The sequence below is a fragment of the Kogia breviceps genome, chromosome 3 (assembly GCF_026419965.1).
Source record: "Kogia breviceps isolate mKogBre1 chromosome 3, mKogBre1 haplotype 1, whole genome shotgun sequence".
Taxonomy (NCBI): Eukaryota; Metazoa; Chordata; class Mammalia; order Artiodactyla; family Physeteridae; genus Kogia; species Kogia breviceps.
The window spans coordinates 155,954,896-156,099,074 of NC_081312.1; the positions used below are offsets into that span (position 1 = coordinate 155,954,896).

A 144,179-nucleotide genomic window follows, 5' to 3' on the forward strand; every position below is an offset into this window, starting at 1 on the left:
GACTTCCCTGGTGGTCCAGTGGTGAAGAATCTGCCTTCCAATGCGGGGGACATGTGTTCGATCCCTGGTCAGGGAACTAAGATCCCACATGCTGCAGGGCAACTAAGCCCATGCACCACAACTACTGAGCTCTTGCACCTCAGTGAGAGAGCCTGCATACCACAAACTACAGAGCCCATGCTCCCTGGAGCCCACGTGCCACAACTAGAGAGAGAAAACCCACATGCCACAGCTAGAGAGAAGCCTGCATGCCACAACTAGAGGGAAGTCCACACACCACAATGAAGAGCCCACATGCCTCAATGGAAGATCCCGCATGCCTCAATGAAGATCCCGCGTGCTGCAACTAAGACCCAAAGCAGACAAATAAATAAATAAATAAATATTAAGAAAAAAACATTGTATTAGCTCTTATAGGTCCTTTGTATTTCCAAGTGAATTTTATTTCATTTTATTTTATTTTTTATATTTTGTTATGTGGCAAAGAATAATTAAATTTGCCAATGGAATTACAGTTACTAATCAATTGACTTTTTAATTTTTTTGTCTGTGTCGAGTTGCATGCAGGATCTTAGTTCCCCGACCAGGGATCAAACCCATGCCCTCTGCACTGGAAGCGTGGAGTCTTAACCACTGGACCACCAGGGCAGTCCCTCCAAATGAATTTTAGAATCAGTTTGTTAATTTCTATAAAAATGCCTGCAGGGACTTCCCTGGTGGTGCAGTGAAGAATCCGCCTGCCAATGCAGGGGACACGGGTTTGAGCCCTGGTCCAGGAAGATCCCACATGCCACAGAGCAACTAAGCCCATGCACCACAACTACTAAACCTGTGCTCTAGAGCCTGTGAGCCACAACTGCTGAGTCCGCATGCCACAAGTACTGAAGCCTGTGTGCCTAGAGCCCGTGCTTCACAATAAGAGAAGCCACCGCAATGAGAAACCCACACACCACAACGAAGAGTAGCCCCCGCTCACCGCAACTGCAGAAAGCCCATGTGCAACAACGAAGACCCAACACAGCCAAATAATAATAATAAGAATTAATTAATTTTTTAAAAACCTGCAGAAATTAGCCTAACCATATATGGGCAGCTGATTTACTACAAAGGCACAAAGGCAGTAATTCAATGGAGAAATGACAGCTTTTTCAATAAATGGTGCTGGAAAAACTGGATATTCATATGCAAAAAAAAAAAAACTGTGTTTTTAAAGAACGTGCATCCATATCCATGTATATATCCATATACCAAAATAACTCAAATGAATCATACACCTAAATGTAAGACATAAAGGTATAAAACTTTCTAAAAAGGAAAAAACATAGGGCAAAATCTTTATGACCTTAGATTAGGCAGAGATTTCTTAAATAAGATCCTACAATCTGTAATAAAAGAATAAATTGATACATTTGACTTCACAAAATTTTTTTTTAATTTTAAAAGACTCTTAAGAGAGTGAAAAGTAAGCCACTGGGAGAAAATCTTTACAAAGTATATACTGATAAAGGATGTATCCAGAATAAATTAAGAACTCTCAAAATTCAACAATAAGAAAGCAACCTAATTTTTTTAATGGGCAAAAGATTTGAACAGATACTTCACCAGGAAGATACATGGATGTCAAGAAGCACATGAAGAGATGCTCAGCATTATTAAGTCCTTAGGAAAGTCCAGATTAAAACCACAATGGGATACCACTAAATAACACTACACACCTATTAGAATAACTAAAATTAAAATGACTAAGAGTTGGTGAAAAGATGGAAAAACTGTAACTCTCATACACTGTTTATAGGAATGTAAAATAGTACAATCACTTTGGAAAACAGTTTGGTAGTTTCTTTAAAATTTAAACATATACCTACCATATGATTCAGACACCCCACTCCTAGGTATTTACAAACGAAAAAAAGGAAGTATATGACTGTACAGAAGCTTGTACATGAATGTTTGTAGCAGCTTTCTTTGTAGTAACCCAAAACTAGAAACAACTCAAATGTACTTCCACAGATGAGTGGATAACCAATTATGGTATGTCCACACAATGGAATACTACTCAGCAATAAAAAGGGATGAAGTATGGATACATGACACAACCTGGATAATTCTCTAAATGGTTATGCTGAGGGAAAGGGGTGGACACAAAAGAGTACATACTCTGTAACTTCATTTATATAAAACTCTAGAAAATGCAAATTAATGTGTAGTCATAAGAAGCAAATCAGTGGTTGCCAGGGACTGAGGGGAGAGATTACAAAGGATGTGGGCAAACTTGGTGGTGGTAAAAATGTTTATTATCTTGATGTGGTGATGATTCACAGGTGTTACACGTATGTCAAAATTATCCAAGTGTATATATACAATGTATCATGCCAATTATATCTCAATAAACTGTTTTTAAAATAATAAACAAAAATAATACTACAAATAATCCTATGCCAAAAAATTTACAAATTTAGGGGAAAAACTGATAATTTCTTAGAAAAACATAACCTTCCAAATCTGACTCAAGAAGTATAAAATCTGAATAGCTTCAACTAGACAGCAACTGTTTGGTTGCCCAGATTCCCTTTCCCTGACCAGTGCACTCATCCCCTGCTGCTGTGTTAACTGCTAAATTTTTACAGCTTCCCTCCGCCTCCCAGAATCACTCCCAGATCAAGGTCAGAAAACATAGCCCTTTCTCCTCTGCCTGTAGCCTATAACTGACTGAAGCAAGGATACAAAAGGCCAGCCCCTTGCATCAAGGAGGGACAATTCTATGGAGAATTTTATTCTCTCTATACCCCTCCTCTGGGAATCAAGGCAAGGCTGGACTTCACCTGAGATCACCTCCTTGCCAGGTTCTTCTCCTTCCCAATCCTGCTCCCCAACCATCCTTTCAGGTTTTTCCTCAAATAAATTGCAAATTTATTTGAGGAAAAATAAAATGCAAAAAAATAAAATGCAAACCCTGTCTCAGGTTTTGCTTTTAGTGACCCCAACTTAAGAAACCCATAACCATTAAATAAATGGAATTAGTCATTCAAATTCGGAAGTGCTTGTTAAACCAGAGGGCTGAGTTCCAGTCCCAGATTACCACTTCCCAGCTGTGTGACCTTGAGCAGCTTACCTAATCTCTCCGTGCCTCAGGTTCATCATTTGTAAATGGAGATAATAATTCTGTTATAATATAAATAATAATTTGTAAATGGAGATAATAATTACATATATGTGTGTGTGCACATATTGATACATAATCCCACCTGGACCAGATAGTTTCACCAACAAAATCAACTTATGAGAAAAAATCTGTGAGGAACATTTAATCCAAACTAAAACTTTTCCAGAGAATATAAATTGAGGGAACATGTCATGATTAATTTTATAAAACTAGTATAAACTTGATATCAAAGTAAGAAAAACTATGAAAGAGGAAAACTGGAAGCCAATCGAATTTATGGATACAAATGCAAAACATCATAATCAAAATATGTCTTGTTCTTTTCCTTTAAGTTTTTAGATATATGCTATGAAAAAAAGGATCCGATTTCATTTTTGTTTCGAATGGAAAACACATTGTCCAAGCGCCATTTATTAATCTGCAGTAAATTAATTTCTGTCATACCTAAATTTTCCATCTATATGAGAGTCTAAGTCCTCTATTCTGGTTTTGTGGGTCAGCTTATCTATTACTGCATGTTGTCACACTGTTTAAATAATTATAACTTTTAAAATCTTGTCATCTGGTACCATAATACTCCCAGTCTTCTTATTCTTCTTCTAAATTGTCTTAGCTATTTTCAGCTCTTTGCTCTTTTGTATGAATTATAGAATGGTTTTGTCATTTTTAATGAAAAAGTCCTGTGGGTATTTTCACTGTAATCACATTAAAGAAAATCTAGTTTTGCTACATACCAGCAATATCCAGTGATGTGGGAAAGAATATCACATTGACAAGAGCAACAAAAATATATATGATGTCTAGAAATAGGATGAAAAAGAAAGTATAAGAGCCCTATGTAGAAAGCTAAACACTTTTTTAAATTGAAGTATAGCTTATATACAATGCTGTGCCAATTTCTGCCTCACAGCAAAGTGACTCATTTATACACATATAGACATTCTTTTTTTCACATTCTTTTCCATTATGGTTTATCCCAGGAGAATGGATATAGTTCCCTGTGCTATACAGTAGGACCTTGTTGTTTATCCATCCTATATATAATAGTTTGCCTCTACCAACCCCAAACTCCCAGTCCATCCCTCTCCCTCCCGCCTCCCTCTTGGCAACCACAAGTCTGATCTCAGGGGAGCTTGGTGGGCAGTCACTGCAAGCGGGGCTCAGGCTACAGAGGTGATGAGCTCAGGCATCCTGACTCCCATGTGGTGGTTGCGATGTTTTTCTCCAGGGCCTGGCCATGGGTGGGGGAAGACAGGCTCTCAGAGCACAAGAATTATTTAAAACATACAATGAAGATAACAAAGGCTATCTAAGCAGAGAGGACTTTAAAGTTGCTGTTGTAATGCTGTTTGGGTACAAGCCCTCCAAGCTGTGTGGCTGACAGGGTCTTAGTGCTCTAGCCAGGTATCAGGCCTGAGCCTCTGAGGTGGGAGAGCCGAGTTCCGGACATTGGACCACCAGAGACCTGCTGGCCCCACATAATATCAGTTGGTGAGAGCTCTCCCAGAGATCTCCATCTCAATGCTAAGACCCAGCTCCACTCAACAACCAGCAAGCTCCAGTGCTAGACACCCCATGCCAAACAGCTAGCAAGACACGAACACAACCATACCCATTAGCAGACAGGCTTCCTAAAATCATAGTAAGTTCACAGACACCCCAAAACACATCACCAGTTGCAGTCCTGCCCACCAGAAAGACAAGATCCAGCCTCATCCACCAGAACACAGGCACCAGTCCCCTCCACCAGGAAGCCTACATAACCCACTGAACCAACCTTACCCACTGGGGGCAGACAGCAAAAACAATGGGAACTACGAACCTGCAGCCTGCGAAAGGGAGACCCCAAACACAGTGAGTTAAGCAAAATGAGAAGACAGAGAAATATGCAGCAGATGAAGGAGCAAGGTAAAAACCCATCAGACCAAACAAATGAAGAGGAAATAGGCAATCTACCTGAAAAAGAATTCAGAGTAATGGTAGTAAAGATGTTCCAGAATCTTGGAAATAGAATGGGGAAGATACAAGAAACGTTTAACAACGACCTAGAAGAACTAAAGAGCAAACAAACAATGATGAACAACACAATAAATGAAATTAAAAATTCTCTAGACGGAATCAACAGCAGAATAACTGAGGCAGAAGAATGGATAAGTGACCTGGAAGATAAAATACTGGAAATAACTACCACAGAGCAGAATAAAGAAAAAAGAATGAAAAGAATTGAGGACAGTCTCAGAGACCTCTGGGACAACATTAAATGCACCAACATTCAAATTATAGGGGTCCCAGAAGAAGAAGAGAAAAAGGGACTGAGAAAATGTTTGAAGATATTATAGTTGAAAAGTTCTCTAATATGGGAAAGGAAATAGTCAGTCAAGGCCAGGAAGCACACAGATTTCCATACAGGATAAATCCAAGGAGAAACACGCCAAGACACATATTAATCAAACTATCAAAAATTAAATACAAAGAAAAAATATTAAAAGCAGCAAGGGAAAAGCAACAAATAACATACAAGGGAATCCCCATAAGGTTAACAGCTGATCTTTCAGCAGAAAGTGTGCAAGGCAGAAGGGAGTGGCAGGACATATTAAAAGTGATGAAAGAGAAAAATCTACAACCAAGATTACTTTACCCATCAAGGATCTCATTCAGCCTTGACAGAGAAATTAAAACCTTTACAGACAAGCAAAAGCTAAGAGAATTCAGCAACACCAAAGCAGCTTTACAGCAAATGCTAAAGGAACTTCTCTAAGCAAGAAACATAAGAGAAGGAAAAGACCTACAAGAACAACCCGAAACAATTAAGTAAATGGTAATGGGAATGCACATATCAATAATTACCTTAAATGTAAATGGATTAAATGCTCCCACCAAAAGACACAGACTGGCTGAATGGATACAAAAACAGGACCCATATATATGCTGTCTACAAGAGACCCACTTCAGACCTAGGGACACATACAGACTGAAAGTGAGGGGATGGAAAAAGATATTCCATGCAAATGGAAATCAGAAGAAAGCTGGAGTAGCAATTCTCATATCAGACAAAATAGACTTTAAAATAAAAACTATTACAAGAGACAAAGAAGGACACTACATAATGATCAAGGGATCAATCCATGAAGAAGATATAACAATTGTAAACATTTATGCACCCAACATAGGAGCACCTCAATACATAAGGCAAATACTAACAGCCATAAAAGGGGAAATCGACAGTAACACAATCATAGTAGGGGACTTTAACACCCCACTGTCACCAATGGACAGATCATCCAAAATGAAAATAAATAAGGAATCACAAGCTTTAAATGATACATTATACAAGATGGATTTACTTGATATTTATAGGACATTCCATCCAAAAACAACAGAATACACATTTTTCTCAAGTGCCTATGGAACATTCTCCAGGATAGATCATATCTTGGGTCACAAATCTAGCCTTGGCAAATTTAAGAAAATTGAAATCGTATCGAGTATCTTTTCTGACCACAACGCTATGAGACTGGATATCAATTACAGGAAAAGATCTGTAAAAAATACAAACACATGGAGGCTAAACAATACACTACTTAATAACGAAGTGATCACTGAAGAAATCAAAGAGGAAATCAAAAAGTACTTAGAAACAAATGACAATGGAGACACGACGACCCAAAACCTATGGGATACAGCAAAAGCAGTTCTAAGAGGGAAGTTTATAGCAATACAATCATACCTTAAGAAACAGGAAGCATCTCGAATAAACAACCTAACTTTGCACCTAAAGCAATTAGAGAAGGAAGAACAAAAAACCCCCAAATTTAGCAGAAGGAAAGAAATCATAAAGATCAGATCAGAAATAAATGAAAAAGAAATGAAGGAAACAATAGCAAAGATCAATAAAAGTAAAAGCTGGTTCTTTGAGAAGATAAATAAAATTGATAAACCATTAGCCAGACTCATCAAGAAAAAAAGGGAGAAGACTCAAATCAATAGAATTAAAAATGAAAAAGGAGATGTAACAACTGACTCTGCAGAAATACAAAAGATTATTAGAGATTACTACAAGCAACTCTATGCCAATAAAATGGACAACCTGGAAGAAATGGACAAATTATTAGAAATGCACAACCTGCCAAGACTGAACCAGGAAGAAATAGAAAATATGAACAGACCAATCACAAGCACTGAAATTGAAACTGTGATTCAAACTCTTCCAACAAACAAAAGCCCAGGACCAGATGGCTTCACAGGTGAATTCTATCAAATATTTAGAGAAGAGCTAACACCTATCCTTCTCAAACTCTTCCAAAAGATAGCAGAGGGAGAAACACTCCCAAACTCATTCTATGAGGCCACCATCACCCTGATACCAAAACCAGACAAAGACGTCACAAAGAAAGAAAACTACAGGCCAATATCACTGATGAACATAGATGCAAAAATCCTCAACAAAATACTAGCAAACAGAATCCAACAGCACATTAAAAGGATCATACACCATGATCAAGTGGGGTTTATTCCAGGAATGCAAGGATTCTTCAATATACGCAAATCAATCAACGTGATACACCATATCAACAAACTGAAGGAGAAAACCCATATGATCATCTCAATAGATGCAGAGAAAGCTTTTGACAAAATTCAGCACCCATTTATGATAAAAACCCTGCAGAAAGTAGGCATAGAGGGAACTTTCCTCAATATAATAAAGGCCATATATGACAACCCCACAGCCGCATTGTTCTCAATGGTGAAAAACTGAAACCATTTCCACTAAGATCAGGAACAAGACAAGGTTGCCCACTCTCACCACTCTTATTCAACCTAGTTTTGGAAGTTCTAGTCACAGCAATCAGAGAAAATAAAGAAATAAAAGGAATCCAAATAGGAAAAGAAGAAGTAAAGCTGTCACTGTTTGCAGATGACATGATACTATACATAGAGAATACTAAGGATGCTACCAGAAAACTACTAGCACTAATCAATGAATTTGGTAAAGTAGCAGGATACAAAATTAATGCACAGAAATCTCTTGCATTCTTATACACTAACGATGAAAAATCCGAGAGGGAAATTAAGAAAACATTCCCATTTACCATTGCAACAAAAAGAATAAAATATCTAGGAATAAACCTACCTAAGGAGACAAAAGACTTGTATGCAGAAAACTATAAGACACTGATGAAAGAAATTAAAGATGATACAAATAGGTGGAAACATATACCATGTTCTTGGATTGGAAGAATCAACATTGTGAAAATGACTCTATTACCCAAAGCAATCTACAGATTCAATGCAATCCCTATCAAATTACCACTGGCATTTTTTACAGAACTAGAACAAAAAATTTCACAATTTGTATGGAAACACAAAAGACCCCGAATAGCCAAAGCAATCTTGAGAACGAAAAATGGAGCTGGAGGAATCAGGCTCCCTGACTTCAGACCATACTACAAGGCCACAGTAATCAAGACAGTATGGTACTGGCACAAAAACAGAAATATAGATCAATGGAACAGGATAGAAAGCCCAGAGATAAACCCACACACATATGGTCACCTTATCTTTGATAAAAGAGGGAAGGATATACAGTGGAGAAAAGACAGCCTCTTCAATAAGTGGTGCTGGGAAAACTGGACAGCTACCTGTAGAAGTATGAAATTAGAACACTCCCTAACACCACACACAAAAATAAACTCAAAATGGGTTAAAGACCTAAATGTAAGGACAGACACTATCAAACTCTTAGAGGAAAACATAGGCAGAACACTCTATGACATAAACCACAGCAAGATCCTTTTTGACCCATCTCCTAGAGAAATGGAAATAAAAACAAAAATAAACAAATGGGATCTAATGAAACTTAAAAGCTTTTGCACAGCAAAGGATACCATAAACAAGACTAAAAGACAACCCTCAGAATGGGAGAAAATATTTGCAAATGAAGCAACTGACAAAGGATTAATCTCCAAAATTTATAAGCAACTCATGCAGCTCAATAACAAAAAAACAAACAACCCAATCCAAAAATGGGCAGAAGAACTAAATAGACATTTCTCCAAAGAAGATATACAGATCACCAACAAACACATGAAAGAATGCTCAACATCATTAATCATTAGAGAAATGCAAATCAAAACTACAATGAGATATCACCTAACACCGGTCAGATTGGCCATCATCAAAAACTCTAGAAACAATAAATGCTGGAGAGGGTGTGGAGAAAAGGGAGCTCTCTTGCACTGCTGGTGGGAATGTAAATTGATACAGCCACTATGGAGAACAGTATGGAGGTTCCTTAAAAAACTACAAATAGGACTACCATATGACCCCGCAATCCCACTACTAGGCATATACCCTGAGAAAACCATAATTCAAAAAGAGTCATGTACCACAATGTTCATTGCAGCTGTATTTACAATAGCCAGGACATGGAAGCCACCTAAGTGTCCATCAACAGATGAATGGATAAAGAAGATGTGGCACATATATACAATGGAATATTACTCAGCCATAAAAAGAAATGAAATTGAGTTATTTGTAATGAGGTGGATAGACCTGGAGTCTGTCATACAGAGTGAAGTAAGTCAGAAGGAGAAAAACAAATACTGTATGCTAACACATATATATGGAATCTAAGGAAAAAAAATGTCATGAATAGATTAGTGGTAGGACTGGAATAAAACACAGACCTACTAGAGCATGGACTTGAGGATATGGGGAGGGGGAAGGGTAAGCTGTGACAATGTAAGAGAGTGGCAGGGACATATACACACTACCAAAAGTAAACTAGATAGCTAGTGGGAAGCCTCCGCATAGCACAGGGAGTTCACCTCTGTGCTTTGTGACCACCTAGAGGGGTGGGATAGGGAGGGTGGGAGGGAGGGTGACGCAAGAGGGAAGAGATATGGGAACATATGTATATGTATAACTGATTCACTTTGTTGTAAAGGAGAAACTAACACACTATTGTAAAACAGTTATACTCAAATAAAGATGTTTAAATGTCACACACACAAAAAAACAGTGCAAACTGCCAAGTGTATTAAAAATATATATATATGTGCTTGATTGTATGTATACCCCCTTCACCAAAATCACATATATACTGACCTTCCCCCCTGCCTCTTTGGAGCAGCTTCTCAGAGCTATGTGAAATGCTGTCTCCCAGGCTGCAGTCCTCATTTTGCCCCAAATAAAACTTAACTCGCAACTCTCACGTTGTACATTTTTTTAAGTCAACACACATCTAGCCACTCCCCTCTAAGGTTTTGCTCTGGAAAGGAGCAAGTTCCACACAAGGGACCCCAACTTCTGAGCCTCCTATGATCTTGGGAATGTACTCCCTCACTTGGGGGGGGCCTTGTCCCTCATCACACCTCCACCTCCTCCAGCACTTTCTTCTCCTCCCAGGGGGGTCCCTCCAAATCTGTCCTCAGAGGAGCTGGAAACAATATTGACCTCCCTTTCCTGAAGATAGAAGTGAGGAAAAGACGTGCTGAAACTAGTCCTTTCCCCTCCCCTGCTTTTAAAAAAAAATTTAATGGAGTATAGTTGCTTTACAATGTTGTGTTAGTTTCTGCTGTACAGCAAAGTGAATCAGCTATACCTATATACATATCCCCTATTTTTTAGATTTCCTTCCCATTTAGGTCACCACAGAGCATTGAGTAGAGTTCCCTGTGCTATACAGCGGGTCCTCATTAGTTACCTATTTTATACATAGTATCAATAGTGTATATGTGTCAATCCCAATCTCCCAGTTCATCCCCCCTTCCCCCCTTGGTATGCATAAGTTTGTTCTCTACATCTGTGTCTCTATTTCACTTTTGCAAATAAGTTCATCTGTACCATTTTTCTAGATTCCAAATATAAGTGATATTATATATTTGTTTTTCTCTTTCTGACTTGCTTCACTCTGTATGACAGTCTCTAGGTCCATCCAGGTCTCTGCAAATGGCACTATTTCATTTCTTTTTATGGCTGAGTGATATTCCATTGTATATATGTAAATACCACATCTTCTTTATCCATTCGTCTGTTGATGGACACTTAAATTGCTTCCCTTTTCTCCCCCTTGTTAACTGTAGTGTAAGCCCGACATCTGGCTTTTCTTTTTGTCATGCAAGTGCATGACTTAATTTTGATGGCTGAGGCATCCACTTCAAAGGTGGCCTCCACCTCAAAGATGGCTATCTCGATAAATACACATTGCCAGCCACAAAGGACTAAGTAAAAAGCCAGGTCATGCCCCCACCCACTCCCCCCCCCCAACTTTGTTTTAGAGATCTTGGTTGATTTCAGTGACTCACCATTTGGCCCCCTTGTTTTTTCTCTTCTCACACTTTAAATTCCTGCTCTTATGTTTTTTGGGGGATTTTTTTTTGTGAGTTTTTTTTTTGCAGTACCTGGGCCTCTCACTGTTGTGGCCTCTCCCGTTGCAGAGCACAGGCTCCGGACGCGCAGGCTCAGCAGCCATGGCTCACGGGCCCAGCCGCTCTGCGGCATGTGGGATCTTCCCGGACCGGGGCACGAACCCGTGTCCCCTGCATTGGCAGGCGGACCCCCAAACACTGTGCCACCAGGGAAGCCGTCCTGCTCTTATGTTTTAAATTCACTAATAAAGAGTGAGGCCATGAAACCCTAAGTCCTCAGCTTGGACCCCAATAAAAGCAGAACCCCAGGCCTGGGCCCTCTGTCTACCCACAGCCTCACTGTGTGACCCCAGGTGTGCCACGTAATTTCCAGGACCTGTAAGTGACAAACCTTTTTTTTTTCAAAGTTTCCTGATGATTATTGCTGAGGGCTTCTTGCAACCACAATAAGAACCACAAGGGCTGGTCCAGCCATAACATTGGTTATCAATAGGCTGAGATGGGCATAAAACAATATAATTTATTTCAACCATCTAGGAAGGAACCTAGGGGTCAGGTTTGGAACTTTCCAGGGAATCAGGAAGTCTGGATGAAGTCTGAATCACAGAATTCTAGAGTTTAAGAGAGAAGAGAGACCATCCACCTGGTTTATTTGCTACTTACCAGCCTGCCCTGGAGTAAGAGCTAAGAGAAATCAGCTTATATTAACATTCATCGACATTAGAAATAGGCCCCAAGTAGGGATATCCAGGGACCCTACCTGTAGCAGATGGCAGGTGCAACCCTGGAGGGAACCGAGCAGCAGGGGCAGAGGAAAAGAATTCACCCCCATTGCGGCAAGGCACCTTCTCATTCTTAGCCTTTTCTTTTTAACCAAAAATGAAACTATAATACCTGTGTAGTATTTTAATTTAAAAATTAAATTTAAATTAAATTTAAATTTAAATTTAAAAATTTAAATTTAATTTAAAAATTCATTTTTTAAATCACGTGTACATAAAATAGTAGGTGTTTGCTCAGGTCGATGTTACCAGGCAGTCATGTCAAACCCATCTTAAGGAAAAGGTAATATTTATAATTGAGATTTCACTAAGAAAAATGGGAATACTTACTCTTGGAGGATTGTAATATATCTTTTATTGACATATTAGAAATATCTAAATAGTTCCTTTACATGGATTTTGATACATCCTTGAGCACATCGTCAGCTCGAGACTAGGATAGAACAGTGTGGAGAACCAGTTCAAGCAACACACACAAAGGAGGAAGATCAGACAAAACCTGCATTTACTTGATGAAATTCTAAGAGACTCAATGATGGACTTAAGCAAACAAAGGCTTTAGAATGTCTAGAATTGAACCCAAATTCCAGATCTGAAACTTTAGACTCACATTCTATAATATATTTTGATAAACATTCCAGAGAGTGTTAAGTAGATGGGTTATTGAAACTAGTTTGTGGCTATCTTCTGTAGTGACCCTAGGTGCCCCCAAATCTCTGATCTAGGAAGCGTGATTCAATCTAAATATGCTTTTAAAAAGCATTTCTCTGAGGTTTGTTAACACGAAGAAAATTGCGTATGTATGCATTAACGGTAATTAAGTATTGCAGTGGTTGTACTAGTTTGGAAGAGTCTAATTCAACTAATGCATCTTCAGATAGTGATGAAACAAGGTACTCTCCTGATGACCGTCTACAGAAAGGCCAATGGAAAGGTCACAACTGATGGATGCAGGCAGTAAGTGGCATGAGCGTACCTGCTGTTACGCATCTGTGTGATGGATGGACAGGCTATTCCAAATGGGCAACTCATCATGTTTAGCGTTTCACCTACGCTAATTGCTATGAATGTACCACATTCACTACTTAGGATAAATTAGGCTTTCAAATCTTCGCTAAAGGTTTAGAAAACTTCTCTTATGCAGTGTCTTGCTATCCCCACAGTTAGATACTATCAATACTAGCAGAGGTCAGTTTTAACTGACACTAATGACCATAGGAAAAGTACTTAAAATGTGTAGTGTGTGTGTGTTCCTTTAATGAGCTGCTGAGAACGGTGGTTGCCTGTCTGGTCCTCTCTTTAATACATCAGAATGGTTGCTTTGCCTGTAATCGTGTCCAGTTGGTAAGAACTATTACCATCTAAATGGTCCTGAAAAGCATATGGGTTGTGACGCTCAACCAAGGTCATGAGCCCTAGATTTTCACTAGCTTATGTGCTGTTCTTCTCATTTTCTTCCCTTCCTGCCAAGTACAAGAGGCCATTAGCACTCAGGTCAAGAATCCTGAAGTCCCACGTTTTATATGAGTCATCTTACTAAATTACAGTTTGAATTGCCTTTAAGTTAGAGGGACAGCCTAGCCAGCCAGCCAGACCTACACCTTCATGCAGTTTGGTTGCTCTTGACGTATTTCTACCATGTACACAATCATTCTCCTAGAGCAGTGGTGATCAGCTAAGGTGATATCACCTCCAGGAGACGTCTGCCATGTCTGAAAGCGTTTTTGGTTGTCACAATTTAGGATGAGGTTGCTACTGATATCTAATGGGTAGAGACCAGGAATGCTGCTAAACAGCTTACAATGTACAGAACAGTCTCCCACAGGAAAGAATTATCCAGCCCAAAAGATCCACAGTGCTGAGGCTGAGCACATGCCTGCCCTAAAGGAATTACTAAAAAACAAACATTTGGTGTATATATAAGCATCATTAGCACTTTTGATTGGGATATACAGATACATTTCTAGCAAATGTCATTATAGAAATGGTCTGATATGCAGAGCTTCTGTGGCAGAATTTCTTTTACTCTACAAATGAGTTTAAGGCTCAGTATTTACAGAACCCCTGAGAATCTCAAGGGACCCTTTGAATATTTCAGCTAGACTTTGCTTCACTTTGTGTAGGGTATTAGGTATTATTTGAGATTTTGAGGCTTCGGAGGTCTAAAGGAGTATTAAAATCAGCTGCCTCTTTTCCAGTTACTTCTACCTGTGCCAGGCACAGTTACAGGCACTTTCATACATTATCTCATTTAATTCTCACCACACACTTGTAAGGTGAAGCATTACTAACCCCATTTTACAGATGAGGGAGTGGAGGCTTGGAGAAGTTAAGCCACTTCCTCAAGGTCACGCAGCTGGTAAATGATGAAATAGAGATACAAACCCCAATCTCAGAGTCTTTCCTCTTTCCTCTGTGTGATGCTATCCCCAAGGACTACTGAATTTTTTTAACCATAGAGCAAACATATCTAAGCAGCATGAAAGAAAACAATAAATGGGAAAATAACCAGAAATATCTTCATCTAGAATGTGGCTACATTACACCAAATGTGCTAAATGTCTGCTTCCATTCTTGGGTTCGTGCAAAGTGGCTTGAAAAGGTTGTACAGGTTATTTCTACAAATCTCCCATCACATAGATAATTCAGGCAAATAAGAAACCAGATGTTCTTGAATTTCCCAGAAAAGTGAAGGGGAAGTGACAGTTTGCATCCCTTAAAATGTTCAGGCTACAAGTGGTCCCCACTGCCTCTGGCCTGGGAACCATCTACTCTACCTTGTAATATGTGCATTTCCCACCACCATGTATCATTCTAGTTTGGAGAGATCTTACCAAGTTTTTTTTTTAAAGCAGAATCAGGAAACGCTTCTTATGGGTCTATTCTATGAGTTGTATAATACAAAACTCCAAATTGGCTAATAGCCCCTGACTGTTTTTCACAAGATTTCAACACAGAACCTATGTCAGGGCAGGAGGCCAAGGCCAGTTTCATTTCTGGGCAAGATTCATCTCTGAGGCACCAGCTACTGTGACACAACAGAAATTGGGGGACACGTAGATCTAATATTTGGGGACTCAAAGCACACCCTAATTAGTACATGGTTAAAGCCTGTTACCGGAGTTCTGAAAGATCTCAACTATGCTACGCTAGCCAGTGCCCCATGACATGGCAAGAGGCAGGACCCGAATACCAGAACCTCTCTGATGGGAGAATTCTACTTCTCTTCCTCCAGATGTAACACAGATACCCATATTTAGCAGCCCAAAGATTGGTTTTGAACTTTTGCACATTCTAAAAAGCCTCGTTTTCTTTGTAGGCACTTTATAGATTTATTACACATGACATCCTCCAAATACCATCTTGTGATTTAAATTGTTTGATAGAAAATAATGGGTGTCAGCAGCTTAGATCGTTGTACCTGCTGTGTGACTTTCAAACTCCAAAGGTTTTCTTCCTTTGGAGATTTTTTTTTTTGGCAATTTCATCTCCAAAACCCAATTATACTGGGCTCTTTTCAAGTAGGCCTATAAAAACCCAGATGTTCTTTCAGAAGGGAAGCGGCACCCTTTCCGTCTCTTCTGAAGCAGCCACACACCAACATTAAGGAGTGATCAAGATGCAGAGATTCTGCATGACCGTGTTGGTCTAGATTATGGTACTTTTCATAAACTACATAGATTAAAAAAAAAAAAAAAAACACCTCACTGTAAAAGCTTCTAGGTCATGATTTCTTCAAAGTCAGACAGCTGCTTCATCTGTTCAACTTGCATAGAATGCCTTCTGAGGAGTTTCTTTTTACTTCTCAAGTCAACTCTCTTTGGTGAACTTGGAGCAACAGGTACCATGGATTTTAAGCCACTAGCAAGTGGAGAGGAAGGTTTGCTGCTCGATCTAATATCCGGGATAGGTGGGTTCAGATTTACATTTAAAGGCGGAAGGAAGCCAGGCCTGGTCTGGGAAATTCGGTCTAGTAGCAAAGTTCCAGAACCCCGTCTTTCTAGAAGGTGGGGTGGCCTGTGGTGCGCTGAGCTGGGAGATGTGCAGGGCACAGCATCCAGGGCCTCCCCGGAGCCCTGGAAAAGAGACAAGTGGGAGTTGTTGAGCTTCTTCCGATCTAAGGATCCTTTGCCTGATTCAAGGGAAACGCAGTTGGGCGGATCGGCCCCTGGCTGTAAATCTAAATCATAGAGGTCATTTTCCAGCCGTTTGAGGGACACTGCATCTTTGAGAGCAGAGGGGCCTGATGGGCCAATACCACCCTTCTCTTGGTCAATAGGGAGAGCTCCTCTTCTGGCCAGACGTGAGTGGGGAGGCTGACTCCTCTCGTAGGCTGCCTTCCATGAGGCCGGTGCCGAAGAGGCTGGAATCTTCAGAACCTGCTCCGTGGCCATGTGGAAGAGGCTGGGGTCTTTGCCATCAATACTGTTGGTTCTGGAGAGGGGGCCCCTTTTGGGGAAGGACACGTCACTGATGCTCTTGATGACCTCGCTGTCTGCACCTGTGCCATGGGGCTCATCCTGGCGCATAGAGGCGGCCAACACAGAGGGCGCGGTCAGGCCCCAGGGCTCAGATTGGAGCCTCTTCAGTTGAGGCAAACGGGCCCTTTTGAGGTTCCCGACTTTCCTAGCGAGTGACCCCGATTCATTAGGAGGCTTGGAGGTGTTGCAACCACCTGGATGCCCTGATTGGAGGCTAAAGAAATCATCTTCCTTCTCACTGGGTGGAGAGCCCAGGCCTGGAGCCTTCAGTTCAATATCTGAGGGAGCTGCACACAGTGGAGGTGACTTTCTGTCTTCCTCTTTGGGTGAAGGAGGGATATTAAGATACTGCTTGGTGGTTTTGGTGCCTGAAGATGATTTATCCGTTGTTATAATAATCACCTCCTTGCCTTTGGCTTTGCAGGCATCCAGGAGATGTTTCAATGCATCCTGGTCATCTGCATTTATTGCATAAACCAGAGCTGAAGCCCCTGTGCGATCCTCGAGGCTGGGGTCTGCTCCGTTCTCCAGTAGCAAGGAGACCACTTCTCCCCCAGCTCTTCTGATGCAAGCATGGATGAGGGCGGTCTTGCCAGACTTATCCTGAATATTGGGGTCTGCCCTGTTGTCCAGCAGATACTTCACCATCTTGGACTTGCTGATGCTTTGCTGGTCCACATGTTTGGTGATACATGCCACCATGAGAGCCGTTTCGCCTTTGTCGTTGCTTTCGTTGATATAAGCACCCCCTTCCAGGAGGAGTCTGGTCAGCCTGAGCCTCCCCAGCCACACGGCCTTTAAAAGTGAGTTTCCATCAGTCCTCAATTCGGTGTCGTCATCCATCATACTGGCTACAGCTTAGAGTCTCTGAGCCACAGTGGCGATCAGACCTAGCAAGGGAAGAAGAGAGAAAAGGGTCATGTATTCTATAGAGCTGATCTGAGCAGCAAGGCTGTTACAGAGTCTGGATACAGTCATGTCCCAGTTTGACCCCAAGTTATGCCACCTTGCTTGGTTATTTAACTTCTCTGGGTTTATTTCTTCATCTGTAACATGGCAGGGGTGACTATGGTGACAGTGGCAAGCTACCTGACTTTGTGAAGTTTAAATGAGACAGTGTATATAAAACACGTAACCACACGTAAAGCGGTTAGCATGACGCCTAGGAGAGAGCAAGCAGTAAAACATGCAAGCTGTTACTGCGTTGACTGCGTGAGACTTACCACAAATGCAGTTTAAGAAACTTCGTTTTCTGTCTGTCGGCATCATTAAAGTCTAAGTTTCCATAAGGAAAGGTCTGAGTCTATCTTGTTCACTGTTGTAGCCTCAGCGTTTAGCAATGAGTCACACTTCATAGGTTACCTCATAAATAATGGTTTAGTGCAGTGTAGTTCTAGGTGTGTATCAAAAAGACCAGTCGGAAACACACCAAAATGGTGATAGGATTATGAAGAGTTTTCCTTTTCTTCTTTTTGCTGTACTTCCTAAACTAAACATGTATCACCATTGTCGTAGGGGGGAAATATTGTAAAACAAAAGCAATCCAGCTGTCCATTTCCAGGTTGTAGTCCCCGCTGTTCAAGCAGATGTCAGAGCTCTCCTCCTCCTCATTCAGACTCTCAGAATAGCTCAGATAATGCAATGCTACATCCTCCTCTCTGGTTGAACAGATCTGAGGCAGAGGATGGACGCAAGGGGATTGCCTTTTTGCTCACGAATGTTAGGAAATAAAGCTCGTTCCAGAGCTCCCCCCGCTGAGGTCTGTCAAACCTGGGTTTTCTGCTTTGGTTCTCCTCATGTCAATTACCTAATTCCTGGACTCAGAGCCTCCAAAATGGGTGTTGGTCACGAGGTCTCCCACAAATAAGGAGAAATGGTCTCCCAGAATTGATGCCCTGCCAGCCCCGGGTCCCTCACTGGCCGTGCTCGGCCAGCACGGCCCCTCCATGTGGACTTTTTGTCCCTCAGGCTCCGCTGAGCAGGTGTCACAATGCCTGAGTTTTCCTTCTCTGATGCATATGTCATCCTTCCTCTTACCCCACTACCCTGATCAGTTATTGAGCAATTTCTATTCCTCTACTAAATAGGAAGTCAACAGCTTTTCTTGGCTAAAGTTGAGAGATGGGTATATTGCCTTTTAAAATTTTTAATCCATGAATAGATACTTTGTTTTTTTTTTTTTTTAAAAAAAGCCCAAATCACACTTAAGTATATAAAGCAGAAGAGTACCCTTTACACGCCCTAGCCCACCTTGAAGCCACTCATGTCTTCAGAATCAACTGTGGTTAACAGTCTAGGTTGTATCTTTCTGCTTCAGATCATTTTCTGCTGCTTCCAAATGCATTATTCTAATAATGCCATGTCAGTCTGATCTTGCTGCAATTGTGTTTGTGTGTTCCTATGACATTTTCTGTAAAATCCCTACCATCCAAAGACACTGTATATTATTAAATGTATTCACAAGAAGTTTGTTTCTGTCTCTTCAACTCTGCGCTTCTTTCTTCAATCTCCTACTGAGTCCTTTTTCCTCTCTCCCTCTCTCTCTCTACCCGCCTGCGCCCCCCAATTGTGGCCATTCTTTCTCTTCTCTTTCTGTCATTTTAACTCTTCTGTGGTCATATGATCATTTTATCACAGTTCTATGTGTCTGTAAGCTTGTTAGTCCCCAAACTCTGGACATCTAAGGCAGACTTTTCAAGGGCTAAATAAAAGAAAGGCAACGTGCAGTGAGAGCATGCTGTTTTCCATTCCATCCAAGGGGCCCTTCACATCCTGGCCACACCTCTTCAGCCTCTGCCCTGCTACGCCTGTTCTCTTTATACTCCATCTATCTTGAAATCTGGTCATTTCTCAAATGCCCCACTTTTTATTTTAATTCCTTCTAACCCAGTTCATGTTTCTAACTCTAAGACCTCCCCGCTCTTCTTTAATTATTCACCACCCCTCAATTCTCAGCTCAAATGTTACTTCCTTTTTAATCAAGAGAAAAATCACTCAGGATGGAAAGGGAGAAAGAGGAATAAAATGACAACTGACTCATATCCAGACTATATAAAGAACTCCTACAAATCACTTCCTCCAAAAGAGGATACGCAAATGGCCAATAAGCACAGAAAAAGGTGCCCAGCCTTGTTCGTAATCAAGGAAAATCAAATCACAGCACAATGAGTTACCACTACACCCTCCAGCACAGCTAAAATTAGACCGACAGTACCAAGGATGGAGAACGATGGGAAGATTCAGGAACACATTGGGGGGAGCATAAATTGGCTCTGCTAAATTAATGCCTACACTCTGACCCAGTAATTCCATGCCTGGGTTTAGGTGTGTGATAGACTGAAAAGCATGGCCACAAAGTCCTGCCATCCCAGTGTGCACAGCGCTTGCAATGAGTTCTTGCCTCTCCTCCCACGGAGAGGAGGCATCAGCCTGTCATTTGCTTTGACCAAGAAAATGCAGCAGACCTAACTTTGTGTGACATTCAAGGCGTAGCCCTAGTGAACCTTGCAGCTTCAAGATTTGCTCTCTTGGAATCCAACTGCCATGTGCAGAAGTCTGGGGGTATCCCTAACCAGAAAGGACACAGGGCGCTTCAGCTGACAGCCCCAGCCAACATCAGTGTGCCCAAGGCCATCTCAGGCCAGCCAAGGCCCCAGATGATTGCAACTGCGTGAGGGAACCCAGGTGAGGCCAGCAGAAGTTCCCAGAGGCTGGCCCAAATCGCAGAAATATGAGCAAATAAATGATTATTGTTTTAAGCCACTCGTTTGGGGATGCTTTGTTCACAGGAATAGATTACTGATGAATACGCATAGCAAAACGTGTGCAAGAATGATCCTGGCAGTGAAAACTAGAAACAACCCCATCAAGAAGAAAATAAAGAAATTGTAGTATATTCGTATTCATACACTGGAGTATTATACATCATTTTTACATTCTCACTCTCTCTCTTGCGTGTGCTCTCTCTCTCTCTCTCTCTCTCTCTCTCACACACACACACACACACACAAACACACATGCACGCACACTCACTCACACACACAACATAGAAAAAGAAAAAAGTGGATACTGCATCCCCTGGGTTCACCTTTCTCAATTGAAGTATTGATCTGGTTAATCATCTGGGTCCACCCCCTCCCCATATCTCTGAGCCCCTCAAGGCAGGAAACCTGTCTTCTGTCCCCCATCAGCTGTGTGATAATTCGAAAGTAAGATAAAGGAAAAGATGGAGGAAGGGAGGAAGAGAAAAAAGAAAGGCAGATGGGAAGGAGACATGGGTGGATGATTGGGTTATCTCTCCATGTTGTGTGTGGTGCAAATCACATAGCTCTGGACTACCTTGAAGTCTGGGGAGGGGGTGCAGGGAGTAGGGGAGGCAGGTAGGGAACAAAAGAGAAAAGGAAAGCAGGGAAGAAGATGGAGTAACTGGGAGATGCTCCTCTCCCTTCACTTGGAATCAGTGGCCACCTCCTCCCCTGAGCCCAGGCTTGTCCCCAGTCAACACTGCCCTGGCCCGTAAGGAGAGAGCAGAATGGAGGCGCAGCATCTGCGTCGTTCTCTGAGGTCTGGAATTTCTAGCCCATCTATAGAGATAACATTCTCTGTCCACAGTGAGCTATTTTGGGGGTTGTCTCTAACCATTTTTTCACTGTGGGCCTCCCCACTGAAATTCCTTAAATGAGGAAAATGCAGGAGCTCCGTGTGAGGACAGAATCAGACCCTTCCCTCATTCTTGCAGCCCAGATAAAATGTTCTGCCTTAACATTAACTGTTGGCGTGCTGCATTTGCCTTATACTTTTCATGTCAAGAAAACTGGGTTGAAAAGATTGCAGTTCACACAGATGTAGAGAATGCACATATGGATACTGGGTACAGGGGGAAGGAGGCGTGGGATGAGTTGGGAGATTGAGATTGACATATATATACTACTGTATATAAAACAGATAACTAATGAGAACCTACTGGATAGCACAGGGGACTCTACTCAGTGCTCTGTGGTGACCTAAATGGTAAGGAAATCCAAAAAAGAGGGGATATATGTATACTTATAACTGATTCACTTGGCTGTACAGCAGAAACTGACACAACATTGTAAAGCAACTATACCCCAATAAAAATTAATTTAAAAAAATAAAAATAAAAGATTGCAGTTCACATAGCTAGTTGACAAGAGCCTCGCAAATTACGCCAGACTCGCTTTATGTATCATCACAGGTTCACATCTCCCTGTCTGCTTACCCTCTCTGGCGGTTGGCCGCTCACCTTGCTCTCTTGCCTGAGTGGCCTTAGCAAGTTCTATACCTTGGTCTTAGAGTCAGGACACTGCTGCTGCTGTCGTCGCCGCTACAAATGGCTGAGCCCCACACCTGGTTCCCACTGATCAGGAGAAACTGACTATTGGAGGAAGTGTTTCTCCAACAGCTGCCTGGAGAGACAGAATTACTCAGCTCAGAAGTGTGGGGGGATTAGCCCTTTGTAGAGCAAAATGTTGACCAATGGGAGATGGGAAGTAGATGTCAGGAGAACGCTTTTCCCTTTCGTCTCCTAATAGGCTAGTTTTGGTGAGTTTAAAAGATTTGGGTGGGATGTGATGGATTATACAACTTCCACAAGACTGAGCAGTCAGTGCACTTGTCTTCAAGCCGTGAGTAGCTCAATAATGTAGCCCTTGTATTTGCTCTTCCTCTTGCCTGGCCTCGTATTCCATTTCCCCTTATTCCTACTTCCCAAGGGTTTTGTTTGTTTTTTATTTTATTTTTTAATTTTTATCGGAGTATAGTTGATTTACAATGCTGTGTTAGTTTCAGGTGTACGGCAAAGTGAATCAGTTATACATATACATATATCCACTATTTTTTTAGATTCTTTTCCCATATAGGTCATTACAGAGTATTGAGTAGAGTTCCCTGTGCTATACAGTAGATTCTTTTTTTTTTATCGGAGTATAGTTGCTTCACAATGTTGTGTTAGTTTCTGCCGTGCAGCAAAGTGAATCAGCTATATGTATACATATATTCCCTCTTTTTTGGATTTCCTTCCCATTTAGGTCACCGCAGAGCATTGAATAGAGTCCCCTGTGCCATGCAGCAGGTTCTCATTAGACTTCCCAAGGTTTTATAACCCAATGAAGTGTTAATACGTATGGTTTTTTTTAACATCTTTATTGGAGTACAACTGTTTTACAATGGTGCGTTCGTTTCTGCTTTACAACAAAGTGAATCAGTTATACATATACATATGTTCCCATATCCCCTCCCTCTTGTGTCTCCCTCCCTCCCACCCTCCCTAACCCACCCCTCTAGGTGGTCACAAAGCACCGAGCTGATCTCCCTGTGCTTTTACGGCTGCTTCCTACTAGCTTACTATTTTACATGTGGTAGTGTATATGCATCAAATGGCCCTATCAAATTTCCTCTCTCCCCCATTTAACAAACGAAGAAACTGAAGCCAAGAGTGAAGGACTGGCTTGCCCTGGGTCATTCAGAGATCAGTGAGTGGGTGACTCTTCTGAGATGTCCTGCCAGCCCACACTGACCTTTCTCTCTGTCATCTATCTCCCCGCACAGTGTTCAGCTTTTGGTAGGTGACTTTGTACCATCTGACCTGCCCCATGTGCTTGACTGACTTGACCTTGGGTAGAATTTGACATTGAGACTGCGAAACACCAGTTATCTTGGGCTCTTTGTAGGAACTGAAGTGTTAGGGGCTCTGGAGATAAGGCTGCGTTGGTCAGGTAGCCACATGCACAGAGAAGCAGAAAGGCTGAAGTGCACAGTGAGAAGAATGAAGTAAACACACTGAGAAGCTGATATGAGAGGTGGAGAGAATCCCCTCTCTCTTCAACAGTTCAGCTCCCTCTGGGTTCTGTGAACACTCTAGAAGCCATGTTTCTGTTTAGCATAGCTTGAGTTAATTTTTATTATTTATAAAAAGGGAAACCTTCACTAAAACACTGGCATTACTTGCTGGCTCATTCATTCATATTCACCATCAAACACTCAATGTGTCTACTCCACATTAGGTGTTGAAGAAATGTGTAGAAATTCAGGATTGGAAGGGTGAGACGGGAGGCTGGAGGAGCCTCTGAGAGATGACGAGGGTCAGAAGCACCAAAATGAGGAAGTTATGGAAGAATCAAGCTGGAGAGATGTTCGAAAGCTAGAATTGAATAGTGACCCATCGAATGTGGGAGTCAACCAAGACCAAATTTACTTTTTTTTTTGGCTGCATTAGGTCTTCGTTGTTGTGCACAGGCTTTCTCTAGTTGCGGCGAGCAGGGGCTACTCTTCGTTGCAGTGCGCAGGCTTCTCATTGTGGTGGCTTCGCTTGTTGCAGAGCACGGGCTCTAGGCGCACAGGCTTCGGTAGTTGTGGCACGTGGGCTCAGTAGTTGTGGCCCACGGGCTTAGTTGCTCCGCGGCATGTGGGATCTTCCCAGACCAGGGCTCGAACCCGTGTCCCCTGCATCGGCAGGCGGACTCCCAACCACTGCGCCACCAGGGAAGTCCCCGAATTTACTTAACTTGGGAATTTATCTCCTACTGTGCATCACACAGAATGAATGTTAAAAACACCTAATGCTGGAAACAGCAGATGCCTTTCAGGTTTTCTAAGCTTGTTGGAAGAAAAGGAAGCAGTCCTGACTGAAAAGAGCTGGTACATGCCCAGAATTTTGAAATCCCATCCCCTTTGGCTGCTCTAGGCCCCATGTTTTTATCTTTAAAAATTAGCAATCCCAAAGTGGTGAGGGGTTTCTTCAAGTGTTCCAGAAGAGGAGTAAACTGAGAAGTGAGCAAAGTTTGGCTGGTTCCTCACTCTCGTGCTCCCTTCCCACCCCCACCATCCTTTTCAGGGCTGTTTTCTGTTTAATTCATCTCCACTATAATGTGACTAACATAACTTCTGAAGGCACAGGGACTGGAAAAGAAATGCTGAAAACTAAAACATCACTAACACCAAAAAAAAAAAAAAAAAACATTGTTTTGATGGAGGGGATGAATGGGTGGAATTATTTGCCTTTTTTGTCCAGAAACCTTTGAATTATTTCATTATCCACAAAATTATGGAAGTCTTAGACTTTTGAAGCTGAGAGGAGCCATCCTGTTCAATCTTTCCCAGTTTATAAGTGGGAAGTCTAAAGACAGAGATTGAGTCTTTAATCTCACGGAATCTAGGCTCTTTCACTCCCATGTGTTCCCAGACCTTTAGCCTGATTAGGGTAGAACAAGGCTGCATAATACTGGGCTGAGGGCTAAATGTGCTGCACAGTTATGTATTGCTCCACTGGAACAGTGCTTTAACATTTTTTTTTTAATTTGAACGTTTTAAGATGGATTATTCATTGTCCAGTTTTACAAAGGCCCTGCCATTCTCTGTAGCCTTACAACTGGCCCGGTTCACACATTCAGGTTAGTTACCTAGCCTCTAGGTATGTGGGTTTATGACATGAAGCATGAAAAGTAAGATACATGGACTACGAGTCATGATGTTGTGTTTTTGTTCTTCCCATCACTTCCTAGTTTCTTACCTCTACAGGTCTGTTAGGAGGCTCCAACGAGCTGATGGATGCAGAAGCCCTTTTTATAAACTTTGAAGTATGATGGGCTTCTGTGAACCATTATAAATCGCTAACACTTCATTACTTCAGAGCAGATAAAATACCATTCGCTTTATCTCCCCTTTCCTGAGTCTCATTGGCATCAGATTTCCAGTTAAACTTCCCTTGTTCAGCACAGTGGTAAATCTTCCAGAAGGTTGAGGCATTGCCTTGGTTTCAAGACTACTCATGTCACAGTGCTAGTAGAAAAATTATGCAAAAGAGGAGGGGCAACAAGCTCCTACAAACGTCTGCAAAGTTTCTCATATCCCGATGTAAGCGACTGGATATACACTTTATTGTACTTTGTGACCCAAAGCAAGTTTCTAGGACTTTATAACATGCATATTTTCTATTCATCTTATTTCTGGCTACAGCCTTCATCTTGTTTCTCCTCTATTTTCTTGGCTGCTTCTAATATACATAAACCTGGCATCTTGTGGATCTTTATAAGTTGTTTTAAATCCTTTGTGGAACAAAATGGAATATAATCAATGAACATTTATTAGATTGATCCATATGACGTTACTGTTTCTGTAGGTAAAAAATGGTCAAACCATCATCAGTTTCACACGGTCCAACCTGATATTTACAGTGCTTATCTAAATATATTTTAGTGCTGTAATTGCTCCATAATCCAAGCTCTGGAGGATGGACCAGTCATGGTGGAAGGATTACAGGATAGAGAAGCAGGAGATCTGGATTCTAACCTCAGCTCTGCTACTAAGTAGCTGAGTAATTGAGGGCAAGCATCGTCTTTCCAAATGAATAGAACTCCAATTCTGCCTTACAAGATTGTTATAAGGATCAAAGGGCAGGCTATATGTGAACACTATCTACAAAGTCCTCTAAAGAGCCAAGGGGTTATTATGTTGAATTAAGCTCATCCAGAATCCTACCTCTAAGCCCTCCCAGCACCCTGTAGAGTGCCACTAATGTCATTACCAGCCCTCTTTCTCTTCCAATCACCTGCTGCCTCCTTTCTTGCCTCCATCACCCAACCACAATTCAAAGTTTACTGAGTCTTTCCACATTCATGATCTCTTTGACCATCCTCCCCTCACACTTCTGCAAGGGAAGCTTTATTATCCTAATTTTACAGATACAGAGTCTGAAGTTCAGACATGTTAAGTAATTTTGCCCAAGAGCACACGTTTGTAAGTGGTACAGCTTTGATTCAAACTCTGTTTCTCTGAGCCCAAGTTCAGAGCTCTTTCACAGTGAGAATTCCGCTCGGACACATCTCCTGACTACTGCAGCGGGAGTGGAGTTTAAGAACACAGCTCTACCATTGGGTGGTTGTATAAACTGGGCCAAGTTACTCAGCCTCTCTTGCCTCAGTTTTCTCATCTGTAAAATGGGGATAATCACAGACACATTTGTGGTGTGCTATAACAATAAAATAACTCATGTAGAGCTCCTAGCACAGGGCCTTGGCACATGGAAAACGCTCAATAAATGTTAATATTTGAAGAAGTTTGGGTACACCTTTCCAAATCCAGGAGGCCACCCCGTTCAGCTGTAGTATTTGCGGAAGTTTGGGGGCTATCTTTATACTCCGCCTCTTCCTCTGCAGTCACGGGAAGCAGAAGCGGATCAGAAATTGAGTTCCACGTTTGCTCTTGCGATTTGAAAATCCTTTCTCCCAGCTCTAGGGGGCGGGGTTAGGTAGTCGCCCTCAGAGGCGAGCCGCGGTGGCCTGGGGCAAAGGAGACGGGATGCCCTGTGCTTACCGGGCGCCACGCGCAGCCCTTTGGGGCTCTGTCCGAGGTGCTGAACGCCGCGGGCTCCGCGCGCGCGGGCAGTGCGTGAGGGCGTCCACTGTTGCCAGTGTCTGTGAGCATCTTCGTGGAGAAGGCAGAGCACGGGGGTCAGGTGAAACCAGGACGGTAAGTGCTTCTCCCAACATTTCTCTAAAATGCTTAGATTCATACTCTTTACCATTTCTTGCACATTTTCAGGCTCATAACCTCTCACCTCCCGTCCATCATAGGTTTCTGCAATAATGTGGACTTTGCTCCCCCTTCAGTCCCTGCAGAAATTCAGACGCCTGTCTCCAGCCCCGATCCACAACCATTTCCTACAAAAATGCATCCCCCTATGCATCTCATCCCCGCGCGTCAATGCAAAAAATTTTTAAAAAGGAATTTTTTTAACCATCTTTCACTCCTATCTCCCACAATTTCCTGTGATAAAAGCAGACTCTCTCCTACCAACCTCCCACTCATGCATGTGGCTAAACTGTGCAGACTTACTTCTTAGGAGCTGAAGGTCCCACCCAGGTGACCAGTGGAGACCCCGGGAGTGCGCTTACCTGGTGGGGACGCTCACCAAGCGAGGCCACCTGGGTCCAGGTCACGGGTCGTGTCATTACTCCAAAAGCAAAGTCAGAGGGCGCCCCGCACACCTGCCTGAGGCTGTGGGTTGGCTTGCCAGGCTGAACCAGCGCCGGGAACTGGGGTCACCTGGGGCCTCGCGGGTCCTGTTGAGTGACTTGCCCAGAACTTCTTTAAGGTTTATAAATAAAACTTCTGCGTCAGTTCCTTCAAACCACTCCTTGTTCCTCCAAGTTGCATTGGGAACAAGGGAGTTTTTTTTTTTTTTTTTTTTAAAGAGAAAGAAAGAAGCATGAAAGAAAGATAAGAATTGTGCCCCGTTGTGGTTTGCAGATCTCATGCGCAACCCCGGCCCGCCAGCTCTTTCTTCGGCTCTACCGGCTGCCGAGGCTCTGCTGCCCGCTGGCTCCCGAGGAGCATCTCTCCAGCCGCGACGCGAGCGGTTTGTGTGGGTGTGTGCTGGGGAGGAAGGAGGAAGGAGGGGGCAGCGGGGGTGGGGATGTGCCTACCTGCAGCTGCGGGCAGAGGCGCCGGCCACCCCGCCCCCTCATCTACGGCTCTTGAGGGATTAGACTCGCTTAACAACTAAACTTGAGCCTCTGGGAGCCCCAGAGGGTGGGTGCAGATGGGACACGGCGACCCTTGGATCAGGCGAAGTGAGGGGACGCTCCCAAAGTCTGACACTGCAGATCCCAGACCAGGGTAGGGATTTGAACTCGTGTCTCCTTTGCTCTTTCCGCGGCTCTGCCTTCCTTCATAAAACGCCCTTGGATCTCAGGATGTCTGGCCACAGTGTGGGAAGGAGAGGGAGAGAAGAGGGGGCGAGTGAGACTGTAAGACCTGGGAGGAATCTGATTATCACAGACAAACCATTGGATTCCATTCCAACTCCATCCTTTAGCCCACCTCCTGCTTGTTCCTAGGACTTCCCGGGGAGCCATTCACCAACATTTGCTTCCTTTCTAACAGAAGTAATTCGTGGCTTGTATAGAATTCAAAGCACGCGGCATTGTTTTTAGAAAGCAGCTGCTCCCCTCCGCCTAGCTGGTCACCTCCTCCCATTATTAGACCCATTCCCCCGAGGTAACCTGCATTTTCAAACCACAAACCCACTGATATATATTATCTATCTATATCATCTATATCTGTCTATCTACACACACACACAAAGTTCTATTTTTCCTTTACAAAAAAGGTCCTACAATTTGAGTCATTTACATTTTCCTAGAAAATTGTCCATCTCACAAGTTCCAAGTTCACAGGCACGAAGTTACAACTAGTATTACCTTATAGTGTTTGCTTTTCTCTGAAATTATACCCCCTTTTCATTCTTAATATTGTTGATTTCTATTTTCTCCCTCCCCATGCCAATTTTTTTTTTTACCAAACTTGCCAGAGGGTTACCGATTTTATCGATCTTAAAAATATAAATATTGTTCTATAATTTGCCTTTGTCACTTAATGTTTCCATAGTGTTACCTATGGAAATGTTTTCATGTGGCACCCATTATTTGTTAAGTACTGAATAATATTGGGGGGTCTTTCTCTGTAAAGCAGTTACAAGGTTTTGTGTACTCAAATCTGTAAGTCTTATCTTTCATGGCTTCTAGATTTCCTACCTTGCTTAAAGAGACCCAGAATCGCAAGAATAATTGCTTAAATGTTCTAGTAACAGAACTTTTTTGTTATTGTTGTTGGTGGTGATGATATTGTTGGTTAGATTATCAATTCATCTGGAAATTAGATTTATGCATAAGATAGGGCAAGGATTTGAAGAAGGCGAGAAGCCAGCTGTCCCAACACCAAATCTGAATAGTCCATCCTCCTCTGATTCAAGATGCCACCCTTAATTATACCACATATATATTCCCCCAACGAACTTTATGTGGTCAATGTATGTTCTTTTATTAAAATACACTGTTAGATTGGAATTATTTATTTATCTTAGGGCTTTTAGGGGGCATCTATGTTAATAAATAAAATTATTTTTTTTTCCTTTTTAGGGGATGGTGAGGTTCTCATTCAAATTTGATACAAGGTTATGCTAACTTTCTAGGATGATTTTGAAAGCATCCTGGTTTTTTCCTACACACTGGTATTTTTAAATTATCAAGATATCTATCTGCTCATTGATGATTTAAAGAATGCATCTATAAAACAATCTGGACTTGATGGATTTTAGAAGGCTAGATCTTTAAATATTCTTTCCAAAGTTATTGGTAAGTAATGGAGTATTCATTTTCTGATTCTTCTTGAGTCAGTTTTGGGTCATTTATATTTGTTTAGAAAAGAAGTCCGTCTCATTGACATTTTCAAACTTATTGGCATAAAGTTACAAATAGAACTCCTTTATAATTTTTCATCCCCTCTGAATCTGTTCTTATATCCCCTTTTTCATTCCTGATATTTCATTCCTGCTTTCCCCCTGTTATTTTTGGTGTTTATAGCTAATGTTATTTTGCTGTGGTCAAATTATATGATCTACGTAATTTCCACTCTGTGGCCTATGAAATGACCAATTAAAAATACTCAAAGAGCATTTTTCCCTCGTACTCAAGGAAGAAAAAAAATGTACTCTCTGTGTTTTTGGATACAAACAACACAAATCCACCTGTAAAGTTAATTGCACATTGTTACTCTCTATATCTTTACTTTGTACTGCAAGGCAGTGAAGCATGTTGGTTAAGATCTTGCGCAGGCTCTGAAGTCAGACTAGCTGGATTTAAATCCTCACTCAGCCACCTACCTGCCATGGGATCCCTGGTGAACCACTAAACCGCCCTGTGCCTCAGTTTTCACCTCCGTAAAACTGAGTTCATAATAGTATCTACTTCATAGGATGGGGACCAGAGGCAGCTGAGTTAATACATGTTCAATGTTTAGTGCAGTTCCTGGTAGGGAGTAAGCACTATATATGTCTTAGCTATGTTTGTCTACCTGATCTATTAATGTTTAAATTAAACTGTTAAAGTCTCCCAGGATGCTTGAATTCATTCATTCAGGAAAAATTTATTGAGTTGAGGCTATATGATGTGACCTGCTTTCCTTTGCATGCTGGAGAGTCAGCTGTGAACAGGAAAGACAAGTTTTCTCCCTTTGTGGAGGAACCTTCTAAAGATTGAGATTTGTCAGCATGTGTGTGTGTGTGTGTGTGTGTGTGTGTGTGTGTGTGTGTGTGTGTGTGTGTGTGGTGTATATCAGGGCTCTGCCATCCATGTCATACAAGACAATATGAAACAAAGGCCTTTTGCAACCTATTCCAAGTCTGCCTTCTGGTGGTATCTCAGCCACATCCCCAGAGATGCACCTTATATGCTAGACTCACATGATTAATAACAATACAACAAGTCCCCTACATACATACAAGCTCCATTCTGAGAGCACATTCGTAAGTCCAGATTGTTTGTAAGTACAACAAAGTTAGCCTAGGTACCCAGCTAACACAATCAGCTCTATACCGCTGCTTTTATTTTTGCTTCTGGACATCCACTGTACTCTATACAGCACTGTACAGCAAAGTACACAAAAGCACAACCACTGTAGAGGATGCACGCACATGACAGTGTACTCCAGACTCGTGAATTAACTTACGTGATTGGACATGAGAACGCACGTTCACATCTTTTAAAGTTCGCAACTTGAAGGTTCGTATGTAGGGGACTTACTGTAATAATTATTTTTTAAAATAATAATTGCTGGGACTTCCCTGGTGGCACAGTGGTTAAGAATCTGCCTGCCAATGCAGGGGACACGGGTTCGAGCCCTGGTCTGGGAAGATTCCACATGCCACGGAGCAACAAAGCCTGTGCGCCACAACTACTGAGGCTGCGCTCTAGAGCCTGCGAGCCACAACTACTGAGCCTGCAAGCCTACAGCCCATGCTCACAATAAGAGAAGCCCCACTCACCCCAACTAGAGAAAGCCCATGTGCAGCAACGAAGACCCAAAGCAGCCAAATAAATAAATTTATAAAATAGCAATTGCTAATAATAGCAATAAATGTTTTTGAATGCTTAATATTGTCAATGCCCTCTAATCAAAGACCTCCAGGAACACACCTGTAGTTGAACAAGTTGGATTTATTACCCGTTGCAGCAAGGCGGAAAGCACATCATGGAAAAGCATGAAGCATCTCAGTAAGAAGGTGTTAGAAAGAATGTGTTATAGAATTTGGGATTTGGTTGGGAGATTTGGGGAGAGTTCCTTCCCTCTACTCTTTATTTCTTTTTTTTTTTTTTTTTTTTTTTCCAGTACGCAGGCCTCTCACTGTTGTGGCCTCTCCCATTGTGGAGCACAGGCTCCGGACGTGCAGGCTCAGCAGCCATGGATCACGGGCCCAGCCGCTCTGCGGCACATGGGATCTTCCCGGATTGGGGCACGAACCCATGTCCCCTGCATCGGCAGGCGGACTCCCAACCACTGTGCCTCCAGGGAAGCCCCTATTATAAAATTTGAAATAACTTTTACTGGATTGTTACTACAAATGTGTTACAGGTATATTCTAGAAAATACAGATAAGATACATACTTATTCTTCCACTCCTTTTTTTCACCTCTTAATTTTTTTAAAAATAGTTTCTTTCAAGCTCTTTTATGACACATTTAAATCAGTTGGAAATGCTTTTTGCTGCAAGTAACAGAAAGCTCTATCTAAACAGAGGGACTTGTTTTCTTACATAACAAAATGTCTGAAGGTGGGCTGTTGCTACTGATGGTTCAGAGGCTCAAAACTTTCAGGACCAGCAGTGATGCTGGTGGCCTTTCCCTTAAGTGTGCTAGAAGGCCACTGACTATGGCTCCAGCCATAACATCCACATTCCAGACAGGAAAACTGCCAAGAGTAGAGCCAGACACATCTGTCCCTTTTATCAGACGAGCACACCTTCCCCAGTATGTCTCACAGCCAACTTCTCCTTGAATCTTTGTTAGAAATCAGTCATAGGCAAGAGATGTTGGGAAAACAGAAAGCAAGATTGCTATGGTTGGCTTAGACCAAGAAATGACGCCTTTCTTTGGTATGGTCTAATGCCACCCCAATGAAAACAGAATTCTGTTAGCAAGAAAATAAATAGGAAATGGATAATGTGACCATAGCAATGTTTGTTACTGAAAACTTGGAAAATACAGATGAGCAATAAAAAGAGACTATATACAATATTTATAATATGTAATATAAGTATAATTTTACAAAGCTAGAATTAGAGTATACTCTATTTATACAGCATCCTTTTCTTCCTCAAAACATCAGCTATAAAGCTATCAATTTAAATTATATATTTTTTCACTCTGAGAACTTATTTCCACATGATTTCATGCCGTTCTTCTACTTCATTGTTAATGGCTACATTATATTTTGATGTATGCATGAACCATAATTTCTTTACTCAATTCTGCTAAAGATGTGAAGGTTTCACGTAGTTTCTCTTTTTTGTAAATAACGTTGCACTGAAGATCTTTTAGTTAATCTTTTTCAGATTTCAGAATTATTTCCTTAGAGCAAAATATTTGAGATTTTAGACAAAAAGGTATGCAAAATTTTAATATTTTTCATACAGACTGCAAATATGTCCTCCAGAAAGATTGTACCCATTTTCATTGCCCCTTGCTCTTTTTTTTTTTTTTTTTGTGGTACGCGGGCCTCTCACTGTTGTGGCCTCTCCCGTTGTGGAGCACAGGCTCCGGACGCGCAGGCTCAGGCTCACAGGCCCAGCCGCTCCGCGGCATGTGGGATCCTCGCGGACCGGGGCACGAACCCGTGTCCCCTGCATCGGCAGGCGGACTCTCAACCACTGTGCCACCAGGGAAGCCCCTCCTTGCTCATTTTAAAATGCATCATCAACCACACTGGATCTCATTTTTGTTCTTTAAGTTTGAATATGAGTCACAGTTAATTTTATTTGACCTGCATAGCATTTTGGAATTTTTTCAATTAGTTGCCAACATTTTAAAATGGGAAGATTTCTTATTAAACTTCAGATTTTACCTTTTCTAAAAAAAAGTTGGAAAATCTGACACTGGGTTTGCTTCCTTGCTTGGCAAAAATGTCTTGGAGGTGAGTAGTGGATGCCTCTTTAGAAAGGATGTGTCCTCTTTGTTCACCTTAGTCCCTGGTCATCCCACTTCACTCACTCTGAGACTTCCTACTCCCGCAGACGCCTGTGTCTTCACGTCCTGGACTAGGTAATCTTCCTGGTCCATGATGGTTCAAGTTCACTTATTCTCTTAACTCTGTCCAGTGGAGGTTGTCACATCTATCGGGATTTTCCCCACAGCTATATTTTCTCTTTCCAAGATTTTGAATCAGTCTTTCTAGCATGCATCTGTTCTTTTTTGTATCATTTTTTTTAATTAAAATTTTAATTTTGAGGTAATTGTAGATTCACATGCAGTTGTAAGAAAGAACCCACAGAGATCCCGGGTGCCCTTCTGGATCTCATTATTAAAGAAATGTGCCAGTAGGATCATTTTTAAATGTATCAAGTCATTGTTTTAATTTGTTTTTTTTTATTACTAGTCAAGTTGATTTTTTTAATGCTTATTGCCTATCTTTCTGTAAAATTACTCATTATATCTTCTAATCATTTTTCTGTTGGTATTGGTGATTCACTGTTGATTAGAAAATAGACATAAAGTAAATAAAATTGTTCATAATTTCCCTATCCACAGATAATCACTATTATTCATCTGGGTTATATATTTGTTTCTCTCTCTCCCTCTCGCATCTCCCATCTATCCAACTATTTATCATTCAAGCTATCTATCCACCTACCTAGCTTGTGATTATTTCATTAAAGTTTGAACAGCATTGAATTTCAGCAGTGGTTCTCACGCAGGCTGTCCATTAGAATTTACCTGGAATATTAAAAAAAAAAAAAAAAAGTATCCATACCTGGGTCCCACCCTCAGAAGTTGTTTACTTGAATGGAGGAGAACACAAGCATGAATCGTTTTAAAAGATCTCCAGGGCTTCCCTGGTGGCGCAGTGGTTGAGAATCCGCCTGTGGATGCAGGGGACACGGGTTCGTGCCCCGGTCCGGGAAGATCCCACGTGCTGCGGAGTGGCTGGGCCCGTGAGCCATGGCCGCTGAGCCTGTGCATCCGGAGCCTTTGCTCCACAAAGGGAGAGGCCACAGCAGTGAGAGGCCCGTGTACCACCAAAAAAAAAAATAAATATTAAAAAAAAAAAAAAAAAGATCTCCAGATTATGTTAGTATGGAAGCAGGACTAAGGCTCTCAGATATACCATTCCTCCAAGACTCCCTAACTCTTTCTGAGAAGCAGGGGTGAAAGTGCGCCTGGAGGAGGCACAGTGACAATGGTCTGGGTGGCTGGTCCCCGGCAAGTTGCCTGAAAACCAAATCCCCAAACCTGAATGCACCCACAATTCCCAGCCGCCCATTTCCTCCCAACAGAAGGTGTCATTGCCTCCTTGGAACTTTAGTTATTATCCCATCCCTTTGGGAAGATGAAAGCTGTGGAAAAAGCAACAGAGGCACCAAGCTCACAACATTTGTTTCATGCCAAGTTTATGCTGTCATCTCTGCTCTGGTTCTTTAGCTTCACGCTAAAGAGATGGTATTGAATGTATCAGAAAGTGTCACAACATAAATGCTACGGTGTTATGATCCCCGTCTTCCTTCCCACCCTCTTCTAAAGGCTCCTACGGAAATTGTTTTTATCTTTTCAGATTTGAAGTGCTTTATAAAAATACCCAGCAAATATTTCAGCAAAAATAAATGTCCCTAAATAGCCACTCTATCCAGTATAAGTCATGATCACCAGTGTTCCCCTGAAATGCCTAAAATAGAGTCTGTGCTAGCAGTTCCCTCCAAGGAGTGTCCTTGTTTAGCTAACCTAGTTAGAAGCTGTGAGTTGGTGCTTTTGGGTCCTGTGAGAGCCTTGTGTTTTTAAAATAATTTTGTCTAAAAACCCTTCTCATCTCTCAAAGGAGATTCAGGATATGCAAATTTCCAGGAACTGGAAGCATTGAGCTGACCTGTTTGTAGAGGTACAGCTCTTGTCTGCAGAACCCCAGGGAAGAGCTGTACTGTTTGTACCAGGAACAGTATCTGAGTAGAAGACCCTTTGGAGGCCCTCAGCCATGTTTCCTTTGGGCTGTGTTTCTCCGCTGGTTGCGTGGGCAGGTGTGGAGCCCCTTCTCCTGCTCTGACACTTTTGTCAGTCCCTTTAGAGTAACAGATGTGGAGGAAAGTTCCTGCATTTTAATCTGATTCCTGCCGTGATTGGGGAGAGAAGTGGGCATGGTCTTCACCTGTGGTGGAGAGATCATACTTGTATCAGAGTGAGGAGAGTGTCCTCACGGCTAACCTCAGAAGTCAACTAAGACAGTGGCGATAAAGCCTATTGGTGCCTGTGATGACAGCAGTGACCAACTCATCCTGATTTGCCCGGGACTTTCACAGTTTTAGCACTGAAAAGGCCATTGTCCCAAGAACCCTCTCAGTCCTGGGCAAACCAGAACTGTTGACCCTAGGTGGCAGCCCCAAACCGCCACTCTTATGATGTGGAAGAGTAGCCCCTGCTGAGTATCATGAGGAGATGTTATAAAATTAATTAAAGAACCAAAGATTTCATGTACAGGAGTCAGATGGGTACAGCTATTAACCAAACCCCCATTTTCCGGAGAGATGAATGTAGATCGGCTTCAGTTTCCAGTCCAAAGGGCCAGAGCTAAGACAAAGGACCCCACCCAAAGCAGCCAGCTGCAGACGGTACTGGGGAGCTGAGGCAAGCACAGAGCAGAGCCAGCCAGGGTGCAAGTCATGCGAGAGTCAGAGCGAAGAGGGCCCGCGCCACGGTCAGGAGAAGACCCTGACTGCAGCACGGCAGGCTCACTTTCCTGGTCCAGGAGCCTGCCTAAAATAGGCAGGCAAAGGACAGATGCCTCGGGCAGCTACTGACTGCTACAGAGTCTCTTTGAAAGATGAAGGGTAAAGAAAAATGTTAAATCATGTCCTTCTATACTATAAAAGGAATACATTTATAATGGAGGAAAATGTGAAAAGTACAGACAGATATAAAGAAGAAAATTAAAATAATACAGAAAACCACCACCCTGAACAAACCATTTGTAATGTTGCCATATAGATATATATTCTTTTTATTGGAGTGTAGTTGCTTTACATTGCTGTGTCAGTTTCTGCTGTCCAGCAAAGTGAGTCAGCTCTACATATACACGTATCCACTCTTTTTTGGATTTCCTTTCCATTTTGGTCACCACAGGGCACCGAGTAGTTCCCTGTGCTATACAGTAGCTATTAAACATAGTAGTGTATATATGTCAATCCCAATCTCCCAGTTTATCCCACCCCACTCCCTTCCCCCTTGGTATGCATACGTTTGTTCTCTACATCTGTCTCTATTTCTGCTTTGCAAGTAAGTTCATCTGTACCATTTTTCTAGATTCCACATATATTCATTAACATGCGATATTTGTTTTTCTCTCTTTGACTTACTTCACTCTGTATGATAGTCTCTAGGTCCATCCACAGCTCTTCAAATGACACAATTTCGTTCCTTTTTACGATATTGCCATATATTTCTTTCTCCCTAAAAGAGCCAAGAATTCATGTGGTCCGGTGCCAGCAAGTAATCAAAAGCCATTGAGATCTTCACCTGAGATTCTTAAAGAAAATCAAAGGGAATCTCATTTATAATCAATAGAAACACTTCTTAAAATTGTCTTTCCCATTTCCATCCTCTTGTCACCTCCCACACCCTGCAGCTTCCCCAAAACTTCTTAGCCCTCACTCTCACCTACCAGCAAAAATCTCTCGTAAAGCCCAACATCAAGGGGTTTCTCTTCCCTTTTTCCCCTCCTCACCTTTTTCAAGTTTCTCTCTTTCCTCTCAGAGACTCTGCTTCCATTCCCAATAATAAATTAATTCAACTTGTTTCACTTCTTGCAGTTCATCTTTTCTTTCTGCCCATTTCCTCAATTCTACCTGGAAGAATCTGAGCTAAGCAGATACATTCCTTCCCACAGAAATTGGAGGAGAAGAAACCAAGCAATCAATGACAGAATACTCTTTCATGAGCAACAGGAGGAAAAAATATTGCAAAATATGCAAAGGCCCATAAGGTAACATCTTTTTAAAAAAGATCTTTAAATATTTAAAATATATTTTTCTACAAAACTCATTATACTGTAGGTGCAATTTTATATTGTGCTCTGTAAACTTTACATCAATGAATTCGTTCATTCAGCAAACAGTTTTGTGGGCTTACTGAAGAGTTGTGTGGGCTTGCTCACGAAGGAAACATCAATGAACAAAATAGGCAAGAATTCATGCACTCATGAAGCTTAGTCGATTAGTAAGGGATAGACAACAAATATAAGAGGAAGTTGTACGTTATGCTAAAAGGTCATGGATACGCTGTAATTTTTTTAAGCAAAGTGGGTCAAGAGTGCTGGGTAGAGGGCTGGTTCCTTCTCAGTTCAGTGAGGTGATTTATGGACACAGCCTTGAGCAAAGAGTGGGCGTAAAGCATGCAGGTTGCGAGGAGGTGCCCTCCAGCGGGGCCAGCACAGCCAGTACAACGGCCCAAAGACTGGATGGTGCTTGGCATTTTCTAGGAATAACAAGCAACCGAGTGTGGCCAGAGTTTGGATGTAGGATGTGAGAGAGCGAAGCCGTTGATAGTTCCGTGATTTTCAGCCTTTGACGACTACAAGAACAGAGTTGCCATTAACTGATGTAAGGCGAATGGTGGATGGAGCAGATTCTGGGAGGAATCTGGAGTGCAGATTTGGACTTGTTGCGTTTTAGATGGTTCTTAGCCATCAAAGTGGAAAAATAGGGGATGCTGTTGAGAAAAATATTTCCCTGGGTTTTTAAATATTATTAGAAAATCTAAATTTTAAATAGTTAATGCTTTATTATAAATTTAAAGAACTTTAAAAAGGGTATACAATGAAAACTAAGTTTATTTCCCTTTCCTCCACCTAGCCACCCATCTCTTCTCCCCAGATACATCCTCTTTTACAAATTTTTCATATATCCTTCCAGAAACCGTCTACACTTTTATAAGTATACGTTTTCCTTTTCTCTCCCATAAAATTTTAGCATGATATGAACACGATTTTCCACCATGCCTTTTTCACTTAACCCGATGTCTTGTAATATTTCCATATCAGTAAGGAAAGAGCATTGTCATTCTTCATAATGACATAATTTTCACAGTTTTCACTTGTATGAATACATGTAACGTATACAATATTATTCTTAACTCCCTTGTTGATAGACATTTAAGCTTTTGTTTCCAATCTTTTGCTGTTACAAGCAGTATTGAAAGACATAATGACCGTTTGTATATTTCATTTAAATGTGCAATTATATTTATAAAGCAAATATTTAGGAGTGAAATTATTGCTGAGTCAGAGGGTATGTGCATTTTTTTTTTATTTTTTTTTTTATTTTTTATTTTTTGCGGTATGCGGGCCTCTCACTGTTGTGGCCTCTCCCATTGCGGAGCACAGGCTCCGGACACGCAGGCCTAGCGGCCATGGCTCACGGGCTTAGTTGCTACACGGCATGTGGGATCTTCCCGGACCAGGGCACGAACCCGTGTCTCCTGCATCTGCAGGCGGATTCTCAACCACTGCGCCACCAGGGAAGCCCTGTGCATTTTTATTTAGCTAGATGGCACTACATTTCAATACAGCAAAGCATAAGAGGACATGTTTTCCTACACCCTCCCCAACACAGTGTGTTATTAAATTTTTTATAATTTTCTGATACAGTAAGTCTGAAAAAAATTTTTAAGAAAAATATTATCCCACAGTCATATTGTTTATGGTTTCTGCAGTATACTTTAAAAGGCCTTCCTCTCTCTGAGTTTGCTCTTTAAAAAAACTGCCCAATTTTTAAAGGTACATTTATTATTTTTTTTTCTTTATATCTTTCATATAGAATTAATTGGCGGGAAGGTGTGAGGTAGGGATCCAGTTTTTCTTTCCAAATGGCTGTCCAGTTGTCCTAATATTTTTTCTCTCTGATCAGAAATGCCACCTATAAGATTTAATAAATTCCCACATACTCTGGTGTTTATTTCTGAACATTTTCTCCTTTTCCATTGTTCTGCCTCTCTCCTATGTTCCACATTAATTTCATTACTCAGACTTTACGCTTTGTTTTCATAGTTGGTTGGATGAATTAACCCTCATTACTTATATTTTCTGAAGTTTTGGCTTTGAACAGTGGCAGACTCTTGGCATATTAACGCCTTTCTGACTAGAGAAGGGTTGCCATTTGACTTTCCAACTGGTACTGTAATAGCATGGCTAGCTCACTACACTTCTGTGAGCACTAAGTATTTTGGGGTTCTTAAAAGTTCCACTTCATATTTCAAAAGTGGTGAATACTTCATTTTTCCTGTGTTCATGGTACTCTGGTATTCCTTCTGTGAATCATCAAGTCACGACTTTTGCCCATTTTTATATTATATGTCCACCTTTTTCTTAAACTTTTAAAAGATGGTCATATAGTAAGATTATAAAAGGAAATTTAGAAAGAAAAATATTCTCATATATTCACAACACAGTTCTTTTCCCTTTATTTTTTTTTAAAGATTTTTTTCAATGTGAACCATTTTTTTAAAAGTCTTTATTGAATTGGTTACAATACTGCTTCTGTTTTATGTTTTTGGTTTTTAGGCCACAAGGCATGTGGGATCTTAGCTCCCCGACCACGGATAGAACATGCACCCCCTTAACTGGAAGGCAAAGTCTTAACACCGTACCACCAGGTAAGTCCCTCTTTTCCCTTTAACACAGGGGTTTGGAAACTGACCTGTGGGCCAAATCCAGCCTGCAACCTGTTTTTGTAAATAAAGTTTTATTAGAACGCAGCCATGCTCATTCATTCACATACTGTCTCTCTATGGTTGCTTTCACACTATGGGGCAGTACTGAGTAGTTGTGACAGAGACCATCTGGCCTGTAAAGCCTAAAATATTTCCTATCTGGCCCTTTACAGAAAAAGTTTGCCAAGCTTCATTTTAAAGTATTATCTAAAGTTGTATTCAAATGTGTGTGTATTAAAACGTTGTAACAATTGTTGAGAATCTATTTCAAGATTTCTCTTTTCATTTTGTCAGGTAGAGTTTTTAATTTTACTATTTAGTATTTGTTTTCATTATTTCAACATCTGATCAATAATCTGTCAAGAAGTAGTATCATTCACAAGTGGTTTAACCATTAATTGCTTATTTGACTACATGCTGCCTTATTCCTAACAGGATTAAGTCAGTTATTATATTTCTGTTGTATAATGATGTTCTTATAAATAGCACCGAAGTGAACACCTTCATACGTAAATTTTTCATCTCTTTGAGAGATGTCCGTTGGAGAAAATATCCAGAAATAGTATTTGAAAAGCAATTGACAGTAATCTGACAGGTCATCAAAATGGTCATCCTTTAACTCACTTATCATGTTTCTGGAAATGTTTTCCAGTTCAATAAGGCATGATGAGGCTTTTATTCTAGGAAATAGACATATATGAATGAGTCCAAAGTAGATGGAGGAACAGAAACAGGCTCACAGACATAGAGAACAGACTTGTGGTTGCCAAAGCGGTGGGGTATAGGGAGGGATGGACTGGGAGTTTGGGGTTAGTAGATGCAAACTATTACATATAGCATGGATAAACAACAAGGTCTTACTGTATAGCACAGGGAACTATATCCAATATCCTGGATAAATCATAATAGAAAAGAATATTTTAAAATGTATATATGTGTATAACTGAGTCACTTTGCTGTACAGCAGAAATTAACACAACATTGTAAATCAACTATACTTCAATAAAAAACAAAAAATACCTGGAGGAGATGGAGGGTAAGAGAAAGGATCTAGTACTCTTAAGGTCTTACCCTATGCTAGACACTTTGTAAGAAATGTACACATATCATGCAATTTAATCTTTACAAAGCCATTTGGAGTAGGTATTGTCATCCCTACTTTTCACCTAAGAAACCCAAGGATCAGAGAGTTTGACACAACATTGTAAATCAAATATACTTCAATTTAAAAAATATTTAGGGCTTCCCTGGTGGCGCAGTGGTTAAGAATCCGCCTGCCAATGTAGGAGACACGGGTTCGATCCCTGGTCCAGGAAGATCCCACATGCGGCAGAGCAACTAAGCCCGTGCACCACAACTACTGAGCATGCGCTCTAGAGCCCGCGAGCCCCAACTACTGAGCCCGCGTGCCTAGAGCCCGTGCTCCGCAACAAGAGAAGCCCCCACAATGAGAAGCCCACGCACCGCAACGAAGACTAGCCCCCTCTGTCCGCAACTAAAGAAAGACTGCAACGAAGACCCAACGCAGCCAAAAATAAATTAATTAATTAAATGAAATGAAATTTTAAAAACTCTTAAAAAAATTTTTTTAAAAGGGATTAGAGGGACTTCTCTGGTGGTGCAGTTGCCTGGTGGCAACTAGTTAAAGCATGTGCACAGCAACAAAGACCCAATGCAGCCAAAAATAAATAAATTAATTTTTTTAAAAAAAAGGGTTAGAGAGTTTGGGAAACTTATCCATGCAAGTGGCAGGCCTGGGATTCAGATGTGTTTACCTGTCTTCAAAGACCCATGTGCTGATGGGGCTTCCCTGGTGGCACAGTGGTTGAGAGTCCGCCTGCCGATGCGGGTGACACGGGTTCGTGTCCTGGTCCGGGAAGACCCCACATGCCGCGGAGCGGCTGGGCCCGTGAGCCATGGCTGCTGCGCCTGCGCGTCTGGAGCCTGTGCTCCGCAACGGGAGAGGCCGCAGCAGTGAGAGGCCCGCGTACCGCAAAAAAAAAAAAAAAAAAAGACCCATAAGCTTTCCACTACCATCCTTTAAGGTATGCATGAGTGTCTAAAGAAATACTGAGTGGACCCTTAGCAAATATTTCTGCCTGAATCTGAGTAGGCGCTGAGGAGACAGCAGAAGCAGACAGCGATGGCAGTGTGCTCCATCGGGCACCTTGTCTCAAGTCCACCCTCCCCCTTGTCCTCCCTTCCTCCCTTTCTCCCCCTGGAGTTCCCTGAGCATCAGTCTGACTCCTCTCCCCTCCCTGCCCTCATCTCTCTGAGGTTCCTGGAGCACCTGGGACCCCAAGTCCCTTCTCACTCTCCCCTCATGCTGCACCCAAGCACCATGCCCACTACAGGCTCTCCTTTCACCCCACCTGGTTATCTGCCACCCCAAGGACATGCAGCCATGACCTTGGCATGTAGAGTCTCCACTGTGTCAACACCCAGGCCATTCAGGCAAAGCAGAGCAAGAATGGGGATGGGGAGAACATGAGAACTCTGGGTGACACTAGGGCCCTTGCACTTAACGAACGGGGTTGTCAGTGTGTGAGTGTGTATGTGTGTGTGTGTGCCCTTTAATGACTGTGAGTTACCGTAGGGGGTATGGCTCCATGTGTGTGGTTCAGTAAATATGAGTGCAGGCATCTATGCAGACAAACACGTACATGTGTCTTTCTGCATGCATCTACATGCGTATCGGGGATGCCTTTTTACGAATGTTAGTGTGTATAAGCATATCTGTATTAGTGGTCATGTAGGTGAGAATTAAGCTCTACTGAGTGTCTTTTGTTTCTGAGAATAAAAAAATACTCTGCAAATGTATATCTTATTGTGGGGAGGGGTGGGGCTAAGTCTAGGAGCTAAGATTCTTGGGTATGACTGTTTCCCTAGAACAGGATGCCTCAACTTTGGCCTTACTGACGTTTTAGCCCGGGTGTTGTGGGAGCTATCCTATGCATTGTAGGATGTTTAGCAGCATCCCTGATCTCTCCCCACTAGATGCCCGTGGCGTGCCCATGCTGTGACAACCAATTATGTCTCCAGATTTTGCCAAGCATCCCGTGATGCGCAAATTTGCGCCCAGAGAACCACTGTCCTGGACCAGTAGTTCTCATCGCTGGCTGCACGTTCAACTCGCCTGAGGAGCTTACAAATGCTCAGACTCCACCTCAGGTCACCCAAACCAGGATCCCTGGCAGCTGGGGCCTGAGCAGCAGGAATTTTAGAAGCTCCTTGGGAGTTCTCTAGTGTGATTCTAACATGCAGCCTTGGTGGAGGACCCTTGCCTTAATCCAGTGGTTCTCACACTAGAGCATGCACCAGAGTCACCCCGAGGCTTGTCAAAACACAGCTGGCCCAGCCCACCCTCAGAGTTCCCGATGCAGGTGGCATGGACAAGGCCAGAGAACTTGCATTTCTAACAAGTTCCCCAGATGAGAACCACTACCCTAGAAAAGTGACATTCAGACTTTGGTGTACACAGGGACAACCTGGAGAGCTGATTGGAAATGTCCATCTTGGCGCCCAAATATTCTGACTCTATATATCCTGTGCAGGGCTCAGGAATTAACTTTTTAACCAGCAGTATCCAGGGTTATTCTGATGCAGGGGTTCTGGAAAACCATTTCAGGCAACTCTGCCACATGTCAGACAGAAGTTCAGTGGCAGAGTGGGAGGTACTGGGTGTGACCAGTGAGGCTCGTTTTCTGGAAGCAGGCTCAGTAAGGTTGGGGGTAGGGTGGCTGAAGCTGGGCTAGGAGGACTATCTCAGCAGCAGGAGCACAGGGCCCAGGTATCATCTCTCCCTGATATCTAAACGGGAGGGAAGGGCTATGGCCCAGGTCAAGAATGCAGCACCCAGCCCAAACCCCTCCTACTGAACTACCATACGACCCAGCAATCCCACTACTGGGCATATACCCTGGGAAAACCATAATTCAAAAAGAGTCATGCACCCCAGTGTTCATTGCATCTCTGTTTACAATAGCAGGGTCATGGAAGCAACTTAAGTGTCCGTCAACAGATGAATGGATAAAGAAGATGTGGTACATATATACAATGGAATATTACTCAGCCATAAAAAGGAACGAAACTGAGATATTTGTAGTGAGGTGGATGGACCTAGAGACTGTCATACAGAGTGAAGTAAGTCAGAAAGAGAAAAACAAATATAGTATATTAACACATATATGTGGAATCTAGAAAAATGGTACAGATGAACATATTTGCAAAGCAGAAATAGAGACATAGATGTAGAGAACAAACATGTGGACAGCAAGGGTGGGGAGTTGGGGTGGGATGGATTGGGAGATTGGGATTAATGTATATATGCCACTGGGTATGAAATAGATAACTAGTGAGGACCTGCTGTATAGCATGGGGAACTCTACTCAGTGCTCTGTGGTGACCTGGATGGAGGGAAATCCAGAAGGGAGGGGATATGTGTACGTATATGGCGGGTTCACTTCGCAGTGCAGCAGGAGCTAGCACAACATTGTAAAGCAACTATACCCCAATTAAAAACAAACAAAGAAGTGCTAAGAACTCGAAGAGAAGAACACCTGATGGCTGCTGTCCTGCCCCTCAGACACTGCTTAATCGATTGAGACCCTCATGACCTCACAGTTCCACCACGGGGGCAGTGCTCCGTGCCCAGGGCAGCCGACATGCCCTCTCCCTGCAAGGCTGCCGGACCCTCTCACTCATCTTCAGAGGCCCTGCATGGCCTTCTCTGAGCCTCAACCACCCTGAGGAATTTTCTGGAATCTCCTCATATGCTCCCACTGCACTATTGGGGCATTTTTCTTCCGGAATGGCTTGGTTTCATGTCTTTCTCCTCCACTAGACTGTGAACAGAGACCACCCCTGCTCCTCTCTGTGTCCCCAGGGCCCAGTAGAAGAGGGTCAGCTTGTGCCGACTGCTCTATATGACCTAAGGCAGCATACACACTTACCCCCATCACCTTCACAAAAGACTCTGGCTGCACCTTGACCAGGAAAGCTCTAGCACTTCACCTGGAGCCCCGCACACTGTAGGTGTGACCCAGCAATTGAACAAATGGATGTCATCCACTGATCTGTCACCCTCTTTCAGTTCTCATCAGAGTACTTACCACTGTGTGAATATGTTCATATTAATTAGCTGTATTATTTTCCTTTCCTTATCGGAATGGAAGCTCCAGGGTAGCAGGAATATTTCCTGCCTTGTTCTGAGCTCTACTTGGCACCTATGACAATAAGAATAGCAATTAGAGCAATCTATGGGGTATTGCCTCTTTGTGGTATGGCATGGATGCATGAATAAATTAATGAATGAATGAAATGACACATTAGAAAAGAGAGCATTCCTAATTAAAAACTATGCTGAGATAACATCTTTTACACATACTGATGAAAATACAAGAGTTGAATAATACAAGCTGCCGGCAGGGATATGGAAAACCACTTTCACAGACTGTTAGTAGGGATGAAAAATGACACAGTTCCTATGAGGGGAACTTGGCAATGTCTAGCCAAACTGCATATGTTATTGCCATTTGACCCAGCTAAGGCATGTCTAAGAATCGATCAAAAAGATACACTGGCAAATGGAATAAATTACACATGCATGGGCTATTTATTGTAGCACTGTTTTTGCGATAGCAAAAAGGAAAACTGAAACAACACAAATGTCCATCAATAGAGGACTGGTTGAATAAGTTACTGGTTGAATAAGTTATGCCATGGGGTTCGATGCCATTGTAGAAATGAATGAGGACAACCGGCGATTCCACTTCTAGGAATCTAGCCAATAGAAATAAAAGTATATGTTCATACAAAGATACATATGTGAATATTCATAGCAGTGTTATCCATAATAGCCCCAAACTGGAAGCAATCCGAATGCCCATTGACGGGTGAATGGATGAACAAAATGTGGTACAGTCATACAGTGGAACACAATTAGACATTTAAAATGAACACAGTGCTGACACATTCTGCAGCATGAATGAAGCTCAGAAACATTATGCTAAGTGAAAGAAGTTAGACATAAAAGACCATATGACCACATAAAATATTTAGAAAAAGCTGTTTTAAAGAAAAAAAAAGCCGACCAGTGGTTTCCTAGGGCTGGGGTTGTGAGGATTGACTACTGATAGGAACTTTCTGGGGTGAAGGAAATGTTCTAAAATGCACCGTGGTTATGGTTGCACAACTCTATAAATTTACTAAAATTATTGAATAATATACTTATAATGAGTAGATTTTATGCTATGTAAATTATAACTCAATAAAGCTGTTAAACCAAAATGGTTAAGGAAGACTTCCATGTGCTACCGTGGAGGGCTCTCCAGGCTACAGTGACAAATTTAAATTTAAGGAAAAAAAAAAAAAGCATAGTACAGAACAGCATTTAGAGTGAGCTACCTTTTCCACAAGGAAGTAGATGTTCAAAAAAGGAACAATGGAAGTACAAAACAAACATTAATTAAAATGTTTATCTGTAGGGAGAGGAAAAAAAACAGAATGGGGGTCACGTGGAAGGAAGCAAGATTGGTTTTTGAATTCTAGAAGCTAGGCTTCTCTTGTTTCATAGTTTCGAATTTGGAACTGTGAAAAATAGTTCATATAATTAAATATATAAAATAAATCAGGGACTTCCCTGGTGGTGCAGTGGTTAAGAATCGACCTGCCAAGGCAGGGGACACGGGTTCAAGCCCTGGTCCGGGAAGATCCCACATGCTGCAGAGCAACTAAGCCCACGCGCCACAGCTACAGAACCTGCGCTCTAGAGCCCATGAGCCACAACTACAGGGCCTGCGTGTCACAACTACTGAAGCCCGTGTGCCTAGAGCCTGTGATCCACCACAAGAGAAGCCACCGCAACAAGAAACCCAAGCACCGCAATGAAGAGTAGCCCCCACTCGCCGCAACTAGAGAAAGCCAGTGCAGCAACGAGGACCCAAAGCAGCCAAAAATAAATTAAATAAATAAATAAATAAATAAATAAAATTGAAAATAAATCAACAAGAAATGTAATCCCTAAACTGGAAGCAAACTGAAACAAACTCAATGTCAAGTTTGTTGCATGACTACCAGAGAATTCTTTCAAGTTGCTCTACTGTATAGTATCTTGACTCTTCGTGGTGGGAGGGGCAGCACGGGCTGACCTGGATGCTGAGTTAAGCTGCGTGGGGAGGGCATGTGTGTTCCAGGAGGTGGCAGTGGCTGAGCTAGCTCCCCAGCACAGGGTGCCCGTGGATAGTTATATTACGGTCCTCACGCATAGCAGATATACACAACAGAGTGCAAGGGCCATGGTGTCAGCAACTCTCTCAAATGATTCAGGGGGGCAAAGCTAGCTTTTCGAACTGTTCTTGCAACTTTTTGGAAAGTTTGAAATCATACTTAAAAGGAGAAAGAAAAAAGAACGAAAGAATGAATGTACACTGTGGGGTGTTTTCCAATATTAAAATCAGTTCTCTGATTCTCCAGACACCAACTGGGTGTCCAAAGATTCAGTTCCATCCTGACGTTCAGTCCCAGAGTCAGCGCAGACCTCACAGGTTTAGGGCTCAGTCTCACGAGACGACCCCCACTTCAGATGCCTGTTGCAAGTCCCGAGCCACCAGTATTTCTGTCCAATCAGCTAAAAATGGGAGGTTCCCAGAACTCTCTCCTCAGGTTTGATAATTGGCCAGAATGACTCACCGAACTCTGAAACACACTTTCTTTACATTTATTGTAAAAGATACAACTCAGGAACAGCCAAATGGAAGAGATGCACAGGCAAGGTATGAGGAGAGGGCGTGTAGCTTCCATGCTCCCCCAGCACTTCTGTGTGTTCACCAACTCGGAATCTCATTGTTTGAAAGTTTTTATAGAGTTCACTCTCCAGCCCCCTAGGTTGGAGAGCAGGGCTGAAAGTTCCCCCTTCTTATCATGTGGCCTTTCTGGGGATAAGCCCCATCCTGAGACCTTGTAGGCACCCCACCCTAAAGTCATCTCATTAGTATAAACTCCAGTGTGATCGGAAGAAACCATTACGGACAAAAACCACTCCTATCCTTGGCTCAAGAACCTGGGATAAAGGCCAAATATATATATTTTTTTATTATACCGTAGGCACCAACCTATTTTTCTGAAAATTAGTAACTAAAGAGGAAAAATCAGACAAATATCTTTCTTTATTCTGTATGGACAGTATTTTAGGGTCACCAAATAGTTAATCAGGGAAAATTCATCTTTAGAGAAGTTTTCCAGCTAGTAAAGGGAGAAGCAAATGATTGAATTAGAAGAAAATCACTGCTTTGTCACCTCTAATGGAATAATGGATGGAGGCTGCAGTCATCAGTAGATGGTAACCCTTTTGGAAGCTTTCAAGTTGATGGATTAGACTGATGACTCCCAAACTCATGGACCAGTCTTAACATCATTAAAAGTGGGGCAATCAGACACTACAGGCCTCCTGATAAGATGTAATAATACTCTGAGCCACTGATGACTAATTTTTGCTGTTATAAAAACTGAACCAGGCAAAAAGAAAAAAGAAAAACGGAACCTGAATCAAATCAAGTCTCTAGAGCCTCCAGATAAGCAGTTCTCAACTGGGGGGTGATTGCCGCCCCCAGGGAACATTTGACAATGTCTGGAGACATTTTTGGTTGTCACAGCTTGGGGGTGGGGGAGTGCTAATTGCATCCTGTGTGAAAAGGCCAAGGATGTTGCTAAACATCCCACTGTGCACAGCTCCCCACAACAAAGAACTATCTGGTCCAAAATATCAACAGGGTAGGGTTGAGAAACTCTGCTCTAGATCTAACCTTCTTACAGGAAATATGGGAGACCAAACACCACGTTAAGTGATGCCAGAAGGATGCTATCAGCCAAATCCAGAATGCTAGAAATTTTACAGCACAAATGATCCCATTACTTCAACAACAACAAATGTAGTAAAAATGGAAACAGAAAGGGACACTAAAATAAGTTTTGATATGTCTTTCTTAGAGACATATCAAAAACTACAATGTGTGGACATAATTTGGATCTTGATTCAAACAAAGCAGCTGTGACATGAAAATATTTTGAGAAATTAGGGGAAATGTGGACACAGGCTGGGTTTTAGATGATATTAAGGTGTTATTAACTGTGTTACATGTGATATTAGTGTTGAGGGTTTTTTTAAGCCTACCTTTATTAGGGATGCATATTAATTATTTACAGATAAATGTTGTGATGTCTGGAATTTGCTTAAAAACAACAGTTCTGAAAGTGAGGTCTATAGACCCTTAAGGGGGATCCCTGAGACTCATTCAGGGGTGTGCAGAATCAGCCTACTTTTGTAACAATATTAAGATGTTATTTATCTTTTCCACTGCTTTGACTGACATTTGCACTGATGGTGCGAAAGCAATGGTGGGCAAAGCTGCTAAAGTACATATCAAGAGAGTGGCACCAAACCGACCTAATCAGTGTATTCTTTACTGTCGCATAGTGACAATTTTTTTAAAAGCCAGTTTCACTTAAAGATGTACTGTATGAAGCAATAAAAACTGTTAATTCTCTTAAATCTTGAACTTTTAGAATATGTCTTTTTATTTTTGTTTGTTTGTTTTGCGGTACGCAGGCCTCTCACTGTTGTGGCCTCTCCCGTTGCAGAGCACAGGCTCCGGATGCGCAGGCCCAGTGGCCATGGCTCCTGGGCCCAGCCGCTCCGCGGCATGTGGGATCTTCCCGGACCGGGGCACGAACCCGTGTCCCCTGCATCGGCAGGCGGACTCTCAACCACTGCGCCACCAGGGAAGCCCTAGAATATGTCTTTTTAAATATACCATGTGAACTCAGATGTTCATCAGTGGGTAAATAGTTTCACTGTACATTGCACAGAATTGCACAGAATACTACTCAGCAAGGAAAAGAAACGATTGATACAGTAAATAAATCTCCAGTGAAAAAAGCCTATCCCCAAAGATTACGTGCTGTCTAATCCATTGTATATAACATTATCAAAATGATAAAATTATAGTGATGGAAATGGATTAGTGGCTGGCAGGGATTAAGGTGTGTGATGGGGTAGGAGGGAGGTGGGTGTGGTTATAAAGGGCAACATGAGGGATCCTGGTGGTGATGAAAATCCTCTATATTTTGACTGTAAGTATATCAATATTTTGGTTTTGATATTGTTCTGTAGTTTTGCAAGATATTATTAGGGGAAACCACACGTGAATCTACAGTTATCTCAAAATAAAAGGTTTACTGGAAAAAAACAATGAAACTGGGGGGGGGAAACCCCTTTGTATGTAGCAACCCAGAAAAATGCCTATGATATAACCCGAAGTGACAGGAGCCGCTGACAAACTTTCTTGTTTCATAGTGATGGCAGTTCTGGAATAAGCATGCTTGTTGAGGGAAAGAGACTGGAAGGCAACGTACGTTGAGTCAGAGGATTGAAATCAACCTGTTATTTGTCTGTCTGTCTGTCTGTCCGAACATTGGTCTCCTTCGGTCCTTCCTGGTTCTCCAGTGGGAGACGGACAAGGAAGAGGGTGGTTGCAGTGTAGGGTGCTGAGTCTGGGGAGGGTCTGTGCACTATGCGTGGAATTATGGGTAATGTTTTCTTCTTATCTCCAAGTTCCAAACGTGATATAGCTATATGAATTTTTTATGATGGAGGAAGTTATATATTAAAAAAGGAAACCACATGAGCAAAGTAAAGCCCTTCTGCTAGCCATTCTTGGGGAGCTCATAGGGTGCACGGGTTACTGCCCAGTGGTCTGACAGCAGCTCTGGGTTCTAGGGAATCAGCGGGTGGGGTGGGATGGGCTCTGAGCCCTTTGCTGCTGGGGCTTTCCCCTGCACTTCCATGACACAAGCGCATCCTAGAACCAGATGGCAGGTGGTGGGCCTCACAGGCCAGACACACCTATTCTAGCCTGTTCCGCCACAAAGAAATAAATCAGAAGGAAATTTCCAGGCAGCAGTGGGGCGGGGACTGTCACAGGAGCCCATGTCTCTGTTCAGCAGTGATGTCCTCACCCAAACATGTCCCATGTCAGGTTCTGTGATATTGAGATTTATAATAAGAAACATATATTTGGTCTTCCTCTCTGTTTCTGGCACAGAGCCCCTAAAACCTTTGGAATTTCCTAACTGATAAGAGCAATAAAGGTATTTCATGTTCATAACAAAAAAATATATATATATGCCATGTGACAAAATAAGAAGTATCCATAAAGGAGTTCCCTGGTGGCCTAGTGGTTAAGATTTGGCACTTTCACTGCGGAGGCCCGGGTTCAATCCCCGGTCGGGGAACTAAGATCCCTCATGCCATGTGCGCAGCCAAAAAAAAAAAAGAAAGAAATACCCATAAAGCACTTCTGCTACATATCAAAGGATAATTGTCTCAAGGAAACATACTTGTGGTTTTATTTGAGTTTTGAGCTGAACTAGCTGCTTTTTCCATGGAGCATGATGTTTACTTGCAAAACTGACTAACAGATGAATTACAGTCGATTCCGACTTGACTCTATTGGGTATCTGGCAGACATTGTCCCCGAAATGTACAGTCAGGTGTCACTTTAAGTAAAATAATGGATGAAATTTGATGCCAGTCAAAAAATTTGAACTTCCAAGTGAAAATTAGAATATAAGGAAAGTTGTGTCTGCCAGCTTGCCAGAATGTAAAGACATTCTGATGAAATTGGTGATGATATTAACAAATATAAGTTTTTGATATTGTGTAACGAAACATGTCATAAAACCTTTGGAAAATCTACATAACTTAGTCAACTAATATTTTCCAGATAATTAAGGCATGATTAGACAAAATCAGGTCTGAGTAAAAAAACCAGTCAAAGTGCAAGAGAGAAAAATAGATTTTAATGTAACAAGTTACAAGAAGCTCACTGATATAATTTCAGATTCCACAGTGCAACTAACATTTAAGAAACCAGTATTTATCAGGTTTCAGTACAGTATCAAAGAGGAATATCCACAAATATATGAAAAGACTATGAAAATATGCCTTTATCTTCCAACTACGTATCTGTGCAAGGTCAGATTTTCTTCTTGTATTTCAACCAAACAACATATTGTAATCACCCAAATGCAGAAGCAAACACAAGAATTCAGCTCTCTTCTATTAAGAATCCAGTTGTCTTCTATTAACCAGACATTGGAGAGACTTGTAAAAAATGTAAAACAATGCCACTCTTCTTACTAGTTTACATATAGTTATTTTTCCTTAAAAAGCATGTCATTTATGTTAACATGTAATAAGTGTTATAATTTTTACATGAATTAATAAGTAAATATTTTAAAGTTTCTCAGTTTAATATCTAATATAAGTATCAAAAATTTAACTCACATAAACCAAAACTTTTGGGGGTCCTTCATATTTTTTGAAAGTGCAAGGGAGTCCTGAGTCCAAAAAGTTTGAGAAACCCGCCTTTAAAATGATCATGATATAGCACAGGGAACTATACTCAATATTTTGTAATAACCTATAAGGGAAAAGAACCTTAAAAGTTTTATATATAAAACTGGATCACTGTGCTGTATACCTGAAACTAACACGATATTGTAAATCAACTTTACTTTGGGACTTCCCTGGCAGTCTAGTGGTTGAGACTCTGAGCTTCCAGTGCAGGGGGTGTGGGTTCCATCCCTGGTCCGGGAAACTAAGATCCCACATGCCGTGTGGCGCAGCCAAAAGAAAAAAATCAACTATACTCCAATAAATAAATAAATAATTAAATAGGTTTTTTTTAAAGAATGGCAAAAAAATTTTTTAAATAAAATAAAATGATATTGAACAAAACCAAACAAAAAGGTGTTGAGGGGAAGGAGACTTATATGTATTTTGAAGCTGGGGACTGGATGCATGGAGATTCTTTTGTACTATTCTCTCTCTTCTTAGTACGCTTCAAATTTCTGTAATTAATTATGTTTTTAAAGAGAGCATTTCCCTCCCTGGGATGTTGATAACTACACCTGCCCATGCTTTCCTTTGATTTCAGGGCCTGGGAACCCAGCCAGAGGTAAGAAAATCCTCTGTAAGCAACATGGAGTTCCCACTCCTTTCCAAGGGTGCCTAAGGACAGGGACCTGGAGGGTGAAGGAAAACAACGTCAGATCAAATGCCCTTACCTTGGGCCAAGACTCCCAGCTCATTGCAGGGGTATCTTTGATGGCCATGCCTAGTGGCCCCCGGGAAATCACAGTGGAAGTGGGAAGGGTCTGAGGTCACTTCTCTGCACCACTAGACATGTGCTGAGGACCACAGACTCCTCTCTGGGCTGCAGTTGGACCAGATGATCTTTGAGAGCCTTTCCAGCTAAAGCACTCTGTGAAAAGCTATTCCTCTCGGTCCCAGGAGTTTCCATTCATTTAGTAATTATAAGTGTTGATTGTCTCTCAAGCATCAGGGTCTGCCTCGTACAGGACAAGAATACAAAGCATAGCAGCATCTGTGATTTCAGTGACAACAGAAGACCCAGATGCCCTGGCCACCCTTCCATCTTTGTATTCCCAAAATTCAACTATTAATGTAACACGGATTTGATTTCTTTCGAAATGACTCACTGACACTTTAACAGGGAGATGAGTCTGACCCTTTCCAAAGATATAAACCAAAGGGGAGGGCTGTATTGGCAGAGAAGATATTTAATTTTATTTGAGACACATCAATTTTATGGCTCTAGGGGATGTCTTAATGGAAGTGTCCAGTTGGGTATATTGATTGGGAGCTCAGAAGAGCCATCTGAATTAAGAGGTAGAGATTTGAGAATTGACCACATTTACAAAGTAGTGAAGATATGTTTGGGTTCAATCAGAGTCTCAGAGAGGAGAAGAAGCAAGGAGGAAGGCTGAGGAAAAGCACATTCAAGGAGGGACACTTACGAAGGGGACCAGCAAAGAATGAGCAGAGGGGAGGAGATAGGAGGGAGCCCAGGAAGCGGGAGAGCTTGTGGTCCAGGAAGACAGGGAAAGAGGGAGGAGGAGGTAGTGCCAAAGGCAAGAGGCCCGGGAAGAATAACGACAGAGGTGCCTAGTTGATCTGGCAACAAGGAGGCCACTGGGAGCCCATTCCCAAGCAATCTGGGTGGGGCTGTGGGACAGCAACCAGACTGAGATGGAGAAAGGGGGATGGGGAAGAGAAATGATGGGTATAGACAACCCTTAGGAAGTTCGGCTGGCAAAGGAAGTTTGGCTGACACAGCATTCTCCAAGAGTTTTTGCTTATTTATTTAAAAAGGCAGAGACTTGAGCATGTTTTAAAAATCAACACTTTTAAATTGTATTTTATTGATGTATAGTTGGTTTACAATGTTGTGTTAGTTTCTGGTGTACAGCAAAGTGATTCAGGTATACATATATATTCTTTTTCAGATTCTTTTCCGTTATAGGTTATTACAAGATGTTGAATATAATTCCCTGTGCTATACAGTTGGTCCTTGTTGTTTATTTTATGTACAGTAGTTTGTACCTGCTAATCCTAAATTTCTAATTTATCCCTACCCTCCTTCCCGTGCAGTAACCGTAAGTCTGTTTTCTAGGTCTGTGAGTCTGTTTCTGTTTTGTAAATAAGTTCATCTGTATCATATTTTAGATTCCACATATAAGTAATATCATATGATATTTGTCTTTGTCTGGCTTACTTCACTTAGTATGATAATCTCTAGATCCATCCATGTTGCTCCAAATAGCATTATTTCATTCTTTTTAATGGCTAAATTGTATTCCAATGTATATATATACCACATCTTCTTTATCCATTCATCTGTCCATGGACATTTAGGTTGCTTCCATGTCTTGGCTATTGTGAATACTGCTGCTATGAACACTGGGGTGCATGTATCTTTTTGGATTATGGTTTTCTCCAGATATATACCCAGGAGTGGGATTGCTGGGTCATATGGTAGTTCTATTTTTAGTTTTTTAAGGAACATCCATACTGTTCTTGGTAGTGGCTCCACAAATTTACATTCCCACCAACAGTGTAGGAGGCTTCCCTTTTCTCCACACCCTCTCCAGAATTTATTATTGAAATCAACATTTTAATTGATTGTATTGATTGGTGGAAAGGAGGCAACACGGAGGGAGAAGTTGAAGAGACAGCAAAGATGGCGGATAATCAGAGGCTAAGGGTGGGGTCCACAGCCCCAAACTGGGAAGTGGCAGGAACACACAGCACCTTCACACCCCACGAAAGCATGAGGCATACCCTCCTGTGGACAGAGGGTGCGACTGAGCAATTCCAAGAAACATGAATGACCAACAGAAAACTTCAAATTCAGGCAACAGTGAGATACTATTTTTCATCAACCAATTTGGCTGTTTACAGATAAGGAAACTGAGGCACAGAAAGGTTCCAATCAAGATGACACAGGCAGCTCATAACAGAGCCAGGATTAGAACTCAGGCCTGGCTCCAGAGTCTAAGCTCTCAAACACGATTTGACATCTTTTTTTCTAAAAAGAATTACACATTGCATAAATACGTATTTATATAAATAAATGTGCATACATATATGTGCATGTATAATACATACTCATGCAGAAAAGACTAGATACCATAATAAGAAGAGTGATTATCTCTAAGCAATTGGATTATAGCTGGTTCTTTTTCTTTGTTCTTTTCTGCATTTCTAAATCTTCTACAGAGTGTCAATTACTTGTGTTCTAAGAAAAAATAGAAGTTATTTTTAAAAACCAGCCTGGGGAAGAGACTAGGATGACGACACATATCAGACCCCCGTTGTTCAAGTCCAGCCTTCATGGATAACCTTGGGGGGAGGGAGGGAGGGCAAAGGATGAATGGGTGAGTCAGTCTCCCAGCCACACAGACAGAGCCCACAGGTTGTCTCCTTGGTTTTCCTGAAAGTTCCAACTACTGCTTAAATGCTCTTTAATGCTCTGCAAAAGCCCGGAGCATTTTTCCTGGGGATTGCTATCTCCTGTCTCAAGCAAAACTACTGTGACCTGAAGGGACCCTGACGTAGGGTCTTCACCTCTCCAATCAGAAGGTCCCTCCAGTTTTCCCCACGACCCCCCACAGGGGGAATCAAGATGCATTCCCTCTGGATATGCTCCTTCCCTCCATCAAGGGCATGTTTCTCAGGCTCTTTGCAGAACCAAGACCAGATCAAAAGCCTCCCCAGGGCTCAGGGCTCTGAGGTCAGGCTTCCAGGCCATGTGGCTCTCCATGACACCATGCAGGTGACCACTCTGCCCTAGCCTTGTGCTCCCAGGAACCACTCCTTCCCGTCCATGGCAGCTCTTCTCCAGAAAGACATCACTTCCTGCCAGCTGACCTCTCCCTGGCTGCCGGCATCAGACAGCTTAAACATTTTATTTACTAGATTGTTGGTTTATTATAAAAGGATATAACTCGGAAACAGCTAGATGGAAGAGATGCAGAGGGCAAGGTACAAGGAAAGGGCACAGAGCTCCCAGAACCTCCACATGTTCACCAACCGAGAAGCTCTCCAAATCCCATCCTTTTGTGTTTTCACGGAGGAGGCGTTGTTACATAGCCGTGGTGGATTACATCATCGGCCCTTGGTGACTGAACTCAATCTCCAGCCCCTCTCCTCTCCCCAGAGTTCAGAGGGGTGGAACTGTTCCACCCCTCTCATCCCATGGTCAGTTCCTCTGATGACCAGCACACAACCATAGGTGACCTAGGGGCATTTCAAAAGTCAGCTCACTTACAGAACAAAAGACACTTTGATCATGCTCAGCCCTTAGGAAATTCCAAAGATTTCAGGAGCTCTGCCAGAAATGGGAAGACCAAATATATATTTCTTTCTTAAAAAAATTTTATTTATTTTTGGCTGCATTGGGTCTTTGTTGCTGTGCGCGGGCTTTCCCTAGTTGCTGCGAGCTGGGGCTACTCTTTGTTGCGGTGCGCCGACTTCTCATTGCAGAGGCTTCTCTTGTTACGGAACACGGGCTCTAGGCGCGCAGGCTTCTGTAGTTGCAGCATACAAGCTCGGTAGTTGCAGCATGCAGGCTCAGTAGTTGTGATTCACGGGCTCTAGAGCACAGGCTCAGTAGTTGTGGCACATGGGCTTCAGTAGTTGTGGCACACGGGCTCAGTAGTTGTGGCTCACGGGCTCTAGGTGCGCAGGCTTCAGTAGTTGTGGTGCATGGACTCAGTAGTTGTGGCACACGGGCTTAGTTGCTCAACGGCATGTGGGATCTTGCCAGACCAGGGATCAAACCCATGTCCCCTGCATTGGCAGGTGGCTTCTTAACGACTGCACCACCAGGGAAGTCCCAAATATATATTTCTTTTTATAAATCACAATGTCACACTTGCACTCTCCACTGGCCCTTGTATTCCTTCCTTCATTCATTCATTCAATAAATACTAATCAAGTGTCTACCTGTCCTCAGGGCCTGGTGCTGGGTGCTGGGGTACAAGGTGAAAAGACACACAGTCCTGGCCCTCAAGGAGTAAAGACAAGGCAGGGATACAGGTATGTAACTGCAAAGAGCCAAGTGGCAGAGAGAGCTCCTTGTCTACATCAGCTCCCACCTCTGCCAGGGAGAGGCAGGCCCTTGACCTGGTCCTGCAGGGGGTCTGGAAAGTCTGGAAATGTGGGCAAATGTGCAGAATGTCAAGGACATCACCAGTCTGTCAAGAAAGAAATGATACTGCCTAGGTTTCCAGACTTCATGGTAACCTGTAGAAGGCTCACGGGCAACAGCCCATAAAGCAGAGATGAAGAGCAGAGGCGGGGTGGGGCGGGGGCGGGGGGGTGGAATTGGTGTTGCCATTAAGACCTGGGCGACAGAAGCTGACATGGGCCGGGACTTCCCTGGTGGACCAGTGGTTAAGACTTCGCCTTCCGGTGCAGGGGGTACAGGCTGATCCCTGGTCGGTGAACTAAGATCCCACATGCCTCAGGGCCAAAAAACCAAAACAGAAGGAATATTGTAACAAATTCAATAAAGATTTTGAAAATGGTCCACATCAAAACGTCTTTAAAAAAAATAAAAAGCAAGCAAGCAAGAAACTAACATGGGCCATGCAGAGTGCATTCATGCATTAACGACTTAATTTGATTCCCACAACAGACCCACAAAGGGAGGTGTTTTGTTAGTTTTTGGTTCTGTTTTATTAAAATCCCTACTTTGCAGATGAGGAAGCACAGAAAGGTGTCTGGGCTGCAGCTCTGCCAACAGAAGGCAGGGATTTAATGTAGATTATCTCTGCTCTGGGGCGCAGGGGATTAAGTGAGATGAGAGGGCAGCCAGCATCTTGACTGCTGTCAGAAAGGCCACATCTTTCCCAGCGGTTCTCACGCTGCCATGGCGACAGCAGTTAAAAATAGTTCAGGCACAAGTTGAGACGTCAATGCGCACTGACACTGGGAAAGCTCCCGTCGGTGGTCTGGAAGGATGAGCGCATTCCCTCCCAGCACGGGGTGCTCCTTACAAAATGTGGGGTGCACCAAATCCTCTGGACGCTTCCGAGATTTTTCCTATGGAGATAGAGGTGGGCCAGGAACATCTTGTGGGAACGTTGTCAGAGAGTGGAGGGAGGGAGCAGCGACTATTGGAACAGCCTCCTCTCCGACCTCCCTGCCTCCCTCTCCCCCCCACGGACCCCTCACACTGTGCAGCTACTGCCCCAGTCACGTGCCTTCCACTAGACTCTTATGGGGGCCCCTGGAGCACCTTTGCTCCCCTTTACCTCACCTGCAGCTACCACGGTGCCTGACTTTCAGTGGGTGTTCCATACATACTTATTGAATAAATACATAAGACCTTGAAAATTACCATTTTTAACTCTTTGTTTTGAGCCATATTTTAATATTTCTGACTCATGCACTAGCAAGCCCTGACTCGTATAGGTTGGCTAGAATCATACCCAGCACGTCTGGGCCGGGTCTTGACGGCTCTTGCAGCTCTACAACCGCATTTCACAGAAATTCAGAGAGAGACTTGGCGCTTTGTTGGACAGCACCCATCTCCTGAGTCCACCCCCACCCCACCCGTCCCATGCAATGCTTTCTCTTTCCTCATTTTTCATATTGAGAAAGAGAAATTGACTTTATCTGAGCATTCTCATAGCCAGAATTGTTTTAAAACAATTCTGGCGATGAAGATCATTGTTTTTCAAGAGATGCTTACATCCAGGAGGCCTTCAGATACCTGGAGGAAGAAGGCAAGGGCTGTGTGTGGGCAGCTGCAGACCATTCCAGAATCCTGGGAGAGGAGAGGAAGGAGTGAAGGACCAGCCCCGTCAGTGCCACAGGACAGGTTATTTGCATAATGAGCCCAGTGCGTACCTTAGCTCCGGACTCCTCACAGGCCCGAGGAGTGAATGGGTATTATCAGTGTCCTCTTATCTAGAAATGGGTCACACCAGAAAAGACCCACTTTCCAGATGGCTCCCGGGGACCTGGCTATGCTCAAACACGTTGAAGACACCAGCAAAGGCTCCTGCCCTGTTCAAGCCTGTCAACCATCACAGGCCTTCCTCTAGGAAATAGAGAAGCAACCATCCTCTCCCCCGCTGGGCTGGCGCCTCTTGCCTTTTCACTCACATCCTCCATTGTTTCTGAATCAAATGGGGTCTGCTTGCCCGGCGGGGCAGCAAAGGCAATTTGTTGACACCAGGTTGTGGTGAAGGAAAAGACAGTGTTTATTTCAGGGTGCCAAGCAAGGGAGTGGAAGACAAGCCTCAGACCACTCCCACTTGGTCTTTGAGTTAGGGTTGTTTTTTTTAAAGGGAAAGAACAAAGAAGCTGGGGTTACGCATATCTTGGGGCATTGCTTAATCATAGTTTTGGGAGTCAAGGTATCTCTGGTTTGTGATTCTCTGACCAGGTTCACGGCTGGGGGTCCATTAGCTCATCTTGCCCTGGAGAAACAACCTGAGTTTGTACGTTAATGATGTGATCTATAACAGTAATTTTAGTACATTTACAATGTTATTGACAACAGCAATGGTAGTCATCTGACTGTTCAGTGAGCACAGGATTGAGGTCAGAGGGGACAAGAAAAGGAATAAAGTTTTGGATAGAGAGATTAATCATAAACTCGGTAAGGGAACTCTGTTTTGGGGGGACTCAGTTTCACCATCAGTAACTCACCCATTTCAATCACCTTGGACTTAGAAGGTGAATGAAAGCCAAATCTTTATCTCCAGCCTACATTTTCTCTCCGAAGTTTCAGACATTTATGTTCCTCTGCCCAAGAGATGTCTCCACTTGGTGGTCCCAGGGCCCAAACAACACATCCAAAGCCAAACGCAGTGTCTACCCCTGAAGCTATTTTCCTCTTTAAGTATCTGTCTTGGTGGTTGTCATTGTAGCCAGAGCACAAGTGAGTCACCTCCCCCTGCCACACATTCACCCTCAGACCACTGTCCTGTCCATTTCTCTCCACCTCTGTGAAACTCACCTGCATAATGACAGCAGCACCCAGAATGGTCTTCCGTCTCTCATCGTGGCCTCTACAACACCCACCCAAATCAATTCTCCAAAACTCCACCTGTGTAAACTTTCTGATCCAACTGTGACACTCCTCTGTGTGACCACGTTCTGGGCTCCCCAAGGCTGTGAGATTGAGACCTTGGCCCGGCCCCGGGAGCCCTGTGACCTCTGCCGCCCTCCAGTCTCACCTCCACAACCCTGCCTGCACAAAGGCCTATCCTCTGTGCCCCGGACATTCTCCCTCCTCGCAGGCCCCCAAATCCACCATGCTGTCTCTCACAGCACGTCCTCCGCTGCTGCCAGAGCCCTTTGAAGTCTGGGGAGGCGAGAGCTCGGTATGTTTAAAATATAAAGAAATCCCCATCCAGGGTTTCCAAAATGGCAGCGTATTTTCAATGTTTACAACTAATTCGCTAATGCCTTTGTCGCAAAGACCTTATCACAGCAATGTAATTGTGCCAGTCAGAGGATAATGAGAATCTTAAAAAAAATAATAAATAAATGATACAAATGAACTTATTTACAAAACAGAAACAGACTCACAGACTTAGAAAATGAACTTATGGTTGCCAGAGGGGAAGGGTTGGGGGGAGGGATAGTTAGGGAGTGTGGGATTGACATGTACACACTTGTATATTTAAAACGAATAACCAACAAGGACCTCCTGTATAGCACAGGGAACTCTGCTCAATATTCTGTAACAACTAATTGGGAAAAGAATTTGAAAAAGAATAGATACATGTATACGTATAACTGAATCACTTCCTGGTACACCTAAAGCTAACACAACATTGTTAATCAACTGTACTCCAATATAAAATAAAGAGTTAAAAATGAAACAAAAAGAAGTTAATGAAAGGGTTTATGGAACATAATCATTCAGGCCGCCCTTCCAGCCCATCTCTCCGGGTCGGCCAGGGCTAAGGCGTTTCCCAGGAAGCAGGACTGTCAGTGCTAAAATCAGGAAAGGCCTGGGCAAACCAGGACAAGCTGGTCACCGTAAGTATAAAACAGCAGTTCACAGGCGTAGGATGGTCTTCCTCCTTCAGAACCGTCAGTGTATCTCTGTGGCTGTCTGCCTGATGTTAGGTTAAAGGCCACGACTGAGGCCGTGGAGAGTGGGAAGCCGGACCTCTCCGGCCCTGTGCTCCCTGCTGCTTGCCCTTCCGGCCGCTACCAACTGGCTGTTCCTGCTCACCCTTCTGGGCTCAGCTCATCCCCGTGCTGGCCTGCTGACTGCTCTCTCCCACGTTCCTTCAGCATCCCCAACAGGCCTCCTAGCAGGCATCACACGGTGCTGCGGTTTTCTGTGTGCGTGTCAGTTTCCACCTTTAGGCGGTGAGCAAGTTCAGGGCTGGGCTGACCCACAGAAGACCCTCGGTGGGCGAGAAACCAACAAGACTGTGCATGGCCCACCGAGCAATCCCATCTGACATGTCTGCTGGGCCCAGACAACTCACAGGTTTCCTGGGCACCTCCTGCGTGCCAGGCTCGAGCGCAGCCTCGGCCTCAAGGAGCTTAGAACCACGTGTTCTAAAGGCGTTCAGGAGAGCAGACAAAGGAAGCTAGCAGTGCTTGTTTCATGCCTGCTTGATGATAAAACACCATCTAATTCCTATGGCACAAGGGATCAGAAGGTTGAAGTGCCCAGGGAGGGCTGCCTGGAATGTGTGTCGGTGGCAAAGAAGGCACCTGTACCAGACATAAGTAGCAAGAAGGCAGATATCTTGTTGTCTAAATAAATAAATAAATAAAAATGTAAAAGAAACAGAAATGCCAAGTTACAGGAGAGGTTGCTCCCAGCAGCAAGACATGAAAGCAAGTTCCGCTGGCCCCTTCTCCAGAAGGAGGGCCGACCAACATGACCTCCACAGCTCCTTCCAGATTCTATTATTTTTTAAATTTTTTATTTTGTTTGCAGTATGCGGGCCTCTCACTGCTGTGGCCTCTCCCGTCGCAGCGCACAGGCTCCGGACACGCAGGCTCAGCGGCCACGGCTCACGGGCCCAGCCACTCCACAGCATGTGGGATGCTCCCGGACCGGGGCACGAACCCGTGTCCCCTGCATCAGCAGGCAGACTCCCAACCACTGCGCCACCAGGGAAGCCCCAGATTCTATTATTTAACCTTGGCATTGCCAGCAGGGAGCAAGCCACAGATGCAGGAATTGAGCAGGGGTATTCGGGTACAGTGCTAGTGCTGACCAAGTGGGTCAGAGAACATGGGAGATGAGTCTGGACGCGTGGATGGAGCTTGAATTGGGGCCACCAGACTCCCCTGGACGTGTCTGGTGAAACAGTGAGGAGTTTGGGAGCAGGGAAGCATCAACACCCCATCTCAGGGGCAGGAACTACTGCAGGATATGAATGTTTGCCTGTGTGCCACCTCTGGTTCTTCTCTCCTCCTCACACATTTCTCACAATGGAATTTCAGGGCTTATCACTAACCACAAAGATGGAAATCAATCCAGCCCTTTCCCCCATGGGTCTCCAGCAGTATGACAAAGGAGGCATCAAAGAGCCAGATCAATAGCTGTGAAAGCTCACCTGCAAAAGCATCTTGACTCTGCAGCCACAGTCTGGTTTCCCGATACTTTCCTCTGAATTGGGCTCGCCCACTTCAAACTACCGGCACATCCCAACCAGGGCAGAGCCCGCCACGGTCAGCAGCATGGAGGGGTGGACCAGCGGGGGGAAACAGGTGCTCGTGTGCAGGGGGTTCAAAGGGGAGAACGCTTGGGAGGGGCTGGTGGGAGCAATCTCAGTCTCTTTCTCCAATCTCATCAGGTGTATCAGACTCTCCCCTTTGCGCCAGGGAGGAAGAGTAAGAGGCAGGCTGGGAAAGACTTCAGGCAGCAAGGAGATCGCAGCTCCCTGTGTCTGGAGGTAGCAGGTGCTGGGTCCCATGTGGGGTCCCCACAGACGTCTTTATGGCTTCTGGTGCTCCAGACTCCAGTCTAGTTCTGCCTGTTGGTCTTATCCTCCTACGCATGTGCAGGACGCAGGAGGGAGGCTTTGTTCCATCTGCACAGGCTCTACAGGAACCCAAGAGTTGAGTAGGATTCAGTTACTGGATCCAAACAGAGCATTACGTTTAACTCCTACTTTCCCAATGGCAGTCGTAATCAAAGGCTGTGACTCATTTCTCTCCAGAAAGTATAGAGGATATCAGAGTCCAACTTGTGACAGGGGCCTTGATGAGAAAGGCATGGGATCATAGTAAACAGAGCTGGGTTTGAATCTTAGACAACTACCAACTTCGAGATGCTGCATAAAATGTCACTCTCCAAGGTACTGTTTCATCATCAATACGACGATGATAGTATCACAAGATGCTGTGGGAATTATTGATAATGTGTGAGCATGTCACGTAGAGGTGATTAATAAATAGCAGGTTCTTCTCCACCTGTGTAACAGCCTGTCACTCCAGGCAAACATCATCACCCCCAGCCCTGGGCAGGACTTGACCCAAGTTCTCTGGCCAGATCTCTGCAGCTCCAGCATGGGTTCCAGCATCCAGGCTGTGCTGCCAGATCCTGGGCTGCAAAGTTCCTGTGGCCTCATAAGTCTGCAGGATTGAGGCTGCTGCACTCCTTCTGTCTCCTTCCAAATTGGCTCTGGAGTGGGGATGGGGTAAGATGTACAGATGGGATCCTCAGAACCTCAGATCCATGTGAGGGCCTCAGGGGAGACAGAGGCAGATGCAAGCAAGCAGGACACTGTATAGCATCACCCTTTAAACCTGTAACAAGGTAACCAAGCCTATGCCGTAGTGATGAACAGTCCATGCACATCCAGGGATCCCAGCTCCAGCTCTGCCACCAACCACTGAGCAGGTCCCTGCACCTCCTAGAGCCTTAATCTCCTCATCCACAAAATGGGATGACATGACCTTCCTTGAAGGCGGGTTTCTGTCACCCTGGGTGTCAGCACACCTTTGTAAGCTGCCAGGATGTATGCAATTAGAAGGGGTGGCGATTATGGAAGTGTCATCGGAGGCACATTTGTTGCTGTGAGAAATGCAGGCGCTGGACCATTTTCTCATCTTTCCACAGGTTGCTAGAATCACAACTTATAATTAACGCACAGTGATATGGCTTGACCTAGTTTCTCAGATTAGAATGTTTCAACTGCAACTGAAGAAAGAAGTGAAATTCTTGTCTTCCTAGCAGAACTAGCTGGATAAACCTCCTTTCCCTGGGTTTCAAGTTTTCTTCAGAGCTAATGAATAAATACACACGTTAAGCAAATGTATAAATTCGCTTATTCAATAAATATCGATTGAGCACCGACTCTGCACCATTTCTTTTGCTTAACGCTTTACCTGACTTGTCCATTTAATCCCCACGTGAATTCTGTGAGGTGGGCACCCTGATGTGAAAATTAGGAAACTAAGGCTCAGAGGGGTTAGGTTACTGGATCAAGGCCATGCTCCTGCTCTTTCATGATACCACGTGGCTTCTCCAGGCCCCTAGGAAGGGGAGTTAAGGTTATGTCTGGTAGAAGGAAGGAGTAGGGATGGACCACAAATTATGGCTGTTGTGGGCCCCAGTGTCACCACATTAAACGTCTCAACCTTTCCTGGGACCCAGCCACTCATCCTGCTTCCCAACTCTGGACAGGTGGCCCCTGGAATGCACTTACTGCCCCTGTTCTCCTGGCCAAACTCATCAGCTCTGTACCACTGTGCAGCTGCCTCGTCCTCAACCTTGGTTCTCACTTGTTTCACTTTCTACCATCCCAGGTCCATCTAGGAATGGGCTGGCACCGAACCAGGCACCCCATCTCCCTTGGGCCTCTTGGGCTGGTGGGCAGCAGCTGGGCAGTACAGGGCATGGAGTCAGACAGAGTGAGGCACTTCTGATTGGTATCCATTTGAGAAAGTAACTGGTTTCTCTGTGCCTAAGTTTCCTTATCTGAAAGTTGAGGGTAATCCCTGTCTCACAGGGTTGCTGAGAGTCTTAATGGGATAAGGTAATACATGTGTGGTATACAGTAGGCACTCAGCAAGTGCTATGTCCTTCACCTCCCCGCCCCATACTTGCAAAGTACAGCAAATGGTACATTCTGACTATGCTACTTTTTCCTCTGTGATTTCTTAGTTTTAAATATTTAACTCTCATATTGGTGAGTAGGGTAAGGGACAAATTGAATTCCTTTTTCAAACTCAATCTTCAGTATTCCAACATGATTTATTAAGTGAGCTTTCCCTTCCATATTGCTTACTCATCACATATGACAGTCTCTCATATAATTTGGTCTAATTCTTGGCCCTCTTCTGTGTAACTTATATATAGTTTTCTCTTTGTAGCTGCGCTCCAGCTGTTTTTATTACTATTTGCTCTAAAATAGGTTTTTATAACCAGGCAGATGAATTTTCCCCACCCCTGCTCTCCCAACCCCACCTGAATTATTTCTTTTTCTTGGCCATTTATTCTTCCAGCCATACTCTTTTGTCAGGTTCCAAGAGAAGTTTTGGAGCTTTAAATGAGGATTTGCTGGGTACACAGAGGATGTAAGGGCTAGCACTTTGGGGAACTTGTGTCTAAATCCCACAAGCCTTGAAATCTCAAGAGGTCACACACACACACACATGCACATATACACACATATATACATACACACATACATGCACATACACAGTACACATATACAGATACATGCACACACATACACGTACACACATACACACATACATGCACATACACACATACATGGACATGCACACGTACACATATACACACACACACACAGAGTCAACCCTGTTCCCTGCTTGCCCCTCCAACCCTTCCCCACCGATAGGAAGAAGACAGTAAATGACAGCCATCTGGTGCCCAATTATGACTCCTTGCCAGGCCTGCCTCACGTTGAAAGGCATAGGGATGAGGCTGGAAATTAGTCCAGTGATGGGCAAGTTCAAGGGAAATTCTAAGAACCTCGGAGTCTAGACCTGCTTTACTAGTTTCCCATTACATTGACCTCTAAGGCATTTGACTAACCCAGTGGATAGCAATCTGTTTTTTTAAAAAGCCTCCCCATAGCTGAATGCTTGAAATTGAGAGCCACTGGATTAAACAAGCATAGATTTACTCAAAGGCTACCTCTGCTTATTTCTGAGATCTCAGGCATGCTGGTAGCCTGGTCAGCTGCACAGAAGAAACCTGGAAGGATGCTTGCAAATGTAGGAGAGCTGCGACAAAGCCCGATTCATTGTATGAATAATTGGACCACACGTGACCTACACATGAGGAGGGTCAATATCTTCACAATATTACTCCTGCTTGCCAGGAAAATGCAATTCTCCTTCTGCTGTCCTGCATGAATCACAAGTATTATGGTTTTCTCTCCCTGGTCACAAACATCCTGCATTGAGTTTATTCCAAAGTAGTTACTACATTTTGTTATTGTGGATGGGCTGTCCTTAGCTGTGGATTTTCTAACTGATGATGCCTGGTATTCGTCTAGCATCCTGAGCATTCATTGGTAATCACTCATTTTTCTGACCTCTTTATTTCTAGTCCTTTTCCACAGCGGGTTTGTTTGTCTTTTTCCAGGTGTCTTTTGAATAATAATACTGCCTACTTTGGGCCTAATGTTTATTATTTGCATTTCTGCTTCAGGGGCCCGAGGAGTGGACAGATTTGACAAAAGACGGTGGAAGGAAGGGCATTTAGGGGACCAGACTTGTCCTGGAACACACATCCCACCTGGCCACCTACCTGAGCTTAACTTAGCCTCTGGGATTCACCTGGTAAATTCACCTTTGGGTTTTTGGAGGTTTTTTTTACCTTTGTTTTAATCCAAGTTTTAAAATTTGTTTGCATAGAGTTATACAGACAATTCTGTAATCATTCTTTTACTTTAGCTTTTATGGATCCTTTTTTTTTTTTTTTTTTTTTTTTTTTTTTTTTTTTTTTTTTGTGGTACGCGGGCCTCTCACTGTCGTGGCCTCTCCCGTTGCGGAGCACAGGCTCTGGACGCGCAGGCTCAGTGGCCATGGCTCACGGGCCCAGCCACTCCGCGGCATGCGGGATCTTCCCGGACTGGGGCACGAACCCGTGGCCCCTGCATTGGCAGGCGGATTCTCAACCACTGCACCACCAGGGAAGCCCTGGATCCATTATTATATATAACTCTTGGATCCATATGGAATTTCTTTGCAGGTGAAGAATAAGGTAATGTTACAGGGAAGAACAAAATCTGGCTACATGTTAGATCTGTTTCTTTTAGTCCCAGTTGCTTTTGTTCACTAAAAGGATACTGTCTATACATAATGGCCTGCCTCGGGGAACCCTGCCCCTCTGCCTGAATGTTAAACCACAACACCTCCTTTGTTCAGGGGAACATCCGGAACCTGTCCACCTGTGTGAATGGCTGCAAGAAAGAAGAAATTAACACATCCTCTCCCGGAGGCTGGCCATTCCAGGAGATATTTGCAAAACTTATGGCCTTTTTACTTTACTTCCTCACCTTTTCCTCCCTCTCTGTTCTTTGAACTTGGTAACAGTAATAAATCATTTTTTTCCTTCAGATAACTAACCAGTTTTCCCAATGCAGTTTATTGAATGCCCCATCCGTGCTGATAAATTTAATGATGCCATTTTAATCAAATACTCATTTCCCATACGTGCTTGAATTTATTTTTGGACTCTCTTACATTGATTTCTTGGTCTATTCCTACTCTGAAATGTCTGTGGCCTTAAACAATGGTTTGATATACCTGATATATATATATATATCATATATATATATGATATATACCTGATCATAGTCGTATTTGTTATTCTTTTTCAGATCTTTCTCTGCTTCCATTCATGTGTTTATTTTACAAGATGAAATTTAGCTTTAATAGATCAAATTCCAAACAAAATTTTATTGGTAATTGAGCTGGGAACACACTGAATTTAGAGATTAAATTCAGGAATTAAAACTATCCTACTGAATAGTCTTCCAAAGAAAAACCAGGGAGGTTTTTCATTTACTAAAATAATTTGTGTAGCTTTTAATAGGAATTTAAAGTTTTTAGCATAGGGTTAGGACTACACTGTACTGTACTATATAAGGTTAGGACTGTACTAACACTGATTAGTACATTTGTTCTTAAGTTTTTTTAAAAAAATTATTTATTTATTTTTGGCTGTATTGGGTCTTCGTTTCTGCGTGAGGGCTTTCTCCAGTTGCGGCAAGCGGGGGCCACTGTTCATCGCGGTGTGCGGGCCTCTCACTGTCGCGGCCTCTCTTGTTGCGGAGCACAGGCTCTGGACGCGCAGGCTCAGCAGCCATGGCTCACGGGCCCAGCAGCTCCACGGCATGTGGGATCTTCCCGGACCGGGGCACGAACCCGTGTCCCCTGCATCGGCAGGCGGACTCTCAACCACTGTGCCACCAGGGAAGCCTGGCACTTAGTACTTTTAAAGAGAGTAGCTTTATTATGATCTTATCAATTGAATTCTGTACCTTAGAACCGTTATTATTTTTTTAAACGTCTTTATTGGAGTATAATTGCTTTACAATGGTGTGTTAGTTTCTGCTGTATAACAAAGTGAATCAGCTATACATATACATACATCCCCACCTTAGAACCTTTAAACAGTCATCATAACTCCTTATATTTTCCGTACAGATGGGATTCACCTACAAAACCAGCCTCATCCTTGCGGGGGTGGGATGGTTGGAAGGGGTAGGTCTTAGTTCCCTTTCCCAATTTCTTCCATGTTCTGACTCCTCTTTATTAAATTTTGATGACATAATTTATTTAGAAAATTATGCATTTTATCTAGATTTTCTAATGTTTAACCACAGAGGTTGTGCAAATCACTCTATAATCATTTTTTAAAATTTAAGGTCTTTTTTTCTTAATTCAAATTTTGTTTGAGTTTTCTCCACTTAAAAAAAAATAGATAAGGCAGTGATTATTATATTTTATAATTTTTTCAGCAAATCTTAAATTTATGTTCTTGAATCTCTGTATCATTTTGTTTCTGTCTTCTAAATTGCCTGCTGCTTTTCTCTTCATTGGTGTCTTCCCTCTGCTTTCCTTAGGTTAGTTTAATTATGTTTTCTAAATTCTTATATTAATTGCTTAATTTTATTTCATTTCATTCTTTCTTACTTAGTAGTATAGATATGTAAGCTAGTAATTTTTTCCAAACACTGCTTTAGCCACATTCTATAGTGTTTAATATGTAGTGTTTATTGTGTCATCACATTTTATTTCTTGTGGATATTCTAGAGCAGAACTACCAATAGAACTATAATGTGACATCATCTGTCATTTTACAGTGTACGGTATCCACATTTAAAAAGTAGAAAGAAGGGCTTCCCTGGTGGCGCAGTGATTGAGAGTCCACCTGCCGATGCAGGGGACACGGGTTCATGCTCCAGTCCGGGAGAATCCCACGTGCCGCGGAGCGGCTGGGCCGTGAGCCATGGCCGCTGAGCCTGCACGTCCGGAGCCTGTGCTCTGCAACAGGAGAGGCCACAGCAGTGAGAGACCCAAGTACTGCAAAAAAAAAAAAAAAAAGTAGAAAGAAGAAACAGGAGAAATTATTTTAATAATATTTATTATTTAACCCAATATACCCCAAATTTTATCATCTAAACATGTAAGTAATCAATAAAAGTATCAATACATTAATGAGATATTTTACATTCTTTTTTCATGTTAAGTCTTGGAAATCCAGTGTGTTCACACTCACAGCAATTCAGACTAGCCACATGTCAAGCGCCACATTTCAATAGCTATGTGGGGCTAGTAGCTACCACATGGAGCAGCACTGCTTCAGAATTTCAGCTTTGGTCTCCTCTATGACAGAGGTGTTTAAGGAAGAGATTAAGACATAAGCAGAGTTAGGCTTTTTGTTTATGTTTTGTCTTTATAGTTTGATTACACTAGTATCAGGGAATATGATCTATTCAATTGTTGATGGGAAAATATGATATTTTCCATTTTTTGAAACTGGCTGATGTATGTCATATTAATATTAATCATATTTTTAAATAAATGTTCCATAGGTCCTTGCAAAAGAGATGAATTGTCTGTTTTGGGGGTGTAGTGTTTCATTGTTTATGTCTATTATGTAGGGGGAGGTCTACCATGAACCAAGTGATATACATCTATCTACCATAAAACCACCATGAACTAATGTAACATCTCCTCTTATTATTATTATTATTATTATCATTTTTTGGTTGTGTTGGGTCTTCGTTGCTGCATGTGGGCTTTCTCTAGTTGCGGCAAGAGGGCTTCTCATTGTGGCGGTGGCTTCTCTTGTTGCGGAGCACAGGCTCTAGGCACATGGGTTTCAATAGTTGTGGCTCGCGGGCTCTAGAGTGCAGGCTCAGTAGTTGTGACATATGGGCTTAGTTGCTCCACAGCATGTGGGATCTTCCCAGACCAGGGATTGAACCCATGTCGCCTGCATTGGCAGGCAGATTCTTATCCACTCTGCCACCAGGGAAGCCCTCCTCTTATTATTTTGTATCTATTCATTTCCCTTTTTTTTTTTTGCAACTTCTAAAAAGTTTACATTGATGTTATTTTACTTCGTATTTAAGGATTTCGTTGGAAACCGTAAATTTTATCTGTACGAAATTCCCCCTTTTGTGTTTCTCTTTTTATCTTACATTTTTATTGATGTTAATATACTTCTGCTTTTGTTTGCATTTTCCTGATATGCATTTGTATGCATTTTCCTTTTGTTTGCATTTTACTGACCTGAATTGCTCTTTTAGATGAGTTTTTTTGTAGACAGCATACAGCTGGGTTTTCACTGAGCTGATACATACTGTCCAAGTAACCAGTAAACACAGAGAATATGGTCAGAGAAAAACAAAATAGTTCCTCCGCTCCCAGTGAATACAGTTTATCCCTAGAAGGAAGTTAAGAGCTCTTACGTCTATAGCAGGATCTCAACCTCAGCACTATTGACTTTTGGGGCTGGATGATTCCTTGCAGTGGGGCTGTCCTGTGCACTGTAGGATATTTCACAGCATCCCTGGCTTCTACCCACTAAGTACCAGTAGCACTCCCCCATCCCCACCCCTGGTTGTGACAACCAAGAATGTCTCCAAACATTGCCAAGCGTTTGTTGGAGGACAAAAATCTCCCCTGTTTAGGAAGGGCCCTTCCACACCTAGAAGGGCCGTTCCACACCTTTCTCTGAGGCTTCTCACCCATCTACCCGCACCTGTTCCCTCTAAATACAGGTTTCAGAGTGAGATGTATGGCAGACATGCTGCTCCTCAGCTGTGGAGAAAGGCCCTGCTCTGAGTTCTAGAAGCTTCCATCTCTGATGACGCCTTTCACATTTGTGGTCAGAGGTTTCAGTCCTTGCCTTACTTGAACATGACCCCTTGATCCTCTGCCGGTGTGCCTCCTCTGTCTGTTTCTTATTAAATGTACGGAGAAGGAGGTTACATGTCTGTCTGCACTCCACCATCATCCACAGCCATCTCCCCTCTAGTCCCCAATCTGAGCTCTTTTCCCTGCATGTCTGACAGAGAGATGTCAGGTTTCAGTAAAACAATAATTAAATCTATAGTCAACTCTGATCAGATGGCATTAAACAGAGGAACACAGAACAAGGAACAATGTTCTCTGAAGGGAGAAATATTTTTACATGAATATTTTGGTATTTGTTAATGTACTGGAATTAATAGAGAGGTGTAGGAGGTGCTGAATAGAAATCCAATTTGTACTGATTATTCCCAAATTAAGATTAGCACAGAAACCTGTCTGGAGTGGGAGGCGAAGTCTGCTGTTCCAAAGAAGAGGTTTTAAAGGTGTAGGTGGGGTGAGTGAGAGAAACTGAACGTAAATGTTCTTGCAAAAAGAATGAGGAAAGAGCCTGCAGATCTCCTGACAGCCGGGGCATCCCTTTGAGAAGGCCCAGCCCTCAGCCCAGAGATGACCAGCAGGGGCTATTCCCTAATCCTGACCCTTCCAGCATCCCTTAAATTCACTGGGTAGCTTACGGTTTACAAAGAGCTTTTGTATATTTAGCATTTCAAATAAAATGGATAAATACACATGATAGCCTAATAAAGGGATTTATTATGGGATTCCTAAATAGATGGAGAGATTTGAATAAGCTATATTAGTTGCCTAGAACTATTACTTCATCCCATAGATGTTTGTAGAGTGCCTGTTGGGTTTCACATACCAGCTGTGGTGTGGAGATGATTCTTCCACACTCTGCCATCAAAAGGTTGACCGTCTACTGTGGAGACAGAAGTGAAGTACCAATTACAAAGCAGCGTTATCAGCCCCATGATAGAGACCTGATGTCTGTCTGTCCAAAGAAAGGGTGCTTAATACTGTTTGGGAGGGAGGGAAGGGAGAGAACTCAGGGAAGGCTTCCGGGGGGGAATTAAGACAGAGCTGAGTGTGGATGGATGAGTAGAAGTTAGCCTAGTGAAGGTGGCAAAGGCATTCCTGGTAGAGCAGTCCACATGAGCAAAGGCACTGAGACCAGAAACAGCATAGCGTGTGCTGGAGGCAAAAGCAGATTCATATTATGGGTGCATCAAGTCCAGGGCAGGCAGTGGCCATGAAGCACCTTCGGTCCTCTCTTCCAAGTCTTGGTATTTCATCAAGTTAGTGATGGGGACCCACTGACCAAACTGTCTTTGCTGAATCACTTTCTGCCCTTGGCTTCTACACTGGACACTCCTGATTTTCCCCCTCAGTAGCTTCTCTGAGTGGTCTCCTTGTCTTGATCCTTCCCCTTTTCCACCCTCTAAATACGAGCATGCCCCAAGGCTCAGTTTTTGGCCTGTTCCTCTTCTCCATACATACACACTCCTGTAGCTTTCAGTACCATCCCTCTGCGGATGAATCCTAAACTTACATCACTAGCTTCAGTCCTTATCTCCCAGATCCAGATGCCTATATTCAATCACCTACGCCCCATCTCTACTTAGGTCTCAGAATTAATGTTCAGTTGCACGTAGCAAAGACCCAAAATATCAGTGAATTTAAAAGGATAAAAGCTCAGCTATAAGCCATTTGTGGCCAGCATGGTGGCTCCACAGACATCTAGGATCCAAACGTTACTAGATTTCTACTCCAACACACTTAGAGTGTGGCTTTCAAACTCGTGCCACAAGATGGAGCCCCATCCATCGTAACAGAGTTCCAAGCAGCATGATGAAGGAAGGGGTGATGAAGAAGCTGTTGCAGGTCAAATTCCCCGGGCGGCACACTCGGAGACAGTTGCTTGCATACAAGAATTTCATTGGGATGTACACCTAAGGTCAACCCCTGGGGGTGAGTAACAGAAGTTGGACTGGGCAGAAGGAGAAGTTGGGCTATGATGCATCAAAACAAGACCTCAGCCAACCCTACAGGAAACTCTGCACTCAGATGGTCCTCAAGAGTTTTCCCAAATGGGGCCAGGGGACCAGATCATTTTATCCCCACTTCACCCAGTCACCAGATGCAGGCTGCACCAGGAAGGGGCATCACTTGGGGTGGGGTGGCTCTCATAGCTAAGGACAATCCTTGGAGAAAGGGCCTCAGCTGAAAACTGTCAGCACTCACCATTCCTTGCAGCTGGGAGAACAAGTGCTGCAGTACCGAACATGGGAGAAATCTGGGTGGGAAATGACAGAATCCACTACAGTCCACCCCTTGAGCTACTCAGATCCACTTGTTTTGTATACGTGTTGAGAGGAGCACCTTCAGGATTCCGGTGGGCCTCTTTTCCTGGGGGAAACTTACAAAGAGAAGGCTTTGCCATTGCAGCTTGTCTCAAGGTCATAACTGGTACTCATCAGCTCCTTCCTCTACTACCCCTGTGAGATCCCCCCACTCTGAGGAAGCACTTCTTCTGATCTAGGTGGTTTCCTTTTGTGGGTTACCCTGTGGTCTGAGCTCCTGGTCATTATGCCCTTCTCAGGCTGTGGCTACAACACTTGACCATTTGCCATCAAATTTGGACAGGGGAGACCTAAGAGACGCCCTTGTGGATCACTTTGGTGCCAAATGTATTCTTCTTTGCCCCCTTTGCGTGACAGGAGCCCTATTTTCACCTGGTGATGAATCAATTACCACTGCCAAGACGGTGACTCCTTTTTTGTCCCTTTCAGCACAAAGAGCCCAAAGGGAGCAGGCAGTAGCCATAATCTGAAATTTAATGGAACTCATGTTATCTCCTCTGATGGAATCATTCCCCCCCTGCCCCGAGGGTCAAGACCTCTAAACCCACTGAGTCCAAAGTTGTGGGAGCAGGATGCAGACTTTCTGAAAGTGGGTCATGGGAGCAGGCCCACTCTTCCTTCACCTCTTAGTTCCTAGACTTACATCTTAGGGAATCATTGAAGTCTTTTGAGTAGAGAAATGGCAATTCCAAATCAGCAATGTTGAGGATAGACGGTAAAGGAAAGTATTTAAAGCAGGAAGACCAGTGATGAGGCTGTTAGAATAGTCCAGGCAGGAAATTATGTGGGCCTAATAATGGAATATTATTAGAACCTGACATTTCCTTCAGCAGGAAAGCAAGCACTTAGTATCCAATTAGTGTCTCTGGGTACATCAGGAGACATACTGTAGGTTAGGAAAGACATTTGTTAAGCTCTCCCTGTACTCATAGAAGCAAAACTATTACAGAATCATTCCTAAAATAACCCAGCCAAACTGGTGAACCGCAGCTTGACTATACGTCAGCTCGATCAGCAGAGACACAGAAATAAGACAGCCAGGCAGGTAGATTGTTTCTCTCAGCCCCACCCAGAGTGGGGCTGGGGATTCTTCCCCTAGACCTTGATCTCTGCTTATTTCTCTGTTCCAGAATATTTACCATCATCTACCTGGAAGTCAAGATGTTTACCTATCTGGTTGCCCTGCTCTAGACTGCGACCTCACAGAACAGGAAGTTTTTCCTGCCCTCTTTTGTGCCTATCACAGTCACAAAGAGACAAAGCTCAGTCACTTTTGAATGGAATTGAAAAAGAAAACAAGCTCAGAACAAGCTCAGTCACTTTTGAATGGAATTGAAAAAAAACCTTTGCGAGTGAGATCGCTGAACTGCTATCAGTGATCAACAATATTAACAATAATAACATGGCAGGTAACATTGTGGAGGCCCCTCCCATGGGCCAGGCACACTTCAAAAGGATTTACTTGCATTATCTTATTTAATCCTTCCCAGAACATGATAAAGTAGGTATTATTATCATCCCATTTTCCATAGAAAGAAAATTTGTCAAGAGAGGTGGCAAAGAGAACTCCAGTAAGTCTTGCACTGGCAACTTACAGCTCCTGCCCGAAAATGGTACATGCCCCTCATTCATGATTCGTTGGCCAAAACAGATGACATGGTCCCACTGATTCGCAAGGGAGCCCGGAAGTGCAATCGCACAAACAGGGATCCCGGAAACATCTGAAGACCAGCACTAGTGACAAGGACACTATGGAAATGAGATTTCCAGGGACCCGAAGGGAAAGTTCTGTGAGGTAGGAGAGCGGTAGTTATTGATACCATTCCCCAATACAAGTTAATCTGATGCCAGAGTGCGTGCACCTAACCAAAATCTAGAAGGATACACCAAAATGTCCACAACAGTTATCCCTGGGATAGAACAAATAGGTTATTTTTATTTTCTTCTTTACACTTTCCTGTCTCTTCCAATATTTCTACAGTGAATCTGTATTTACTTTGATAATCAGAAAATATGTATCATAGGGAAAATAATATCTGCCCAGTAATTATCTTCCCCAGACAAGGTATTCCACTCCCCATCAGCTCTCTTTATTTTTTTAAAATAAATTTATTTATTTAATTTATTTATTTTTGGCTGCGTTGGGTCTTCGTTGCTGTTGCTGTGTGTGGGCTTTCTCTAGTTGTGGCGAGTGAGGGCTACTCTTCGTTGCGGTGCATGGGCTTCTCATTGCAGTGGTTTCTCTTGTTGCGGAGCACGGGCTGTAGCGCGCGGGCTCAGTGGCTGTGGCTCACGGGCTCCAGAGCACAGGCTCAGTAGTTGTGGCGCATGGGCTCAGTTGCTCTGCGGCATGTGGGATCTTCCCGGACCAGGGACTGAACCCATGTCCGCTGCATTGGCAGGCCGATTCTTAACCACTGCACCACCAGGGAAGCCCCCCATCAGCCCTCTTTAGATGCTATCTCTTCCTTGCTCCTTTTCCTAAAATCCATCCTCAGAAAACATTCTGATTAAGTCCATGACACAAAAGAGGTCCTTATTGGTATTCAGGTTTTACCCATTCTGAGATGTTAGCCTTATGCCAAAAGACTTCCTAGATGGTAGCATTTCAGGTGCACAGTACCACCAGCCTGGATGGAGAGCTACCTTTTCTAATATGAAGAATGGAACCATCACAGCATCCCTGAAAACACCCTGCACCAACGGCCATGGATACCAGTTCCAGCCTCATGCCCCCAACCCTGCTACCCAACCTCCAGCTATATGCTCCTCTGAGAATTTCTCAAGTCCCTCTTATGTAGGCACTTATTTTCAAGGAATCGAAGGTGTCATCAGTTTCTCTGTCATCCCTCCTCCACAGCTGCTGCCCTCTTCCCGCAAAGCTTCCAGCATCTCAGCACGGGGTGAATGCACCTGCCCCTAGAAATACAAAACCCACTGCCTGAACACAGGCACAGCGATTTCAACGGGAACCCCAGGACCAGAACAGCATCACCCCACCTGCTTCACCTTGTGACCAACCTCTGTGTTTCTCAGCTTGCCCACTACACGGAAGGGTTTGCTCATGCTGTCCTGGACTTTGACAGGAAGGAGCTAGGGCCCCACCCCTTGCTTCTGGTCATGTGACACAGCCATCACCTCCTTCTCTCACTTCCTTCAGAGGCTGAAAGGATGCTTCAGGGAAGCAGCAGTAAAGTACAAACATAAACATAGGAAACTCCTACAACTCAATAGCAAAATAAATAAATAAATACACAATTTTAAAATGGGCAATGACTCAAATCAATAAGCAGTCTGATGTTGAAGTCCAGCCCACTCAAGTCAACCAGCATCAATAGAGCACCTGCTGTATGCAGAGGCATGAAATGGAGCCAAGAGTAGCTGCTGGGAGATCTGAAGTGTTCCAGATTTCCCTCCCTCAAAGGAAAAAAAATCCAGGCCCTCTGTCTAGACAGCTATCCTCAGAGGCTCTGAAGATACTTTTCCATTTGGAATCTCACCCAGAGAGGCTCTGTGATATTATAGGGCTCGCCTGAAGGTGCAGCTGGCAGACTCCAGCTCAAGTGGTTTCCAAGAGGAGCTTAACGAAGACACCACTTTACAGGTTAAAAGCATCTCTCATTGCCATGGCAATCCTGCAGGTCATTAAAGAGAAGCACTTAGGGGGGCTTTCCTGGTGGCGCAGTGGTTGCGAGTCCGCCTGCCGATGCAGGGGACGTGGGTTCATGCCCCGGTCCAGGAGGATCCCACATGCCGCAGAGCGGCTGGGCCCGTGAGCCATGGCTGCTGAGCCTGCGCGTCCGGAGCCTGTGCTCCGCAACGGCAGAGGCCACAACGGTGAGAGGCCCGCGTACCGCAAAAATTAAAAAAATTACAAAGAGAAGCACTTAGGGCTGGCGGGGCTCCTGCGGGTCCTGGGACTGGCAGGAACCACAGGCTATGGAGGATGGTAAAGGGGGGCAGACAGAAGACCAGTCAGAAAGGCAGAGGCTGCCCAAATGCCTGTCCTTCTACCAGGAAACAGACTGGAAGTGACTGACATGCAGGACACTCACTGAAATCAGTGAACTCTCCAGGAATGGGAATGTTTGCAGGAGTCAAGAAAATACTCCTTATGAGGGGCTGACTCTAGGGCTCTCGTAGCAGACCCCTACATCTGGACACAGCAGAGCATCTAGAGCTGCAACCGCAGAACAGGCAACGGGAAACCAGGAGATGCGCCCGCTCGGGTAAGTGTATCATCCCAGAGGGGACTGAGGGCCGGGGGCTGGGGAGCGGTGTGGAGAGGAGGAGTGATAGAGATGAGGAAGGGGTGAGGGGGGACAGCCATCTCTGCCAGGTAAATGCAGGGAATTCAGAGGCCGTCTGGCTCCCAGATCCTTAAGACTTTCTTTACCGCCAATGGTCCCCAGCACCATGAGTAGAGAGAGAGTGAGATTTTGAACTTAGCTCAGAGGCGGAGCTTTCCCGAGGTCTTTCTTTCAGCCTCATTCACCACCCCTTCCCAACTGAGGGCCTTTCCCATCACCATAACAGCTCACATCCCATAATAATCAGTGGAACACTTGATCGAGCAGGATAAGCAAAGTAATCTGCCCCAGTTCAGAAAGCTTTGCCTCTGGGATCTCCTGGATGATCAGGAGAGGTTGCTGAGACTCCTAGCCCTGGGTTATCAGAACTAACAGCTCCTGCACTTGACACAAGGGCCTCTGCTAGGGTATAGATGCTCATCCAGCAGACATAGCAATAGGTAAGGTGAACCCCAACATTCTGTCTCCCCTACGCAGCACCAAATGCATAGTCTGCAGAATTCCAAGTATAACTGTGGCTAATCCTGAAAAGGGTCTACAGAACATTCTTTTTTTTTTTTTTTTTCCGGTACGCGGGCCTCTCACCGTTGTGGCCTTTCCCGTTGCGGAGCACAGGCTCCGGACGCGCAGGCTCAGCGGCCATGGCTCACGGGCCCAGCCGCTCCGCGTCATGTGGGATCCTCCCCGACCGGGACACGAACCCATGTCCCCTGCATCGGCAGGCGGACTCTCAACCACTGCACCACCACGGAAGCCCCAGAACATTCTGTGATAAGGGGTGCTGCACAGGATGTCATGGAGAATGTGAGCTCAAACAGAATGGTGAGAGTACAATCCCGTGATATAGAAGGGCAGAGGAATACAGGCCAAGCTGGTAGACAGGTTCAAAATAGAGTTGAGTGGAAGACCCAAGAGAGCTCAGTCCGGCCCTGTGCATGCCCCTGCCCCTAGGACGAGCTTCTGCAGCAAAATAGACCTGCTACAGGGCTGGAGGCTGGGACCATGGACAGTGGCCTGGAGGTTGGAAGGACAGGATTCTCCAGAGGACACCAGCTCTTGCTGTCACAGTGAGTTAGGCTTGGACATGGAGCATATGGAGAGATGAAGAGATGGGTCCTCTAAGCTTGGTCCCAGAGGGCATCTGAGTAGCCCTAGGGGGGCTAGGGTATACTAGGGTATAGGCATGAGGGAAGCCTGGCCACAGACACAGCTGGTTTTGTAGGTGAATGGCAAGTGCCAGCAGACCCCAGGGGAGGGCTCCTGGGGAGGGAACCAAGGTCAGAGGCAGGGTCCATGGCCCAGCCAAGAAACCAAGACAGAAGGCCAGAGCTTGGGAGCTTCACTGCAAGCTTTTAGGAATCCCCCAGCTCCACAAAGTGTTCTCCAGATGGGAAAGGGGCCCTGAGCCCACACTGAGATCGCCTCCCAGCACTCAAACAGCTTAAAAGGCCAAGACTTCAGATGGACAGAAGCCTTCAGAATGTACATGCAGTCCCTGTGCTGGTTGGGATGGGGTGCCTTGCCATCTTGTAGGGGCAGCAGAATTGTACCCCAGCCCCTTCAGGGCCCTGGAAGTGTCCTGTAGCAATAGATGGCGCCCTCCGAGGACAGGGGTCCTTAGCTGCAGGGCTGTATTTTGCTTGTGGGGCATATACAGGTTTGAAGCCAGGGGGAAAAAAGAGAGAGGAGGCTGCACCTCCTGCCCCTCCTCCTTCTCTGCCCCTCCCCCAGTTGAACGCAGCCCCTCCGCAAACTACTTTTGAACCAGTTGTCTTAGGACCCGTGTTTTTTAAAGGGGCCAAATTACTAGCACGCGGTGACACCCGCACGCGCAGTTCACCCACCCCGTTCCCGCTGCCCTTGAGCCACTGCGGTGGGTGAGCTACGGAGCTGAGGTCCAGAGAGATGGGTGGCGCGGAGACACAGCAGCACGTCTGGACTCAGAAGGCCGGGATGGCTTCCTCACTCCTTTATAAAGGACCCCTGAGGACCCAGGCCAGTGTCGCAATGGTATACAGTGCCTAACCAGGTTTTTCTTGTTGCTCTGAGAGGACCGCTAAAGCCCACAGCCGAGAACAAGAGGTAGCAAAACTACCGCACAGGTGAAGTCCAGGAACCTCCAGTGCTGGGTCAGTCACCTGGCAGCAGAGCCAACTTAGAGGTACCAGTTTGGCGACCCAGACTATTACCACCCCCAGCCTCTGGGACAGATGGGAGGACAGGAAATGAGGAAAGCAGCTGTTGAGGACATGCTGCATTTGTGAAGAGAGAGCATTCTGTCTCCCTCTTTCCTGTGAGAGTGGGAAACGGGGTATGTTTCCTCCCCAAGGAAAAGGAGGGCAGTCCCAAGAGAACATGTGAACTGGGGGGCTGTTTTCAGAGCGAAAAGACTAGATTTGGTTCCCTGGTTAGATACCTGCTTGGTCTCCAGACTTCCTCCTCCCCGTGTGACCAGGGCTGGGAGGGACTCTGGAGGGAGAGGGTGTAACGGGGCCACAGGCAGGAAGACAGGCCAGGATCCTTCCTTCTGACCACCAAGAGGATGGACAATGGATCCTGCCTAGTTGTTGCTGGAGGCTTGGGGGTGCTAGCCAGGCAAAGGGACAACTGCTGTGTGTATGTGAAGCAAACCCCTGTCTTCTTCCCCTCTCTCCTTCCCCATCCAGTCCGAGGGGACGTGCCAGGATGGTGAGGGCCCTCCCCCCACCCCTCCCCCAACCCAGCCTCCAGCCCTGATCCTAAACCCTTGGCGCTCTCAGTCTCACCAGCTCTGGGGGAAAAGAGAAAGAGCTTTAAATAGATGTGAGAGATCTGCATTTTCAAGGGAACAGAGCTGAGTTCTTCCTAATTGCAAGTGACTGAACTTTCTGGAAGAAGGCTGAGCCTTCCCTAGTGGAGCCGCTACCCAGAGGGAAAGGCCTTCACCATGACACAGCCAGGGCAGTTCCCAGAAAAAAGATAGAGCAAATGCATGTCACGTTCATATCCTGAGGAGTCACAACTGCTCAATAAACCAGTGATGGTAATACAAACCGGTTGGCTCAGAAGCTTTCTAACACCTGGAGGTGGGAGAGTGAGGCAGCAGGGACCACAGATGTGACCAGGGAGCCAAGCCCGGAGAGGTCTTGCTACCAAGGCCCGCTGAAGTTACACTGACAAGGGACAGGAATGCCAGGCTGGGGCTGGATCGGAGTCGGTTCCCACCGAGGAGGGAGGCGTAGGGGCCAGTGTGCACAGATTGGCGTGGCGTTCTCCCGGTGCAAGTTCATTCCAGGAAGGCTGTTGACCACTCTTATGCTCCCCGGTGACCGGTCCTCGCTGTGTAGAAGCCATGGGGAAAGGTCTGGAAGTAGGGGGACATCACACATCATGGTGCCTTTGGTCCAGCCACAGTCGTGGCCTGTGCCCTCCTCTGAGGTCACACAGTCCCAAGGCTGTAGGGTCACTGGCTGCTTGTGACACACTCTCTGTCTCCCCGGACTGAGAAAGTCTTGGGCAGGGAGGGCTCTGATTCATTTCTCCCTCCCCAGCACCCGGCAAAGACCCAGCCCATAGTAGGAACTCAGTCAGTGCTTCTGGAATGAATGGCTGGATGGCTGGCTGAATGGATGGTTGGCTGGCTGGATGGCTGGCTGGATGGATGGACAGAGGAATGCATGAATGAACCCATTGGAAAACCTATTGTTTTCCCCTATCATGTTCCCACTATACAAAGGCAGCCAGGCCCCAGCCTGTGGCCTCAGATAATAGGAGATGTCTCTGTTATGAAATATCTGTGACCTTCGGTATGACAAAGCTAATAACAGGCCTGACTAAAGCAAACTGTGCCCTCTACAATCATCACAAAAAGAGCTTCAAGTGTTCACCCTCTAGTGGCCGATTGCTGGACTGCTCTGCTGCTTAGTTTCTTTTGCTGTGTTCAAGAACAGATCGGCCAGGGCTTTGTCAATTATGGACTCCATTTGGAGGCATTCCACATTTTTGCTCCTGGAGGGAAAGACCTGGACTTTGCACATCCTATGTCCCCATCAGGGAGCTTCTTGCCAGAACTCAAATTCACTTCCAGCAAACGTGCATTGGGTATTTGCTGGGGGTGTAATTTATGCATTGGGTGGGGCCTTTGCAGCCTGAAAGGTATTGGAAAGGCAGGGCTGGCGGGCTGGAGTCCCAGAGCAGTCTCCCCAGGCTGCAAGCCCTGAGTGCTGCGGAGAGGTGCCCTCCTACCTGGGCATCTACTGTGGTGCTGAGCCTGGCCTGCCTTTCACAGACCAGATATATGGTAGCTGTATGGTAGGAGTGAGGAGCAGGAAGCTCCAGGCAATACCTCTCCGGTATTTGTAGGTGACGGCTCTAACCATGGGTACACTTTTGCAAAATAGAACTTCACTGATTTTTCAAAAATTTGATATAGAAAAGTTTGACTCAAAATCCCTTCATGTTAACCCCCCCCAAAATTTCAGCAGCACAGGTGTCAAAGAAAGAAAAGAAAGGACTGTTAGGTTATTTAAGCATAATTTCAAATCGTGACAATTGCTCTTAATTTCATCGTTGTTGTTGTTGTTCTTAATTGTTTATTATTTACCTGGGTGGGAAAATTTCTAGTCAGTGATTTGAGTTTAAACATCTTGATCAGAAGTTTCATATTGCCATTTCAGATGTAAAACCTGAATATTAAAAAAATAGATGCACACTCAAGTTTCTCATTAAGAAGCTTGAGGGACGTCCCTGGTGGTCCAGTGGTTAGGACTCTGCCCTTCCACTGCGGGGTGCACGGGTTCTCATTCCCCTGATTGGGGAATTAAGATCCCACATGCCATGCTATGTGGCCAAAAAAGAAAAAGAAGAAAGAAAAAAAAAGAAAATTGAAAATATTTTAAGTTTTATACAAATCCAATATTTATTATTTTCTCTAATATTTTATCTTAACTGTACTCTAAGGAAAATACAATGCTTTTTAAAAAAATTTTTTTAACATCTTTATTGGAGTATAATTGCTTTACAATGGTGTGTTAGTTTCTGCTTTATAACAAAGTGAATCAGTTATATGTATACATATGTCCCCACATCCTTCCCTCTTGCGTCTCCTTCCCTCCCACCCTCCCTATCCCACCCCTCTAGGTGGTCACAGAGCACTGAGCTGATCTCCCTGTGCTATGCGGCTGCTTCCCACTAGCTATCTATTTTACATTTGGTAGTGTATATATGTCCATGCCACTCTCTCACTTTGTCACAGCTTACCCTTCTCCCTCCCCATATCCTCAAGTCCATGCTCTAGTAGGTCTGTGTCTTTATTCCTGTCTTACCCCTAGGTTCTTCATGACCTTTTTTTTTTTCTTAGATTCCATATATGTGTTAGCATACAGTATTTGTTTTTCTCTTTCTGACTTACTTCACTCTGTATGACAGACTCTAGGTCCATCCACCTCACTACAAATATCTCAATTTTGTTTCTTTGTATGGCTGAGTAATATTCCATTGTATATATGTGCCACATCTTCTTTATCCATTCATCCAATGACAGACACTTAGGTTGCTTCCATGTCCTGGCTATTGTAAATAGAGCTGCAATGAACATTTTGGTACATGACTCTTTTTGAATTATGGTTTTCTCAGGGTATATGCCCAGTCGTGGGATTGCTGGGTCGTATGGTAGTTCTATTTGTAGTTTTTTAAGGAACCTCCATGCTGTTCTCCATAGTGGCTGTATCAATTTACATTCCCACCAGCAGTGCAAGAGTGTTCCCTTTTCTCCACACCCTCTCTAGCATTTATTGTTTCTAGATTTTTTGATGACGGCCATTCTGACCAGTGTGAGATGATATCTCATTGTAGCTTTGATTTGCATTTCTCGAATGATGAATGATGTTGAGCATTCTTTCATGTGTTTGTTGGCAATCTGTATATATTCTTTGGAGAAATGTTTATTTAGGTCTTCTGCCTATTTTTGGATTGAGTTGTTTGTTTTTCTGTTATTGAGCTGCATGAGCTGCTTGTAAATTTTGGAGATTAATCCTTTGTCAGTTGCTTCATTTGCAACTATTTTCTCCCATTCTGAGGGTTGTCTTTTAGACTTGTTTATGGTATCCTTTGCTGTGCAAAAGATTTTAAGTTTCATTAGGTCCCATTTGTTTATTTTTGTTTTTATTTCCATTTCTCTAGGAGGTGGGTCTAAAAGGATCTTGCTGTGATTTATGTCATAGAGTGTTCTGACTATGTTTTCCTCTAAGAGTTTGATCGTTTCTGGCCTTACATTTAGATCTTTAATCCATTTTGAGCTTACATCGCTTTTTCACATAGCCCTGCAGATGTCTCCAAATCCCCTCAGTTAACCCCCATGTGCGAGGCAAATGTTACTATGTGCCATGAAAGAATGTTGGAAACCACTGGGATAAAAGGCTGCCTATTCCACCTCAGAAGTGCTAACATTCTTCAAATCCCTGTTAAAAGTATGAAATTCTGGCATAGGCTTGGGTTTTAACAACTCAAAACTCTTTTCACTGGAAAAATCATATCAGAGGTCATGCTCTAGAAAAGTTGTGAAACTTGGCTGCCAGGATTAACATGTGGCAGATTATATTTTCCAAGGATGACTGCAACAATATCTTCCCTCCCACATGATCTTACTCTATGACTTTGACATTCCTCCTATAATGAAATGGGGTCTGTGTTTCCTCCTCTTAAATCTGGATTTGTGACTACAGTAGAAGCCATGTTGTAGGACTTCCAAAGCTAGTTATAGAAAGTGATACATGTTCTTCCTGGCAATTTCAATACACTGGTTCTTGGAACTCAGCCACCATGCTGTGAAGAAGGCAAGGAAGCCCCCATGAGGAGGTCACATGTAAGTGTTCCAGGTCAGTTCACAGCTGTTCACCAGCACCAACTTGCCAACCACATGAGTGAGACATCTTGAAAGTGGATCCTTTGGTCTCAGGTGGAGTCACCCCAGCAGATACTGCATGGAGTAGAGATAAGTTATATCCACCCAGCCCTGCCTCAATGGCAGCTTTGTGCACAAAATAAATGATTGTTGTCATTTAAGCCACCAAATTTTGCAATTAGTTATACAGAAATAGGTAGCTGGCACAATGGAGAAACAAAATAATCAACTAAAATAAGTCAGAAGAGGATAAATTAGCAATACTTATAAAAAGCTTTCAAAAATATGTGTACCCTTAAATCCAACCATTCCAATTTGGGGAATTTCATCCTAAGGAACAAATTTAAAATGCGCTCTAAGATTTAGCTGTAAAAATATTCTTCCTGAATAGAATCCTAAAACAGTAAAAGGACACAGATAAAATCTAAGAAAACCTCAATAAAATGAACTTCAGTTAATGGTAATATATTGATATTGGGTCATTAAGTTTAACAATGTGTCATATAAAGTAAGACATCAATAATAGGAGAAATTTTGTTTGGAGGGTATGGGAACTCTGTAAAATCCTTGAAATTTTTCTGTTAGTCTAAAACTGTTCTAAAATTAAAAGTTTAAAAAAAAAAACAGCAAAAAGCTGGAAACAACCTAAATGTTCCTTAGAGATTTGGGTACCTCAGTTACGGTACATGTAATTCTGTTGGTCCAAACCTGATCAATCAGAATCACCTGGGGATTTTAAAGAAAAAAAAAATGAGTAGTGCCTCCCCCCAGTTCCCTTGTTGGTGAATACTAAGATTGTTTCCAGTTTAGGGCTATACAAAGAGCCATGTAATATATTTCTTTAGTCATCAATTCTGAGGTATTATTGCTTTTGATCTCATAAGATCATTCCTAGAAGTAGGTTGTCCACATCAAAGGTATGCACCGTTTCAACTGCAATAATTGAATAATAATTGTGGATAATTTTCCACAAAACTTGTAGCAATTGACACTCACCAGTAATGTATGACTTGCCATTTCTCCACACCCTTGGCAGCCCTGGGTGGTACTAATTTCTTAAGCTTTGTCAATGTGATGTGCGAACACTGATATATCATTTTATTTCAATTTACATTTCCCTGATGATTAGTGAACTTGAGCAAACGCCTACGTTCCATTTACATTTCCTCTTTTAGGAACGTCTTCTCTATGTCCTTAATTTTTTCCCCTTCTGAATTATTTATCTTGTTCTTATTATTTGGTAGGAGTTTGTTTTTTAGGGGTTTGTCTGTCATAAAAAGTTTTAGGCATTTTTTTGCTCAGGTCTTCACTCGTCATCATGGCAGTCACCAACCACCTGTGGCTATATATATTTAAGCCAATTTTTTCCCCCCTTTTGGCCGCTGCACACGGCATGTCGGATCTCAGTTCCTGCATCCCCTGCAGTGGAAGCATGGAGTCTCAACCACTGGACCGTCAGGGAAGTCCCCTAAACCAATTTAAACTTAATTTCATTTAAAATTCATTTCCTGAGTCACACTAGCTTCATCGCAAGGGCCCACTCGCTGTGTATGGCTAGTGACTATTGTATTGGACAGGGCAGGATAGAGCACTTCCTCCACCAGAGAATATTCTACCAGACAGCACCGGCTCAGACTGGCATTTGTCTTTCATCTTTTCCAGGTGTCTTTGTCTTGGCCATCCCTAATTTGAAATATTTATCGAGTTAATTCTGACAACGTTTTCTTCATGGCTATTAAATATATATTTCTTGCTTATGAGAACCAACCCTTTCTCAAGGTTATTTTTTTTTAAACTTCCATTTTTTACTTCTCATATTTTTGTACTTTTTCTCATTTAGATCTTTAGCACACAAAGAATTTATTTTCACATAGGGTGAGGTTGTACGTCTGGCTTTATTTTCTTCCAGATATGTAGCAATATGATTTGTGAAATAACCCATTCTCTTGTCAATGCAAGAGTTTGTTTTTAATGCTCAGTTGTAGAATGTCTGTGTAATCAGACTGTGACTGTTTTTATTTATTTATTTATTTTTTGGCCCCAATGCGCAGCATGTGGGATCTTGGCTCCCCAACCAGGGATCGCCCCTGTGCCCCCTGCATTGTAAGCAAGGAGTCTTGACCACTGGACCACCAGAGAAGTCCCTCGTTTTTTTTTTTTATGAATTGGGCTTTGCTCTCGTCCCTAGACAGCTCTGTCCCACTGTTGGACAGTGAACACCCAGCTGCCTTTTCATCTAGGTCTATATGGCCAATTAAAGATGGGGAAACTGAGTCCTAGGAATGGCAAGTAAGCAGCTTCAGGTGACAAGAGGAAAGATAAAGGGACAAGGGTGTGGCGGTGAGATGCATTTTGAGTGCAGCCGTCTTGCAGGCTGGAGGATGTCACCGTTCTATCTCCATTTCCTGCACATCTGCCACGTGGCTCTTCCACCACCGGTTCCCAGGCTCGGCTGCAGGGAGACAGAGATGACTTAGACCTGAAGCCCCAGTTCCCTCACCACGTTCCACTGTCACGGGCTCCAAGACCTCCTCCCTGGCTGATACACAGGGCGCTCTCAGCGACCACCCTCTGGGTGCCTCTGGGCACCTCTGGGTGCCTGGCTGCAAAAACGTGCTTGGTACCAGGAAACCGTGCTTCAGATTCAAATGAAAGCACCAGTAGGAGGCTCCCCTCGGAGGAAGAACTGGCTATGTAATTTTCAGGGCCCAGTGGAAAATGAAAATGCAGGGTTCCTTGTTAAAAATTAAGAATTTCAAGTTGGTGACAGCGGAGGGTCTAACCAAGCCTGAGGCCTTTTTTAGCATGGCGCTGTGGAGCCAACCCTGCTCCTAGGGGTTACAGGCCCAGGGAACTGGGCCCCCCCACCTAAGCTCCCTCCCCACTCAAATGGAGGCGCTCTCATCCGCCTGGCACCAGAGCCCTGACTGCAGAGGTTGCTGGTGCACCACTCCAGCCACTCCCAAAGCCCCAGACTGTGCCCCCCAATTAGGGACTCTGCTTTAATCCTACTAATTTAGAAGCTTTGGCTTCATAGTGAACCCCAGCCCCCGACCCCATCTTCACGACAGCACATCCGAGTCAAAGCCAAGGGTGTGACCTGTGGTTGTGGACACAGCCCCTTGGACCACAGGAAAATGAGTGAGAAGCCAGCTCCGGGCCACAGGAAGCACAGACCCCGGGCTCTGGAATCAGGTAGACGTGGCCCAAATGCATCTCTATCGCTTACCGTCTACATAACTCTGAGACTCTGCTAGGGATGCCTAGATCTGCTCCAGGAGCTGCCATAAAGATGAAATGAAGTGAGACCCAGTGCCTGGCACGGAGCAGAGGCTTATGAATAGTCACTTTGAAGGAGAGGCAGTGTAGCCAAGTGGTGAAAGCTCAGCCCCTTACCAGCTGTATGGCGTTAAGCCACATTCCTAAACATCTCTCTGCCTCAGTTTCCTCAGAAGTAAAATGGAGATGATTTTAATAGTGCATTCCTCTTTGTGTTATTTTTAAGGATTAAACAAGGTAGTGTTAGATGTAGAGAACAAATGTATGGACACCAAGGAGGAAGGGGGGCGTGGGATGAAATGGGAGACTGAGATTGACACACATACACTACTGATACTATGTATAGAATAGGTAACTAATGAGAACCTGCTGTACAGCACAGGGAACTCTACTCAATGCTCTGTGGTGACCTAAATGGGAAGGAAATCCCCAAAAGAGGGGGTATATGTATATGTATAGCTGATTCACTTTGCTGTACAGCAGAAGCTAACACAGCACTGTAAAGCAACTATACTCCAATAAAAATTAATAAAAATAAATAAATTTTTTAATTATATAAATAAATAAATAGGTTAATATTTGCCACTCAGGTTAGAACACTGCCTGGCACATAGCAAGAGGTATATGAGTATTTGTTTATTGATGAGTTAAAATAAAGAATTGTCTACGGTCATGTAGGGTTTGGAATTGGCAGAGTTGAGGGGCGCCTCTGCTCCAGCTTTTTCACCGAGGAGCCTAAGCACGCCCTGTGGGTTCCCTGATCCTGTGCTTGGGACTTCTGGCCACTTAATGGACCTGATGATTGGGGCCTTTGGGCTGTTGCAAGAATCAGATTTGCCTCTGGCACCAAAATGCTGATAAGCAAGATGCAAATGTTGGCTGCTGTCATGGCGATTCTTTTTCTGGTCGTCAGAATCCGTGACCTCGTGAGGCCACATAAGGGGCACAGGATCCATTCGGTAACATGAACTGTTCGCCAGCCCTGTGGCTGGCATTGTGCTAAAAGCTAAATATATGGAGGTGAGTTGGAGGCCCTGACCTCCAGAAGCTCACTTTCTCCTGTTTATGGCAGACAAATAAACCCTGGACTTATATTGGACAGAGGGGAGTGTTGCAGGAGATATAGTGGGCTGGGGGGGTGGGCGTGGTCCCGGGGGCAGGAAAGGCTTCCTAGCAGGGGCATATTTAACTGGAGGCCTGGCTATGCCTCTCACTAGCTGTGTGATCTGAGCCAGGGACAGAGACCTCTGTGAGCTTTAGTTTCATCATCTGTAAAGGAGGTAAAAGAGTGAATTAAGCAAGATAATGTGCACGCAATGCACGAGTGGTAAATAATAGATGTTGCTCCTGCTCTCTTCTCTCCCAGCCATGAATATCAATGATAACAGAAATGGGAGGGGCTCCTTCCCCCAGATTCAGACGGAGCAAGTTCACCTAGAGGTTGCCGTGGGGTGAGGGCTGGAGGCCGGAGGGGCCTGGGATCTGAGCTGTTTAGATCTCCATCCGGGATGAAGGGAATTTCCTGAAGCTGGCTTTGCTGTCCCTCGTTCTTTTTATGAAACACTGGCCTCTTCCTGCATCCATAAAGATGAGGACATTCTTTTGCAGGGATTTAATTTCGGGGCTGCATGCCTGGCCCCTGAGAAAGCCCAGGCTTCCTCCTCGTTTTAAATCTAACCCGGGCAGCTTTGTGCGCTCCAGACAAGACTGCATTCCCCTTAATGCTCCTGGAATCGCTTACTCACACTGAAATCCGCTGCCTCAGGGCTTTTTCCAGCCAGAAATAAGCCTCCTTTTCATGGGCTATCAGGCAGCAGCCTGGAGCAGAGAGGGGAAGCGGCGGGGGGGGGGGTGTGGGGGGGGTGGCTGCATGCCCCGTTGGGTCTCTGTAGACAGTGCTGGGCACGGGGCCCTCCCCTATCCCTGACCCCAGGCGATGAGCCCTGGGGAGGCTCCCAGGCCTGGGGAGAAGATGTGTAGTGACAGAAAAGTTATCTACATCTGCAAAGGGGAAGCTGAGGCTGGGCGTGACCCCGGATCTGCTTGGGTCAATACCTGGGTTTAAACCAGACAGACTTCCTGAATCACCACCCAGGGTCCCCACTCTCTTACGGCTGAGGTCGCCTCTGGTACTTGCCGGGAGCTATGTATCGTGCTGTCCCTGACTCAGTATCTGGGTGCAGGAGGTGAATACACCCAGAAGAGTGGGTCCAAAGGTGGGACACGTCCACCAAAGGCCCTCTGCTCCTCTTGGGGAGGTGACACACAAGCTTGAATTTCTAAAGGTTGCGTTTGGTGGAGGACGGGGTGGGGGTGGGGTGCCGGGATTCACATTGCCTCTGTGCCCAGCAGGTCTGGGAGGATTTTCGTCAGCATATCTTTATCGTGAGCCCACCGTGTGCCGCGTATCACGCATGCCAGATGCCGGGATTCAGGGGGGAATAGGGTCGACAAAGCCCGCCAATCTCTGTAGCACGAGGGGTGGAAGGGTCATGGGCCGCGGATCTGGAAGAGGTGAACTCGGTCCCCACCCTTCCACTCACTGGCACTGTGTCCTTAGGCAGGTGATCTATTTGGATGGCGGTGTCCTCATCTGCAAAATGTGTGTGACCCTGAAACCTGCCTCTCAGGACTCTCTAGAGGGATCCACTGATGTTCTGTAAGTGAAAATGTCCATCCGCTCGCTCTCTCGCCTGTCGCCGCATCTGTGAACTGAGGTCTGACTTCTGCCGTCCGTCCAAGGTCGCTCCGGCTAGTACGTGCAGTGGTTACACGCCCTGCCCTCACGATCTGACAGTCCTGGGTTCACATTCTGACTCTGCCACCTCCTGTGTGACCCGCTGCGTGGTACTTAGCCTCTTCGGACCCCTGTATTCCCAACTGTAAACTGTAGATGATAACAGTAGTACCTAGCTCAGACTGTGAGTATGACAATTAAAGGAAGTAATTCAAAAGAAAATTTAAAAATTATTAAAATTTAAAAGTAAGGGGCTTTGCACAGAGATGTTCCCCATCAGCCCTAAAGAAATATGAGCTATACTTTTAATCATTAATATTCTTATAATCCAAAGGCTAATCCAAGGTATTTTTCTATGTTGCCACATGTATGTCTTTGGACCGGTGCAAAAAAAAAAAAAAAAAAAAAATTGGAAACACGCTGAACAAAGCCAGAGTTATGAGGAGCTGTGGAAACAACCCAACACCTTTGGAGAATTGACTGCAAAGCTCGATGCTCTGTTTGCATTGTTCTGTGCTCTACAGTGTCTTGCCAGGTGACCACCAGGTGCTTCCAGCATCACATGCCATGCAGGAGGATGGGGAGTTCTCAGCCCCCTTTCTACACAGCCCCTTCCCTGTCTGGCCAGCCCCTAGCTGTCCTCCTTCTGTCCAAAGGAGGTACTGAGTCTCTGGGCTGTGCTGTCTCCTCCTTCCAGCAGCCTCTGCCCGTCCACCCCACGGCCTCTGGAACCGTTCTCCATACTCCTGGACCCAGAGTGGAGACCTCCAAGTGCTGAGTCCCCTCTGGTAAAAGAAGAGGGGGTCTCAGCCACCTCTTAGAGCAGGAAGGGCCGGGAGGGGACATTCACTCCGACATTGGCCCCCAGGTTCTACTGAGCTTAAAAGGAAACTGAGACATGATAAAGGTTAAAGATTTCTCTCGAGTCATAACAGGAGTCAAGGTCTCAGCCAGGGCTAGAAGACGGGCCGTCAGACGACCAGATTATAGCTATAGATTGGGTCACCTGGGCACAGCTACCGTGCCGTGCCTGGACTGGTTAGATCAGAATCTCTGCGAGTGGGACCCAGGCATCAAATGTCTAGCACCCAAGGTTGTACAGCACTGCATTAGAGCGAAGAGACCCCCCACGTGAACACTAGAGGCCTTGGTTCACACTCTACTCACGCCCAAACCGTATGCCGGAGATTCTGATGTAATTGACAACGCATCGGGATCATTCAAGGCTCCCAGATGATTCCAACGTGCAGCTACATTTGAGAACCACTGTTTTAATGTAGCATCTTAATGTAACTTTAAAACTCTACTTTACTCTTTAAGGAAGATCATAATACTTCATTGTAGAAAAAAAAAAAAACAAACCATACCTGTTCAGTCAAGATGCAATCCACTGCCTGTTAATCTGTATTCACCTTCCAGGAAATAGAAGCATTTGTAGTTAAGGGAATATTAATGCCCGATTTTGTCTTTCCAAGTAGATGTAGTTAGACTTGCTTTGTGTCACTCGATTAAATCATTTGCCAATTCAACAGAGATTTATTGTTTGCTTTAGTATAAGCAAAGTTTAAAGGATAATTCTGAATCAACAACATAATAAATAACCATCTTTAATATAACAGAAAGAAGATAAATTTAGTTAGTACCATGAAACGTCCTGTGTTAACATATGGTCCTTATAAATTGAGTTTAGTGAGTGTTTGTCATTTGTTGAGGAAAATGTCTGGGATGGGACTTTCTCACGAATCAGATGGAAATTCCTGCTCTCTCTCTCTCTCTCTCTTTTTTTTTTTTTTAAAGTAAGATTGCCTAAAATTCCAAAGCCTTTTAGCCTCTTTATTACCTCCCAACTATGATGAGGAAGCCTCAGGAATAAGCACCCCAAACACTCCACCGCTGTTCTCATGGGGGAGACCCCAAATGCAGTCACAGAGAGCACGTTTTGAATAAGGCAAGTGAAGACCTCCCCGAGAACAAAACCCCAAGGCTGCTCCAGCATCCTCCGGCAGGGAGCACAGCCCAGGGCCCCCGATGGATGCCCGCGTGGTCCTCCTTCCTCCTCCTAGGATCCCCTGCTGCCCTTGGCCATCCAAGCTGGAGCAGCAGGTTTCCCCAACACGCAGGTGACCCTCGGGGCTTCTGGAAGCTGTGAGTGTCAATCACCTACTCTTATCAGTTCTCCGTCCAACATTTAGAGTTACAAAGCTGGCTGGAAAAGTGATAAGGGGATGTGACTGGCTGGCAACGACATTTTGATGAAGTTTTGAGGGGCAGGAAGAAAACTGACTTTGGATTTCCAGGTCAAAGCCTCTCCGTGCCCTGCTGCTTGGCTCCGGCCTCTCCCCAAGTCTCTCCTTTTGACATTTGGCAAGGCTTTTCTGTTTCTGCACACTCAAATGGAGACATGCAGCCCTGGATCGCTATAGAAAGTCGTGGATTCTTTGCAATTTTCCAAAAAAAAAAAATGAAATGTTTAAATAAAGTTAAATTTTAAAATGAATAAATAAACCAAAGTTAGCAAAGTCTTTACCCAACAGCTCTTGCAGGTCTGAGGCAGGGCACCCGACACGTTCTCCTCCTCCTGGGCTCTGGGTCTAAGCTCACACCCACATGCCATTCATAAAGTCCCTACTCTGAGTCTCCTCCTCCTGCCAGGATTGGTCCTCCAGAGGTGCTGGCCCCAGGCCAGGACCCATCAGCTGCAAATCTGCTCGAGCTGGATGTGTCCACTGTGCTGTGTGGCCTTGATGGGATGAGGCCAGGGTGGGGTTCGGGTCTAACGGTGAGCTCTGCTGCATCCAAGCTCACTGGCCCATCGTGTCAGATTCTTGCCTCTTGACGGTTGACCATCCACACTGATCCGTACACAGACTCTTTGGAAACCAAACACTACTGACATGGCTTCAGTTGTGGAGAGGTTAACATGTTTCTCTATGTCAGGATGAAACCAAGAATAACAGCCAGCTTTCAGGAATGGGTTTCTACAGAGCAGTGCATTGTGTGAAGTACTGCATTGTATAAAGATCATCAACTTGGATCCCAACTGCCTGCCACCCACTTCCTGGTTGTGTGACCTTTAGCAAATGACTGAATCTCTGAGCCTTGGTGCCTGATCTCTGAAACAGATAGTACCACCTAACTCCCAGGATTGCTGTGAGAGTTAAACGAGAAGAGTGATGGAAAGTGTGTATGCTTATATTTAGGTTCAAATCCCGTGTCCGGCGCTTCCTGGTGACAGAGCCTTCAGCAGGTCTCTTAAACTCTCTTAAATTTTAGCTTCCTCTTTTGCAAAGTGGGGATTCTAATAGCTACCTCAAAGGGTTGTTCTGAGGATTAAAGTAGATATATGGTACAAAGTTAAGAGCATGGTCCTTGTAGTTAATTGGCCTGGATTTAAATCCTGACTGTCGGTTACTGGCTCTGTGTAAGCCACCCAGCCTCTCAGAGCCTCGCTTTCCACATCTGTAGAATGGCTGTGACTGTCCTGACAATACTACCTCAGGGCTGTAGTAAGGGTTAAAAGAACCCTAAGCACAGAGAATTCAACAGAAGTGCCGCTGATATCATTAACAAGAGAACACAATCACCGACAGTGACCTTGACGCAGGAAATGCCCACCAGGTGGCAGCTATTTCAACTAATGTCCCAAATGTGCATGGCTTGGGCCACTTGGATGGTTTCTCCAGGGTCAGGCCAGTCAAGTCCTGTCCTGTGGAGCTTCTGCTCCATCTGTGTCCTATAGAGGAGGCACCATCTGATGACCCCACAGGGCTTTGGAAACCAGGACCAAGCGATTATACAGTCCCAGCCTTCTGACCCTTGAAGGTGAAGTATCAAGGTCCAGGGCTCAGAAAAACAAACGGAATCAGGGTCTCTGGGCAATGGAACAATCTAGCCAGTCCCAGGACTCGAGGAGGTGAGTTCAAGGAGGCCAGGTGTGTGGGAAGAAGGAAAGCCCTGACCTGTGATGGTCTGAGCTCACTCCAGAGTCCCTAGGGTCAGCCATTTGGGGAACCTAGGACTATACGGTGACAACACACGTGTTCCTATGTCGTCCAACTCCCTTGTTTTACACGTAGGAAACCAGAGCCCAGGTTGAAACTCAGCCAAAATGCCAAGGATCCAGCTCTCTTGTCTCTGAAGCTAGATCAGAACGTGGATGTGGTGCAGATCAGAAGCAGGTGTTTGCAGCCAGTGGATAGGAGTCCTCAGCAGCAGGAGGAGGGTGAAACTGGCAACTGACCAACCGCTGGACCCGCAGGACCTGGTCAACAGCCCCCAAAGACCCAAACTGTGACAGAAGAGAAAACGGAGTGGTTCATTTCTTCTTCCATGAAAGCAGTTGCCCGCTGTGGGGATCCCATAATCCTTATCTCCACAGCAGGTGCCATGGTCTCTGTAACATTAAACAGGAGCTTGGAAACCAGGAAGGTACTCTGGAATGTTCAAACGTGGAGGGTGTCTAAAGATACAACTCCTTGCTCTCCCCCATGGCCAATCTACTAGCTAATGCTTTGGCAGGTGGAAAGAGCTCAAAGACCCCTCTCCTCTCGTCTTGCTTCCCTAGTCCAAATGATGTTCACAGCTGGGTGTGTGTAAATATATATATTATACAGTCTTATAACCTTTCCATGGGATTCACTTGCATGGGGCTTTTTCATTATCATTCGATTCATCCCACAGGCATTGATGAGACCATTTTGCCAGGGATGGCTCGAGCCATTGGATGGAGGAGGGGATTCAGTCTCTGAGCTCAAGGAAACGAGAACCCAGGGCTGATACTGACCCACATGCTGAAGAGGGCCCTTCGCTCTGTCTGGGGAAGACTGAGAAAAGTGACTTTTGACCTCTGCCTAGGAGCAGAGAAGCGGGCATGGATTGAAAGGTGAAGGGAACAGCTTGTGAAGGTAGGAAGATGTGAAGCAAGGACGTGGTTGGGGAACAGCAAAAAGCCCACTGTGAGGTGATGGCGTAAAATGAGGCTGGAGGCATAAGATCAGGGTCAATCACAGCACCTTGAACATCCGGTTAATTAGTTGGAGTCCAACCTGGCAGGCGACGGGAAGCTCTGGAGTTCTGAGGAAAGTCACATCCGATTCAAGGAAATAAGGGCCAAAGGTTTGGAAAGAGAAGGGCTTCAGAGGGTGGGAAGAGTTGGAATTAACACAGTGGCAGTCACAATGGTGCCTTTTAATTTTAAACTTAGCACGTTCTTTAAATAACTATATCATGCAAGTAAGGATACTTTCATTTGGATAACATCTACAGAATGTAGGTGCTGCTGGACTCAGCTCATCTTCATATAGTATTTCATTTCATCCTCTCAACAACCCTAAGCAGTGTATATCTGGGGTTGGCTCTGCCCTTTCTGGGGGCAACAAGGGTCAAGGGAAGCTATCAAGGCAACACAATGTCAAACTCAGAAAACTCTCCCAGGAGAACGAACTCCATTCCAAGGTCCCTTCCAGATGGCAAGGCCACCAAGTGGGAAAGGGGTGACAGTCACAGGGCAACCCTTGTATTATTTACACAGGTCACGACTATGCCAGAAGGAGAGACCCCAGGCATGTGCCATGTGCAGGACTGGACACCCATGGGCTGCAGGCTTGGGACAGACCTTTGATTGTCCACCCGAGCTTTGCTCCATTGATCTTATCCCCGCAGCTCCACAACTCACTGCAGCCCGTCTTCCCTGGCTAAGTCATAAGACCATGTACTGCCTCTGTCTCAGGTAGGACTCTATCAGCACATGGTGTTTATTACTAAAATGTATCAACAAGAGCAAGAGACCCCGAGCCAGAGAGTCTGGAGGGGCTGCCTGCACAACACAGTTTGCCCCCTGGCTCACTCACTCTGTGACCCCAGAACTGAAACACTCTCCAGCCTCCCTCTCCTCCTTCTGTTGTGTTTTCGTGACTTTTTACCAAAAGACATTCTAAAACCACTTACGGATATATCACGGGCGCTCTAAATATATACCCTCTAAAATATACTTTTATGGACGTATTTGACTTGAGTTTTCCCACTTCCGATACAATAAATTTTCTTAGGGACTAGTTCTACTCAAAGCATCACCATTTTCTTTTTATAGAATAAAAAACAGATTCAGAGAGGTTAAGCGACTTGCCTAAGGCTTCACAGCCGGTCAGAATTGAAGCCCAGGTATTTCTGTCTCCAGAGGTTTCTCCTACATCACCCTCCCTTTCTAAGTGCACAAACAAGTGCATAGGGCATCACCTTCAACACTTCTCACAAACATTCCAAGTCACGCATGCCTTTTTTTCTTTTTTTGAATTTTAGAATTTTATTTATTTTTTTATACAGCAGGTTCTTATTAGTTATCTATTTTATACATATTCGTGTGTATATGTCAATCCCAATCTCCCAATTCATCCCACCATCATCCCCTCCCCCGCCACTTTCCCCCCTTGACACATGCCTTTCAAAACAATTTCCTGTTCATTAGCCCAGAAACCAAAGCACGGTCATGGTCAAGGAGGCAGGCTTGAGGATGAAGCGAAATAATTGCTGAGCTGCTGAACCACACCGTGCTCATCTTTCATGGGCACCCTGTCCAAGTAGCTCCCCTGCGGATCCCACCTGGTGCTTTCTGTAACTCCTTTGGCCTTGGTTGACTCTCGTGGGTTATGAAATCCCCACCTCCCAGGTCTCCGGCTGGGCGGTCTGTCACAGTCACTTTGCATCTCACATAATCCTCTCCTGCCGGCTGACTGGCTCCACCACAGCCTGTCTGCCCGCCAGGGTTAGTAAGTTCCTTATGGGCGGTGCTGATAGCAACCTGCAACCGGCCAGCAACCTCCCCGCAAAGCTGGCGAGATGCACTTACCCCACGGTTGGAGGTATAACAGGCCGTGGAAGGAGCCGGCGGCATCGGGACAGATGGAGGGAAGGAGAATGCTGAGTGCGGGGCCCCTTCCAGAGCAGGCTGCCCTGCCCGGCTGCATTCAGGGGCCGCGACCTGTCTCCTCCCCGGTCTCCATCCGGTTGGGCTCACTTCACCCAGTTTAATGCGCTCAGGAATGTGCGCCGTTGAGACACCCAGTGTTTGCTTTGGCCCCTTTGAGCCGAAATGTGCCCCGGGCTCTGCTCACCCACCTGCAGGCTTGCTCGATTCAGTCCTCAGAGAACATCCAGGGGCGACAGGTGACCTACGCCCAGAACAGGGCTCAGTGCCTGCATTTAATATGTTGTGAAGCATGATAAACATCCACCAGGCCTGGCCTGCAGAGATGGCACGGACCCCGCCGTGCTGGGAGCCAAGGAAGCCACGTGGTTTTGAAGTTGGTTCCAGCTCGGTTCCTCCTGCCTCAGAGCTGGAGGTGGCAGGTCAAGAACCAGCTACTTCCCTCCCTGAATACTGCTCGGTTCTGAGGGCCACGGGCAGCATCTGCTCCCTCTGAAGCCCACGTGGCCATCTGAACGCTGGTCTAGGAAGGGCTGTGTGCTGGCTCTGAGCTGGGGTCCTGGGACGCAGCTGAACCAGAGCTCCCGGGCTGGGGAGCAGGGAATGTGGGCAGGCAAAGCAGCACACTCGACGTGATAGAAGAGTGAAATAGGGGCGTGGAAAGGGGGCACAAATCCCCAAATCAGACTTGGGATCTGGTTACAATTTCATCCTAACTCGGGGCCTCAGTATATAAGAAAAGACAAGAAAAAAAATTGATTTTGGAATGGTTCCAGAAAACCTGGGTCGTCAGCTTGAAAGGGGAACAAAACTCAGAGCCAGGCAAGGAAACTGTGTCCAGGAGCAGGCAACTGGACGGAGGCTTTGAGCTGGATCTCAGAGGGAGGATGGGTGGAAGTGGCTGGAGAAGTGGCCTGGCACAGACCGGGAAGTGTCTAGAAGGCCAAGCAGAGGAGAGTGGCCTCTGTCCCGGAAGCTGTGAGGAGCTGTGAAAGGATGTGAAATAGCATCTCACACACCTGTTTGTCCTTTGCTTAGTCTCTGTCTCCCCCACTTGAACGTAAACACCAGGAAGACAGGAACTTTTTCTGCTTTGTTCCTTGCTGCTTCCCATGTGCCTAGAACAGAGACTGGCAGATAGTAGATAACTCAATAAATATTTGGTGAATGAATGAATGAGCAGGGAAGGGATTTCTTGAGAGAGGGGCTATTGAGGAATTTAAGCTTTTGTTAATACTGGCTCTGGTGCCAACACCCTTTAAAGAAAAAAGACTCAAATTCGTTGGAGGGAGGCAATTGCTGGGGGGTTAGAAGACCAGGGTTCAAGTCCCAGATCTGCCCCTTGCTCTCCGGGAGAAAGAAAGAAAGCCAAAGGTACAAGCTGCTTTTCAGAAACCTCCATGCTCAAGATGCCATGTCACTGCCATCCTACCAGCCACCCTTCGGCAATCTTCTAAACACTTCTTTCTCAACGGGTTGCTTCTGAGTCATGGGGAACACTCATAAATGTGTTCTATAAAGACCTCACAGACACACCCCACCTTGTTCTGGGAGCCTCAGGGCTGCCATTGCCCTCACAGCCCACTCCTGTCTCCTCTGCCCGCGTTCAGAGCTCTGTACACACCGGTCCCCACCCTGATATTTGTACAAAATATTCTTGCATAAAGCCTACGCCTCAGCCACAGCAGACCAGCCAGTGAAACACAAACATGTTCTCAACATGCCCTTTTCCATACCTCTGACCATCTTGGTTTTCTTCATGCACATTGCCTGTTCTATCCAAATTCAAAGCCAAGCTCAGATGCCACTGAGATGCCTGCCTGACCCTGACGGTGGGAAGGAAAGCCCTCTGCTCTGTTCTGGCCCAGCCCTGCATTCACCCCTTCTCTCTTCCGGTCTTTATTTCCCTGTGTCTCACTCCCCGTGTAGTTATTGTTCACTACATCTTCTCCTGAGTTGCCCTGAAAATCGAGTGTTCTGTCTGCCATGGTGGATGCTTGCAAAAACTTATCAAAGTGGGTGGTGTTGCACCTTCTAAGATTTCCTTCCCTACAATGATGGTACAGACAGAATGGGGGAGAAAAGGTGAATTTATGAACCTTCAGCTAATTGGCATTGGCTGGGAGCATGTCCCTGAGAAAACCATCAGGCCATCCTCATTTACACGATACTCTTGGGCATCTAAGTTCCACACGTGTCCTTATTTCCACCCTTGAACTTCTCCCTCATGGGGTCTCAGTCATTGTTCTGTCCACAAACTCCTCCCACGTTCCCTAAGTTCCTCCAACATCATGTGATCTCAACATAGCCACACCCTCATGTGTCAAGCCCAGGTCTCCAGCCTCTTGCCGAAAGAGACATCTCCTTCTAATTCAATACAATCTCTGTCTACCAAACACAATGGAACATCAAAAGACTCCCAAACTTGCATAAGTGCACGTGGAATCTCTCTCAAGATATATTTCTTATGCACTCAAATACAATGAGCAGCCAAGAAAATCAGAAAAAATTCCATGCAGCATCAGCAAGAGCAGATGTTGTCAACGCCCCACCCATATCCTCTTGGCGTCACCATTCCTGTACATGCCCGTGGCTGCAAACATCTGCAGTGCTCTATCCGAGGGATTTTTCTTGGCTTGCGCCAGGGACCAGCTGGACATGCTGGGGAATTGACACCTCTGGGGGGAAAATACCCCAGAGACCTCACCCTCTGGTGGGCAACTCTGAGATATGTTCTCCCAGAGGTCTCCAGCAAGACTGAGCTCCAGTTTCCCGTGGTAATAACTTGCTCATACCCTCTGTATTGGTCTCCTTCTCTTCCCTGTCTCACTTCCCCAGTCAGCCTCCTAACTAAACCAATTATACTCAAGTCTTTGTCTAAGAGTGTGCTTCGGAAGATCCCAGCCTAAGACGATCTCCCTGCCGTTTTAAGCCCCTTCTGCCAAGAATATAATAGGTGCTTCTCCTGCGTGCCCAAGCCCTCATTTCTATCTGGAACAAGCAGGAGAAAGATGGAAGAAATTCTAAAACAGAGTAAGACCCTCAGGGATAGCAGTCACACATCATCAAATTTTAGAACTATGATGTCTATAGGGTTTGGCCAAGTTCAGCTCTGTACTTCTCAAGTGGGGCATCTAGAGACATCCAAGGAGAAGCAAGTTGCCCAAAGTCACCCACCAGGTTAATGACAGAGCTGGAACTAAGACTTGAGTCTCTCCACTCTCAATTTCAGGGCTGGATCCTCTATGCCATGTGGCTGTGAAAGGGTTTAACCAAGTGGCAAGTCCCTCCCAAGGTCACTGGTTAAGTTCACAGCCAAAGAAAAACAAGTTCTAACATTCCAACTCTCTCCTATGAACCTTGCAAACACTTAAAAGAGAACGTACCTAGCCCTTTCCAAGCCCATGTGTCTAGATGGCAAAGAGAAGTCAATTCTAGGAGCAATGATCCACACAGTTTGGGCCCAGGGAGGGTTTGCTGTAATGGCAGTCATTCAAGTAATAGCCACATCTCCATACCTCTTCTTGGTCTTGTTCAAGGAGACCCAGGACTTACTAGCAGAGAACAGAGATTCTCACTTTCTAGTTGAATGGTCCAATCCGTAAGAAGGGAAAGATGGCGCTCATAAAATATTGTATTCAAATGTTTACATATTTTCCATAATACACCACACAAAATAGGGCAGCTGCTGGGACAGCAGAGCCAGAGATCACATAAGAAAGACTGGCATGAGGACACGGGCTTATGTTTCTAAAAGGCAGTGAAATGCTACTTAGATTGAGTGTGGGTCTGTAATTCCGGTGATCTTCTGCTCAGCTGGGTCCCCTCGTGTCCTGTCTGCTTTGTCCTGGCCCCACTGGTGAAGACACATCAGACTTTCACAAAGGGGCAGCTTTCTCCTGCAGCACACAAGAGTTGCATTTAGATCTGTGAACCTATCTGCATCTCAGCAAAAGTATCTTGATTATGTATCGTGAAGGTGGAGTGTAAGCGGGCCCAAAATACTCCCTGGCCCATGTACACACACAACCCAGGTGTGGAGAGTGGAATCTTCTCATGTCTTCAAATAGCTTTAGGGCTTCCCTGGTGGCGCAGTGGTTGAGAGTCCGCCTGTTGATGCAGGGGACACAGGTTCGTGCCCCGGTCCGGGAGGATCCCACATGCCACGGAGCGGCTGGGCCCGTGAGCCGTGGCCACTGAGCCTGCGCGTCCGGAGCCTGTGCTCCGCAATGGGAGAGGCCACGACAGGGAGAGGCCCGCGTACCGCAAAAATAAAAACAAATAGCTTTAAAAACAATATACTTTGGTTTTCCTTGCTTCTCAGGATGTCTCCAAATACATTGAAGACAATCTATTTTAGTTTTTATTACATTATTTCTATAAACAAGACATTTTAAAGTGAAAACTGCCAAGTGGATTAAAATGTCCCTACTCTTTGATCCTTCAAGCTCCCTTCTCGGCACCCCCCTCCCAGGCAAGCAACAGAAAATAGAGTAGTCTATGCCCAGAGATGCTTTATTCGGCGTTGCAGGTTACAGCCAAAAAAAAAAAAAAGAACCCAGAATAACCAAAATGGCCACTAGGAAAAGTTCAGTGAAAGAAACAGGTGCATCCATTGTATGTGAAGTGGTGTGGATAGTGTCATGGTTCTAAAACATGTCCTCAAATTCTTTGACACGCACTCCATCGAGAGGTGGAGTCCACAGACTGCCCCTCCAGCCGGGGGATGGTGATCGTGGCTGCCTCAAGGAGGAAAATGAGAAGGAAGGGATGCTGTGTGGCTCCTGGGCTGGGTTAGAAAAGGCCACACAGGGACTTCCCTGGCGGTCCAGTGGTTAAGATTCCACGCTTCCACTGCAGGGGGGCGTGCGTTCGATCCCTGGTCAGGAAACTAAGATCTCGCACGTGGCACAGCGTGGGCAAAAACACCAAAAAAAACCAAAAACCAAAAAAAAATAATTAATTAATTAATTAAAGTCTTATTTAAAAAAAAAAAAGAAAAGAAAAGGCCACACAGCTTCTGCCTGTCTCACTTGGGACACTTTCTCTAGGACCCTTGAGCCACTATAGACGGAGTCAGCTGCCCCGAGGCGGCCGTGGGGAGAACAGGATGCCCCAGAAGCCCAGCTACGTGAGTCTTCCCAGCCCAGGCGCCAGATGTGAGAGCAAAGAAGACTTCGTTCAAGGGAACCCTCACCCCAACTGCCTGACTGACCGTACATGGGAAGCCCGGCTGAGAAAAATCAACATTGCTATTGGTTGAAGAGCCTGTTTGGGGGATGGGTTGTTACATCACAATGAATAACGGAAACAGAGGTTCCAAGAAGTGTTGGATCTTACTCAAGGTCACATAACTAATAAGGAGGGAAGCCAGAGCTGGAATCTGAACCCTGGGGCTTCAGTGTGGGGACATTGACAAGCCTACAGTCTTTTCTGCTACAGCACAAAAGAGTTCATGTTGCTTGTAAACAAAAGGAAGATGTCGATCTATGACAGAACCCTCCTTGGTTCCTACGTGACTTTTCCCAGTGTATCAGTACGTGCAGGCAGGCTCACAGCCCTCTCAGAGAGGTGTAAGTGGGTCCCACTGCATGAGGCAGGCTGAGAGATGGGCAGGGAGACTCTTCTATCAAATCACGACTCTCCGTAAGTGTAACTTCATCCCAAATGTTTAGTAAAGTCTCATCAGAAGGCACAGACTGGTTTCTGCACCACTTGGGAAATTAGGGGTCCTGGTCATAATAAACAGGTCTCCTCTCCTGTTCCCCACATTCCACAGCCTCGAAGCCTGAGTTCTTCGTAATCCCCTCACTCTCCTCAACATGGGGCTGCCCCGCACATCTGCAAATACCTAGCCTGCACCTGCTACCCTCCCTTCCTGGACCAACGGCAGATCCCATGACACAATCCCAGCATCCTTTGCTGCCAAGCCTGCCCGAGGCCTTGACCTTCTGATCACAGGAATCCAGGCAGCATCCGCCTGCTGGTCACTGTTGGGAATGGCCACCCGACACGTGCTCTGATTTCAGAAACGTGGTGGTGCCAGCTAGACGCAGCAGGCTCACCTGTGTGAACATCGTCTAGGGCCGCTTTCATGTTGCAAAGGCAGAGTTCACAGTTGCAATGGAGATTCGATGGTCCACAAAGCCTAAGATAGTTACCATCCAGCTCTTTGCAGAAAAAGTAGGTAGAGGCAAGGCATGTTCAAATTGTTTTCTCCTAGAATAATAAAGTTGTCAATAAACTTATAGAGTATATGTTTCTGTTCACAAAAAAGAAGTGTAAATGGAGTCATCTGAAATTTTAAAATAAGAGAATAGGGATATCTAGTGATTGTGGGAGTCAAATAGGACTAACCTCAAGGGTTACTATACCTAGTTAACTCAACCTTGGTTGGAAAACTTAAACGCTCTTCCTAGAGCCTCCTTGGGCTGTGTTTCTCTGGTGTCCGGTCTTCAAGGCTACAGGGAGTGTGTGCTGGGGTCGCTAGCCCTCTGCAGGAGGATATGCCAGCACAGGGGGTTGCTAAGAGCCCTTCCAGATGGACGCTGTGACATCACACCTCATCTTTCCCTCCCTGGGCTCGGGGTGGGAAAGATGGAGAAAGATCCGGCAGCTTTGCCTTCTCCATCTGCCCCCTGACTCCCACCTTCCCATTAGGATGTGGTTACCGGGGATGCTCAGTCCCCTCAGCCCCCAACCCCTCTAGGTCGGGGCCCCTGTCCTAATGAAGAGCTAATTAACATCAAAAGCATTGGTTCAGCCCACCGCTGCTTTTCGTAATCACTGCCCGTCTCCAGCAGCAGCTTCAAAGCTGCCTCGCCCTTCAGAACACATTACTCACATGAAGCTACACCCTCCCCATGTTTTTCAGCGATCTGCCTTGTCTGTCACCCACACAGGCACCCCCTCTCACTGCCTGCAAGGGGGAACTCTGGTGCAGCTGGTAACTATTAGCCCTCACCTGTGTGATCAAGAGACTGGGTTAGGAATCAGGAACCCCGTCCTGCTTCACAAACAAGTGTGTTGCAAGAACAGTTAGGAACCCAAGGCTGGTCCTCTTCTTATCAGCTCTAAGCCTTGCCGTGGGAAGGGGAGGTCCTGCCTTGAAGGAAGAGGCCTCCACCCCCAGCCCCATGGCCTGGCGAGCCTGGAGAACCTGCACAGATTTGAGTTCCTCATCCCAATTGATGACCATTCCTTCCCCTGACCGTCATGTGGGGTCAGATCCCAGATGACTCGAAAGCAAGACCAGCAGATTTGGGCTTTGTCTCGGCAGGGTCCTGGGGTGGAGGGGTGTGTGAACCAGGCTCTTCGTTTCTGCAAATTGATCTTTAACATCTGCAAAACGGCCATGAGCTGTCCCCAAGTAAACCCTGGCTCAGCCCAAAACACCTGCAGACTTTCGACAGTCCCAAACCCCGTGCTCTGGTAGTCACAGCAAACATGAACTTCACGGGGTCGCCACTTTCAAAGAGAGCCAATGCCAAGCTCGCTCACCCTGCCTGGCCTCTCACTCCTTCCCAAGGAAACCACCATAAAGGCACTTGTCCACAGCTCCGGTCTCTCCCTGTGCCTCTGAACCAACCCCGTGCTTCCTTTGGGTGGCCCTATGTGGCCTGCAGAGTTCTCCCCAGGGAACTGAGTATAAAATTATAAAGTTGTACACCTCCTTCTGGTTTCTTTTGCTCTGCATCAGGCCTCACCATACCCCACCCGATTTCATATGGTTTGAGCAAGTGCAGACCAAGATTCTAAAACTGTGACAGCCAAGGGGGCATTAACAGAGGGACATGAGTGGAGGAAGTGACTTCGAAGTCAAGAGAAAATTCCAAGAAAGAAAAGGACCTTACTGAAAAGAGATGATCACAGACTCAATTCTTTTCCTTGATTTAATCGGCTTAATAGATGAGTTGGGAATTTGCTGGAGATACTTTTCATCCAGATTTCAGGGAGGCACATAATGTGACAAACTTATGAAGACGTTGGGGTGATGTATATCCTTCCAGGTGGGCTGGAAACCAACTGGACAACTCTAATAACCAAAGACTACTGATGGATGACAGGCAGTTGTCACCTGGAAGGCGGTCGGAGCCACACACCAGACTTCAACCGTGACTTGGGGGAAGGGGTGGAAGGCAAGCTGACCTAATTTGCAAACGCCATGAAGTTGAGTACAGAACTCAACAAGCTGCACGACGAAGTCGAAATCCATGGGCCTCTGACCCGGACAACAGCCCAGCCTCGTGATGGAGCACAGATTCCCCGGACTGAGTCTCCCTGGGCTCAAATCCCAGCTCCGTCACTTACCAGCTAGCTATCTTTGGCAAATTGCTTGGGCTCCAACCATCACTAAGTGAGTATCTCCCTCATTAAATCAATGGGTGGGAGGGGAAGTGGGGGGGCGCGGGGACGGGTAGTCTCTGTTGAAGTGGTGGAAAGCCGACACGGAGGCCCTGTTCTAGACAGGAAAGCAAGGCATCCACGTGACTCTGAGTCCCTCAGGCTTTGTCTATAAAGAGAAGCATGACGTCTGAAAGTTTGATGGTTTTCCACGTTGGCCAGGAAACCCCCAGGAGCAGAAGCCTGGCTTGGAGACTAAGCCAGGTGAGGGGTGGCAGCTGTCACCCCTCGTGGGGCTGGGAGCACAGAGAGGGCGGGTGTGGCCTGTTGCAGGGAGGGGTAGCCTGAAAGCCCCAGAGGGAGCGAAGAGGAGGTGTGGGTTTCTGCATGGGTGGACTCCCAAACCCAGCAATGGAGCAGAGCAGGGTGTGGTCTTGGGAATGTCTGGGTCAGATCCTCGGTCACCGTCACCATCCCAGGAAATGAGACATCCCAGCAGAGTCAGTGGGCAATTCTAGGCTGACGGGTTGGCAAGAAGGCCGGCCTGGGAGCTGGGCCAGTGCCTAATCTCACAGCCGGGCAGCCCCATCGGCACCCTAGCTCTAAGTGAAGCATGAGTCACCTTCGGGAATGCCACTCCCCATGAGTCCTAAAAGCCCAGCGTGTGCTGACAGCAAGACGTGATTAAGACCCCAGCCCATCTACTAGTTGTATGATTCGGGACAAGTCAAGTAATACTGGGCTGGCCAAAAAGTTTGTTCGGGTTTTTCCACACCATCTTGCGGCAAAACCTGAACGATCTTTTTGGCCAAGCTCAAAGTGTGCAGCTGTGTGCCGGGAACATTCTACTTCCCAGGGCCACTGTGAGCATTCGATGAACTAATTATAGTATAATACTTAGCACAGTGCCGGCCACAGAGCAGACGCAACAGTAAATGCCTTTCTCCTCCTCCACCTCCTGCTTCATATTTTGCAGAAGGAGCCAGAGTGGGACACCTAGCAGGGAGCTTTTGCTTGTACACAATTCATTCTTCACAGCTAATTAAGCTGAAGAAGCCTGGGAATAAAGTTTGAAACAAAGGTTCATAAAGTTCTTTGCCCAGGAAAAAAATGGGGCTTTGGGGGTGAAGGGAGTTGAGTGAAACCTGAGACAAGAGCCCATCACCATGGCCTGGAAGGAGCCAGACCGTGAGGACTGCAGTCCTCCAGTGGTGCCAGTTGTCAATCCCTACCTTTGAAGTTGCCCAGGGACCACGGAGGTCCCATCAGGGCTGGGAAAGCCCAGACAGTGCCCCTAGCTAGCGGAGGTTTGCAGAGCTCCAAAGCTCAGCTCCCAACCTCAGGCCACTGGGGCCAGAGCTGCATATCCTTGGTTGCTGGGACTTAACCTAGGGGGCTTTTGCTTTCCATTTATCCTAGGCTTCCTTAGTATTTCTCCACATAAACTGGTAAACTGGATGCATCTGCCAAATATCAGCCATCTAAGTTGTTTGAACGTGTGCACCTTCAAAAGGGGGAGATCCCGGAATTCCTGAACCTTGGGTGCCCTTGGAGTTCATCTAGACCTAAGAGACTCCTTCAGAAAGCAATTAAAGAACTAGACCCTCACTCACACATAACTGCCTATTCATACAAAATTTTCTTTAAATTTCAGGGATTTCACAAAATCCCCCACCATAGATCCATAGATCCCACATTAAGAACTCCATTCGAGCCCTTCGGGCTGCAGATTGGGCAGCCAAGGCCACACAGGGTATAGTGGCAGAACCAGGGAGCAGATTTCTCGCCGTGCCTCTTAATACCTGTATCCAGAGAGGTGCCATCCTGGCCAAAAGGTGGGGTCATCTGCATACAACCTCACCTTTGCCTCCTACACCTGGGGAAATAGCTGGGCATCACGCCAGCTGCCAGAGCCCTTCCTTACCACTAGGTGGCGCCTGTGCCATGTGTTAGGCTGGAGTTACAGCCAAACACCCTGGAAAATCAGAGGTGCTCCACCTACCTACCCCTCCTGATTACAGATGGGTAAACTGAGGCCAAGAGAAAGCAAAGGACTCCTCGAGTTATTCTGAGACAGTATCTTCCTCCTTTATCATATACAGTCTTCCCCTTCCAGTCCCAAAAGGCATTTCGACTAGAATCGGTTTTCACGATGGAACCCTGGGTTTCATGGAAGTTCCATGGGGAACAGGACTGGGGGAACAAGGCTGTCCCCAGACCTCCAGACTAAGTGAGCAGGGCACAGGTCTCTGAGCCCCTCGCCTTGTGCTGCCACCAGCCCAGCCCCTTTTTACCTGTTTTATATACTGGGCGACTACATAAAATTTCATGTGAACAAAGGGTTCTGTGGCTAAAACAGTTTGCAAAGCCCTGGTTTCAGTGGACGCTGAGGATGGCTATGGCCCAGGAATTCCACAACTTCACTCCAAGAATCCATGTGGCTTCAGACCTTTAATAGTTTCCAAACTGGCAAAGGCATGCGGCCCTCTGATAATCTGGAAAAAATTCTGGGGAGGCACCCAGCCAGCCGGGGCAGAGCTGGGACTCAAAGCAGGCAGGTGTCCTGACCTCAGGCCAGTGCTGGGTCAACAGCATCAGCAATGCAGGTTACATGAGCACCTGCTACGCCCCAGGGCTCGTCACTGTGCTTGTCCAGCATCGTCATGTCTGTTCTTTAATCCGCTTCTCCCAAGGTTCAGCACTGTAAGAATTACCTCCCCATGTTACAGATGAGGAAACTGAGGCTCAAATGATCTGTTTAAGAGAGAAACAATAAGTCACATGTCCTCAGGGATGGAATGATTTTGGACTCCCAGTTTCTCCGGAGGAGCTCAAGAACTGTAAGGCTTATACTTGTGGTCCAGTAACTGCCCTGCCCCATGAGGATGTCTCTCTACCCCCCACACACATGCTCAGTTCTTCCTTCCCTCCCTCCCACCTGGCCATCCCCAGCCATACTCTTTTGTTTGTTTGGTTTTTGTTTGTTTGTTTCTTGGGCTGTGCTGCACAGCATGCAGGATTTTAGTTCCCGGACGAGGGATCGAACCCGTGTCCTCTGCAATGGAAGCACAGAGTCCTAACCACTGGACCGCCAGGGAAGTCCCAGCCGTGCTCTACTTGACATCAGTCAACCACTAACAGACATGGACTCCCGGAAGCTTGAGGCCTGAATCGGGCAGAAAGCTACCCAAGCCCCACACGCCTCCCCAACTCATCATGCCTGCAAGTCCACCACGAAGAGGGTTAGTACTTGGGGCTAAAGTCTCTGGAAAGGCACACGTTTTAATCTAAAGTCAGACATCAGTCAGATATTTGAATCCCAGAGTGAATGAGTATCCCAATCTTTTCCAGAGAGTAAGGAGAGAAGAGAAAAACTATGTGAAAGTTCCTGGAAAACCAGAGGGGGTCCCTCCTGAAGGAGGAAGAGTGCAGGGTGCAGACGCTCTGAGCACCAAGAACTATTCCCATGGACTCAGAGGGGCGCCCTCACCCCCCAACGCTCCCATTTTTAAGTGTCTGTTCAGGGCCAGGCCCTGTGCTGGGTGCAGCTAGAAACACCTAAAAGATGCAGCTCTTGCCCTTGGGGAAGGGAGAAGCACATAAATACTAAACTAGGTGAGGGGCAATAATAGAGGGCCCTCCGTGGTCCTGTGGACACCCAGAGCAGAGGGCATTTCCTCTCCTGGGGACTCAGGGAAGGCCTAGAGACTGGCGTGGAATCAGGAAGGATAAGTTTTAGGCACTTCCAGTTTTTGTGGGACCTGAAGATCATACAGGGGTGTGTGTGTGTGTGTGTGTGTTTCTGGCAGGGGGAAGTGGGAAGCCTCTTAAGTAGAAGAATACAAAACCAAATTTGAGTAAAACATCTAACATTGATTTAGAACAAGGAAAGTAATCACAACAAATTACGATTTTTTGAAGCTGGAAAATATTACCGACTTCACAAAAATCAGAACATAGTATTTTAATTAATAGAATGTCTGACATCTTTAAAATACTTTTGCCTGCATAATCTTTGACAGCCTCTGCACAGGACAATAAGTTGATGAGATGAATTTTTTTGGTAGAGAGAATATAGAGATAAATCAGTCTTTCCTCCAGCATGGTGGATAAGAAAAAAATGTTTTTGTTGTTTGATAATGTCACAACTTATTATTTGCAAAGTCAAATAAAATTTTAGGATTGTTACCTATTTGGGAAAACTTCTATCAAGGATAGCAGGGAAGTCCCTTAAATTTTCTTTATTTTTTTTATTTTAATTTTTTTAACATCTTTATTGGAGTATAACTGCTTTACAGTGTTGTGTTAGTTTCTGCTATATAACAAAGTGAATCAGCTATATGCATACGTATATCCCCATATCCCCTCCCTCTTGTGTCTCCCACCTCTCTAGGTGGTCGCAAAGCACTGAGCTGATCTCCCTGTGCTATGCAGTTGCTTCCCATTATATATCTATTTTACATTTGGTAGTGTGTATATGTCAATGCTACTCTCTCACTTCGTCCCAGCTTACCTTTCCCCCTCGCCATGTCCTCAAGTCCATTCTCTACGTCTATGTCTTTATTCCTTGTCCTGCTCCTAGGTTCATCAGAACCATTTTTCTTTTTAGATTCCATATATATGTGTTAGTATACGGTATTTGTTTTTCTCTTTCTGACTTACTTCACTCTGTATGACAGATTCTAGGTCCCTCCATCTCATTACAAATAACTCAGTTTCATTTCTTTTTATGGTTGAATAATATTCCATTGTATATATGTGCCACATCATCTTTATCCATTCATCTGTCGACGGACATTTAGGTTGCTTCCATGTCCTGGCTATTGTAAATAGAGCTGCAATGAACATTGTGGTACACGACTCTTTTTGAATTATGGTTTTCTCAGGGTATATGCCCAGTCGTGGGATTGCTGGGTCATATGGTAGTTCTATCTTCAGTTTTTTAAGGAACCTCCATACTGTTCTCCATAGTGGCTGTATCAATTGACATTCCCACCAACAGTGCAAGAGGGTTGCCTTTTCTCCACACCCTCTCCAGCATTTATTGTTTGTAGATTTTTTGGATGATGGCCATTCTGACTGGTGTGAGGTGATACCTCATTGTAGTTTTGATTTGAATTTCTCTAATGATTAGTGATGTTGAGCATTCTTTCATGTGTTTGTTGGCAATCTGTATATTTTCTTTGGAGAAATGTCTAGGTTTTCTGCCCATTTTTGGATTGGGTTGTTTGTTTTTTTGATATTGAGCTGCATGAGCTGCTTGTATATTTTGGAGATTAATCCTTTGTCAGTTGCTTCATTTGCAAATATTTTTCTCCCATTCTGAGGGTTGTCTTTTTGTCTCTTTCATGGTTTCCTTTGCTGTGCAAAAGCTTTTCAGTTTCATTAGGTCCCATTTGTTTATTTTTATTTCCATTTCTCTAGGAGGTGGGTCAAAAAGGATCTTGCTGTGATTTATGTCATAGAGTGTTCTGCCTATGTTTTCCTCTAAGAGGTTTGTTTGTTTGTTTTTTCCTCTAAGAGTTTTATAGTCTTGGCCTTACATTTAGGTCTTTAATCCATTTTGAATTTATTTTTGTATATGTGTTAGGAAGTGTTCTAATTTCATTCTTTTACATGTAGCTGTCCAGTTTTCCCAGCACCACTTATTGAAGAGGCTGTCTTTTCTCTATTCTATACTCTTGCCTCCTTTATCAAAGATGAGGTGACCATATGTGCGTGGGTTTATCTCTGGGCTTTCTATCCTGTTCCATTGATCTGTATTTCTGTTTTTGTGCCAGTACCATATTGCCTTGATTACTGTAGCTTTGTAGTACAGTCTGCAGTCTGGGCGCCTGATTCCTCCAGCTCCATTTTTCTTTCTCAAAATTGCTTTGGCTATTTGGGGTCTTTTGTGTTCCCGTAAAAATTGTGAAATTTTTTGTTCTAGTTCTGTGAAAAATGCCGTTGGTAGTTTGATAGGGATTGCACTGAATCTGCAGATCGCTTTGGGGAGTACAGTCATTTTCACAATGTTGATTCTGCCAAACCAAGAACATGGTATATCTCTCCATCTGTTTGTCATCTTTAATTTCTTTCATCAGTGTCTTAGAGTTTTCCGCAGGTCTTTTTTCTCCTTAGGTAGGTTTATTCCTAGGTACTTTATTCTTTTTGTTGCAGTGGTAAATGGGAGTGTTGTCTTAATTTCCCTTTCATATTTTTCATGATTAGTGTATAGGAACGCAAGAGATTACTGTGCACTAATTTTGTGTCCTGCTACTCTACCAAATTCATGGATTAGCTCTAGTAGTTTTCTGGTAGCATCTTTAGGATTCTCTATGTATAGTATCATGTCATCTGCAAACAGTGACAGTTTTACTTCTTTTCTGATTTGGATTCTTTTTATTCCTTTTTCTTCTCTGATTGCTGTGGCTAAAACTTCCAAAACTATGTTGAATAATAGTGGTGAGAGTGGGCAACCTTGTCTTGTTCCTTATCTTAGAGGATATGGTTTCAGGGGGTTTTTTGTTTTGTTTTGTTTTAAAAATTTATTTACTTATTTATTTATTTATTTTTGGCTGTGTTGGGTCTTTGTTGCTGCACGTGGGCTTTCTCTAGTTGTGGCGAGTGGGGGCCACTCTTTCATTGCAGTGCACGGGATTCATTGCGGTGGCTTCTCTTGTTGCAGAGCACAGGCTCTAGGCATGTGGGCTTCAGTAGTTGTGGCTCGTGGGCTCTAGAGTGCAAGCTCAGTAGTTGTGGCGCACGGGCTTAGTTGTTCCACGGCATGTGGGATCTTCCCGGACCAGGGCTCGAACCCTTGTCCCCTGCATTGGCCGGTGAATTCTTAACCACTGCACCACCAGGGAAGCCCAATAGTCTTTATTTTAAAGTCTATTTTGTTTGATGTGAGAATTGCTTCTCCAGCTTTCTTTTGATTTCCATTTTCATGGAATATCATTTTCTATCCCCTCACTTTCAGTCTGTATGTGTCCCTAGGTCTGAAGTGGGTCTCTTATAAACAGCATATGTATGGGTCTTAAATTCTCTTTAAATTGATGGCTCACATTAACAATTTTGTCACTGATAGATTTTGGTAACAGCATACTGTAAGGTTCACATTATCTTTGTCAATGTCAGTATTTATTCCAAATCAGAAAGAAATTTAAATCCTTTCCAAATATTTTCATATGATTGCTCCTCTTCATTAATTGGATGATCAAAGCGTCCAAGAACTAATTCATTGCCTGTACTGAAAATTCATCTCTTCATCTTAATGAATTATATGCTTTAATTAACTCCTCAGTGCCAGATTGATTTCTGTTAATTTTGTTGCTCATCTTTAAAGCTTTTGTTCCATATTCCATTTATTTTTATTTGAATGTTCTCTCTGTTCTCTTTTTTTTTAACAAGTTTACTTTCTTTTTTAAAAAAATTTTTTAAAATTTATTTATTTTTGGCTGTGTTGGGTCTTCGTTGCTGTGCGAGGGCTTTCTCTAGTTGAGGCGAGCGGGAGCCACTCTTCATCGCGGTGCGCGGGCCTCTCACTGTCGCGGCCTCTCTTGTTGCGGAGCACAAGCTCCAGACACGCAGGCTCAGTAGTTGTGGCTCACAGGCCTAGTTGCTCTGCGGCATGTGGGACCTTCCCAGACCAGGGCTTGAACCCGTGTCCTCTGCATTGGCAGGCAGATTCTCAACCACTGCACCACCAGGGAAGCCCTCTCTCTGTTCTTTAATTGACTAATTGAATGATGTCAAAAGAAGGATACCTTCCTATATGTCCAAATCAGGAGTCTGTGATTTCTCATTTGTTTTATGGAAACATGCCAAAATGTCTTTTCAAACTGCAGTTAAAATGATATATTTGAGTTTTATTAAATTGTTAAATCAAACTTTTGTATCTTGTATCAGTGTTTGAGTTCCTCTTCCAAATCTTAAAAAATATGTTTAGATTCCTCAAAACATCCCAAGCCCACCTTGCAAGGACTGAAGCGTGCATTTGGGGGTTCAAACCAAGGAGAACTTGAGTTGGGGGTACATTTAGTTTGTGCTAGTGAGGTTCGTTATCAATCTGATGTAGAATTAAGTCACTGCAAGCTGTCTCAGTGTAGGGGGCCTTCCAGGAATAACCCCCTGGCAGCTGTGCCAGCACCCTCGGTTTCCTGACCCCAGAGTACAGGGCCAGGGGATGCATCACAATGGGAATGTGTCAGGTGGCTCCTCCAATGCCATGAGGACTGGAAAATAACCACTCTTTGACAGCAGAATTTGAGAAGTGCTCCTAATCCAACACCATCTCAAGTTATTTCTGCTCTCCCCCTCTTTAGGCATGGTAAGCGACCCCCACTTGGGCAGTGCTGTTCTCAAGGGCAATGGCTCGGCCAACACGAGGCAGAGAACCTGTTGGCTGCACGAAGCGACTCCATGTTATGTGGGGAGGGTGCTTTATGGTCCAGCAGACCCTTCGCCACTTTTGGCTCTTGGATTCAGCCCTCACATCCCTGGGAGGCAGTCAGATGACTCATGTAAACTGGTTAACAAGGCCCAGATGCCACGAGTCATCCTCCAGGGCCATAAGAGCTGGGCCCAGTGCCGCCTAGATGATCCTATCAGTTGTCAGGGGACCCCTGCGTTGAGATAGTTTCAGAGGCGATCGGCACCACCCACCCTCAGAGGGCCCCCGTCAACTGTGGGGCCCCTATCCTTCCCCCCACCCCCCCCACCCCCCCAGTGCTCTCCACCTTCAGGCCACAGGGCCCTTTCAGAACATTGTGCAATCTCAGTCGACAAAAATATCTTGACTTCTGGTTCTCTGCTAAACCCAAGAGGACGTCGCCTACTAGAAACCACTGGGGTCACACAATGAGTAAGTTATCAGCATTAAAGAAAATGGATGGTGAAAAAGACTTCAGTCATGAAGAGACCAGTCATCATCATGAGACCATTCGGCCCATGTATTCAAAATTATTGAGGCTCAGGGGCACAGCAGCATAATTCATCTCTAGCGGCATCCCCTTTGACATCTCCCAGCTTAAGAGACACCCCTTTCCAGGTGCTGGGCTGCATAGGGGAAGGGGAGAGGGCTACTGTGTCCTTGGGAAGCATGCGTCTTAAGCTTTGTGAGCCATGAAATCAAACGTGCTCAGCTCTCTGGGGACCTCATTCCAGAAGCTTCTATCCCTGTCCCATGAGAAAGCATAGGAAGAGCGTTACTGACAACTAATTTCCTGATAATTGACGCTTAATTTCCCTGGGTGGGGGTGGGAGGGGGAGTCACCATGTGGTGCTCAGCCAGGAGGGGTGTCTCCAGGTTGGGGGTCTGGGGTGGGGAATTGATTGGGTCGGATCACGGGACAGGTAGAGTCCATGATGGCCTTGAATGAGGCCCTGTGATCTGGGGCCCTGTGTGGAGTCCCAGTTGCCATGATTTCTAACCCATCTGAAGCAAGAGAATGTGGAATTCACCCCAGGTTGAGGGCTTCTCAAATGGTAAGGTGCACACAAATCCTTTGGAATTTTGTGAAGCAGATCCCAATTCAGTAGGTCTGGGACAGCCTGAGATTCTGCATTTCTATCCAGCCCTTAACAGCTTCATCTAACAGGCGATGCTGACACTGTTCTGGTCCGAAGAACACAGCCTGGATCTCGAGCCTTGGTATCACCCTTAGCCCTCCTTCGAGTTTCCTTCCAAGGCCAAACAGAATGGAGAGCTGGGCAGGATGGTCAGATGACCTGTGCAAATGGGGCCGCCTCCCAACCCAGAATTCAACGGTGGTCCGTAGTCTCTTGAGATAGTTTGATCTTATAGCATCCCCTGAAGGCATTCAATCAGTGATTGTTTTTTCCATTTCCTTAGTTCACCTCATAGCCATACTATCAGAACCAGGTAACTTGAAGGCTCCTGAAGATGGCCACAATCGTCCAATGGGAGACACTGGCCCACCAACATCATCACTTTGGAGACAGCATTCTGATGCCAGCAGCCGGATCCCTGAGGTTTATCCAGATTTTGCCTCTTACAAGCTCTGAAGCCTTAGGGAACCTCTCTGAGCCTCAGTTTCTTCATCAGTAAAATGGGGGTAGGGCTTCCCTGGTGGCACAGTGGTTAAGAATCCACCTGCCAATGCAGGGGACACGGGTTCGAGCCCTGGTCTGGGAGGATCCCACATGCCACGGAGCAACTAAGCCTGTGCACCACAACTACTGAGGCTGCACTCTAGAGCCTCCGAGCCACAACTACTGAGCCTGTGCTCCACAACTACTGAAGCCTGCGGACCTAGAGCCCGTGCTCCGCGACAAGAGAAGCCACCACAATGAGAAGCCTGTACACAGCAACAAAGAGTAGCCCCCGCTCGCTGCAACTAGAGAAAGCCCGTGCACAGAAACGAAGACCCAACGCAGCGATAAATAAATAAATAAACAAGCAAACAGACAAATAAATAAATAACTTTTAAAAATGGGGGTAATCACAGAGTTGTAGTAAAGAGTGAGTGAGATATGTATAAGCTGGAGTGAATAACAAGTACCCAAGAAATGTTAGTTATCATAAATAGTATTATAATTTAGTATTAGAATCAGAAGCTATACTAAAATTCAATCTGCCATAAAACTGTTCTCCAGCTCCAGGAAGCTGTTTTGGACCCCAAGGTTCATTGCACTCCTATATCCCCCTCCCCTTTGATATGGGTACTGTTATTATTATCCCCATTTTACAAATGAGACCACTAAGGCTCAGAGTGGTTGACGACTTGCCCCAGGGTCACACAGCTAATAAATGATGGTGCCAGAACTGAACTCAGACAGGCTGGCTCCAAAGCCCATCCCCCTCTCACACTTATTACCTGTTGACTCTTCAGAAGCTCTGTCATTTGGGATTTGTTCTCCCCATTTTATAGATGGAGAAACAGGCTCACAGAAGTACAGTGAATTGCCCAAGATGACACAGCAAGGGACAGCAAGGGAGATGGGGCTCAGAATCAAGGCTGACTCCAAAGTCCGTGTTTTTCTACTCAAGGTGGGGCCTCAGACCCAGGGCTCTTTGCATCTTCACAAAGCTAGTGCAGGTTGTTTACAAAGAAATGGAGCCTTTTGGAGCACAGCCCACAAAGGGAAATAAGGTTTGTGCCTTTGTCATCCAACCGTGGTTGCCATGGTCTCTGCGTGCTCTTAGCAATTAATTACCACTATTAATTTCTGCCATTACCCGGCTTATTGGATTTCTTCTTTTATGTCTGTTGCTGGCTCTGTGGCCGGGCTGTAGTTCAGAGAAAGGGCAGCTGACCCATTGCAGAAGTGAGTCCAGCACGGTCACACCCAGTGCCGAGGAAACAGCCCAAGGCCGGGCACTAGGACAGCTCAGAGAACTGAAATCTCCCAGTAGCCCCGCCTGGGGTAGACTTGATGAAGATTTGCCGGATAGAGCCAGCTATCGGCCACTTCCAAACAGTGCTTGTGGTGCAGTGTGGGAGAGCCCTGGGCGGGGAGTCAGGGGACCTTGGGCGTCTCCACTGCTGATGAGCTGAGATTGTGTTCTCAGCGTAAACTCCCTGCCACGTCAGCTTCCGCCCCCATCCTCTGCTGCCCGGCCTGGGGATCTGGTATCTGCTCACACACAACTTTGGGGGAAGGAGTGGGCAGTGAGGCTCACCTTGACCCCAGCCTTGCACGGCCTCTGGGCTGGGGGTTGCCGTCTGGGCTCAGCGGCTCCTCTCGGTGCTGCAGAACCCGGGAGGACGTGTGTCTTCCATGTCACCCCCACCTTCCTGCCAACGCCCTGGTGTGGCGGGATGAGCTGGTGCCACAGGTGCTGGTGGAAGTGCATTCCTGGGACCAGAGCTGGGCCTAGCTGGTGGCACCCAATCCTGAACAGCTAAAGGGAGGAGCATGAAGGAGCAGAGGCTGCCTGGAGTGAAGGGAAAACCCAAAGCCGAAGCCAGTCGCTGGGACAGGGGCTGGTGGCTTCCCCTGTCCCCAAGTCCGTCCTGTGGAGCCCGGTGGGCTCAGGGCCAGGGAGGGGCTCGGGGGAAAGGCATGCCAGGCCCATGGCAGCCCACAGCCGGAGACCAAGGAGGGAAAATGGGGGGCAGCGGAGAATGACCTTTGGCAAAGGAGCAGTGAACCCCTCCAAGGTGGTCCCAGGAGAGAGGGGTCACCTGCCAGCCCAGCACAGTGTCAGGGGAAGCAAAACCACATCTGCCTAATTCCAGAAGAGATGGTTCCTGTCCTCAGGAGCCCACGGGGCAGCTGGCTGGCAGAAGAGGGGGTGGTGCTAGGGATTCAGAGCAGGGTGTAATCCCAGAGGAACCCAGAAGCAGAGGGAGGGACCCAAACTGAAACGGGGGAACCTCAGGCCTGTGAGCTGGTCCACGTGGGGTCCGGGGCTCTGATGTCATTGTGATCCCAGGAACGACTCAAGTCAGGGGCACCCACAGCCAGGGCGGCGGGCTAAGGGGTGTCTGGTGCTGGGTTGGCTCAGAAATGCAGCAGGCCGGAGTGCACAGGAGCTGGGGAGAGAGAAGGGAGGGCTGCTCCCTCCCTCCCCCCAGACACAATGGCCCTCCTACACAAGGAGAGAAGGGTCAGTAGGGATGGCCTGGAAAGAAACACCTCAAAACACAGTGGATGTGGGTACCTTCCATGGAGAGGCTTGGCTCTGGGGCCCAGAGAGGGCAAGGAACCCACCCAAGGTCACCCAGCAGGTAAGTGGCAGAGTTAAAGTCAGATCCCACAACACTTGGCCCTCTTCCCTGTAATAATCTGGGATGGGGAGGGCTGCTCTTTCTCTCACACACAGGCAGCAGCGCTGATAAACCCTTAGGTTTTAGCCTCACTGCCTTGCACAGAACCTTTCCCTATCATACTGCTCGAGATTTGTCTTCTGACCTTTACTATCAATATTCATTACTTGGAGCAGCCTCTAGCCTCGGTCTCAGGTAATGGAGGCTCTTTCAATTCTGTGAGGTATTTTGAATCCCTCGTTTGTAGATACGGAAACTGAGGCTCAGATATTTACGGTAACCTGCTCAAGGTCCCAGAGCCAATAAGTGGCAGAGCCAAGCTTCAAACCCTCCGCTGAGACTCCACCGAAGCAAGTCAGCGTATCTACATACCTTCTGTCACCAAGGAGAGACCTGTGACTGTCCTGCTCTGGTCCTGTCCTGGCAGTGCAGACAACCAGAATGCAGACTTTCAATCTCTGCTTTTAAAAATTGCTAACCTCAGTGTGAAAAGGCAAACACTCTGATGCCGACCTGTGTGAATGCTGAAAATCCTGGGGATCGGGGAGAGGCATGGCCCCTCTGCTCCGGAGGACCCCCTAAAACAGAACACTGGCTAGACCTCCCTCGGGCTCAAGGGGAGATAATCCCCTGAAACAGGAAGCATCATCCCCCACCAGTCCACTCCTCAGATTTTCTCTGGAGTGGGGACAGGGGTGGCCAGCCCAGGGGTCTGCACAGCAGAGGGTCTTTCCTCAAAAAGGCTGCGTGTACGGCAGGCACTTCAGGGTTCAGGAAGCCTGCGTTCAGTCTGGCCTTCGTGAGGAGGCAGGGTGGCCGAGAGTCACGCTCCGAACCTGCCTTGCCTGCATGTCCGAGGGCAAGAGAAAGACCTGCCTCGGAGAACTGAAACAGGCGTGAGTCAGATGCTGCCTTGCCCCGGGACAGAGGCTGCACCGTCTCCTGTGTGAAATGAGAAGAGGCGTGGGAAACAGCCTCAGGGCGAGGTTGAAGATGAGCCCCGTCGAAACCCAAAGATGATAGAGGTGAGCCTCCTCCTGAAAAGGGTTTTCAATATCTCTTCTTAAATGTTGAAAATTTATTTGCAATTCCAAAACAACCCATCTTTTTTAAAAAAAATTTTTAAACGTAAAGCATACAGAAGAACGCTCACTCAAACGACGTTAGTAAACATCGTTGCTAACCCCGCCCCTTCCTTCTGTCTACGAAGCAGGAGGTGCTCCGTCCACCCCCACTCACTGCCCCGGAGGTAACAACTCTTACACTCTGGGGGTCCTTTCCAGACCTTCTTCTGTGTTTAAATCCACATGGGTTGACATGTGCAGTACATCAGTAATAGTCAGAGCATTCTAAGTACCTGCTGTCTCTTAGAATAACAACCAATACTCATGTAAAATAAAAAACAAATTCTAGGGATTCCTTGGTGGCGCAGTGGTTAAGAATCTGCCTGCCAACGCAGGCGACACGGGTTCGAGCCCTGGTCCGGGAAGATCCCAAGTGCTGCAGAGCAACTAAGCCCGTGTGCCACAACTACGGAGCCCGCGTGCTGCAACTACTGAGCCCGCGCACCTAGAGCCTAGCGTAGCCACCGCAATGAGACGCCCGCGCATCACAGCCTAGAGTAGCCCCCGCTCACTGCAACTAAAGGGCGCCCGCGCACAGCAACGAAGCCTAAATAAATTAATTAATTATTTTAAAAAGTCTAAAGTTTTGGAATATAAATGTAGAGAAAGAGTTGCCTATCAGTGGGTTGACTCTGTCCAGCTTCCTCCTCCTCTGCGCCCCGGGGCAGTGGGCAGCCGGAACCTGCTGGGAGGGGCTGTGACTCAGTCTAACCACTGATCCAGGCGGGTGGGGGAAGGCTCTCCGGAAATGTCAGGAGTGCATCAGGGGAACGTGGCTCATCTATGTGGCATCCGCACCTGCCTCTGGGGAGCTCCAAGAAGTGCTCTGAACTGAGCTGACAGGTCCATTAGTTGCCAGCTCTGGCCACATCTTATGGGGCTGGCAACCCAGCCCACAGCCAGCAGGAAGACACACCCGGATCTGCAAGGATCCTGCAGGACGAAACAGGATATCGTACCTATGCTGATGATCACAATAAATACCAGTCGCTGAGGACTGATACCTGGCCAGGCATTTTTGGGCAGGATTTCTTTTAACCCCACAAGCCCCCTGTTAGATACCTATGATTGAGCCCATTGAGAGCTAGGAAAATTGAGGCTCAGAGGAGTGAAGTCACCAGCCTAAGGTCACATGAATAGGGAGACAGCCCACATTCCCATCACACTCTCTGTGGTCAGAAGGCACAGTGTGCTGTCTTTTCACATCACCCCATAAGGAAGATACTTTTCTCCCCCACTTGACAGATGAGGAAACTGAGGCCCAGAGAGGTCAAAATCCACACCCTCCCATCCCGAAAAGCCCTAGTCCTCCTTCCTGAACCCCAGAGTGGGGATGGTGCTGGGGAAGTTCAGAGGTGGGCAGGTTGCATAACATCCCTCGTTCTCCGCCAAAAGCTACAAACACCCACTTTCCCCATTCACGAATCTGGGCAATGAGTGGTAGGAGCTGGGAAGGATATTTTAAAAAGTTGTCTTCAGTCAGGGAATCTCACAGGATAATTATATAGTGAGGACACCAAATTAGCAGAGACAGGGGGCCACCAGCTGCGGCAACTACGCACCACTGCCTACGTCCCCACGTTCGTAGCCAGCTCCCGGCTGGGCCAGGCAACTCTCCCTCTAGATCCTAAGTACACACAGGACACGCGGAGACCGCTGACCACGAAACTGAGGCCCCAGAGGAGGACTTCCGTCTAGAGGTCCCACAAGGACAGGCACAGGACCGAGGGTGGGACCCCCAACCCCAGGCCTCCAGACCCACCCAGCCTCTCCGAAGCCAAGAGCCAGAAATAGACTCTGCCTGGGCTTCGACAGTCCAAAATAAATGTGTGTACAGCTCTTTGCGTTGTTACCATGGTTATAGATAACAAGGGCCAAGGCAGAGCACAGCAAATTAGTTAATGATGAGAGAGAAACTTCCAACAGTGGCACATTCTGCACAAACAGATTGCTTTCCTGTTTCGGTGGCGAGCCTGACCCCGGTGGCAGGGCAAGTGTTGGGAGAGTAATTATGGTGGGGGTGAGAGCAGGCCTAGCGAGTTATTCCCCACTGTCTCCACCCCTCCCAGCTCATTCCATCACCCAAACAGCATGTGAAAAACCGGAAGGCTCACAGGATCTATTTCGGCCCTGTTTCCCAGGCCAGCCGGGGAGGTGGTGGCTGTGTTCTCTCCAGGACCCACAGGGTGGCAGCAGCTGGCCCTTGGCAGGGTGGGTGGTCAGGTCTGAGTAAGATGTAGGAAAGGTTAAAGACTTAAGACTCCTGGGAGGCCTGGGTTGATCACTGGGGGAATTTTCTGTGTCCTCAAGCTCCTGAGTCACCTGCTTCCTGTCATTATTGTGGCAGCTGTCTGCAAAACCGGCTGCAATGATTCCCCTCCTGCTACCCAGGCCTCTTTGCAACTGATTTTGCAGCTCCTCCCACTAGGAGGAGGAGTCCCTCTTTCCTCCCCTTGAATCTGGACTGTCCTATTGACTGGTTTCGACCAATGGAATGTGTTGCTGGTTCATGAATGCTAAAGTCCTTTGTCTCTGACCCAGGAGTCTCCTGTCTTCTGCAGGCATCCCTGAAATGATAACAGGTTAACTTATTAGCATGTGCATAGGGTCAAATCAAATCCAGATCTAACACGAACCGGGCATGCCCTTGCCTCAGGGCCACTGACAGCCTCCATTCCTTCAGCCTGGAACACTTTTCCCTCAGCCATCACATGGCTTACCCTCTAACTTCCTTCAAACCTGTGTGACTCCTGGTCCTCTAAGAAGCAGATGCTGAGATGGGGTTAATCATGCGAGGTTTTTATTGAGGGAAATGCCTTTATGATGGGAAATAACGATGGAGCAGGGAAAAGACTGGGGTTGTGGCCTGATGGTGATACAAGTCTGACCCCAAGGGAAGGAGAGGAGAGAAGAAAGAAGGCAGAATGGAAGGGTCCTAGAGTTTGGCATAGTCTCAGGAAGTTTTGGCAAAATCTCTGAGCCAAAGTTTGCTGACAGTGGGTCCCTGTCTCCCGGGAGAGGACAGTCATTGGCAGGAAGCAGCTGTGGGCGACGTAACCTTCACACAAATGCAGCAGTGGATTTCAAAGCTTAGTTAACTGTGGCCCTCAGTCAGGGATGCTCTCTGTAGTAGAGAACCTGCAAGAGTCATTCTATAGCCACCATTAAACCTGTTCCAATGCCCCTTTCCAACAGGCCTTCCTTGATCATTCCATGAAAAGAGCAAATCTCCCTCTACCATCCCTGTCCTTCTCCCCCCACCTTATCCTTTTTTGATTGCACTTGTCACCCACTCGTCACATAATTACTTGCTTACTTATTAAATTTCCCATCTCTTGCCACTAATAAGGTAAGCTTCATGGCACAGGAATTTTTGTCTGTTTTTTTCACTGCTCTATCCCTAGGACATTGAGTAGTGTCTGGCACTCAAAAAAAAATTATTGAATGAATGAATGAACTGACGAATGAATGAATGAAAAAAATAAATGTTTCCTTTTAGGTACTGAAGGGTCACTTTCAATTTGTGTAATCCCACATTACGGACTGAATGTTTGTATCCTCCCCAAATTCACCTGTGGTAGCTCCAAAGCCAAATGTGATAGTATTTGGAGCTGCGGTCACAGGGTTAGATGAGGTCATGAGGTTAGAACCCTCGTGATGGGACTAGTGTCCTAAGAAGGAGACACACCAGAGAGCTTACTCATTCTCTCTCTTCACACACACCGAGGAAAGGCCACGTGTGCACACTGAGAGGAGGTGGTCATCTGCAAGCCCGAAATAAGAGTCCTCACGAGAAACGGAATCAGCCAGCACCTTGATCTTGGACTTCCCAGTCTCCAGAGAAATCAATGTTTATTTTTTTTTTATTTTAAAGCCACCCAGTCTGTGGTATTTTGTTACGGCAGCCTGAGATGACTAAGACATTCCCAAGCCCAATGTTAGGTCACATGGTGGAGCACTGGTAAATTTTTCAGATCGCTCTGAATAATGTTCTGAAACAAACATACTTTATTCTCCATAACTCTGTGTGTCAACAGGAAGTGGGGTTGCCTTTCTGGTGGCTGCTGCTAGTTGACGAGGAGACAGGAAACTGCACTTTGTGGCTGGTCGTGGCAGGTATATATGAGGAAGGGAATGGGGATAATATTTTTTAGTCAAATATCCCATCCACGTAAATTTCCTCTCAGAAAACTCCTGTGTCATCCTGGACACTTTCACACAACAGTGCCCCGGAAGACATGATGATAGAGGGAAGTAGGCTGGCTCTGTGGTTTAATCAGCCCCTGAGCTCTGGGGCAGTTTTCCCTACTTAGTTGCCATGGCAACAGAATCCAGCTACAGGTGCCCACCTGTCACCAACACTAGGGCCAGACTTCCACTGCATCCGAACATACCTGTCCGAGTGGGGAAGGCGGAAACAAACATGGAAAGGCTTTGCGTGGCCTCAGGAAATTCGAGGTGGCGGTTAGGAAGCAAGTCCAGGCTGCAGATCTGTGGACTTTCCCTGCTGGATGCCCAGACCCCTGGTTGTGTGCACAAAACCGCAATGCTGCCCTCTCCTGGCGGCAGGCACGGCTGTGCATGACTCCCCTACTGGCAGGCGCTGGTGGGTGCAAAATGCAGGCGAGACACTTCCTGCAGACCGCCCACCACTGCCACCACCCCCCCTGCTTCAAACTCACCACTTGCCGCAGACCTAAGGCCCATCTCCCAGATCTGTTACTTGTTCTCACGTCCACCTCCGAACCAAGGGCGGGAGTCAGGGCTCTGTCCTGCTCCCGGGTCTGCTGGCCCATGCGACACCTCCCATGACCCACTCTGGCCCCAGCAACGTGACATCGCCAAGGAGCCAAAGGGCATGTCAGGATGTATCACTCCCAGCTTGCCAAGTGCGGGATCCAGGCTCTGTGGTCACACACCGCTGAGGCCCTTGGTGGGCTCTTCTCTCCTCCTCCCTTCCCACAGGAAGAGCCAGCCAGCCCCCTCCTTGCCCCCCGGCCACTGTCCTGGGCCAGGCCTCTTTCTGCTCCCCACCTGGACTCTTGCAGAGCCTCCTAACCCGTCCCCCTGCTACCACTTGCCCCTGCCTGCTGGGCCCTGAAGCAGCTTGGGCTCAGGGTTTCCCAACATCCTTCATGAACATGACTTCCAGCTCCTGGTCCCACACTCTTTCCAACAAGGCTCTGAGCTGATTCCTCAGAGCAGATCAAGGGCTGGGGGTGGGGTGAGGGAAGGAAGAGGATAATCATTATGTCGCCATTCTCATCTCCCCGTCTCCACCACTGCTTGTACCCCAAACCCTCCCTCCTCCTCTAGGCCAACAAGCCCCACACACGTTAACACCAGCCAACAGATCTTTGGAGAACAAGGTGTCCCCAGTGCCAGGGGGAGCCACGTGGCAGCTTTGCCCCAGCCAGGCCACCTGTTATATCAATAGATGTCATCGTGGTATTTTTTTAGCAGTGAGACCACTTATGGCTACAAGTCACAGAAATCCAATACAGAAAATTCCACACGTTTACTCTCTCATGGAAGAAGCCCAGAGGCAGGGCAATTAAATTTGATTAGTTCAGCAGTTCAACATTATCATGCACCCAGATTCTTTCCCTTTTTCCTTTCTGCCATCAACAGCTTGAGGTGGCTTTTCTCCCTCCCGTCCTGGTCTCAAAATGTCTGTCACTGCTCCAGACATCACATGCAGACCAGCAGCAAGCAGCAGCAGAACAGCACTTCTTATCGCTCACCTTTCAGAGCAAGAAAATCTTTCCCAGAATTCCCCTGGTAGTCTTCCTGTCACATCTCATCAGCCAGAATTGTACCCCACGCCCATTCCTAAGCCAATCACTGATGACAAGGGGTATGGAATTACCATCACCATGATTGGCTTAAAATAGTAAAGAGTCACGCCCCTGGGGTACAACCTGGCCCTGTCCACCTGCTACTGCACTAAACTGAGGTCTGTAAGCAGGGGAAAAGGGGGCGGCTGCTGGGAATGCAATCGCATGGTCTCCCTCTATATTCATATTTAACTGGCTCCAAGCAGGTGTGGCCAGTGCCCTTCCACGGATAAGCCAGGGCCCAGGTCTGGGGGCAGAAGACAGGGGGAAGAAAAGGACGAGTGACAAGCAGACACTGAGAACAACAATTCTGAACCAAGAAATGATGAATGCAGAACGATGGCAGTGACGGTTAAAGTAGAAAAGAGAAGGCACATGCAAGAGAAATTTTAGCATCAGAATCAGAGTCTTGGCAACTCCTTGGATGTGGATGAGGTGGGGAAAAGGGAGTGAAAGATGACTTGGAGTTTTCCAGCCAGGAGGCTTTTGAGGATGGTGGAGCCGTTGGTGTTGATCCAGCTGGACATATTTCTCCTGGATAACAAGGAGGGCAACGTGCCTGTATAATGGACTTGACAGTTTTGAGGGCCTTTTCATGCTCATCCGTCTCACTTGTTCCACACAGCCACCCAGCAAGGCAGGCAAGGTGGGACAGGTAATGGCATTCCCATTTTACAGGTAAAGATGCTGGCACTTACTGGCTACATGGGCCTCAGGTCCTCGGTGTGAGGGAGCCTGGAACTGGGGCAAAATCTGGGCACCTGTACCGGGGGAGTCAGGCTAATCTTGGCTGGGATCTCTGGATTGCTGCATACAGTCTTTGCCCAGACTGCACCCGCCTCCATGTTCTGGCTTTAAAAGTTGAAATTTCTCTTTTCTCTGTTGTTCATACCAGAGGTCCTTTTGTTGGTCAGTTTCAAAGAAACTGACTTCCTTGTGCCGTATCAACCTGACATTTCTGAAGCATAATAATGGCGAATTTTTGTTATTATCTCAGAATGGGGAAGGACTTTCTAAGTATCACAAACGCAGAAGCTGGGAAGGAGGCGGGGAGGGAGAAAGGGGAAAGCAAGGGAGGGAAAGTCTAATAAATTGGTAGCAAAAGTAACATTCCAAACACCACCATAAACAAAATCAAAGTGCAATCTAGGAAAAATACAGTATTTGCAATTCGTATTACAGACAAAGGGCTAATTATCCTAATGGACAAAGAGCTCTACAAATCAGCCTGGGATTAAAAAAGACCAAGAAACAAATAAGAAAGTGGACAAAGGATATAAACAGATTTCAGAAAAGAAAACACAAATGTTTCTTAAACCTATGAAAATGTACTTAACCTCAAATTAAATGCACATGAGAAACCATTTTTTTGCCAAGAAGCAAAATGATTGATACTGTCTTGGTGAGGGTAAGAGAAACAGGAGCTCTCATAAATTGTTGACAGAAGAATGAATCGTAATGAATTCTGGAAGAGAGGCGATATCTATCACTAGTATAAAGATATACACCCTTTCACCCTAAAATTCCACTTCTAGGACGTTCTCCTGCAGAAATACTTACACACGTGCCAAATTACAAAAGTACAAAGTCATGTTGTTGTTTGTAAGAACAAAAGATGGAACACTTCCTAGAAGTCCATCAATTGGAGACTGTTTTTTCTTTTTTTTTTTTTTTAATTGGAGTAGAGTTGATTTACAATGTTGTGTTAGTTTCAGGTGTACAGCAAAGTGAATCAGTTATACATATACATATACATATATATACTCTTTTTTAGATTCTTTTCCCATATAGGCCATTACAGGGTACCGAGTAGACTTTCCTGTGCTATACAGTAGATCCTTATTACTTATGTATTTTATATATAGTAGTGTGTATATGTCAATCCCAATCTCCCAATTTATCCCTCCCCCTCCTTTCCCCCCAGTAACCATAAGTTTGTTTTCTACATCTGTGACTCTATTTCTGTTTTGTAAAGAAGTTATTAAATGATGATACATCCACCTAAAAAAGAAAGAACTTTGTGCTGATACAGAATAATCTCCAAGACACACTAACTGAAGAACAAGGTGCAAAACAGTATATATGGTAGAATCCATTCATGCAAAATAAGAATACATATGTAGTGGATTTGCACATAGATATGTAGAACTTCCCTTGAAGGATAAGCAAGAAACTGGTAACACAGGTTGTCCCTGGGGAAGGAAACAGAGGGACTGGGAACAGGGAAGCAAGAGAAGACTTTTTACTATAAACTCTTTTATGGTTTTTAAAGTTTACCATGTTAATTGATTATCTATTAAAAAATTGGATATAAAACAAGATTGGAATGGAAAAGTACACTGAAAGGATGAAAACTTTATTAGCATGTAGTGGTTTAGAGTGGTAGGAATGAATATTCTACTAGTTTTCTATGCTGCATAACAAACAATCGCCAACTTAGCAGCTTGAAACAACACAATTTACCACCTCATAGTTCTGTGTGTCAGGAGTCCAGGCAGGCTTAGCCAGGTGTTCTGTTCATGGTCTCACAAGGCTGCAGTCAAGGTGCTGACTGGGCTGCCTTCTCATCTGGAGGCTTGACCGGGGAAGAATCCAATTCCAAGTTCATTCTGGTTGTTGGCAGAATTCTTTCTTTGCAGCTGTATCACTGGGTACCCTGGCTTTTTGCTGGCTGTTGGCTTGAGGCCACTCTAAGATTCTAGCAGAGAGATGTTTTTAAAAAACTAATCATGGAAAAAAGCATCACAGAATGAGGAGCTAAACCTCAAGGCAAATCTGCTCAAGGAAGGTGCTCAACTTCCCCAATCCATAATTCCAGGACCTTCCTTCACCCTGATACCAACCAGGGTGCTTGGCCTTCCCCAATCAATAGAAATTGACTAGAGGCCAGACAGGAAATTCAGGCAAGGCTTTACTGGGGTCCCCGCTGCAGCAGTGGGGAGCAAGAACAAACAACAGGTTCCCTTGCTTGCTCACTAGCTGAGGTGGGGGCAAGCTTGTTCCTTATGTGGGGTGAGGGTAGGGGTGTGTCCAGGGGTCAGGCCGGAGGGGCAGCTTAGGTGTTCTGCCCACCCCTTAGGTGGTGTTGTGTGCAGGGGGCATGTGCAGTACCCTGCTTTTCCTCCCGACACCCTGTTTTTGCTCCGGGCTCTTCAGAAGTGGACGTTGGGTTTTTTGGTCTTTTGTATCTTTTCGGGTCCATAATTTGCCCCAACTGCATGCATGCAGTTATCTTTAGCCCCATATAATTTCTTTGTATTTTGTTGCTTGCGGAGAGGTGTGTCCAGGTGCAAGCACTGCAGCAAAGGGTCCCAGGTCCCAGCCGCTCTCAACCCTCAAAGGGCCCCACGTCACCATACAGGCTCATCTCTGAGTCTACAGTCCAGCCGCCCAACAATACTTGCTGCTCCCAGAGAAGACTCTCTGGTGACCCCATCTTGAGAGATGACGGTCCCTCTCCCAGATGGCTCTTCTCCTCCTCTGTCCTTCACATGCTCTTATTCACCTTCTCAGTTCAGCTCTGTTGTCAGATCTTCTGTGAAGCCCCTACCAGCCCCCAGGAGTCAGCGCCCCCCTCCTCTCCAGACCTCTCTCGGCACTTGTAACATTGTTAAGGGCTTCCACCATTTCCTGAGTACCTCATGGTGTGCCAGGCACTGGGCTAAGCCCTGAGCATGCATCAGCTCTAGCTTTCATTAAAATCCCTGCTAGACATCGTTATTATTCATTTTTCAAAAACAGACAAAGACTTAGAGATACTGCCTAGACCAGGATCGCACAGCTGGGGATGGATCTAGGATTCAAACCCAGCACTCTTCTTTCCACCACTGCAGTCACATTGTTTCAGAATTCCTCCCCATCTAGACCAGCCTTTCCCAAACTCTTCTAGACTTTGGCCCTTAGTAAGAAACACACTTTATTACGATAGCCAGGACATGGAAGCAATCTAAATGTCCATCAACAGATGAATGGATAAGGAAGATGTGGCACATATATACAATGGAATATTACTCAGCCATAAAAAGAAATGAAACTGAGTTATTTGTAATGAGGTGGATAGACCTGGAATCTGTCATACAGAGTGAAGTAAGTCAGAAGGATAAAAACAAATACCGTATGCTAACACATATATATGGAATCTAAAAAAAAAAAAAAATCATGAAGAGATTAGTGGTAGGATGGGAATAAAACACAGACCTACTAGAGCATGGACTTGAGGATATGGGGAAGGGGAAGGGTAAGCTGTGACGATGTGAGAGAGTGGCAGGGACATATACACACTACCAAATGTAAATTAGATAGCTAGTGGGAAGCTACAGCATAGCACAGGGAGTTCACCTCTGTACTTAGTGACCACCTAGAGGGGTGGGATAGGGAGGGTGGGAGGGAGGGTGACAAATGAGGGAAGAGTTATGGGAACATATGTATATGTATAACTGATTCACTTTGTTGTAAAAGAGAAACTAACACACTATTGTAAAGCAGTTATACTCAAATAAAGATGTTAAAAAAAAAAACACACACACTTTATATTACAATCTAGTACTCGCTGACTTACACGAAAGTTTTGGGAAACAATATCTACCCTTCCTACTTATGGTGCCCTCATTTTACTTCATTTCCTGAAATGCTAGTCATAATCCACTAAATTGATTTCATTATCCACTGATGGGCAACCACTTCTAGTTTTTAAACACTGCTCTGAATTGGCCGCTCCTGCATTCACAGACCTGGCACAGAGCTTAGCACACAGTAGGCACTCAGTCTATTCCCAGCCTGACTTCCACTGAGTCAGAGCTCTGAGCTGGCCTCAGGAAAAAAAAATGATCCCTAAAACCAGTAGACAGGGTCCCTGTGACCCAACAGCCCCAGTGGTGAATCCAGCCGTCCCAGTGTTAAATTCAGAAGACAGCAGAAGCTCCTGGATGCAAAGCTGGAAGTCGCCCCCGCCCCGGAGAACCCTGGCGGTTCGTAGGTCCGAGGCAGCGGCGCTGTGCCAGGCTTCCTGGTCCCATGGCCAGGGTCAGAGACCTGGTACGGTAGTCGAACAGCGCAGGCCTGAGCACAGAGAGGAAGTGGCCAGGGAGTGGCCAGGGACGAGGGGCACTGTCAGCAGCCTGTGCCCCCCCGATGGGTGATAGCACCCGCCAGCCGAGCAGTGACAGACAGGTGAGTTTCATCAGCCCTGGATTTCGCCTCTGACTAAGCAAAGACTGAGCTCCCTGAGAAGCTGGATTCTAAATTTAGCACCAAACTCTGGGAACCTGGTGAGCTGCCCCCGCTGCCCGTGGCACAGTGGACTGTGAGGGTGCTACTCCATTTCTCCCCCTCCCTCGGCCTGGACTGTCCGGATGCCCAGGACTCCACTGCTGACCTGCCCAGGGCTGCCAGGTGGGCAGAACAGTGCCTTAAAGACCCTCCTCTGAAAGGCCGCTGTTCTTCTGGGGCAGGGATATGGGGCGGGGGGATAAAATCCTTCACGGAGCTCAGTTTCCAAGGCCTGCCAGGTGCCCCTCCCCGCCCCCGTAGCCCCATCACTGCCCTGACCCTGCAGTCCCCCTAATGCCCCCAACCCAGGACCTGAGCTGAGCCTAGTCCCCACTAGCCCTATGTAGGGTGGGGCCTCCACCCCATTGCATCTCAATACTCTGGCTGGGGGGAGGTCCAGAGGCTGGGCAAGGATGACTCCTTCCCCACCATCCAGCCCAAAAGCTTCTTCTCCAAGGGTGAGTGCTGCGGGTGTGCACAGCTCTTGAATAGCAGACTGTAAACAGCCTCCCCGAGTCCTTGATCATCTCCCTTCATCCTCACAAAAACCCTGTGAGGTAGGTACTATGTTGAACCCATTTTGCAGACTGCAGAGGTTAATTAACTTGCCCGACATGATACAGGTGGACCAGCACCATAGCAGACCCCCGCTCTGAAGGGCCGCTCTCCACACCACGTGTGTCTGTGCACAGGGACCTCCCCTGAACCCCAGCTGCTGGAGCTGGAGCTGGAACTCTGCCCAGCTGTTTCTACCTCTGACTACCCCCCAACAGCCTGCAAGCTAGAGCCTGGGTTAGGATGAGGCTCAAGAGCCACGATGTCGGAGTCACCCTTGCTGGCCATGTGGGCCTGGGCGTGGACCACAGTTACCACATCCGTGAAATGGATTAGTCTTGCTAGAGGTCAAGGAACCGGTCTACATGGCATCCTTGTCCCCTAATTCTCTAGATCTTTGCTTCAAAACAAACAAGAAAAGAAGAGGCAGCTACAGAGAAGGCCTTTTAAGAACTGGGGTGTGATCCAGTCTACAGGGTCGGTGCTCCCTTTATGGGGTGCCTGGTGCTTGCCTTTCCCGGCACTGTCCTTTGGACAAGGTCAATTGTGAGTTTGTGCCTAAACCAGAAATACCTAGGAAAGCCCTTCGGAAGGCTGAAATGCTAGAGATGAATAGAAGCCATTAGAACTGCAAGGGAAGGTGTGTGCCCAGGACCTGCCTCGTCACCTGGGAGAAGAAAGGATGAAAATGCCCATGATTCGTAGCTTCCCCATGTGCTGGGCCAAGCGCCAAGTGCTTCACACGCACCATGTCATTTTACCCAACAATGGAATAATGCACAGTCACTAAAAATGAGACACGTGTGTGAACTTGGAGAGATTGTGTATTTCTTTACTGATTTGCATTTTCTAAATTTTTACGATATACAGCAAAAAAATACTATAGAAACTTAAAAGTGGAAAATACATGATTGTCAAGGAAGCTTGACAGTCTGTGGGAAGAGGCGACTATGCTCTGAATTCAGGACTCAGACGAGCATAATCCCGAGGAGCCCTAAATTCATGCAAAGTTAGGCAGTTACTGCACCTGCTGTATCACACAGGGACTGTGATTGTCCCTGTTGCCACGTGTTTGATTTCAACTTTGATTAACAGAAAACAGGCTTGGCTGGAGGCACAGAGACCAGTGGGGAGGCTACTGCAATGGGAAAAAAGTAAAAGCGCTATTAGACCCTGTTGCCATAGCAACAGCACAGCAAAGCTATTTTGTTGTTAACTCCTGAGAGAAAAGGCAGGACAAAAATTAATGTAAAGTTATAGTACAATTTGGACTGTGGGTATTTAACCTCTTTCCCCCTACTCCTATGAGTACAGTCAGCACGTTCCCAGCAGCTGTAACTACGCCCTCTCGCTTCTAGTCCCGAAACGTATCCGATATTTGGGGATGATCCCTAGAACAGCGCTTTCAAACCATATTAAGCATGCCCTGGGGACTTTGTTAAAATGCGGAGTCTGACTCAAAGGTAGGTCCGGGATGAGGTCCAAGATGCTGCATTTCTAACAAGCTCCCAGATGATGCTAAGGCTCTTGGTCCACGGACCACACTTTGAGTGGCAAAACCTTAGTTGAGAGGGTTAAATCTTTATAAAGGAAGAAACCAGAACATGCATGTCTTATTACCTGCTGTCTCCTCCGGGTCTAGCATGGTACCTGGTACAGAGGGGTGGAGGAAAAGGAGCCAGGAGGCTCAATACATGCTATATGGGATTCACTCACAGGTTGATACTGGCCATCTTAATTGAAAAGTTAACACATACCCATGGCAAAACATTAAACGTTATGAAAGAGCAAATCTTCCTTCATGGCTGAGCTTCTGGTCACCTGTTAATAGGGTTTTACTTATTTTATTTTATCCTTCCAGAAATTACTGTTAATATATCATTTTTTTTCTTGGCACAAATGTGAGCACACTATGGGCATTTCTCAATCTCTCGTGGGTTTTGTCTCTTAAAATATATATTGGAGATTGTTCAATATCTGTACCCATAGATCTACTTTATTCTTTTCAACAGCCATATAGTATTCTATTCCAAATATACTTAATCACTGCCCCTTTGCTGGAAACTCCTGACCTTACAAATCTTTTGGCATCTCACACCATGCTACAATAAACACCCTTGTATATATGTATTTGTGCATATGTGTATATGAAAGTTATACGTTGGATAAATTCCTAGACGTGGAATAGTTGGGTCAAAGGGTGTGTATATTTTTATGATGCTAGATAACGTTTAATTGCCTACAAAAGAAGTTGCACCAATTTTACACTGTCACCAATATTGTATTAGGATGTCTAATTCCCTGCACTTTTAAATACTATCCATTTTTTAACCTTATCAACCTGATAAATGAAAAAAGTCCTTGTTTTCATTCGATTTCATTAAATATGAATGTGATTGTGCATATATTCATGTTTCTATGCCATTATATTAACTAGTAAAGTGTTATTTTATAAGAAAGTTACCAATTTTTGTATATTGAGTTGGGAACCAGCAGCCTTACTGAGTCCTCATACTGTTTCTGGTAGTTTTATTCAGTTGATTCCTTGGGTTTTCCAGTTACATAACCATAGCATTTGGAAATAGTATCAAATTTGTCTCTTCCTTTACAATTTTTTAAAATCATCTTTATTAGAGTATAATTGCTTTACAATGGTGTGTTAGTTGCTGCTGTATAACAAAGTGAATCAGCTATGCATATACCTATATCCCCATATCCCCTCGCTCTTGCGTCTCCCTCCCACCCTCCCTATCCCACCCCTCTAGGTGGTCACAAAGCACCAAGCTGATCTCCCTGTGCTATGAGGCTGCTTCCCACTAGCTATCTATTTTACATTTGGTAGTGTATATAAGTCCATGCCATTCTCTCACTTTGTCCCAGCTTACCCTTCCCCCTCCCCTACAATTTTTATACTCATTTCTTTTCTTATTGGTTCATACTCTGGAAAAACGGTCAGATAACAGTGGTGACAGTGGGCATCCTTATCTTGTTCCTGACTTTAATCATGTTAATGGGTTTCCATCAGGGACCTACTTCCCTGGTGGTCCAGTGGTTAGGATTCCGCGCTCTCACTGCCAGGACCTGGGTTCGATCCCTGGTCAGGGAACTAAGATCCCGCATACCGTTCAGTGTGGCCAAATTAATAAAACAAAACAACCAAAAAAATGGGTTTCCTTCATTAAGAATAATACTGACTTTGACATGAGATATATATTTGTTTTATTGAGGAAATATCTGTATTGTTAAGAGGTTTCCCAGTTCCCATTTCATAAATCTGTTTTAAAAATCAAGAATGGGGGCTTCCCTGGTGGCGCAGTGGTTGAGAGTCCGCCTGCCGATGCAGGGGACACGGGTTCGTGCCCCGGTCCGGGAAGATCCCACATGCTGCGGAGCGGCTGGGCCCGTGAGCCATGGCCGCTGAGCCTGCGCGTCGGGAGCCTGTGCTCCGCAACGCGAGAGGCCACAACAGTGAGAGGCCCGCATACCGCAAAAAAAAAAAAAAAAAAAAAAAAATCAAGAATGTTAATAAATGAAGTACAAGAAAACACTGCCTAGTTTTGAATCATCTTTAACTCCTGGAGTGAGCCCCTCTTGGTTATGGTTCTGTCATTTTTTTTGATGTGGACCTTTTTTTTTTAAAAGTCTTTATTGAATTTGTTACAATACTGCTTCTGTTTTATGTTTTGGTTTTTTGACTGCCAGGCATGAGGGATCTTAGCTCCTCAACCAGGGATCGAACCCACACCCCCTGCATTGGAAAGCAAAGTCTTAACCATTGGACTGCCAGGGAAGTCCCCTTTCTTTTAATTGTTTCCATTTGCTATTATTTGATTAGGATTTTGTATTGCTCTTCATAAGTGAAGTTCATCTCTATTGTTCTTTTTTATGCTTCTTTGGATTTGAAATCCATATCATGCTGGCTTAAAGCAAAAGCTGTAACGTTTCTTTTGAAGTCCTCTAACTTTGTTTGAAAAACACTTGTAAAGTCATAAATGCCCAGCAATGGGGAGTGATTAAATTTCTTTGACTAGAATGCTATGAGGAGGCTGTTTAACTGTCTCAGCTGGGCAGACTGGGGAGGGGGCAGCTCTTTGGCAAGTTTCTCACTTCATTCCTTGACAATCCATTGGTTGGCTTCAGTTCTATCTATAATACAATCAATTTTGGAAATTTACACTGTCCAAGAGAATAATCCAGTTTTTTCATATTTGTTTATATAAAGATAAGTAAAGCATTTTCTTAAAACTTATTTAATTTCCTCCATATCTATGATTATTTTTCCACTCTTATTTCCAAGTTTATGTATTTGTGCTTTCTTCCTTCTTGTCTTGTGTAGGTTAGCTAGTGATTTACCGAATTCATTATGTGTATATTTTAATTTCAATTTATCTAGCTCTTGGATTTATGTTCTGGTGTCCTATTTCCTGAGCCAGTAATTTGTTTTCATTTTTATGAATCTTTCATTTCTTTTCCTTACATTTGTTTTTTCATTATTTTTCTAACTTCTTGGGTTGTAATAACTAATTCTCACCCCTTCATGTTTAGGAATGTAGGACTCGGAGAACAGCTTTAGCTGTGTCCTCAAGATCTATGCTGTCCAATACAGTACCTACTAGCTCTTTAAATTTTAATTTATTAAAATGAACTAAAACTAAAACTTCAGTGCCCCAGGGCATTAGGCACATTTTAATGATTCAATAACCACACGCGGCTAGTGGCTCCTGTATCAGACATCCCAGATGCAGAACTCTTCCTTCTACTGGACACCGAGGCTACAAAATATAATGTATAGTTGTACGGGTTCAAACGCCTCCAGTTACAAGCGACATAAACCCAACTCAAACTCATTGAAAGCCCTAACGAGAAAAAAGAACTCAGTACCTGCGAAGCCCTGAAGTACAGCTGGCTTCAACACAGCTGGATTTATTGCTTCATTTCTCTCCATCTTCTGGTTCTCTCTGTCCTGGCTTCCTCAAATCAAATCATCAGGACTCTTTGGCCCTCTCCCTCTCCCAGTTCTTTCTCTCTGTTTGGCTTTTCTCTGCTTATCTTAGCCATGCAGCATAGCATAACAATGTAGCATAACAGCTAAAGCCTCAAGCTAGAAAGTCAGACTTCCTGAATATGAACCCTTGTTCTACCATGAATGCAAGTGATACATTACTTAACTCCTCTTTGTCTCAACGTTCTCAAAATGAGGACATAATAAAACCTATGTTATAGAGTTGTTGCATAGATTAAATGAGATAAAGCACATCCAGCACTTCGAACAGCACCTCGTACATAGTAAGTACTCACCGAACACTAGCTGTTGTACGAGTGAGTCATGTTCTCTGCATGTGGCAGGCTGTTTGGCCACTGGCATCTGCAGGCTCACACCATCCAAGCCTAATAGAAAAGAGACAGTCTTCTCCATTAGCTGAAAAATCTCAGCTGGGGCTCTGATAGCCCAATTGGGGTCAAATGCTCATCTTTAAAACAGTCACCTTGGTCCAGAGCATGGTTGCTCTTCATGGTAGAGGCCTGGGTCATGTGCCCCAACTCTGCAGCCAAAATAATATTAGTCACCATGATTAACAATCCCATCAGGGATTTCCCTGGCTGTCCAGTGGTTAGGACCCCACGCTTTCACTGCCATGGCCTGGGTTCAGTCCCTGGTCGGGGAACTAACATCCCACAAGCCATGTGGCACAGGCAAAAAACAAAAAAACCCAAAAAACCAATCCCATAAAAACAACAGAGTTTGAGGCAGAGATAGTTTTCCAAAGAAAAAGTGAACTACTTTTATCAGAGAAAGGATGTGGAAAATTGTTCGTAGTCAGAAAAAATATTCTGGGTAGTCAGAAACTCAAGCAGTCTCCTATATACACCCCTTGAATGTCCAACATGTGTACACACACATACGTGCACATATACACACATTTCTTCCTCTGCATATTGTCTTTAAATGCCCACTTGGGCTTCCCTGGTGGCGCAGCGGTTGAGAGTCCGCCTGCCGATGCAGGAGACATGGGTTCGTGCCCCGGTCTGGGAAGATCCCACATGCCGCGGAGCGGCTGGGCCCGTGAGCCACGGCCGCTGAGCCTGCGCGTCCGGAGCCTGTGCTCCGCAACGGGAGAGGCCGCAACAGTGAGAGGCCCGCGTAACGCAAAAAATAATAATAATTTAAAAAAAATAAATGCCCACTTAACACAAGGCAACTATCCTACATACATCAAATATATATAAACACTTGTGCATTTCTCTCAGTCAGATCTGGATGTGGCTCCTAATGATCACACAATCTATGATTAAATGATACCTTTAACCCCTAAACACAGTGTACAATGGTGGAGAAATAGTGGTACACACACACACACACACACACACACACCTATTGAGAAAAGGAAAAAGGGGGGAACCAGGAATCACAGTCTCCAAACAATAGTATAGGTCACATCCTCTATACAAGGAGTACAAGGGCTCCAATGTCTAGCCATGGGGTGAATTTCTTGGTCTATCACTATGGGTGCCCCCAATTTTGCACGCTGAGAAAATCTCTTGTTCATTATTCTCCATGACATCAGAGATTTGGGAGATATTTCCCTTCTGAAGAATATACTGCCCTAGAAGCCTATTTCCTATTGGAAATAGGGGTCCTGGGAGTTTCCTTTGGGTTTAAGCCATCACAGACCCACCTTGCCAGTTTGTGGGTATTAAATCACACAAACTCGTTTAAAGTTCTGCTCTTCTGCCAGAAAAATTGTTTTCTAGTGTCTCCTTTGAGCTGGCATTCCCACAATAGAAATCCTGCCAAGTTAATGGTCTTTGAATCTGAAGCCCTCTCTTGTCATTTCTGTCACTTAAAAATAATCCTTCCAGAAAATTTGGACTGAACTGACCTTTAGTAAATAGACTTTTGGTGCATTCTCATGTTGAATCTGAATTTCTTCTGAAATTTTTAAAGAACAACTTGATTTAAGTGCACTTGAAAATAATACAATGAAAAAATTTTCTAAGATATCCAAACCTCAGTTCCTTCATAATCACATGGAAGTAGGAAAACCCACCCACTCTCCAGAAGTTCAATGAGGAATAAAGATCTACTTTTTGTAAAATATAAGATGACTGAGAGGCACAATCAATAATTATATTGTCAGCCATTCCTGCCATAATAAGTCAGAGTCAAAGTTAGCCAGCACTCTGTTTGAAAACCAAATAAAATGTCAGCGTATTAAACTTTGGGGCACTGTCTCTAAAACTGGAGTTCAAACTTCATTCATGTCCGTAAGAGACCAATTTCCCCACCCACCCTTAATCATCCATGGGTGTCTGTACAAAACAAATAAGTTCATAAGTACATAAATTAACCATACTTCTGTTGGATGGATATACTCTCATTTGACAGAGCAGTCTGGCAGTTACCTGGTTCTTTTGATCAGCACAGACAACCGTAGTGATCAGGGCTCCTGGCTGCAAGCAACAGAGACTGTGTGTAGCTGATTAAATAGCAAAGGAGTTCATCAAAGGATGGTGCATCGCTCTCTGACCCATTGGGAAAGCTGAGCCTGGAGCCTAAGATTCCCAGATCAATGAACAAAACCACACCACAAAACTGTCTTGTTGATGAAGCCTCCCTCACTGCTGCCACCTCCACTGTCCCACTGTGGACACTCCACCTTGCAGTCACCCCACCTCTGAAAGTCAGGTGTCTCGGCAGCACCTGCATCAGCAAAATGCTTTCCACCCAGAGCCTCTTCCTCACCTTCCTCACTTTCCAATTAGAGCCTCAAGTAGATGAGTCTGATTAATATATATGAGGTCGTGTGTCAGACACCAAGCAAGCCGGGGAAATACGTTTTCAAGGTTCTCATTTAGGGAAGAAGATGGGACTTGTAAGGCTGGAAATTCTCTGAATGTAGCAACGTGGCTCAAAAGGTTACAAGAATCCATAAAATGTGGTCAATGCCCACTACCATAATCAAACTGCATTTTTAGCCAAGAAATCCACATCTGGAAATTTAATCGGATAACTGCCAAAATTCTATACCTTTAGGAGTTATAGAGATCAACTCCCAGAAGCCTACAGACTATCTCATGGATAAATGCAATTGAGACCAAGAAATCTCTCTTCATTCTTCCCCCAAATCTTAAGTTGGCTCTAAATAAACCACTATTGAATGAGCTCCATGATGAACAAGTTTGGTTTAGAGGGAGTCCCTGCTCTTTACAAGATGATAATGGGACATTTCTTCCAGTCAGAGAATTTGAGACTTTTTTGGCATTCAGACCTCCATTTACATCTGGTACACCAGGTTGGTTATTCTTAATGTGGTCGGTCACCTGACTTAGAATCTCCCTCTTTTGGTTAGAAGGGGTCCCTTAAAGCCTGCTTTCTTTGTGCCTTTCTTCCCCCTTCTGAATATCAGAAGCTGCAGTTAAATCTCAGTTTTGGTTCCAGTGCTCGATTTGATGAACTGGCTTTTCTTTAGCATCTGGATCGATCTTCCAATGCATTCACCAAGATGGTGGCAGGTGACAGATCAAGACTTTTCTCAGAGTCTCTCCTTGGGAGTCATGGTCACCACGGAAGCCACTGTACGAAGGAACGCTATCTTCTACCCCATTTCACCTCTGACAACTGGCACCTCCACAGCCCTCCACTGAAAGTAGATTAAGTTATGGTTGATAATAGAGAAGATTTGTCAGTCCTCCTACGGAGATAGGATTCAATATGAAAGAAAAATGTTATGTGAAAAAGAGTGGGTCTTCATTTGCATACCATGATCAGTGAAGGCTCTTCTGGAGCATTCTGGTCCATATTCGATATGTAGGTTGAAAGAGACCAGACCAGATTCTAATTTCTACCTCCCCTACCTCAATATCACAAACACAAGACAAGAATGAATGAAGTCGATCTGATCATGTATATTGGTGGCCCGGACCACACAAACCTATTTATTTATTTTTCTTTTGTCCTTAAATTAGTTTAAAAACACAGTTAATAAAGGCAGCAATCTCCTGCCTCTATATTTTTAGTTGATCTGGCATTTAACTCCATTTCACGATATAATAATAGGTTTCCACCACTATTTCTTGATTTATCAATTGATTGCATGGTTGAGTTTTTGCTATATTAGATGAGGACGTGGCTGTCTAAAATCTCTCCCTTCCCTTCACCCTTCCCCAGCATCTTGATAGTCACAGCACTAGTTAGGGCTCCTCTTTTGGTTACTTTTGTAAATGTAAGCAACAAACTGATGCTGTATTTCCTTTTCCATCAGTTCCTTCCCCTTTCTAAGACGAGAAGCTCAGTAACCCTTGCTTCCCTTCAGCTACTGATATTTTCCCCTTCCTCTGTATTTCTATTTTTGCCAGCTGTACTTTTACCTTTGCATTTTAACACCAATAGCAGAAGCATCCTGTTCTGAAACAAAAATGAAGTTGTCTTTGCTTTGTCTACAGGATGTAACTAAATGCTGAAATTCAATAAGCAGTGTTTGCCTACCAAATGTAAAATAGCTAGTGGGAAGCAGCTGCTTAGCACAGGGAGATCAGCTTGGTGCTTTGTGACCACCTAGAGGGGTGGGATAGGGAGGGTGGGAGGGAAACGCAAGAGGGCGGGGATATGGGGATATATGTATACGTATAGCTGATTCACTTTGTTATACAGCAGAAACTACCATTGTAAAGCAATTATACTCCAATAAAGATATTTTTTAAAAAAAAAGCAGTGTTTGCATTCTTGTGGTTCTAGGACAATCATTCACTGCTGAGTGAGGATTACTGCTCACTCTTTCACACCTATTTGTTTCTCCTGAAGTTTATCAGTTTATATTATGCTCCATTTTCTATTATCAATATTTCCATTTTTTTTCCACATGCTCCATAATATCACCTATTCTCTCAAGTCACCCTTTTCCCCAAGGGTCTCTTTCACAGAGCAGTCTGCACAACCTCCCTCTGACTTTCTCTTCACTGCTTCTCTGGGTTGATTTCCTAAGTTTCCTGAACCCCAGGTCTTTGCATTCTTTGGTTTACTCTTTGGCTTTGCTGCAGCACATTCTCAAATAGCTTCCCCCCAAAAAAGTGGATGTAGGAAGTAACATTTCAGGGTCCCTGATTGTCTGAAAATATCTTAATATTACCTTCTAATTTCACTTTGGCTGGGTATAGAACTCTAGGTTAAAATTTTTTCCCTCAACCAAAACAAGAAATCACACAGACTAAAGGCAGAAGCAGATATGAGACTCCAGCTGTCTTCTACTAAACCAGACATTAAAAAGATTTCAAAAATGTTATTTTTAATTAAAATGTCATTTATGTTAACATATAATGGGTTTATTATTTTTAAATGGATTAATACATTTTAAAATGTTTAATAATAGTAATTTTCCCTCAAAACTTGGAAGGTATTGTTCTATTTGTCCAGAATCCAGTGTTGTAGATAAGAAAGCCACTGCTAATCTAACTCTTGTTCTTCTTGAGATAACATGCATTATTTCTGGAGTTTTTTAAGCTCTTCTTAGTGGCCTGACATAACAGTATGGCTAGGTAGTGGTCTTCTTTCCTTGTTCTTGTCACTTGGTGTGCCCTCAGCTCAGGGAAATAATCTTGCATTATTTTTTATTATTTCTATCTCTCTGTTTTCTCTGTTCTAGGTTTCAGGAATTCCAATTATTCAGATATTGACCCTCCTCAATTGATTCTCTCATCTTTTCCTTCTATTTGTCTTTTTATTCGACCTCCTAAAGTATTTCTTCATGTTTATCTTCCATCTCTTCTTTTGAACTTTCTTCTGGTGATGTCATTCTTAATTTCTAAGTGCTTTCTTTTTCCCTAACTATTACTTTTTCATGGGATTCTGTTCTTGGTTAATGAATATATCTTCTAGAGTCTCTATGGATACTAATTCAAGGTGTGTTTTTTTTTTTAAGTTCCCTTTTGTTCCCCCAAATTAATCTATTTTTTCCAGGGTCATTTTTTTCTGTTTCTTTGGTCTCTCTTTCATTCTGGAGGATTTCTTCCAATGTATGATGGTCCTTGTTTTTCATATGCAAAGATGAAACAATAAGAAAGCTGAGAGAGAATTCTGTGCATTCCAGTGGCCTTGTTAGCTTTGGGTAACAAGCAGGGAACCAGTTGGTGATCTACAAGGGTGACTCCTACACACACCAGATGGGATGTTCTTGGCTCAGGGCCACTCAGTTTCTTTAGAGAGAGCCCTCCAGGGTATTTTTATTTTTCTTTTTTTTTTTTTTTTTGAGGGTAGAAAGTGAGATTTATTGAGTACACTGCAAGGGAGCAGTGGGCAAGATCAAAAGGGGGTTTGTGCCTGGGGGAGAGACACTGGGCTTCTTTTATGGTCACTTCTGGTCACCCTTGGGTTAATGTTCCACCCATATGGTAGTTAGGTCTGGGTGTGTCGTTGCTCAATCTTCCTGGCATGCTGACTGCTTGTAACTGCTGGTAATTTTCCATTAGAGGAGGGTGGGATTGTCTTATCTTGAAAGGACCTCCCCAGCCTAAGATGGCTGTTCTATTGTTAAGCTACACATTTCTCCCCTGACAGATAGCAAAGTCAAATGA

At 45.0% G+C, this 144,179-nt stretch overlaps 1 protein-coding gene and 1 long non-coding RNA gene across 5 annotated transcripts; one reads left to right on the forward strand and one right to left on the reverse strand.

The window, feature by feature from the left end:
• Positions 1-12,702: 12,702 nt before the first annotated feature.
• On the reverse strand, positions 12,703-28,108 carry ANKRD34C (ankyrin repeat domain 34C). The gene is made up of 2 exons (XM_067030077.1): positions 27,706-28,108; positions 12,703-17,685 (listed from the first exon to the last, which is right to left on the reverse strand). Exon 2 carries the CDS (start codon positions 17,639-17,641, stop codon positions 16,034-16,036), a length of 1,608 nt encoding a protein of 535 aa, XP_066886178.1. The 5' UTR covers positions 17,642-17,685; positions 27,706-28,108; the 3' UTR covers positions 12,703-16,033.
• LOC136793855 (uncharacterized) lies at positions 27,000-93,375 on the forward strand. Of its 4 annotated transcripts, XR_010839862.1 has the most exons (5): positions 27,000-27,280; positions 28,006-28,179; positions 37,733-37,828; positions 40,403-40,494; positions 91,670-93,375. It is a non-coding gene; the product is annotated as an uncharacterized lncRNA (long non-coding RNA). The 4 variants fall into 4 exon arrangements; XR_010839860.1 differs by lacking the exon at positions 91,670-93,375 and having other exon boundaries at positions 37,656-37,828; positions 40,403-40,584; XR_010839863.1 differs by lacking the exon at positions 91,670-93,375 and having other exon boundaries at positions 28,006-28,169; positions 37,656-37,828; positions 40,403-40,584.
• Positions 93,376-144,179: the final 50,804 nt, after the last annotated feature.

Bases quoted from the DNA above. Each gene is read 5' to 3' on its own strand.
- ANKRD34C (XM_067030077.1), bottom strand. From the start codon at position 17,641: ATGATGGATGACGACACCGAATTGAGGACTGATGGAAACTCACTTTTA.